Source organism: Marmota monax, unplaced genomic scaffold (assembly GCF_021218885.2).
Source record: "Marmota monax isolate L192 unplaced genomic scaffold, Marmota_monax_Labrador192_F-V1.1 WCK01_AAM20220418_F8-fsc00040, whole genome shotgun sequence".
Taxonomy (NCBI): Eukaryota; Metazoa; Chordata; class Mammalia; order Rodentia; family Sciuridae; genus Marmota; species Marmota monax.
This window is the reverse complement of record NW_026692782.1, coordinates 3,654,468-3,798,646: the sequence shown is the minus strand read 5'-3', so window position 1 is coordinate 3,798,646 and position 144,179 is coordinate 3,654,468. Positions and strand designations below refer to the sequence as shown.

The 144,179-nt window shown below is 34.3% G+C and overlaps 1 protein-coding gene across 1 annotated transcript; it reads left to right on the top strand.

Annotated features, from left to right (window-relative positions):
* Window positions 1-62,544: 62,544 nt before the first annotated feature.
* On the top strand, window positions 62,545-143,582 carry Anxa10 (annexin A10). Its single transcript, XM_046447793.2, has 12 exons — window positions 62,545-62,869; window positions 84,906-84,987; window positions 91,361-91,455; window positions 107,999-108,112; window positions 109,832-109,922; window positions 111,502-111,581; window positions 134,431-134,484; window positions 134,578-134,671; window positions 136,031-136,126; window positions 138,680-138,738; window positions 140,738-140,860; window positions 143,047-143,582. The coding sequence occupies exons 1-12, from the start codon at window positions 62,852-62,854 to the stop codon at window positions 143,113-143,115; spliced, it is 975 nt and encodes a 324-aa protein (XP_046303749.1). The 5' UTR covers window positions 62,545-62,851; the 3' UTR covers window positions 143,116-143,582.
* The last annotated feature ends 597 nt before the right edge of the window (window positions 143,583-144,179 follow it).

The following is a 144,179-nucleotide window of genomic DNA, read 5'->3' as shown; positions in this document are numbered from 1 at the left end:
GGATATTAACATTTTGCTTGATGTTTAGTATAAAAATATTTTCTCCTATTCTACAAGATATTATTTAGCTCTCCTGCTTGTTTCCTTTGCTGTACAGATTTTTAATTTAATGTCGTCTCTTTTGTTAATGTTTTTGTTACTAATGTCTTTGGGGTCATATCCAAAAAGTATTTACCCAGACCAATGTTCTAAAGCATTTCCACTATATTTTGTTTTTGTAATTTCATAGATAAAGGTCTTACGTGTAAATTGTTAATCCATTTTGAGCTGATCTGTAACTGATGAGAGATGGAAATCTACTTTCACTCTTCTGTATATGGATATCCACTTTCCCAGCACTATTTATTGAAGAGAATGTCCTTTTCTCATTGTGCAGTTTGGTCTTCTTTGTCAAAAAATGAGTTAGTTGTAATTGTGTAAGGTTGTTCATGGGATTTTTATTGTGTTTTATTAGTGTATTTGTATATTAATTTTATATATGTATATATATATATATATATATATATATATATATATATATATATATACACACACACAAACACATATTACACACATATATTTAATTTTCACCAAATCACGATGTTTGAGTTACCATAGCTTTATGGGATATTTTGAATCTGGACAGTGTGATGATTTCAGCTTTGTTGTTTTTGCTCAAAGTTACCTTATTATTCAGAATCTTTTGTACGATTTTTTTTATTTTTGTGGATAATGAAACTGGTATTTGACAGAATTGCATTAATCTATAGATTTCTTTGGGTAATATGTACATTTTTTTTAAATTTTTTATTGTGGGTTGTTCAAAACATTACAAATTTCTTGACATATCATATTCCACACTTTGATTCAAGTGGGTTATGAACTCCCACCTTCACCCCATACACAGATTGCAGAATCACATCAGTTACACATCCATTGATTTACATATTGCCATACTAGTGTCTGTTGTGCTCCGCTGCCTTTCCCATCCTCCCCCCTCCCCCCTCCCCACCTCTCCTCCTCTCCCCTCCCCTCCTCCACCCTCCCCTCCTCTCTCTCTACCCCCTCCACTGTATAATCCTGAGGGTCTCCTTCCATTACCATGCAATTTCCCTTCTCTCTCCCTTTCCCTCCCACCTCTCATCCCTGTTAAATGTTAATCTTCTTCTCCTGCTCTTTGTCTCTACTCTGATCTTAGTTACTCTCCTTATATCAAAGAAGACATTTGGCATTTGTTTTTTAGGGATTGGCTAGCTTCACTTAGCATAATCTGCTCTAATGCCATTTAACAATATTATTTCTTCTGACCCACAAATATGCTCACTTGTTTTTATCCTCTTCAATTTCTTTCATCAGTGTTTTACAGACGTCACATCTTTCATCTCCTTGATTAAATTTATTTCTAAGATTAAACAATAATAAAGGTGGTCAAATATAAACCATTTCTAAAAGTTGTACAAATGGTTTATTAAGATTAGTGATAAGTTCTCAATAAAGTCTATTAAAAGACATTGATTTGATAAAGTTTTGATGTTAAGAAAAACTTGTAGTAGTTTTTTCACTAGTATCTTTGCTTTCACAGCAAAAAAAAACCCTTATTGAAGTTTTATAGTCATTCCCACCAACTAACCTTATAAAAAGAAGAAATCACATTAGAAGAAATTGAAAGATTTTGTAATAACTTTGGTGACAAAGTTAGATTTGTATTTTCCAATCTTCAAAATATTAGTATTTCTTCATGTGATATTTGTCCTGCCCTGTTTTCTTATGTGTACCTGCTATGATACCCATGCATTCATCTCAGTGGTCTATTGTGTCTTATTCTCTGTGGACAATAATCATCTGAATGCTAACAGAAGCATTTGACAGTACCAAAATGGTTCCAAAATCAACAATGCCTTTTAAACCGAAAAAAATCGTTAAAAAAAAGAACAAAAAGTATTTTAACAGAGGATGTCTTAGAAATTTCTAACATGGATTACCAATAATAAATGATGCTTACTTCCTTACAAATGCCTTTTGGTTACCTTTCAGTTTCTGTACACTATTTTCCATTGCAGAAACAAAACAACTTTCCAGTCTTCATTGGATATGTTCCTGTCTACCTTTCAATCATTTCACTTGCAGTATACTACCTTCCACTGAAATATTCCATACAGGTCACTTCTAGTGGATTCTTCAGCAATTAGACAATGTTAAAGTACCCCCTCCACAAAGGCTCATGTGTTGAAGGCTTGGTCCCCCATGCAGAGGTGAGGCTTTAGGAATCATGAGATCTCTTGACTTTATCCGTGCAGTAAGCCGCTGATGAACTGATAATTTAATGGCATTATGGGAGGGAGTAGAAACTTAGGAGTGGGGCCTACTTGGAGGAAGTAGTTCACTGGGCTCACGCCCTGGAAAAGTGATTCCTGTGCTCAACCCTTTTTTCTTTCTCTGCTTTCCTGGCTGCCTTAAGCTGAGTAGCTTTCCTCTTCCCTACCTTACTGCCATGATGTTCTTTCTCACCTTAGACCCAAAGCAATAGAGCCAGCTGACCATGGATTAAAATCACTGAAACTGTGAGCCATAATAAATCTATTCCCTTCTGGTTGTTTTTCTCAAGTATTTGTCACCGAAACAAAAAGCTAACTCAGCAGTAAATAGGTGCAAGGGATTTCTTTGTCCGGTACACCACTCGAGATGGAAAATTTTTATTCACTTATTTATTCATTTTGCCTGCATGGCAGTGAATAAGTCAGTTCCCAAACCTCATTGCACTGGCTGCTTTCTGAAATCATTCCTGGCACAACTTGTGTTAGTTCAGTTCTTCTAAGGAGAAGCCCACAGTCTGAGATGTACAAGGGATTTATTGAAGAAAATGCTTGTGAGAGAAAATGGAGAGAAAACCAGGGGAGACCAAAGGACCATTGGATGAGAAATGAAGACCTGTACTCTTTGAAGGAGAGAGGAAAGGAAGAAAGCATTCATATGTAGAGCCTTAGATCACTGTGCATTTGTAATAAAGTTTAGACAAGGCCTCTGGAGAGTCCTTGAGCTAGAGTTACTTGTCAGTGAAGTCTCATTCTCAGGGGAATAGACCTGCCTTAGTACCATGGTGATGTTCAGAGTCTCAGAACAGTTTCTTGGAAGTGTGACTACTTCATAAGCTTGGAAGTGAGTTCAAAGTCAATAAAAAAGATCTAAAAGACCCATATTAATGGTTACCACAACTTAAAAAGAGCTCTTAGTTAAAGAAAAAAAAAAGTAGCTACAGAATAATTTTGTGTCTCTTTTATTCCAAACAAAGAAGCAGTCTGGAGATGTAGGCTTTTCTGTGAGGAATTTTACTCCCAGGTCCTTCAGAGTTATATCCTGGTCCTGCAGCTGCACGAACTGTATCCCTTCTGCTTACCATGAAGCAATATTCCTTTTGAAAAACAGATGTGTCAGAAAGGAATGAAGATGATTTCCTCTATTCAAAGTTAAATTTGCAAGAGATACATATTCAATGTTATCTTAAGCACCCATCCCTCTTCTATAAAGTTTTTACTTTTAATTATACCATTCCGAGGATAAGGGAAAAGGATTGGCTCATTGAACTACCATTTTCTTTCCACATGTCATCTTTATTTGCCCTCTATTTCCATTAACTGGGTACAATTTCTTTATGCATGTGCAATCATTCAAAGCAGTGGAAGGGTATCAAATAGGATATCATTATGAAATACGTTGTCACAAAGCAGCAATAAATCCTTCCTCTTCCTTCATCGTTTGCCTGTACTGACTGAACAATACTAGAGATCTGGATTTCTGTGCTTCACTAATTTCTGTAACACTTTATTTCCATATTTTCTACCTTCTCTGGATATTCTCCATACTCTTTCTCCCTTGTCTTAGTTGAACTGTTAATAGTAGAATAGAAATGAAAACTTTTGACATTTTTATTTGCAGAAATATAGATTGAACCCAAGACCTCATACATGCTATACCGTTGAGCTCATCCCCAGTCCTAGGATAAATTTTACCCATTAACTTAAAATATATTTTCACATTGTTGATTGAAGAGTCATCTGAGTATAATTTAGAACATACCATGATTTCTATTCCTGTCAACTATATGCCCACATCTATAACTGGAATTGAAACTGTGAATCAATATTTATTTACTCCTTTCATTATCCCAAATAATCATCGGCCCTCCCTACATCTTGAGGCATAGAACAATAAACTAATTTGTTCTTCACAATTTCTCCATTTTCTTATGTAGTCACACTCCACTTACTTGAAACCTCCACTCCCTGGTCTTCAGTACTTATCCACGGAGACCCAGAATGCACCACTACAGGAAACCACTTCAGTTTGCCTCTCCTCTTCCTCACAAGAGCCTCATTCTTACCACGGATGAGGACAGAGCTCTATGTCAAGGTGATCTTTAAGCAAAGCCTTGAGGTTAAAGTACTGTATGATTATCTGCTGTGGCAATTTGGCTAAAGATGTTCTTTTTGTATTGCTATGGCAAAATGTCATAGACTGGATAATTTATAAGGAACAACAATTTATTCCTCATAGTTCTAGAAGTGAAAAGCTCAAAATGATGGCAAAATGATGAAAGTTTCCTTGTCTGGTAAAGGTCTAGTCTCTGCTTCCAAGATGACATGGCATCTGGAAGGGAAGAATATTAAGTCCTAACATGACAAAAGGAGGAAGAGTAAAGGGGACAAACTCTCATTATCAAATCCCTCTTTAAGAGCAATTAATCCCATCAAGTCACAATACATTACATTGGGGATTGTTTATTTCAGTAATATTCTGTTTTCTCATATGGTCGTCTAAATTTCTCTATATACTATCTTAACTCATCCCAGAAGTTATGATATACTGTGTTTTCTTCTGAAAAAAAATTATATATTTTAAAAATACATATATGTCTTTCTTTTGTTTTTCTTTGTTGTTTGTTTTGTATTAGGAATTGAACCCAGGGCCTCTTAACCACCGAGCCCCATTTACAGCTCCCCAGCTCGGTTTTATTTTTTTATGTTGAGAAGGTCTCACTAAGTAGCTCAGGGCCTCACTAAGTTGCTGAGGCTGACATTGAACTTACAATGCTCCTACCTCAGCCTCCCAAGCCACTAGGATTACATTGACTTAATGAATTTACACTTTGGTTATTATAAAATGTTTTTCTTCCTCTCTCATAAAACATCTTGACTTCAAGTTCATAGTAGCTGGTATGGATATATAGTCATTCCAGTTCTCTAAATGTTAGTAAACTTGCAGAGAAAACCCTAAACAGTAGTTCACTTCTAATTTAATCTTAGGTAATTCTTTCAGCTTCAGTTTTCTAAAATGTCTTTATTTCACATTAATTTGTAAACAACATTTACACAGCGTACAAAATTCTAGTTTGCCACATTTTAGCTTTTGTTTTGTTTTGTTTTTCTGTTTCAGCTCATGGGAGACATTCTTCTGCTGTCATTCAGACTACTTTTTTTGTTTGTTTGTTTAATTTTTTTTAGTTGTTGATACACCTTTATTTATTTATACACGGTGCTGAGAATCAAACCCAGTGCCTCATACATGCCAGGCAAGTGCACTACAGCTGAGCCCCAGCCCCAGCTCTGTTATTTGTTTTGGATGAGAAGTCTGAAGTTAACCTTAACTCATTCTCATTTGTCCTATTTCTTTTCTCTGCATAAATTTATATTTCTCATTATCCTTGTATTTCAGAAAAATTATTAGCATAGTCTTTGCTACAGTAATATCTGTGATTAGGCATGAGGGTCACTGACTATTTTGATTTATAAATACTGGTATCTATTAAAATGTATTCCTTCAAATGTTTCCTCTTCTCCCATTAGAACTGCAACTGTGTTTATGCCCCATGTATGATATTGTACCACAGGTAACTAGGGCTCTCTTCACTTTCTTTCAGTTTTTTTTTAATATTTGTTTTTTTAGTTTTAGGTGGACACAATATCTTTATTTTATTTTATTTATGTGGAGCTGAGGATCGAACCCAGTGCCTCGTACATGCTAGGCAAGCACTCTACCACTGAGCCACAACCCCAGCCCCTCAGTTTTTTATTTTTATTTTTTTTTAAGCTGTGTACCTTGGCCCAAATCACGTCTAGTTCTAATGCCTTTAAGTTCTCTTGTATTGTTCATTGTTTCTTTAGCATCTTACATTGTCTTCTGCTCACTCAGTGAATTTTTCGTTTTAGACATTGCATTTTTCATTTTTAAAAATCCTCTTTGTTCTTTTCCTACATATTTCTCATAATTACAGTATTCCTTCCCTTTAGATCTCTGAATATGTTGTATTTATAAGCTGGTTTAAATTCTTATTTAAAAATTCCATTATCTCTGTTATCTATAGGTATGTTTCTATTAATCTATTTCCCTCTTTGGTTATGGGTCCCTGTAATCCCTTCTATATGTTCAATAATTTTGTATTGCATGCTTGACATTGTATGTTTAACATCTAGTGTTTAAGGCAATCTCCTACCTGGCTGAAGGGCATGCAAATATTTCCCAGCACAATGTGAACAGTATGAATTATTTAATTTATAGGTTCTTGGGAGTTGTTCTTGCTGGGATTCCTGAAAATGTGCAGGCCTAGATCAGTAAATAACCTGAGTCAATCTGCCCAGCAAATTTCAGCTGCTTCAACCTCCCACAACCTCTCAACAGAAGAGAAATTTTCATAGCTCTGCTTGTGTCCTCTTTTCTTTCACTATGGTCAGGGAAAAAAACAATGCATACATTTAAGAAGCCCTGTGCAATTTTAAGACTAATTTGTGTCTTTTCGCTTCATGTTTGAAACCCTGTGTTGCCTGTTGTACCAATGCCTAAAAACAGACATTTCATATATTTTATCTGTTTTTCTTTGCAGACTGTGAGTTCTGTTCTAGGAATATATGAACAGAAGCAGAATTTTAAACATAATATTTTAATTGCAAATGTTATCTACCCAATACTCTTACTTCATTATCAAGATACAAAAGTTTGTTTTAATTGCCTCATGCTATGAGGCAGAATTCTGACCTAAACTGATAGTTAAATCTGTAACAGACAAATTTAACCTGTTTAATTTAGTAAAGACCTATTTAATCATCCTGGTTTCCAAACTTACTAATTCTTTTGTATAAATATCTACTAAGTTTATCTCACTCCCTCAATCTTGCCCTTCCTGAATAAAACTTAGTTAACAGTTCAAGTTCATTACTGAATTCATTATCATAAAACCTTTGTTTCTAAGTTCGTCAGCTGGGCATGTATCCCTGATCCATAGATTTGTGAGAGAACCCTAAAATATGTCAAGTCCAAATGCTATTTTAGGTTCACTGTACAAGTTTATTAGGAACAACAGTAGCAATGAGAAAGACAATGTATGAACTCTTAAAAATTTTCTTTAGTAAGTGATATCATAGGGATTAATACATTGTCTATAATAAAATATAATAAATCATTCAGGTTCTAGTGATTGCCACAAAACAATTTAATATCAAAGAAAAATAGCTAACAATATTTCACAAAGACCTGAAGATGTATTTAAAAACACGTAAATAATTTATATTTATTTATAAAATGCCCTTTAATAAGAAAACAGTAATTACTAAAGGGTATCTTTGGAAGAAATATCTTCATATTAGAATTTATTACACCAGCAGCAGATAGTCCTTTAGCTAACAGACTTTGTGTGCTTTGGGGAAATTTTCCGTGTATGAAGCATTGCATGTGTTTAAGCAAGTTTGTAGCAAACAGAAGGCTTTCAGAGCACCTCAGAAGGAGCATGTTCCCAGTGTTTGCAACTTAGCTAGCTTGCCATGCATAATTTATTGGAGGAAAAAAAAGCCTGTTGGAATATGAAGACTACTGTGTTTTTCTTTAGCTGAATATGTATTTTTTAAATGAGAAGGGTTTGAAACCATTTGAATTTTAAAGACTGTCTTCATTAGCAAACATTTATGACAATTGTTGAAATATTTTGTCTTCACTTGTATGTTTCCATAAGGATTCACATTCTGGCAATAATTTCACTAAACATCTAAGATAACTTTGTCAGTCTTGCATTGAATTAAAATAAAAGTTGATTTTTAACAGCTAAAATATATGCTCAAGCATAGTGTCTGTGATAATGTTAAGAAAAGAAACTCAAATATGAGTTGCAGCATTCAAAGTAGAGTAAGAAAAAGAAGATTAATACCATAAGATGAAAATCTTTCCAGCACAAACATTTATGAGCATATCTTATCTCTACATTAGCATTGTATTAGCACTTACACTAGGCAGGGTTGGAGAAATGATTAGCTTTCAGTGAAGTAAATATCCTGAGTCATAAGAATAAGATTTGTGTCAGGCACAGTTGCACACATCTGTAATTCCAGCGACTGGGGATGCTGAGGCAGGAGGATCCTGAATTCAAAGACAGTCTTAGCAACAGCGAGGCACTAAGCAACTCAATGAGACCCTGTCTCTAAATAGAATACAAAATAGGACTGGGGATGTGATTCACTGGTTAAATGCACTTGAGTTCAATCCCTGATACCTCGCCTTCAAAAAGAATAAGATTTGTGATACAAAAAAATAAATAAGGAAATAAAAATTGGCAACTTATATACAAGCCACCTTAAAACTTGGGACTAAGTGTATGTTAGTTTACACAATGAATGAGTAAATTCAATTTAATGAAAGTGTAAACAAAGCTAGAGACTGTTGAAACCCATTAGTGATTTGTTTTTAATTAGAATATAACTGATTTTGTTTCATGGTGGCACACGAATCAGCATCCAGAGATCCATCTATGAAAATGCGTATATGAATTTAAGGGCATAACTGATATATAAGCCAGATAGTTTAATGAATTTCGTTTTGCATAATCAGAGCAGAGTAGTGATCACATAACAGCATATTCTAAACAGAAATAAAAGCAATTTTGAATTTTTTATTTCAGTATAAATTTTAAAATTTTATGTAGTTACAACAAATCTTTTATATGAACAAAATGTTGAATTTCTTATGGCTTCATTGCAAGTAAATATACAGTTGCTAAGCTAAGTGCAAAGTGTAATAGGTTAGAATCACAAATAATTTATAATTACCACCATTCCCTTTAATCTATGAAAGTAAATTTATTTCTTATAAGTTGAAATTATTTAATAAGCTCTGTTTTTCATTAAAATAAAAACTTGTGACAAAGTTAGTTTAGTGTCCACATTGTTGCACACATGTTTTTAATAGTCACAATAATAATAAATGATCATTAGGGTTTTTTATCTCAGAAACAAATATATTAAATTTAGCAGAAACAATAAGTATACTTATACTTTAAGACTGTCTAAACAAACAGATAGTTTAAACATATAAACTACTATGTTATAAAATTAACTTCAATAGAGATTCACTAATTTATATATTTGGGGAAAAGAATTTATTTGAAATTTTTCAGCGTTTCTGAGGTGTTTCCATATGTTCCTTATTTAAGCTTTTCCAACATCTGGGAACTTATTTCTTTATAATAAAATAATACAAGTTCAACAGTAAGGAATGGATTCATTCTTCCCTGTGGCCCATATGCTGTCTCCATTCAAAGCAATTCTTCCTTTTCTTTCAACCAGTCAATCCAAATCAAATAACAAGTGATTCCATTTTCCTGACATTTCTCTTCTTATTAAGAGTTATCATTTCTCCATTGTGTATATATGCTACATTTATTTTATCCATTCATCTACTGAAGGGCATCTAGGTTGGTTCCACAGTTTAGCTATTGTGAATCCTGCGGCTATAAACATCGATGTGGCTGTGTCCCTATAGTATGCTGTTTTTAAGTCCTTTGGGTATAGACCAAGGAGAGGGATAGCTGGGTCAAATTCTGCTGTCATGTATTTTAAAAATAAAATCAATTAAATCAAATGAGTTATCATTTCTCCTCTTTGTACAAATTCTTCTAAGACTCTAATTTTCCTTTTATAATTCCTGAAAGAGCATGAAAGTTTCTTTTTATACTAGTGTTTTTGTTCTGAATGCACCCCAGTCTGTCTTCTGTTAAGTAGTATCAAGAATTGTTTCATTCCTAAATATAGTACATTAGAGTTCTTCAGAAAAGCAGAACCAATAGAAGACTCTATCTAACCCAGGAGAGCTACTGTGTAGCATCAATCTGAGTCTGAAGACCTGAGAACCAGGGAGCAAATGGTTTACGTTCCAATCTGAAAACCAACAAGATGAAGAAGAGTGAATGTACTGTCAGACTTTGAGTCTAAGAAGACCAGTGTTCCAGTTTCAATAATCATTCAGGACTCTGATTGGATGAGGCTCCTCCAATTAGGGAAAGCAATCTGTTTTACTTAGCCTATCAATTCAAATGTTAATCTCATCCAGAAACATCTTTACTGACATAACCAATAATATTTGATCAAGTGCCTGAGTACCCATGATCCAATCAAGTTGACACATAAAATTAACAATCAAATTCATATGATCTTGAACTTTTATAATAGAATTCAAACTTTTTAGACAAGTTTTAATATCTCAAGTTATTGAATTAATGCCATTCACACATATATGATATACATATATATTTGCAAAACATATTTATTAAAAAAATATATTTGCAGAATATATTAGTAATTTTGTAACTGGAAACTGTTTGAATCAATTTTAACTTATACAGAAGGAATTGAAATTGTGATTTAACATTATACCCAAACAATGGAGTAATAATTAATTGTAAAAAAATAATATAAAAAATAACCCTAGAAAACTATATGTTGGAAATTATATAATGTGATTTTTTAAATAATAAATTTTAAATAAAATCAAGGTAAAAAGTATGTGTATGTATATGTGTTTGTGTCTGTGCTTATACATGTGAATACATATACATATTCACACATTTGTACAATATTATACATACACTAAAATGATGCATATATCAACTTAGCTAAGTTGGAACTTAGCTAAATCTTGAAAATTTACCCAAGATTTTCTTTTGCAGGTTTCAAGGTTAGAGTTTATCATGTGTCAGATTTAGAAGGTCACACTGAAGTAACAGGAATGTTTATGTTCTGAAGGTCACTTCAGGATTCTAGGTATTGTAGTAGTTTGTCAGCATTACTGTTGACCTGTTGGGTTATTAGGTTGGTATGAGGTAGTGCTCACCCCTATGCTCCTCCAGCTTCTGCTTAATAATATCATTCAATTATTCAGATATGTGCAGCTCTGTAGCAAAGGAACCCATCACCTCTGAAGATCACTCAGCATCAAAGCAAAAAACACAGATCCAGTTTGAGTGCCAGTGGTCAAGTGGGTTCAGTTTGCCCCCATTGATTTGTTTGTTCTTTCAGTTTCTTCTTGTCATTATTCTTTAACACATCCACTCTTCCTTCTTGAATACTGGTGGAACTTGCCTATGGTCCGAGCCTCACCAGTAGACACAGGAAATGCCCACCAGCTCCCATGATTGCATGAGGTCTAATTACTTTAATAAATTCTTGATGACCAAATCCTACCTGACAGCAGTTTGATACTGGGATGTTAAATACTTCCATAACAAAAACTAAAATAGGTGACTTTGAGACTGAAGAGCAGTGCAGAAAGGAGTGAGCTAGAAAGGAACTTAAAAGGCTCTTTTTCAGGAAAAGCTGAAGGATTCCATGAAACATGATAGTAGAAACCTTAAACAACTTGACAGAGATTCCAGAAAGTCTTAAAGGAAAGGAATGGAAATGTGATTAGGCACTAGAAGAAAGAAGATGGCTAACAGATGGCTTTAGAGAGTTTTTTTTTTTAAAGTTTCCCATAGTACTATGAAAAATAGAAAAAATACTAATGGACTTAATTAAGAAAATTTTCAGATCATATGTTAAGCGTGCTGTCTGGTTATGTTGTATTGTTTTGTTGCATTGAGTTGTGTTTCAGCTTTCCACATTGAAATGAGAAAAAGAGAAATATATGAAAGAATGACTATGTTTTTCTTGCAATCCAGAGAAAACATAAAAGATCGAAGCAGTGTTTTAAGCCAGCAAAAAAGGTTCATAATTACTCAAATTAGCACTATTTGCCGACGATATGATTCTATACCTAGAAGACCCAAAAAATTCCATCAGAAAACTTCTAGAACTAGTAAACGAATTCAGCAAAGAATCAAGACACAAAATCAACACCCATAAATCAAAGGCATTTCTATACATCAGTGACAAATCCTCTGAAAGGGAAATGAGGAAAACTACTCCATTTACAATAGCCTTAAAAATAAAAATTAAAATATTTGGGAATCAACCTAATGAAAGAGGTGAAAGACCTCTACAATGAAAACTACAGAATGCTAAAGAAAGAAATTAAAGAAGACCTTAGAAGATGAAAATATTTCCCTTGTTCTTGGATAGGCAGAATTAATAATATGAAAATGACCATACTACTAAAAGCACTATACAGATTTAATGCAATTCCAACCAAAATCCCAAAATGACATTCCTCCTAGAAATAGAAAAAGCAGTCATGAAATTCATCTGGAAAAATAAGAGACCCAGAATAGCTAAAGCAATCTTTATCAAGAAGAGTAAAGCAGCTGGCATCGCTATACCAGACCTTAAACTATAGTACAGAACAATAGTAACAAAAACAGCATGGTATTGGCACCAAAATAGACTGGTAGACCAATGGTACAAAATAGGGAACACAGAGACTAACTCACATAATTGCATTTATCTTATATTAGACAAAGGCGCCAAAAACATATTGGTGAAAAGATAGCTTCTCCAACAAATGGTGCTGGGAAAACTGGAAATCCATAAGCAATAAAATGAAATTAAACCCCTATCTCACACCATGCACAAAACTCAACTCAAAGTGAATCAAAGATCTAGGAATTAAACAGAGACACTGCACCTATTAGAAGTAAAACTGGATCCAAATCTCCATCATGATGGATTAGGCCCCAACTTCCTTAATAAGTCTCCTATAGCACAAGAATTAATAAATGGGAACCAATAAATTGGATGGATTCAAACTCAAAAGCTTCTTATCAGCAAAAGAAACAATCAGTGAGGTGAATAGAGAGCCTACAGCTTGGGAGAAAATTTTTACCACTCACACATCAGAGCACTAATTTCTAGGATATATAAAGAACTCAAAAAGCAAAAGAGCAAAAAACAAATAGCCCAATAAATAAATTAGCCAAAGAACCGAACAGACACCTCTCAGAAGATGATATACAATCAATCAACAAATATATGAAAAAATGTTCAACATCTCTAGCAATTAAAGAAATGCAAATCAAAACTATTCTATTTCATCTCACTCCAGTCAGAATGGCAGCTATCAAGAATACAAACAACAATAAATGTTTGCGGGGGGTATAGGGAAAAGGGCACACTCTTACATTTCTAGTGGGACTGCAAATTGGTGCAACCAAGCTGAAAAGCACTATGAAGATTCCTTGGAAAACTTGGAATGGAACCATCATTTGACCCAGCTATCCCACTCCTCGGTCTATACCCAAAGGACTTAAAAACAGCATACTACAGGGACACAGCCACATCAATGTTTGTAGCAGAACAATTCACAAGAGCTAAACTATGGAACCAATCTAGATGCCCTTCAGTAGATGAATGGATAAAGAAAATGTGGTATTTATATACAATGGAATATTACTCAGCATTAAAAGGGCATAAAATTATGGCACTTACAGGTAAATGGATGGATTTGGAGAAGATTATGCTAAGTGAAGTTAGCCAATTCCAAAAAAAAACAAATGCTTTCTCTGATATAAGGAGGCTGATTCATAATGGGGTTGGGATGGGGAGCATGGGAGGATGAGATGAACTCTAGATAGGGCAAAGGGGTGGGAGGGGAAGCAGGGTCCATGGGGGTAAAAAAATGGTGGAATGAGATAGATATCTTTACCCTAAGTACTTGTATGAATACAGGAATGGTGTGAATACACTTTGTATACAACCAGAGATATGAAAAATTGTGTTCTGTATGTGTAATAAGAATTATAATGCATTCTGCTGTCAGATATAACAAATTAGAATTTAAAAAAATGTTAAATGTTCATGATTTATCCTGCCTTTCAAAGATCAGACTCAGGGTGAAGCTGAAAGATTCTTATTATGACCTCAAAAATATAATTTTATCTGCCATTTCACTGAAAAATTTTTTGTTAAAGAGTCTTAAAAAATGCTCCCAGATCCACTCTACTCCATTATATATGCAAGTTTTCAGGAAATTCTTTCACAACATAGGACCCCACCACCACCAAAATAACAAATGCCTTTCTCAAAAATATTTTATGGGTCTTTTTGTCTATATTTATTGATAATAAATTACTATTCATATGTTTTAATCCCATAATGTTTTGAAAAAATTATCAGATTTTACTGAAAGAAACAGGAAGAGTGAAGATAAAAAAACATCTTTGGATCCCCTATTTTTTTTTCAACTGGCATATTGTTGGCTGGACAATAACTCACTTGGAAATACAAGCCATTTATTATAGAAAATAATGGATGATTAGGAAAAAAGAATCAAAAGTCCAGGGAATACAGCCACAATCCAGAGAATACACATCGTCCTAAGAAAGACCAAATCCTAGTAAGGGAATGGAAGACTTGTCCCTCACTGACTTTCAGAACTGCTATGGCCAAATATCTATTGTTTGCCTCCTGTTTCCTCAATTTTTTAAGAAGTATATCCTTGTTCTCCCATTGCATGTTGGGCATGGGCAGATAAGTCTTTTTAGGTTACCAATCTTTAAAAGAGAGTCTTTAAATAAAAAGAGAGATCAAATGGAGAATTCATCTGAGGATCATTATACAAGCCTTGGCCTAATTGAAATGATGATATCCTGGACCACAAGCCTGAGCCTGATTCAGTTAAAACTCATGTGCATTATTGAGAGGAAGAGAATCTACTTTGAATGTGGTAAGATGTGAACTACTATGGCTAGTGAATAATTCACAACTCAGTTTACTCTTGGGTCTAGTGGGTAGTATATTTATTTTCCATGGATATGTGTAACACTATTTTGCATCCAGTACCATCTTTAAGAAACTTGCTATTCTATCATCCAAGAAGTATAATTGCCCTCATCTTAGAATCTGGGCAGGATTGTGATTCACTTGTGGCCAATAAAATGTGGCAGAAGTAATGTTTTGTGGCTTTTGAGGTTAGTTCTTAAAAAGTGATGCACTTTTGTGGTTTCGTGATGGAACTTTCAACTTCAGATGACTGCCCCACCATGTAGGCAGTTTTGGCCAACAACCCCAGTCAATATCCAGAGTCATCAAAATGCAGATTTAAGGAGCCTCCGAATTATAATAGGACCAGTCATTATGTATACCATTATTCAAGACTTCCCAAGCCAGAATCCAGACATCATGGAACCTCTCCATGAGCCCTAAATGGATTCTGAATTTACAGGGTCTATAGACATAATTAAATGGATTTTTATGCTATTGAGATTTGGATGTTTACTTCAGTTGGCAAAAATAGAAGCTGAAACAATATTGATAACTTTCCATAAGAAAAAAAGGCAGTCATCATAAAAGAGAATATCAAATAGTAATAAATGAACCAAACCATACTTCAAATAAATACACAACATCCACACTGAAAAGTGAAGAAAGAACTAGTTCAAATAACATATTTTGTCCAAATACAAAACAAAACTGAAAAAAAAATACTGACTTCTGGTTAACAGGCATCTTTACCATAGTGCCAGTGGACTTATCTGTTCTGCATATTTCTGCAGAATTAATCAAATGAGGAACCATGTTATAATTATGGAGGTGAAATTTCTTGAAAAAGAAAGGTACCCTTGGAGAAATGCGTTTCAAGTATAGAAAATTTGGAACTAGAATTAACTGTTAAGTATCGGAATTGAAAGTCTCAGAATACATTCATTTGTTTTCTTTTTGTAGATAACACAGATAGATGACAGTCTCCTACCATTGTTTGCAAAGAAAGCTTAGAAACAATGATACCCTAGGAGATATAGTTATTAATATTGGTTCCTAGATACTTTTTCCTCAAAAAGAACCGAGGGCCTTTGAAAAAACGGTTGATTGCCAATCTAAGCACAATTAGTACAAATGAGTATGAAATACTTTGTGACTTAAGGAAGCTATCAAAAAATGATGGAAAGGCTGGGGATATAGCTTGGTTAATCCTACCACCACAAAAAAAAATAAGATTAAAGGATGTTACAACTGAAAACAATCTAGAATTCCAGATCAGGTTCTAAGCAGAGAACAAAAATAGCCATAGATGACATTAGCAGGACAATGAGCAAAATTTCAAGATGAGCCGTGGGTTACATAATAACCTTGCTAAATATTAAATTTCATGATTTATATCATTGGTTCAGAAAGAAATTTTCCTTTGCTTTTAGGAATAAAAGGAAATATTTACGGTTAGAAGTGCATGCTTTGATGCTGCAACTAATTATTTGTGTACTCTCAAATGATAGCGTGCATGTGTGTATGTGTGTCCATAGAAAAATAAAGAACAGGAGAGGATGAGAGAAAAGAACAAAGAAAGGAAATAAGAGAGTGAGCAAGAGTGAGCAAATGCTAAAATAAAAAGTAAAATGTTAACAAATGATGAGGACAAGCAAAGATCATGTGGAAATTATTTGTACTCTATTATTCTTGTAATTTTTCTCTAAGTTTAAAGTTATACTGAAATAAAATTTTCCCCCACTAAATATGTTAACAACAACTTAGAATTTTCAAGTCTTTCAGGCTAAACACATTGCAAGCTTAAAAGAATAAATTCTGCCTTTATAACTTAATTATTATAGGAAAATAACCTTCCTCTGCACATCTAAACTATTATAATCATAAGCTTATGTGTCAGCATACAATATAAGCATGTTACCAAAATAGAATTCGTTTTTACTCATATACTGCAAGAGTATAAAATTCCAATTCACAATATACAAAGTCATTACACAGACTTTTTTTGCTTCCAAAATATTTTTTTTCTAAAATTTAAGTGCCCACAGTAAATTTTATGTACTCAATAATTTTGAAATGTAAATATAATTTATGCTAAGCTGACAATGAAGTGTTGAAAATTGTTCATTAGACATCGCATCATTTGGAAATAGAAGATTTTGAGAATTATGGGATACAAATGTAATGATATACTTTGAAATACAACAGATACATTAATCACTTTATTGAAAATGAATATTGAAATTATTTATAATAAGATACATATTTAATATATTTCATATATTATATATTTTAATATATAATATTATATATTATATAATACATCATATTATATATATTACATATTATAATATATTTTATGTTATATATTATATATATGATAAAAATAGCAGGAGAAACAAAGTGCAATAGGAAATTAATATTAGTGTATTAGATTCATATTATTCATATGGCATTAGCTAGACAACATACTTAATGTGTTATTTAATAATAATGACTTTCCTTAGAATTTTTAAATAATTATAAAAATTCCCTGGACATTATCAAAATAACATTTAAAACTTAAAAGCACTCTAATAACAAAGTTTTGTTCTTATTTCTCAATAATGGATAAACTTCATTTTGAAATTTTTCCTTATTGATACTCAAACCTATCCCACAGGAAGAAACACATTAGCTAAATCTTGAAGAATAAACGGATGCTTGTGAACTGAAAAAGAGAGATACATGTCATTTCAAAGGTCTAGTTCTGAAGGACTTAGCATATTTATTGAAGAGCTCAATGTTTCACAAGACTTTAAATGGAAAGAAGGAAAGGAAAACTTTGGATTATTATCAAAGACAAGGCAGGCATGATGGGCTAGTTTAGATTATAAGCGGCCTCATAAAATCAAAATAAGGAACTTAGATTGTATCCTATAGACAAAAGAATGCATTAGCTGTTTTAAGGAAATTGAATTTTTTGGTAGAAAAAATTGGAAAGAAAACTCTAGCAGGGGGATGAAAATGTAATATATTAGCCAAAAACAGAAACTTAGTCATAAGACCAAATAGGAAATTATTTTCATAGATCAAGTAAATTATATCAAAGGCTATAGACTACATGACACTAACAGAAAAATAGAATATTTAGTGTTTTGTAATTCATTGGATGTTGTACATATCATACTGGTTTCGGGGCTTGGAGACTGGGTAAATAGCAGAGCCAACACATCTTAATTTGCAATTTGTAGTGTATGGTGTTTTTAATGGTTCTTAAATGCAGTCAGTAATTGGAAATATAAACCATCTTCATACTTCCTCTGAATAACTCAATGAACTATATAGTCCATGTGGACAAAGCCAATTAAGCTTTTAGTTTCTGACCTAGTTTTGTGTACATGTGATCCTATGGAAAATGCTACACAAAGTCTTACACAGCCAATGGGGCTGCTGTACACAGATCTCTACAGCAAACTGCCTCCAGGATTGGAGAACAACATTATTCTCTGAAAATACACAAAGTCAACCTTCCCTGAATGGAGAGTACTTCAAATAGAATTTATGCACCAAATTCACATACAAGAATGTATTTTTGTGAAGTTCTCAGGCAATTAGAATTCAACTTTACAGAGTAATTTTGGACAAAAATATTTAAAGGGGTTTTATTGACACAGCTTGGTGGAAAAAGAAAAAGCCTAAATAATATCCTGATCTTTTTATTTTTTTAGTTTACAAATAAAAATCATACATGTGCATCATGTACAACATGCAGCATATGTATCATAGACAACATGCATAATTTGTGAAGTGGCTGAATCAGGTGTGTGGTGATTTCTTAACTTTGGTTTTCATTTGTATCTCTCTGTTGATTAAACATGTTGAGCCTCTTTTCATGCACCTGTTGGACATAGATGTGTCTTCTTTTGAAAATTGCTTTCACAAGTCTTTTGTCCAGTTTACTCAATTGTGTTGTTTTCTCTCTATTGAGCTGAGTTCTTCATACATTTTAAATATTAATCCCTTATCAGATATATCATTTGTAAATATTCTCTCCCATTCAGGAAGCTGTCCTGCATGATTTCTTTGACTGTGCAGAGCACTTTAATTTGATGTTGTCTCATTTGTCATATTTGCTTTCATTGCTTGAACTTTTGGATTTGTATCTAAAAAGAAAATCATTGCGCACAAATTATTTTTAAAGTATGGAAATAGTCAAAATTTACCTATGATTATTTTTTCCTTTCAAGAATGTATTGACAGAATAGTCAATAAAATAAAGAAAAATAACGTTAGACTAAAATTATAAGTAAACACATCAATAATTTCCCATTATAACTACTAACTCATTACTTCTAAATATTATATCACTTGTATCAGATCCACAAAATATAAATATTACAATGCTCAATACAAGCTCCCATAGGGGTCATTTCTTTCAGGAAAATCTTGAATTGTGTGTGTGTGTCAAGAGTGTGTAGGAATGTTTATGTTTTATTAGCCTCTAAAAACCGATTAGTTGGGACCATGGATTAAACAGCAAGGAGATTTCCAAAGATTTTCTCTTTTACTTATTTAAGTATTATCTCAGATGTATTCTATTTATTTTTCATAATCCACAAGTAACGTGAAGTTAGTGTTAAGAGTAAAACAAAGGTAATCACTGAAAATATTTTACCAAAGAAAATTTTCCTTTCATTATCTGTGCTTATGAAATACTTCAGTCTGTTTTTCTGTTTTTATACTCATATGTTTTTCTGGATTTATACTTTTCTGACTTTTATAATTATGACAAAATGAATCCTAATGTTATGCATAATAAAAAACAATAAAAAAATAAATTATTTTCTGGAGAGTACAATTATAATGATTCTTAAAATTCTGCAAAATAAAATCATAATTCTTGGTAGGCTATTCAATGCTCTAAAGCTTCGTTGAAACAAATTAGATTTTATTTCCTTTGAACACAAATAGACTTTCATTAAAAATAATAAATAAATAATATTCAAGCTGTTAAATAGAACACCCAGAGATCTGCCTATAACATCTTGCCTATCATTAACAATACTCTATTGTACACTCAAAATTTCATTAAGAGGTTAATAGCTCATGTTCAGTGTTCTCACTTTAATATATATATATATAAAAGTAAATTTATATATATAATTTATATAAAAGTAATATATATATATATATATATATATATATATATATATATATATACATAAAAGTAAAATTTAAAAACCTTTTCATATTGGTTATCTTTAAAAAAAGCCCAAGTACATAATAAAAAAGATAATACCCCAACTATAGATATAAAATAAACATATAATTATAAAATGTATAAAAATAGTTTTTATATAACTATACCATATATAAAAATGCTCTATCTGAAGTGCAGTTTGTTAAGATTTTCTCCCATTCTGTAGGCTCTGTCTTCATGATCTTGATTGTTTCCTTTTTTGTAGTGCAGCCATTATGACAATATTACTTCTGCCTATCGGAGAACATGGGAGATCTTTCCATCTTCTAAGGTCTTCAAAATCTTTCTTTAGTGTTCTATAACTTTATTGTAGAGGTCTTTCACCTCTTTTGTTAGATTGATGCCCAAATATTTTTTGGAGGCTATTATGAAATGGGATAGTTTTCCTAATTTCTCTTTCAGTTGTTTCATCATTTATGTATGGAAATGAAATTGATTTATGGGTGTTAATTTTATATCCTGCTACATTGCTGAATTCATTTGTGAGTTCTAGAAGTTTTCTGGAGTATTTTTCAGTTTTCTAAATACAGTTGGCCAATAGTGAGAGCTTGAGTTCTTCTTTTTGTACTCATATTTCTTAATTTCTTTCTTTTGGCCATTTGCTTTGGCCAGAGTTTCAGGATTATGTTTAGTAGAAGTGGTGAAAGAGAGCATCCTTGTCTTGGTCCAGTTTTTAGAGGGAATGCTTTCATTTTTTTCTCCATTTAGAATGATGTTGGCCTTGGGTTTAACATATATAACAATGTTGAGGTATATTTCTACTATCCCTTGTTTTTCTAGTGTTTTGAACATAAATGAATACCATATTTTTTTCAAATGCTTTTTCTACATCTATTTAGATAATCATATGATTCTTTAAGTCTAGTGATGTGATGCATTACGTTCATTGATTTCCACATATTGAACCAAACTTTCATCACTAGAATGAACCCCACTTAATCGTACTGCAAAAAACTTTTAACATATTTTTATGTGATTTGTTAGTATTTTATTAAGAATTTTTCATCTGTGTTCATCAAGAATATTGGTCTGTAGTTATCTTTCCTTGATGTTTCTTTGTCTGGTTTTGGTATCAGGGTGATACTATCTTCATAGAATGAGTTTGGAAGGGCTCCCTCCTTTTCTATTCCATGAAATAATTTGAGGAGGAATAGTGTTAGTTTTCTTTGATGGTCTAGTAGAACTTGGCTGAGAATCTGTCTGGTCCTGGACTATCTTTTGTTGGTAGGCTTTTGATAGCATTTTAAATTTTATTGCTTGATATTGATCTGTTTAAATCTTCTATGTTCTTCTGATTCAGTTTAAGTAGGTCATATGTCTCTAGTAATTTGTCAATGTCTTCAAGGTTTCCTATTTTATTAAAGTATAAAATTTCTAAATCGTTTCTGAATACCATCTGTATGTCAATAGTGTCCATCATGATATTTCCTTTTTCATTATGAATTTTAGTAATTTGAGTTTTCTCACTCTTTGTTTTCATTAGCTTGACTAAGAGTTTAGTAATTTTACTTAATTTTTTCAAAGAACCAACTTTTTGTTTCATCAATCAATTTTTTTTTAATTTTGGGGGGTTTAATTTCACTGATTTTAATTATTTCCTGTTTTCTGCATTTGGTGTTGATTTACTCTTCTTTTTCAAGAGCTTCATTATGTAAATCTATGTTATTTATTTGGTGAATTTCTATTCTTTTAATGACTGAGCTCATTGCAATGAACTTTACTATTCGTACCTCTTCATAGTGCCCCAGATATTTTTATATGTTTGTTGATATTCTCATTCCCTAATGACTCAATATTCTTTCATATTTTTCTATTTCATCCCTGATTTTCTCAGCTATTCATTGGTCATTTAATAGCATATATTTCATTGCCAGGTATTAGAGTAGCTTGTATTTTTTAGTTTATCATTGATTTCTAATTTCATTCTGTTATAATATGATAGAATGTGGATTATCTCTATTTTTTTGTATTTGCTAAGAGTTGCTTTGTGGCATAATGTATGGTGTATTCTATAGAAGGATCCATGTGCTGCTGAGAAGAAAGCATATCGAGTCATTGATGGATGAAATATTCTATATATTATCTCTATAGTCTAAATTATTAATTGCATTTTTATTCTATAGCTGCTTTATTTTGCTTTGTTTTGAATAACTATTGATGGGTGAGGGAGGTGTGTTGACATTATCTAGTATTATTGTGTTGTGATATATTTAATTCTTGAAATTGAAAAGATTTGTTCAAGGTATGTAGATGCTTCATATTTGGGGACATAAATATTTAGAATTGTTGTATCTTGTTGATATATAATTTCCTTAAGAAGGAAGAAATTACCTTCTTTATCCTTTCTGATTAACTTTGGCTTCAAGTCCACTTTATCTGATATGAGACTAGAAACCCCTGCTTGTTTATGAGATCCATATGTATGAATGATATGTAATTTCCCATCCATTTACTTCAGCCTGTGGATGTTTTTGCCTATGAGGTGAGTCACATGGAAACAGCATATTGTTGGGTTTTGTTTTTTAATCCAATCTATCAGTCTATGTCTTTTGATTGATGAGTTTAGGCCATGTACATTCAATGTTATTATTGAGAAATGGTTTTTGTTCCCTGTCATTTTGTATTATTTCTGGTGTTTAATTTGAATTAGTTGCTCTTTTGATTGACTTTTCTTCTAGTGTAGTTTTTTCCTTGCTGGTTTTCAGTTTTATTTTTGATTCCTTCTTCATGAAATAACTTGTTCAGTATGTTTTATAGTGCAGGCTATTTAGTTGTAAATTCTTTTAAATTTTGTTTATCATGGAAGGTTTTTATTACTTTGTGAATTCTTGAGCTTAATTTTTCTGGGTATTATTCTTGGCTGGTATCTATTTTCTTTCAGGGCTTGGTGTATGTTATTCTAAGACTTTCTACCTTTGAGGGTCTGGGTGGAGAAACCAGCTGAGACCTGGATTAATTTCCCTCTAATTGTGACCTGTCATTTTTCTCTGGAAGTCTTTAAAATTCTATCCTTGTTCTTTATGTTAGGCATTTTCATAATAATGTTCTGTTGTTTGGTCCTGTTGTAATTTTGCATATTTGGGGTCCTGTAAGTCTCCCATATTTGATTTTTCATTTCATTTTTTGGGGGATTTGGAAAATTTTTCTGATGTTTCATTGAAAAAAAATTTACATTCCTTTGGTTTGTATCTCTGAGCCTACATCTAGCCCAATAAACCTTAAATTTGGTCTTTTCATGCTATCCCATATATCTTGGAAGTTCTGTTGTTCTCTTAACATCTTTTCTCCATGGTCAACTTGTAATGATTAATTTGAATTGTCAAGTTGATTGGATTAAGAGATGCTGAGGACTGAGATGCTATTAGTGTATCAATGAGGGTGTGTATAGAAATGATTGGCATCTGGGATAGCAAAATGAAATGGAGACACTCCCTAAGCATGGAAAGCACTGTCTAATAGGATTATGGCTTGGATAAAATGAAAGTTGAAACAACAAGGAAGCAGCAGCTGATGTAAGCTCAATTCTTCTTGAATGGGTTCTTGATTGTTACTTCGATTGTCTGAGGATATCTGACTCTCGCTTCTTCAATCTTTCAAAGTGGACTCTACCAGTGATTCTCCAGAAGCCTTCAGTCTTGGACTAGGGTAGCATCATTGATACTTCTTGTTCTGGGGCTTCAGCCTCTTGATCTGCTCAGCTACTGGTTCTTCCAGCTCCCCAGCTTCAGACTACTGTTGTGGACTATCCAACTTCTGGTCATGTAAGCCAACCTGATAAATCTCCTTTTTATAATTATGCTTCCTGTTGATTCTGTTCCTCTAGACAACTCTGATTAATACAGTAAAGCTTAATTTTAATATTACATATTTTGTCTCCATTGCCTGAAACTTTTGTTGGAACATTGTGTTCCAACAGTTCTAGCCTATTGGTGATGCTTTTCATTGAATTTTTAATTTTTTTATTGATTCATTTATTTCAATGGTTTCTTCTTCATTTATTTCAGAATTTCTCTTTATTGAAGAGAAATTCATCTTCCACTTCCTGTATTTTCACTCTGATTTTACTCCTTATATCATCCTTTATCTCACTGATCACTTTTACTATGTGTATTCTAAATTTTTTCTCTGATACTTCTTCCACTATGGCTTGAGGAATTCTATTATTGAAATATCTTGGTTTGTTTAAGGTGATTTGTTCTCTGTTTTTTTCATGTTGTTTATAGGTATACTCATCTAACAGTATAGATCTGAGCCAGGAGAATTTCTACCCTGTGGAATTATAGCATCCCTGAAGGTTTCCCCTACCTCACCATTTAAGGGGAGACAAATATTAACAATCATTAAAACAAACATTTCCTGCTATGATGCCTACAGTGTTAATTATCACAATAAACAGAAATTAAGGTAAACTGGTAAGTGAGAAATATATATATATGAGAAAATAAAATATATAATAAAATTTAAAATATAATATAATATAAAAATAAAAATAAAAGATCACAACACAAAACTGAAGTATATTATTCAAATATCCTAGGGCTCAAAATGACTGATCCATGAAAACTAACTGGCTGAAAAAATGCTAGAAATGAGAAAAAAAAACAAATATGAACATGTATAAATGTTCACGAACCACTAAGGTCACAATTAAACAGAGAAAAGAAAAGAATTGATGAAAAGTTAAAGAATGTTTTTTTCCTGGTGTTCTCAACTTCCCTACTCATCAGTCTTATGTGGGGTTGTCTGGCGTGTGATGCTTGATCCACCTTCAGGGTGGGATTGCTGGAAAGAGGTAATCCTGCAGGTGAAACTCCAGAAGGTAGGGTTGGGGTTGAGGCTTAAGTAGGCTCCAGACTCTTCACTGAATGCCAGATGGTCTGGAAATTTTAAATCCGTGCACCTCCAGGGCCCAGCAATTGCTGGTCCACCCTGAAATACTACATATCAGGCATATCCTCTGTATTCTACTCATGTAGTGGAGGAGCCAATTCTTAGTCCATTTTGTTACCTGCAGACCTCATTTTTCCTGGTCTTAGGTTCAATCTCCAAACTAAATCTCTCCCACCATCCCCCTTCAAATTCCTGGCCAGGCATGTCTCTCCCAGCCTGTCCAGCAAGCAGCCTAGGTGGGGGGGAAAGGGGATAGCAGCCAGGTGCATTTCCATAACTAGTAGTATCCTGTGTAAACCTCTCTCCACATTTGATTTTCTCCTGGTCACTTAGGCACATTCTATGTCATGCAGTGTGGGTTTGCCAGGCCAAACTTCCAGGAATCTGCTACCCCAGCTGCTGCCCCTGCACCTTGGCTGCAAATTGATTTCTCCTCTGTCTCCACATGCAACTGGAAGAGATGTGGTCTCTTTCCTGAAAAAGGATATTGTGTAGCATATCCTTTCAATTTACTTGGGTAGTTTCGTTGATCTCTAAACTCTCCATACCCAGACATGCCTGAGGCCTCCTAAAAATTCAGGTTCCTTTAATTCTCTTATCTCTCCACTTGGCTCATTGGAAACTCTGATTGGTGCCTTGACCATGGCAGCAGCTATGGCTCTGGGGAGTTCTTCCTTATTTTCTTATATTCAACCTCCTGAGTCCCTTAAGTTTAGTTTAAATGAATTTATAATCATGTCTTTTGCTCAATTATTCATGTTATTAATGCCAGTGACTTTCTTTAAATGTTTATTTGGATGGGATATAGTATTCACTTTTGGTATCTAAATGATTTATATATGAAAATTCATCAACTATATGTCTAGAAATAATCAAGAGGCCCACATACAACATAAGGAGGCATTGAGTTCAATGAATTTTAAGAGCCAAATATAATTTATATCCTTCTCATTTAAATTTCTACTGTAAACAAATAAACATCCTAATTTTTTTAAGATTCAGTTCACCTTCCCCAGTGTTTTTTAAAATAGATATCATATAATATGTTAAATATATTTACATATTAACTAGCTTTATCTATTTAGCATATATAATGATGAGAAATTTCTCAATCTATTTGCTTTCACATTTTAAATAAGTTCTGCATTTTAAGTAGGTTTCAATGTGTTATGTATGCCTACAGCTCTGTTTAAGTTACATGCCTTTCCTTCATACTTTTAAATTACTTTTATAGTAGTTACACTCTGCTTTGACAGCTATTTGCTTATGGAACATATTAAGAAAATACCTTTTTTCCTTAATTTTTACTGTCTCTTTGGCTTTGAATTACATTTCAGACAACACATAATGCATACAATTGCATGATTTTTAGTAAATTGACACAGTTGTATAACCATCCACAGAATTCACCCTAAATATTTCCATCACTATAAAGAGGTCCTATGTGTCCCTTGAAATTGGTAGCCTTTCCACCTCTGTCCTATCCTGCCTTCTCACACTCTGCAATCCTACCTCAACACTAAAATTCATCTTCTCTATATACAGAAAATCATACACTATATAATTATTCGAATCAGACTTCTTTCATCTAATCCTTTTGAAGATCATCTATGTCCTACCTTGTCCCAGTAGTTTATTTCATTTTAGTGCTGAATAGTGTTCAACTGAATGGAGAATCTTGTTGTTTGTTTGTTTTTCTATGTACAAGTTGATGGACATTTTAATGTTTTCCCTTTTTGATTACTTGAATATTCTTTCTACAAAAATCCCAGTGTAAGTCTTCGTGTTGATAGATGTTTCCATTACTTAAGAGGTAGAGACCTACTCATGGAATTATTGGAATGTAAAATAAACATATATTTCACAACTTTTAAAAACTGCTAAGCTATTTTCCAAGTGGCAGTACCAGTTGACATTTCCATCAGTAAGGTGCAAGGTCTTTATTTACCCACATCATTGCCAACTTTTGTTATTGTTCTTTTCATTACTATTACTATAGCCACCTCAGGGGTTGTAAAGTGATACTTCAGTGTGTTTTTAATTTTCATTTTCCTCATAAATAATGAATATCTTCTCGTGTTTATTAATGTGTATCTTTTTGTTGAAATGCTACTTAAATATTTTGCTTTTGAAAAAATGGGTTGTGCTGTTATGATTTATTTCTCAGAGTTCGTTTTATGTTCTGTATGCAAGTCTTTTATCAGAAATCTATTTTCCAAATATTTTCTCTGAAAATCTGTATTTTTCATCTTGTTGAAAGCATATGTTGAAGGTCAAATGCTTTTCAATTTTGATGTTTAATTCATTTTTTTCTTTTTTGTTATGGTTTTTATTAGCTTAACCTAGGTCTTAACAGTTATATTTTTTCTGAATTTTATAAGTGTTTATAATTCTACCATTATGCCAATTATTCAGTGAGATTTGGGGATTTTGTTTTGTTTTGGTGAATGCAGGTAGTATGAAGTACAATCAAAATTACTCTTTGTGAATGTGGGTGTCTAATTGTTCCTGTACTGTCGGTTAAAGGGACTATCCTTTTCCATTGAATTATTTTTGTTTGTGTTGGAAATAAATTGAACATGAACATAAATTTTTATGGATGATTCTGTTCCATAGATCCAAATATTTATGCTTATGTTAGTATCACATTGTCTTGATTAGCATCACTTCATGATAAAAGAAGAAAGTGTAAATCCTCCTATTCTCATCTTTAACTTTTGTAGCTACCCTGGATCCTTTGCATTTCCATAAATGTTAATATTGGTATGCCCATTTCTGCAAAATGGAGTTTTTAAGAGATAGTCATTCTTAACAATACTAAGTATCTTCAAATACATGAATGTGAAATACCCCTTGATTTATTTATATTTTTCTTAATGTCTTTCAACAATATCTGTAATCTTCAGTGTACTAGTCTAGCACTTTTTGTTGAATTTACACCTATGTATTTTACTCTTGATGCCAAGGTAAACTCCCTGGTGATTTTTAGACATTATTCTTGTGTCCAGGGAGCTTGCTGAATTTGTTTATTAGCTCTATAAGAGGTGGTATGGATTTTTCAAGTCTTTCTGCTTATACAGTCACGCCACCTGTGAGTAAGGACAAGTTTACTTTTTCCTTTGTAGTCTAGATGCCTTTGTTTTCTTTATCTTCCCTTATTACGGTAGTAAAATCTTCAGTTCATTGTTGAATAGGAACAGTGAAAGCAACTTTTCCTTGTCCTGAATTTTATGGGAATAGCTTTCAGTCTTTCATCATCACCAGTAAGTACAGTGTCAGCTGTAGATTTTCATAGCCACCCATTAAAACGGTAAGAGATTTCCTTTATGTTCTTAGTTTGATAGAAGTTTTTGTTGAGGATATGTGTTGGATACTGTTAAATGATGATAATATAGTTTTGTCCTTTATGTTGTTAATACTATATGCTAGTTAATGTTCTGATGTTAAACCAGTCTTGGATTCAGGTGTAAATTCTCCTTGGATAAGGTACAACATTCTTATCATGTGTTGCTGGATTTGATTTGCTTATATTTTTGCTAGCAGATTTTATAACTACATGCATGACTAATATAGACCCCAATTTTTTCTTGTGATATTTTTGGATTATATATTATCAGCATCATAAAATCAGTTGAGAAGTGGTTTCTGAATCTGTATTTTGCAGGGCATTTTGTGAAGTACAGCTATTACTTCTTCTTTAAAGATTAGAAAGATTGATTCCAAAGTCTAGCTATTGTGAATTGTGCTGCCATGATCATTGATGTGGCAGTATCCCTATAGTATGCTCTTTTAAGGTCCTCAGGGAATAGACCGAGAAGGGCAATAGCTGGGTCAAATGGTGGTTCCATTCCCAGCTTTCCTAGGAATCTCCATACTGCTTTCCATATTGGCCGCACCAGTTTGCAGTTCCACCAGCAATGTACAAGTGTACCCTTTTCCCCACATCCTCACCAGCACTTGTTGTTGTTTGACTTCATAATGGCTGCCAATCTTACTGGAGTGAGATGGTATCTTAGGGTGGTTTTGATTTGCATTTCTCTGACTGCTAGAGATGGTGAGCATTTTTTCATGTACTTATTGATAGATTGTATGTCCTCCTCTGAGAAGTGTCTGTTCAGGTCCTTCGCCCATTTGTTGATAGGGTTGTTTGTTATCTTGTTGTTTAATTTTTTGAATTCTTTGTATACTCTGGATATTAGGGCTCTATCTGAAGTGTGAGGAGTAAAGATTTGTTCCCAGGATGTAGGTTCCCTATTTACCTCTCTTATTGTTTCTCTTGCTGAGAAAAAACTTTTTAGTTTGAGTAAGTCCCATTTGTTGATCCTAGTTATTAACTTTTGTGCTATGGGCGTCCTATTAAGGAATTTGGAGCCCAACCCCACAATGTGTAGATCGGAGCCAACTTTTTCTTCTATCAGGTGCAGAGTCTCTGATTTGATATCTAGGTCCTTGATCCATTTTGAATTTACTTTTGTGCATGGCGAGAGATGAATGGATTAAAAAACTGTGGCATTTATACACAATGGAGTATTACGCAGCACTAAAAAAAATGACAAAATCATGGATTTTGCAGGGAAATGGATGGCATTAGAGCAGATTATGCTAAGTGAAGCTAGCCAATCCTTAAAAAACAAATGCCAAATGTCTTCTTTGATATAAAGAGAGCAACTAAGATCAGAACATGGAAGAAGAGCATGAGGAAAAGATTAACATTAAACAGAGACGAGTGGGGGGAGAGAAAGGGAGAGAGAAGGGAAACTATGGAAATGGAAGGACACCCTCATTGTTACACAAAATTACATATAAGAGTTTGTGAGGGGAAAGGGGAAAAAAAAACAAGGGAGAGAATTAAACAACAGCAGATGGGGTAGAGAGGGAAGATGAGAGGGAAGGGGAGGGGGGATAGTAGGGGATAGGAAAGGTAGCAGAATACAACAGTCACTAATATGGTATTATGTGAAAATGTGGATGTGTAACCGATGTGATTCTGCAACTTGTATTTGGGGTAAAAAATGGGAGTTCATAACCCACTTGAATCAAATGTATGGAAGATGATATGTCATGAGCTTTGTAATGTTTTGAACAACCAATTAAAAAAATTCATAAAAAAAAAACAAATAACATACAGGCTAGGCACCATTGGAAAAGTAGTTGCACATAGGTAAAATGTAGCATAATTTGTTTTTTAAATATAACCATGAAATAAAACACATAACTTTGCAAAAAAAAAAAAAAAGATTAGATAGAATGGTTTCTCTTCTCATTCCTCTCAAATGTTGATGTTCCAAAGAATAGGCACCAATTCTGTTCTAATATTGTTTTTCATATACTTTCTTCCAATAATCTAGCCTATACCCATACTGCCAACTTCCATTATAACCTGAGGATTTCCAAATCTGGATCTACCTCTTGAATTTTATATTTCTCCCTCCATCTGCCTATTGATTACTTAGTCCTAATTGTTCACTGGCATTTCAAATACCCAAATTATATGCTCTATGCTGATGGCATAAAAGCCACCTAGCTGCTCTCTGAATCATGGACTTTTCCACATATTGTACCACCACATATTCAATAATTATCAAATGTTGCAGATACAACCTCCAACATATCTCCTGAACTTTTTCAACTTTTATCTTCTGACATTGTCAGAATTTCTTGCTTAAAGTATTCACTCAGCAGCATTTTTGTCCCTGTTTTTCATCTAATTCCAATTAAGTTTTATAAGCAGGAGGCATCATTTGGACTATTAGAGATAGTTACCAAAAATCCTCTAATTAAGGGTGAATTCTTTGATACAATACCTGTATTAATACTGTCTGTATCCCCCGGAGTAACCAGCTCTTACAGTTAGGTCGTTGTCAAGAATATTAACAGATACTTTACTGGTATATATTTCTCTGAATCTTGATAATGTAAAAGCTTTGCAGAAAATTAATACTGTCATTTCCCATTCAAAAATGCATCTTGTCCTTAATTATGTCCTAGAAGGGGGTTTTAAATTTATATGCTCTTCATCTAAAAACTTATATCCATAAGGAAAGTTATCATGTATATATTAATGGCAGAAACATAAGCAATATATAGCCTTTTGTATAATGATTTCTTTAATTTGTTCATTTGAAAGACAGCCTATACCGTTTCCCTAAAATATAATTTGCAAAAAGGAATAGTTTAAAAAGAAAAAAAAATTAAAGCTAAGTATAAATATAGAGAGATGAAAAAGTCAGGAAAAGAAAAATATGAAGAATAGAAAAAAGAAATCTTTATATCCATAACCCTCAGAAAGTTAAATTCAACATATTTATTTGCTTGATGAATGGATATTGTAGTTAAAAATCATAAAAAGCAATTACAATAACACTTTTTAGTCATCTGCATGTACAATGCCAATTGTGCTGAGATGCTCACAATTATGTATTTAAAGTAACTGCTGTTAATAAAAGTGCCTGCTTAAAATGAAAATCAGTTCACTTTACAAATGAAACAACAGTTAATACCAATTACCAGTTGTCAAGGTAACAGCTGAATACTAAAAGGCAGGTATTTTGCTCCTTTGGCTTATTCAATCTGCTTCCTAAATGGGGCACAAGGTATAAAGTTAAACATCTATGAGATTACAGTTCTAGGGTCAGATATTTTTCCCTTGGCATTTACACACTACTATTAAAGTTATACTGCAACACTATTAATTATGTCTGATTACCTCCTTGTCTAGATTTGAAAGAAAATAATTGCAGAGCATTTATATCCTGAAGCCTTCCTTTATTGCTAGTTAGAAAAATATTCTTTCCAATATTTTGAGAGTTCTTCTATTTTTAAAAGAAGTCACTTTATTTTACATTAAAAAGGAGGTTCAATGCAGCCATTTCCCTTTTACATAAATCACATACAAAATTTAAAAATCAAAACAAAGTCTATACATGAGACCTTAAAATAATCACTCTGCGGTAATTTTTTTATATTTTATGATTTTTTTTACTTTAAAGATTTGTTTATAAGAAAATAAATTATACAACCTAGTTTTTTTGTTTGATGTAAATCCTTTCATATAGTTTTAAATTTTAATTGTGTAAATAATGCATACTTTGTAGCACTGGTATGACAAAAATTAATATTTCAGTTCTAATTTCCTCAAATTTACTTATATTGAATACATTTTATATGTTGGCTTTTAAAATTCTACTTACTAAAAGTCTTACTAAAATCTAACTAAAAGTCTTTAGTAGGTGGCAAATATATTCATTCATTATTCTCATTGTGTCACTATGATTGCTATGATTAATTACAGAATAATCAACATAGCCACAAAATTTGTATGGTAAGAATATTAGAAACTACCTAGACTATGGTTCTTAAAGCATGGTCCAAAACAAGTAGCATCAGTATCACCTTAGAACACAGTAGGAAATACCAACTCCCAAACCCCAAGCAGACATATGGAAACAGAAATATCATGGGTGGAGCCTAGCAGTCTGTTTGAAATGGTCCTAGTAGTTATGTAACAGAGTACAAAGTTTGAGAACCACAAGTCTAGGCCATTTGTAGAATGGTAGGTATTCATAGCTAAATTATACCTTTAGCATTAGAGGGGAAATAAGCTAGTAGCAATTGCTAAGAAAACATTAAAGTTTAAGATTAAATCTCATCAAAATTTTCTGGTATCCAATTTTCCACTCTTATGATGGTAATAGTAAGTCTCTTTAAAGTTCTTTTTTTTAAATTTTTTTTTATTGGTTGTTCAAAACATTATAAAGCTCTTGACATATCATATTTCACACATTAGATTCAAGTTGGTTATGAACTCCCAATTTTACCCCAAATACAGATTGCAGAATCACATCGGTTACACATTCACATTTTTACATAATGCCCTATTAGTAACTGTTGTATTCTGCTACCTTTCCTATCCTCTACCATCCCCCCTCCCTCCCCTCCCATCTTCTCTCTCTACCCCATCCACTGTAATTCATATCTCTCCTTGTTTATTTTCCCATTCCCCTCACAACCTCTTATATGTAATTTTGTATAACAATGAGGGTCTCCCTCCATTACCATGCAATTTCCCTTTTCTCTCCCTTTCCCTCCCACCTCATGTATCTGTTTAATGTTAATCTTTTCTTCCTGCTCTTCCTCCCTGCTCTGTTCTTAGTTGCTCTCATTATATCAAAGAAGACATTTGGTATTTGTTTTTTAGGGATTGGCTAGCTTCACTAAGCATAATCTGCTCTAGTGCCATCCATTTCCCTGCAAATTCTATGATTTTGTCATTTTTTAGTGCTGCGTAATACTCCATGGTGTATAAATGCCACATTTTTTTTATCCATTCATCTATTGAAGGGCATCTGGTTTGGTTCCACAGTCTAGCAATTGTGAATTGTGCTGCTATGTACATCGATGTAGCAGTATCCCTGTAGTACGCTCTTTTAAGGTCTTCAGGGAAAAGTCCAAGAAGGGCAATAGCTGGGTCAAATGGTGGTTCCATTCCCAGCTTTCCCAGGAATCTCCATACTGCTTTCCAGATTGGCCGCACCAGTTTGCAGTCCCACCAGCAATGTACAAGAGTACCCTTTTCCCCACATCCTCTCCAGCACTTGTTGTTGTTTGACTTCATAATGGCTGCCAATCTTACTGGAGTGAGATGGTATCTTAGGGTGGTTTTGATTTGCATTTCTCTGACTTCTAGAGATGGTGAGCATTTTTTCATGTACTTGTTGATTGATTGTATGTCCTCCTCTGAGAAGTGTCTGTTCAGGTCTTTGGCCCATTTGTTGATTGGGTTATTTGTTTTCTTATTGTTTAATTTTTTGAGATCTTTGTATACTCTGGATATTAGGGCTCTATCTGAAGTGTGAGGAGTAAAAATTTGTTCCCATGATGTAGGCTCCCTATTTACCTCTTTTATTGTTTCTCTTGCTGAGAGAAAACTTTTCAGTTTAAGTAAGTCCCATTTGTTGATTTTTGTTATCAACTTTTGTGCTATGGGTGTCCTATTAAGGAATTTGGAGCCCGACCCTACAATATGTAGATCGGAGCCAACTTTTTCTTCTATCAGACGCAGAGTCTCTGATTTGATATCTAGCTCCTTGATCCACTTTGAGTTAACTTTTGTGCATGGCGAGAGGAGGGGATTCAGTTTCATTTTGTTGCATATGGATTTCCAGTTTTCCCAGCACCATTTGTTGAAGATGCTATCCTCCCTCCATTGCATGCTTTTAGCTCCTTCATCAAATATAAGATAGTTGTAGCTTTGTGGATTAGTCTCTGTGTCCTCTATTCTGTACCATTGGTCCACCCTCCTGTTTTGGTACCAGTACCATGCTGTTTTTGTTACTATTGCTCTGTAATATAGTTTTAAGTCTCGTATCGCTATACCGCCTGATTCGCACTTCCTGCTTAGAATTGCTTTTGCTATTCTGGGTCTTTTATTTTTCCATATGAATTTCATGATTGCTTTATCCATTTCTACAAGAAAAAAAATTGCATGTCTGCAACTTTATGTTCATTCTTAGTATTTCACTTGTATTGCATGTGGACAAGAGGGCCACTGGTTTGGTGGTAAGCAAAATATTAGTCGATATAAAACACCTTTATCCCTAAAGTAGGAAACTTACCCACAAGATTAAGGAAACTTCTCTAAGACAAGTAGTTACCTATCTGGTAGAGTCACAAAACCCCAAATCTCTCTACCTTGGAATCCAGTGCTATTTTAATGTAGTATATTGTGTCTCTCAGATAATGGCCGAGTTTAAAATTACATAGTTTGACAGGCACTAGAAAAAAATATGACAAGGTCTGTGGGAAACAGAAGTAACAATACATAAAATACAGAAGAGATTTGATCAGAAAAAAGAATAAAAAGGGTCCTCGTGGATCAAACAAGTCTATGCATCACCAGAAACAAGAATTGCATCACCAGAAATGATCCAACTTCACCTGCACTTAGTATTTCGCCTCCTTTTAGATTCAAATTTATATATATATGTGTGTGTGTGTGTGTGTGTGTGTGTGTGTGTGTGTATACATACACACACATACATAGAGAGAGAGATGCTATTGGTAAATGATAAAAATAAAACAAAATAGACTTCAATTGCAACCAACTCATTTTTTTGGCAAGACATCACAAAATCTTCATACTTATAAACTTATTACTGATTAGGAGAGATTATATATGGGTATAATTACTTCATGCTTAGCAAGATGATGCTATATTTAAAAAGCTATTATTCAGTAAATAGTGCCAACTAATCTACTATACTAATATGATAGATGTATTCAAAACCAAAGCAGCAGAAAGGCTCAGATTTAATTGAGAGGGGAACAAATACATATTGCAGAAAACCAAGTTTCTTGAACTATTGTCCATATGCTTTATGGCTTTATATAGTTTTTATTTTCAAACACACACACACACATATGTGTGTGTGTGTATAATGTTTCCATTCGGTGTCTCTACTAAAGTAAAACCAGTAATGAAATCAAACACCTAAAACACATTTTCCCCTAACATCACCAAGAAACCCTTCGGTAAGAATGAAATAGATGACTGCCTACATGTTCTGAATGGAAGAATTCTGGACATGCTACCTCTGCAGATAGTCTTCTTCCATTGATTGAAGAAATTTTGCAAATCATAGGTCATTTCTATGTGTTAGGCATTGCCTCTTCAATATACTCCCAGAAAAATTTTGGTTTGCCCCTGACCTTAACCTATCACCATAGGAAGATTACTAAATGATTTCTTTTCTTGTCCTCTTCCAACATATCCAAGGACAACTCAAGAGCACGTGTCTCTGAATTTAGAAAAGGTAGATAAGTTCACAGAAGAAATACCAATGCTACCAAGCATAGCCCTGGCCTTGCCTTCTACAGCCTTCTTGAGTGTTATGGAGTTTATTATTGACAAGAAGCCTTATGGGGCTTTAGTCCTACAAATGAGGGCCTGTCTTTTCAGTTCACAAAAAGTGCTGTCATCCACGTCAGCAACTACCTTCACCCAAATCGAATGGCTAGACTTAGATCTTTGTAGATCTACTTACAGCATTTAAGGGGGGGGGGGAAAAACCCTCATCATTTACTTGCATCACTTTGCTTGCTTTTCAAGGAAATGCTTCAAGCAACCTGCTTTTATTCTCGCTCACTGAGGACTCGTTTCTTGTTGCCCAGCCCTCTTAAGGCTGTTCATCTCAAGTCAGTCCTTGGTTGACTCCTCTGTACTTGTGCTTTTTGTGAGCTCCTCAAGTCTTGCAGCTTTTAACAAAGTCTGCCTACGCAGAAGCCTGTCTTGCCCTCACACCAGAATTCCAGTCTAGAAAACACATTGCCTATGCTCATCTCTATGTTAAGCTCTACCAGGATCTAAATTACATGTTAAAAATAAATGCACCTCACCTTCCTCCCCAAATCAGCTCCCTCAACTTTTCTCATATCAACTGTGAGAAGTTCAATTTTTCCAGATCCTCAAGCCAAAATCTAGGCAGGTATCTTGGACCCCCTTGGATCTACATCCCACCTGTATCTGGTGATCAAGTTGACTCTAGCTTTACCTTCTATGCTACTTCCCTGGCTGATTTCATGCTTGTTTTATACTTTTAGCCTCCTAACTACTCTACCTGCTTATTTTTCCCATACTCCACTTGGTCTCTTATCAACCCAATGGTGAAAGTCATATAATTAAAACACAACACAGATCAAGTCACTCTGGCCAACTCCTCTGATCTCTCCTAGGACAATAGCCAAAGCTTTTGTTCTCACTTGCAAGTCCCAAGCTGGATTAGCTCTTGCCTTATCTCTCTGACCTTCCCCCCACCACTTTGGTACCAGGGATTTAACCCAGGGTTGCTTAACCACCTAGCCACATACCCAGCCTTTAAAATATTTTATTAGAGACAGGGTCTGGCTCAGTTGCTTAGGGCCTTGCTAAATTGCTGAGGCTGAGTTTGAACTCATGATCCTTCTGCCTCAGCCTCCCAAGTCGCCAGGATTAAAGTGTGTGCCACTATGCCTGATTACCTCTCTGATCTTAGTGGCTGCTACTTTATCCTTTCTCCTTCAAGTACAAATACACTAGCTTCAACTATTTTCTTGAACATGCCAGAAACACTTCATATTTGAGGACTTTGGTCATACTCTTTCCTAACCATAAAGCATACTTCCCCCCAAATCTATGGCATGCTCCCTCACTTCACCTCCTATAAGACTTTGCCTAAAAGTCCTTTTCTCAGTGAAACTTCCTTCCCACCGTGTATTCATTGAACCTACCAAGGCTCAGGTGAGCTTTCCTGGTTGGACATGCTCCACATGTACTGTCTCACAGAAAGGCTGGCAAAGGAATGCTATCCATGACTCTGGAGACAGGACCATTAGAGGCTCCACTTTGGGGTCCTTCCTGCACTCTGCACTGTGTACTTTTCCCTTGACTGACTTCCATCAGCATCTTCAGCTATAATAAACTGAAACTGTGAGTATAAAACTCTTCAGGGAGTCCTATGAGCCCTTCTAATGAACTCTCACATATGCAGGTCATCTAACTTCAAAATGATAGATAAAAAGGGATTAAAGAAACATAAATGAGAAACCTGACAATCAACTGCTAAGGTTCCCAAATTTAGAAAGTAAAAATAAAGGATGCCTTGTTTATTTTAATTCTAGATAAATAATTTTTTTACATAAGCACATCTCAAAAAAATTTCAATTTAGTGCCACAACCTTTTATTTATAATTCTGCCTGCAGCATACTTATCCTTAAAAAAATGGATTTGTATCTGAATTTTAAATGTAAGTCAGTTTCCTATATTGTATATAGCAATTCTAACTATTTTACATCCTTCCTAACAAAATTGAAGAACAAGCCAGAAACAGGCATTTTTAACTGCTTGACAAGTGGAAGCCCAAAGTTCTAAGGAGATATTCAACAACATCATAAATGCAAAGACAGCATCTAATGAAAAGCAGTCATGTCCAAAAATCAGTGGAAAAACACAAAAACATCAAATTTCATTTACACATTAGATAAAATTCATTGAATTGAAACAGAATAAGAAATAGTAGAAATATTACAATCAGCAAACAAATTCCTTAAATAGCTATAACAAAAATACTTTAGGATTTGATAGTAATAATGAATCTAAGGAGAAAAATATAGGGAAAAGGTATACAAACTCACACATACACAAACATAATAATGAGTAGAACTTGAAAATTTCAGTGTGAAATGAAAAATATATGGTTGAGGTTAAAAGCAAATGAAACACCACAGAAGGAAAAAAATCAGTGACATTGAAAATGCAATGACTTCCAACTATACAAATTTAATACACAAAGTATTAAAGGCAGCTACAGAAAAAGTTTGAGTAGTTTATGGGTCAACATTAAGCTGCTAAAGGACATGCAAGTGAGGTTTCAGAAAGAAGAGAAAGAAGATGAGGACCAGTAAAAAAATATTTGAAGAAAAGTGGCCCAAAACTTTCCAAATTAGATGAACACTATAAGCTCACGTATTCAAAACTCAACATACCCCCTAGAAAAAATAAACAAGGAAAACAGGATTCCAAAATGAAATTATTGCAGATCAGTGATAGTATATGATATAAAAACATATTGCTATATATAATATTCACTATATAAATATATATATATATATATATATATATATATATATATATATATATTTAAATATATCAGTACAACGGTATTGAATAAAGAATGAAAATCTGAAAGTCTATATTTCTCAAGAAAATAAAAGAAAAACTACATATGTCAAACAATATTTTCTAATGAAAGCATATCATGACTCAATATGTTGTTCTTCATTATTTGTCTCTTTTCTACTTATGTTCGAACAGTTAGTGTTCAACACAACAAGACTGTCATTTTCAATTTGTGAATTTAATCTATAAGAATTGCAAATCACTAACTGGTAATAATGAAAATGTTATGCATTTTATAATCACAAACCCAATCTTGGTAAGGTCAGGATTCAGAGAAATTCAGGAACAACATCAACACATTTGCATGAGTAGTGTGCTACATTTATCAAGATTGTTTACTTATTTTATTGATGTGCCCATTTAATTTCAATGAAATTAGTGAATACAGATTGCTTAATGCATTTCCCATATTTTATCCAGAGTTCTGAATGTAACCAGATTAAGAGGGTCATTTTCTAATGTTAAAAGTCTATATTTTAACAGATATGATGATGAGGGGGAAAGATTAAATGGATGTGTAAGTCATGAAAACCCATGTGTCTATGGATTTCCCAGAAGCACAGGCAAAACAAGATGCAAATTAATAAGCAAAAATCAATTTCAGTTAACCAATTAGAGCTCAAAGTGGCAGATAGATTATGTTCACACAGAGACTTTTTAAAAAAATTTGATTTCTTCCTTCAAGCAAAGCTGAATTCAAAATATACAAAAAGCCTCTTTTAGTTCTTAAAGATGGTTTTCCTCTTTTTTAGTAGTTATAATGATTTTTAAACCTTTTTGCTTTCTCTTTACAACTACACAGAATAATCAGGAAAGGTCAAGGTCAGCCTCCTGTATTCAACTGGCCTCATACTTTCATCAGTGTAGTTTTGATAATGATGCCTCGTACCTTAAAATATTATTACATTGTGGGCCCAGTGAAAAAAAATACATGTGAACATTTTTTGTACTTAATAATGCTCTGTATAAGTAGATGTCATCAGAGGCGGTAATAAAAAATAAATTACAATCTAGGAACTTTATATTTTAAATAGGCTCTACAATTTACAGCAGATTAAATAAATTAATTAAGCTATATGATTATTTAAATAAGGCTAAAGAACCTACAATAAATCTGCTGGGTAGGTGCACAGTGCTACATTGTAAAAATTTAGATAACTAAAGATGTTGTATCACTTAGACAAAGATAAGCAACCAATAAGTGGCTGTAGAATGGTATAAGCCTCAGTGACAGAGCTGTGATGAATAACACCCTTGGTATTCAGCACTTCATGGACTGGCTGGGATGCTCAGGGGAAGTTGTAAATGACATGAATAACGTGAAGTTAAGCCTCCAGTTCTTTGTTCTCCATTTCAGTAGGTCTTAGCTTCAGAATTGCAGCAATTTCATGAAAACATAGCCAATTTCAGGTCCTTGCTCTCAGTTCATAACAACACATCCATTCCTCACTCAGCCCAGAACAAAATTGCCATTGGCTCAATCTCCACTTCTCCGTGCCATAAAATAACTTCTGCATTAGCTTGCTATGGCCAAGCTCATGCTGAGAAGAATGTGAAGAGAGATCCAACACTGGGAAAATAGTTGAGAAAAAAAAGCAGATCCTCTTGAATTGAATTACAAATTTCTACTTCTTCACAGTTATTTGAGGGAAATAAATTAATCCTTTCAAGCCATGGTTCTCAAACTTTTGGTCTATTGGAATCATTTGAATTGGTGGATAACGATCACTAGGCTCTTTTCCCCAGAAACTCTGATCCAGTAGATCTGAGATGAGTAGGAAAGATGGCGGAATGAGAAGGTCATCATTACCCTAAGTATATGTATTGATTGCACAAATGGTATGACTCTACATTGTGCACAACCAGAGAAATGAAAAGTGCTCTGCTCTGTTTGTGTACAATGAATCTAAGTGCATTCTACTGTCACGTATAACTAATTGTAACAAATAAAAATCAAATTTTAAAAAATATTCAATGGAAGAAGCTTACTATAATGGTTAAGCTAATCGATTACAGTTAAACTACACAACTCATATTCCTGTTGTATTATTAACAAATCTCTCAACCTGGAGCAATTTCTTGGTTCTTGGCTTCTTTGTTCTTGAGCAAAATGGAAGAAATAATAATATCCATCTGGCTGGTTTGCATCAGAATTGGCAGACTTTATTTCTTTACCTGTCATATTATACTCTGTTAATCCTTCACTTACACACACACACACACACACATGTAAATCATATGTTACATTGTAAATTGTCAGATAGTATGTTCCTCAACCATTCAGAATGAGTAGTGAATCTAATATGATAAAAAAGCCTGATAAATATTTATAAAATTACATGTGTCTTTCAAAGTGAATTTTTTTTAACATTTGCAATGTATTTCCTACCAACTTTGGAAATCAATTTAAAATTACAATCCAAACAAACTAACATATATTTGCATTACATTTTTGTATTTGTTCAAAACACTGGAAAAATAGTTTCTACAACTGAAAATTAGAAATATTTCTGGAGTCATGGAGATTGCCTGTGCAACAAAGAGTGCCCTTAGGGTTCTACAATAACTAGCTTCTATTTCTCAGAAGAAGCCAATTGAATTATTTCATGATTCAAATGAATGTGAAGACTGGCCCCAGAGCCTAAACTTTTCATATGCTTCCTTTGGTGACTTAAACCAGACTGGAACTCTCTTGTTCTGGATTTACATGATAAACATAAACTGGGAATACAATGAATTTGGTTTTTAATTATTATAACAAATATTAGTTAGCTCTAGTAGGGTAGTCACTTTACTAGTTGAGCATGTGAAGAAAACTAAGTTGTAGTTTTTGTTCATTAGAAGCTGATGATTTAGTGACTTTTTTCGGGTGAAATTCTAGAGGACTCCAGTGGCAATTCTAGCATAACACAGAAATGCTTGCAAAGACCTGGAGCTTAGCATAGGATCTCAGAGAGAATGCTGGGACTTAAGCCCTGCCCTTTAGCTGTATAAACTCTACAGATATTTTACAACTTGAGTAAACCACTTCTGTTATCCCAGGGTCAACTGGAAGTCTGGAGCTGACTCTTGATCAAGGGAAGGGAACTAGTAACTTATAAGATACTATTTAAAGTTCAAAACTTCCCCAGGAGTGCCAAGCCGGTATAGTTATTAATGGCTTATACCTGGTGTTTTGAGTGAAGCAACCTTAACTGAGTAAGTGATCAGGAAGATAAAGGATACCTCTGGAAACTTCTAGGGAGATTTCCCTAAACCAAGGTTTAACACAGATATCATGGTTCATCTTAGAGGTGAAGATTGTCCCAGGCAAGTAGGAGAGATTGAGGCACTGTGTCTGGAAAATCTCTGGGGTCTTTTCTGATCTTGCCTTTACTTAGACCTTCCATGTGTACATTCTGTGGAATCTTGTGAGCCCTGTCCATGATGACACCTGATGGAATCTGTGCAGTTTGCACAGTTTACTCTGTCCCAGTTATGGTGAAGGATCTGTTGTGGAATATTAAAAACAAGGAGGCGGTCAGGAGCGATTGTTGACGTCAGGACTCTCTGCCCATCCCTAGCATGAAATAGCACAACACTTGGTTGCAACCATGGTTAGCAGGAAATGCCTATCGGTGGATGCTTGAGAAAACTTCCAGCTTGGAGTGAGAATTAAATAGATTGCAAAAGAAATACAAAAGGAGCAGAAGATAACTAAGTATACTATCCTTTGTCTTGCTCCTTTCTATTCCAGGAAAACATGATAGTAATGGAAAAACAGGTGGTGTCTTCCGGGGGTACAGACTTCCAACATGTGATTCAACATGCAATGCCCAAAGGGAAGTCAGGAGCTATATTTTAACCCAAATATGGTCCATGTGTGTACGAAAATCATTAAATGCTTGCCCATGTCAGCTGGGGAGGGAATACAGAGGTGACAGAAATACAAGGACATGGAGTGAAGTGGTTAAACCATTTTGTAGATTATAAGAAATTCACTTCTGAACTTCTACCAAAATCAGTGTTGTACATGGGAAATCAAAGTGCTCTTTCCCTCCGGTCAAATTCTGTCAAAAGGACAAGCATATTAGTGCTTACTCAGGACCCTCACTGACTTCAGCTTTTGCAAAAAAGTGAACAGAGGAGCAAACTTCAAATCTGTTAAGCCCTGTAAAGGTAAATAACATAAGCCTTGAAAAAGAGAACCGTCAAAATTCACACTTCAATTTTAAATATAATATTCCTGAGACCGCGGAAGTGTTGAAAATATAAGCAACTTTTATTAACTGGAGTAATTCTCAAGATCCTCCTAACTATGTACTTGTGGTCAAGATATAGTAAATGCTGTGATGTGTCAACCTGCCTGGACTATGACTTTATTTACTATTGTAGGGACAAGATGAGGTGAAGGACACTATAGTGGGGGAGATTGTCTTTGCCAAGATACCAAAAATGGGAGCTCATGGTAGCAAGTGATTAGGATTTGAAAAGAAAGGAAAAAATAAATGGGGGGGGGACTCAGAAAAATATAATTAAATGTAAATGTGCAAAAGGTTGATTAAAAGTAGCATTTGGCAGGGCATGGTGGTGTATGCCTGTAATCCCAGCAACTTAGGAGGCTGAGGCAGTAGGATTTCGAGTTCAAAGCCAGCCTCAGCAATTTAGCAAGGCCCTAAGCAACTCAGTGAGACCCTGTATCTAAATAAAATACAAAAAGGGGGTGGGGGGCTGGGGATGTGGCTCAGTGGTCAAGAGCCCCTGAGTTCAATCTCTGGTACCAAAAAAAAAATTATATATATATATATATATATATATATATATATATATATATATAATTTTAAAAGAGGAGACAGAAGATATATACTTAAATTCAATTCTCCAAGTTGTAGATTTTGTCAAGTTACCCTAGCATTTACAAATTCTTTAAAATATAATTATTGTACAGAAAGGAATTTATAATCCCTCAGGGTCAAAGTCAATTATAATTGTGCAGTACAAAGAAGTGTGACTTTGGGATGAAAGAAGGACCATGGTCACTTGGCTCAACCCTCAGCAATGGATCCAAAGCCATTTTACTTAGCTTAGGTAGAATGACCAGAGGGTGGGAAAGGAACTATAGTCAGATTATTTGATTCTGGTGCCCAATATAATGTCATGCAAACCTGATATTGAAAAGTTCACATGTAATATAATTAAATTGGATAAGCAATTGCACAGGATATCAGGTAAAAGTACAGCTAAAAATCTAGAAATTTATTAACAATAGTTGTTTACGGTTGCTTTCTCACTCTGCCAAAATGTATGATTGAAATGAATCTGAGATTCAAATGAAGGACTCTTATCTAAATTGTTGGGAAAAGTTGTCCTGCAAATCTGTTTTTCATTCTCTTTTAATGGAGCATGGCAGATGGGACACTTTAGATTTATGTAAGCTCATTCGACTGGCTAATTTAAAACAATTTAAAAACTAGACAAGAATGGAATAAGGTTGGATACCTGAACTGCATAAAGAAATTTTGATTTCAATTAAAGATTTTTTAGATACATGTGTATCAATACACTCAAATTCCCTGTTTAATGGCCTGTATGAAAAGCTGATGAATACTGGAGATTCACTGTATATTATAGAAATATTAATAAATAATAACCTAATGCTACAATAGTGCAGAATATTGTATTAACAGTTCGAGCTGTGCAGCAAATTAAAGGAGACTGTTTTCTGTGACCAATTTGCTTTCTTTTCCATCTCTTCTGAAGAAATGCAAAGCCAATTTGCATTCATGTGAGATGGATTAAAAAATATACACTTACTATGCTGTCTGGCTTATTGATCTACCTGATAAGACAGACTTGATTGAATTTAAAGGTACTGATATGCATTAAATTAATGATATAATGTTTATAAATCAGTCTGAACACTAAACTAAAACTGAATTATAAATGCTTATCAGTCATATTATCCCAGAAGATGTCTGATTAACCCAACTAGAGAACAAAGCTGAAAAAAAATGATGAGTTTCCTAGTTCTCCCATGGACAGAGATCCCTCCGACAACTAAAAATAAATTATTTTTCTGCAGATACCAAAAGTCAAAGCAAGGAGCACAAAAATTGACTAGATTATTTGGTTTCAGGGAAAAACGTACAAGAATCATGTATTAGCCTCAATTCACAAAATTATCCAGAAAAACAACTGAAATTGAGTGGGGCTTTAAGCAACAGCAGTTTTCCCCTATTTCATCACTTCAAAGAACCATGCTGTCACTCAATTTTCAAAGAAACCCTTTGTGATCTACTATCCCTATGCTCACCTTGAGACTCCTCAGGCTGAAGTGATTTTGAAAATATCCCATAAGAACAACCGTACTCAGCCATCCTTACATTTGGCAAAAGCCCATGCCTGACACCTAGTGGTAACTACTGGTATTTTGCACTGGAAACATATTGCAATTTCAAGGGAAGCCCAAATTGAAAATAGTTCTGGGCTTGTTATTGTTATTGGTATTTTAGTTGAAATTGTTTCTATTGAAGAAGTACATTAATTTATTTTGAGACACTGTCCTGGGATTCCACTATAAGTGAGATCACATGGTTTTTCTGTGCCTGGCTTATTTCAATTAACATAATGATCCCCAGTTTTATTTGTGTTTCCACTAATGCCAGAATTTTTTTTATTTCTTATGACTAGATAATATACCATTTTGTTTTTATACCACATTTTCTTTACTCATTCATTCCTCACTGGAGACACCTAGTTTGTTTTTATGTCTTCCCTCTTCTAAATAGTTCTGCAATAAATACGCAATAATCTCTAATGGTTTCATGTCCTTTCTGGACCATATGATAGGGTGTTTTTTGGTTGTTGTTTGTTTGTTTTGTGGCAGGGATTGAACCCAGGGCACTTAACCACTAAGCCATATCCCCAGCCTTTTAAAAAATATTTAATTTAGAGAAAGGGTCTCACTAAGTTGCTGAGGGCCTCATTAAATTGCTGAGACTGGCTTTGAAGTTGTGATCAATACTCCTGCCTCAGCCTCCTAAATTGCTGGGATTACAGACATGCTCTACAGCACCTTGTGGTAGTTCTATTTTTAATGGTTTGAAGAACCTGTATACTGCTTGCCACAAGAGTTGCACCAATTACATTCCTACCAAGAGTGTGTAAGGATTCCCTTTTCTCTACAACACCTATCTTTTATCTTTTGAATACTAGACATTCTAACTGGAGTGAGTTGATATCTCATTATAATTTTCATTTCCATTTCCCTGACTAATGATGTTTATGTTTTATTTTGAGAAATGTCTATGTATATCTATTGCCCATTTTTTTTTAAATCAGGGTTTTTTTTACCTATTGAATTTTTATGTATTCTAGATATCAAACCATTGATAGGTATAATTCACTAATATTTTCCCCATTGTGTTCTTTTTAAAAATTTTTTAGTTGTAGATGGATACAATACTTTTGTTTTATTTATTTTATTTTTATGTGGTGCCGAGGATTGAATCCAGGGCTCTAGCAAGAGCTCTACCACTGAGCTACAACTCCCACTGTGTTCTTTCTTCATGCTGTTAATTGTTTCCCTTGTGAAGAACCTTTTTAGTTTGATGCAATCCTTTTGTCTATTTTTATTTCTGTTTCCTGTACTTTCTTGGGGGGGGGGGGGATACAGAAAAAGTCTTGCCCATTCCAATATCCCAAAGCCTTTCCCCTGTTTTCTTCTGGTAGTTACATAGTTTCAGATTTTACCTTTAAGTCTTCAATTGAGTTGAGTTTTGCACCTGGTAAGAGAGACGAGGTCTAGTTTCATTCTTCTGAATATTGGATATCAAGTTCATAAGCAACATTTATTGAAGAGACTGTACTTTCTTTAGTGAATGTTTGTAGAAACTTGGTTGAACATCATTTGGCTGTAGGAGCTTGAGTTTATTTCTGTTGACTCTATTCTATCCCATTAGTCTGCATGTATTTTATGCTAACACCAAGCTGGGGTTTTTTTGTTTGCCTTTATTGTGGTGCTGGGGATTGAACCCAGAGCCTTCTGCATGTGAGGCAAGCACTCTACCAACTGAGCTTTATCCCCAGCCCAATAAGCTGTTTTGACTACAATATGTTTGAAATATATTTTATAGTCAGATAGTATAATATAATGCTTCCTGCTATGTTCTTTTTACTCAAGTTTACTGTGGCTATCTGGGAGTGTGTGTGTGTGTGTGTGTGTGTGTGTTTCCAATTTGGATTCTTTTCTAATTTTTTAAATAATATCATTGTTATTTTGAAAGATATTACATTAAATCTGTAAATATATTTTTGGAGTATGAACATTTTAAAAATTTTGATTATTCTAATCCATGAACATGGGATGACTTTCAATTTTTGTATGTATGCTTTAATTTCCTTTATCAATGTTTAATAGTTTGTGTTTTTGTCCTTCATTCTGTTGTTGTATCACATTTTTGATTTACATATCTTGAACCTTCTTGCATACCTAGGCTGAATCACACTTGATCATAGTGAATAATCTTTTGAATGTGCTATTGACTTCAGTTTCCTAGTATCTGTTAAGTATTTTGCATTTGTGTTCTTTAGGGATATTGGCCTGTAGCTTTCTTTTTATGTTGTGTCTCCATCTTGTTTTGGTACCAAGGTAATACTAGCCGAATAGAATCAATTTGGAAATTTTCCTTTCTCTTGAATTTTTTGAAGTAATTTAAGAAGAATGAGTGTTTGTTCTTATTAAAATGTTGGTAGAACTCAGCAGAGAATCCATAAAGTCCTGGGGTTTTCTTTGATGGGGACTTTTTATTACTAATTTAATCTCATTATTCATTATCAATCTGCTCAAGTTTCTATTTCTTCATGATTCAGTCTTGGCAAGGTGTATGTGTCATAAATCTGTCCATTTCATCTAGGATAAAATATTTGTTGACAGTTTGTTCACAATAGTCTTTAATAACCCTTTGCATTTCTGTGGTCAGTTGTAATGTGTCTTTTTTTGGTTTTTGTCTCCAATTTTCTTTACTTTGAATCATCTCTCCTTTCTTCTTAGTTTGGTTTGATAAGGATTTGTCAATTTTATATATCTTTTTTAAAAACACAAGTTTTCATTTCCTTGATACTTTGAAGGTTTTTAAATCACTATTTCATTTGTTTTTGTTTTGATATTTACCTTTTTTTTTCCCCCATCTGCTAATTTGGGGCTTGGCTTTTTCTTGTTTTTCTGCTTCCTTAACAAGCAAAAATAGGTTATTTGAGATCTTTCTGCTTTCTTGATACAAGAACTAATTGTTATAATCTTCCTTCACAGTACTGCTTTTTCTACATCTATTAGGTTTATCTCCACTTTTATTTGTTCCAAGAACTTTTTAAATTTCCTTGTTAATTTCCTTTTTCTTTCTTATTTAGGAGTGGCTTGATTAACTTCCATGTTTTTGTATAGTTTCCAAACTTTTTCTTGTTAATCATTTCCAGCTTTATTGCATTAAATAAAAAGAATGGTTGGAAAAGAGTCTTGCTATTGTTTTAATTTTTTAAAGTTTGTCAAGAGTTATTTTGTGGCTTCCCATCTGATCTATTCTGGAGAATGTCCAATGCACATTAAGTATAATGAATCAAAAATGCATCCTGCTGTCATGTATAACTAATTAGAACAAATTGTTTTTTAAAGAAGAATAAATGTGTATTCGTGACTGTTGGATGGAATATTCTATAGATGTTTGTGTGCTCCGTTTGGTCTAGGATGCAATTTAACTCTGTTAAAAAAAATGTTGATTTTGTGTTCAGATGATCTATCTGTGACTAAAGTGGGTAGAAAAGACCCCTATTATCATGATATTGGGGCTTTTGTCTCCCTATAGGTCTACTAATATTTGTCTATTGTAATTAGTGCTACAATATTGGTTGTATGTGTATTTTTAAATATTATTTCCTCCTGTTGAATTTAATTTCTTTACCATTGTATAATGATCTTCCTTGTCTGTTTTTAATGCTTTTGACTTAAAGTCTGTTTAATCTGATAAAAGTGTAGCTCTTCTACTTTCCTTTAGATCTCATTTGCATGAGATATCCTACTCTATTTCTTCACTTTTAGTCTGAATGTCCTGAGAAATGAAGTGAGTTCCTTATAAGCAGAGGATAATTGTGTCTTTTTTAAAAAAATTTATTCACTGACTTTAGGTCTTTTATTTGAAGAATTTATTGCATTATTGATTAGAACTGCCATTGTTCTACTTATTTTATAGTTTTATTATAGTTCCTTTCTTTCTCCTTCTACAGGCTTTTTTAATGGTTAAGTGGTTTATTCAAGGGGTACTTTGATATCTTCCTCATTGTGTGTGTGTGTGTGTGTGTGTGTACTATAGAATTTTGTTTTGTGGTTCCCATGAAGCTTACAAAAAATCATTGATTATAACAAGTTATTTTAAAATTATTAAAGTTATTATTTATGATTTTAATATTCATAAAAATATAAATGTTATATAAAACAAGTTGCTAACACTAGAGAATTCTTAATTTGTTCTCGTATTTACTCTTACCGGTGTGTTTTATATCTTCTGAGGTTTTCTTCTTATTAGTCTTTTTTTCAGTCTGAAGAAATCTTTTTATCATTTTTTATTGGAAAATCTAGTGGAGATATATTCTGCCAGCCCTTCCTTGTCTGGGAATGGTCTTTATCTCCTTCATTTCTAAAAGATAGCTTTACTAAGTACAGTATTCCTGGTCTGCAGGGTTTTCTTTCAGCTCTATGAAAACTCTCTTCCTCCTTCTACCTGGCCCATAAAGTGTCTGCTGTCAGATGAATTGGAGTACACTTATGTGTTCTTTCTTTTCTCTTGCTGCTTTGAGAATCTTCCTTTTTTCTTTAAATTTTAAAACCTTGACTATAATCTCATGAGGTAGACTTGACTGAATAAAATCTGACTGGCAACCTTGAACCTCTCTGAATCTGGCTATTTGTATCCTCCTCTAGATTTTTGCAAAGGGTTCTGTGGATGACTTTCTAGCCCTTTGGCATCTCAAATCACTCTTGAAACAAAAACTATTATGATTTGAATTAGGTGTCTCCAAAAACTCACGTGTGAGACAATGCAAAAAGTTTAGAGGTTAAATGATTGGGTTATGAGATCTTTAACCTTAGTGCATTAATCCCTACCAGGGGATTACTGGGTCAGGACTATAGGAAGGTAGGGTGTGGCTGGAGGAGGTAGGGGCATGTATTAGGGTTTGTATTTTGTCCTGTTGAGGAGAGCTCTCTTGCTGTTTCCTGGTGCTATGTCCTGCACCACTTTCCTCCACCACACCCTTCTACCATGATGTTCTGCCTCACTTTAGGCACCAAAGAATGGAGCCAGCTGTCTTTCAACTGAGACCTCTGAAACCCTGAGCCCCCAAAATAAACTTTTCCTCCTTTCAATTGATTCTTGACTGGTCTTTTGGTCACATTAGTAGAAAAGCTGACTAAAACAATAACCGAAATATTTGCTCTTTTAACAGTGTCCCCAATTTCCCACAAGCTTTTATCCCTCCTTCTTTCTTTTTTTTTTCCTCCTCCAGCGTGTTTTCAAATAGCCTATCTTCAAGTTCAATGATTCTTCCATTTGATCTGGTTGGTGTTAATGTCTTCTATCATGATTTTAATTGTGCTCAGTGTACTTTTAAGCTCAAGAAATCCTATTTGATTTTTTTAAATTACTTCAATCTCTTTTTAAGTTTCCCTGATGGAGTACTAAATTGTTAGTCATTCTGTATTATCTTAAACTTCATTGAATTTTCTAAACACAGCCATTTTGAATTCCAAGAGTTCTTATTTATTGATTGATGCTATGTTGGGTGTCACTAGTCCAGAACCAAATTTCAAGGCAAAGTCCTAGGCTTATTTTCCTGTCCATTTTACTCTGTGGTTGGAATGTTGCTCCAGGCTGTGCTGCTCCACGTTGTGAGAGGGGCTCTCAAGGCAATCCCTTAGTCTAATGAGTCCAGAGGCTTGGTCTGTGAGCACTGACCAGGGAATAGGATCTGTGGGGTTCTTCCTGATACTGGTTTTCACCATTGGAAGGCCTGCTACTAAATCGTAAGTATCAGGCCTGGTTTTAATACCCTCTTTCCATGTTTCATTGCTTGAAGTTGGGGTAGGAGCTAAATGGACAATTCCTTACTTCCTGGCTTTTTCAATGTCTTTTCTTCTTATCATAATATAACCAGATTCTGTGTTATCTCTCACTTGGTTTTCTTAGTTCTGATGAAGATAGTTTGATGCATGAGTAACAGTCCAAATTGAGATTTTTGGCGGGAACATGATCTCTGGAGGATCTTACTCTACCACCATCTTGTTCCACCTTTTTGTTTTGTCAATTTGGGGGTATTATAATATGGCCCCCAAAACAAGTCTGATACAATAGAAGATGTAGTAACCCCAACATAGGGTTCTACATTCTGAGATTTACTATGGAATTTGAGGTAGAAAAAGAAAGCCTTCCTCAAACAACTCCCAAAGTAACATTGTCAACAATCATTGCTGGCTAGTCACACTGACTTAGCTACATAAGCAGGGAATATTCCACCAGATGCTTCTAAACTCTCTCCCAAAACAAGGTTATTTGCATAAACAGTAGTTCAGTCAGTTCAATATGAAGATGAAACATGTCCTGTGTGAATGAAATGGACTTGGTTAGAGAGGCCCCTAATGTTTGCCTGAAGTCTCTTTATCCTACATCCTTTACTGTTAAAAGCCTTACTGCAACAATGCTCTGTGGATTTTTGTAAGTTCTTTCAATTATATGAATCTAATTTTTATTTTGTGCAATCATCATTTATATTCAGAACAATATTTCATAGGGTTATTCAAAGGAATAAAATAAATCATTTAAAGTGTTTAGAAGAGAGCTGGCACATTCAGTGCTTTAAAATTGTATCCTTTATCTCTGGAACAATGGCATCATTATGTATAAACTTGCAGTGTAAGGAACAATACATACTTGGAGATATATATATATATATATATATATATATATATATATATCTTTTGTTACAGTCACACTTTATGATGGAAACATATTTTACTAAAGACATTTCTTATTTTTAATGAATAAGAGTAACATATATACGAAAATAATAGTTTCATATTATGATATGAACTTCATTTATTGATTTCAAGAAGAGTTCATTCAAATTCAAGGCTGTGCTAATAGAAGATTTGCTCCATAAAAACATAGTCTTTGAAGATGAATAAGACATTTGTATGTAGTTTGTTTCAAAAACAAAAGAAAAAAGTATTTATGAACCAAAGGGTAAATTTGATCAAGAAACATTTGATACAGCTTTTAAAGATGCTTTGTTTTTAGTCTTAATATCACCTATTAATAATATTCAAAAGAGACAAGTTTCAGAGAACAAATACTTTTCTTTAATAATAATTCTCTTATTTCCAATCTCTATGAAATATATGAAAATTACTATTCTAGGGATGTGAACTTTGTTTCAAATTAATATACATGACGAATATACTAGAATATTAGTCATGTTATTTTTTTCTTCAACTTTTAATTAAATTTATTCTACAAGGATTTGGAGATATGATTTGGACAATAATTAAAATCAGGTTAATTTTATTCATGACTATCACTTCAGAATGGAAAGGGTCAGTGGAAATTTCCAATTAGATTGAAATTTGAACTTGAGGACATCAAAATATATACACAGTGTAAATGTAAAGATATTTTTTGAAATCATATTTGTGTTATTTATAAAAACATGGATATCTATTGTATATTGTTTGTGAAATTATCTAACAAATTGCTTTACATTTCAACACCAATTCTTCCTGTCAATCCATAAAAAATAATAGTGGTGTTTCGAGTAGGATTATTGTAGTATACATGATAAAAATCTGTTGCTACAAATAACAAACCATATGATTCAAGAAAAATTACTTTTGCTATTTTTCTTGAAAAAGAATCTTAGAGAAGACAAAGAATGATGTTAAACAGGTTTTGGGTAAAGTAACCAATATTACATTTTTTTAAGTTCTTGAAGTAGAAATTCAAACAAACAATGCAGAGAATCTGCTGACATATATCATTAGTCCTTAAGTTTACACATGCTTTGATGCATACATCAGAGGTTAAGAGAACTAGCAAAGATCATAGTCACCAGGAAAATTTTAATGATATTATAAAGATTATCAATGGTCTTACTCTCAACTCCAAATTCTTAGAAAATCAAATTTATTTATGACAGAAACCATTGTTGAAAATTCTTATGTTTTAAACACTATGTTATGTACTATAATTCTAGTAGCGAAGAACAAAAAAAAATTGTCTATTTTCATAAAGCTTATTCTAGGGGTAAAGACAAATTTAAAATAAAATAAAAATATAATTTCCACGAGTGAACAGATAAAATAAATCAGAATAAGGTAGAGATAAGAATGCATGTGGAATTTATAGTAAAGGTGACTGAGAAGAAACAAGTCAAAACAAAGCCAAGAGAATATGGTGTCTCAGAGAAATGTGTATCAAGAAGAGGGAATAAGACAACTGTGTGAAGAAGAGAGAACAAGCCATTTGCAAGATGATCATCATTCTTGACAACAGCAGTGTTAATGTAGTGGAGGAAAGATGATTGACATGGTTTGCAGCAAGACTAGTCAGTACAGAGAGAAAGGTAACAGTTTAAAGAAACTTTTCCTGTGAAAAGAAAAAGAAAAATGGAGTTGTAACTGGTAGAGAGGTCAAGGGAATTTGTTTTCTGTTCACTTGCTTTCTGAAAATAAGAGTTAATATAACATGATGGTGCTGAGTAGAAATGGGATGACTTCAGGATGTAAGTCCTTGGGTCAATGAGTGAGAATGCCTAAGTTCAGTGTATGAACATTGGTAGGAAAAGGGGTGAAGTTAAAAGCAATGAGTATGTTATGTATGACAGGAGGGTGGTGAAGAAGAATGCCCATAGTAAGTGGATGGAGAAAACTACTAGTGTTGATGGACATTTTCTCAATGAAACAATAAAGAAGGTATCAAATGAAAATCAAAAGAACACTGGAAGAATGTGGGGGTTTGCAGTTTGATGAAAACAGAGGTGTGTAATAGAGCTTCAGGAGAGTGGAAGGCTGACACTCTTGATATTTGCTGTCACATATTAAATTGTACCCAATCAATATAATGGATTTATCATGTATGTGTTTTCTATATGCATAATCACTTCATCAGACACATTTCTCCACTCACCTGCATTTCAACCTTAGTAGGTGACTCACTGAACTATGTGAATTTTATAGCAACCAATTCACTTAGTAAAAATGATTAATATAATGTGTAATCCCTGAACTCTTAGTAGCAGAGCAGTTATTAATTTAATTACTGTCAATATCTACAAAGTCAATGAACTAGCATTCTAAGAACATCAACTTATGTATGGATAAGAGACAAAAAATCTTCTACTGTATTCTACGACGTAATATCTAGAATTTTAGAAAACCAGCTTCATTCAATTAGAATTACTCTCTTTCATCTCTTCTCCTCCTCTTCTTCCTCCTCCTCTTCTTCCTCTTCCTCCTCTCTTTATCTCTCTCTCCCTCTCTCCCCCCTCACTTTCTGATGTTAATATGCTTCTCTGTCAATCAAAATTCTTAATTATTTTCAAACATTATATTAAATTACTACATAATATTTCTCCTACTACATAATGTTGCTATAGTGTCCTTTTGTCTGCTAGCCAAGCCTTTTCAAGAAACTTTAGATAATCAAGAAAATTAAATATAGGTATTATTATTTAGACTTTATTATCAGGTGACAGAAGTAGTTAGACTAGTAGGTTTCCTTTTCATAGGGTTACTCTTCTCCATTATGTCTATTTTTAATTCTGACAAGACGATCCTAAAAAAAAAGATAACCACAAAATTAATAGTTAGAGCAGTCTTGCTTTTTGACATATTTACTAGAAACTGAAATAATTTGTTTCAGCAACTTAATAACAAATTCTTCTGACTGGTTTTAGTAACTTGGCTGTTGTGAATTGCACTGCTATAAATATTGATATGCTTGTAGGGCGTTGACTTAAGTTCTTTAGGATAAATACCAAAGGTGGGATAGCTGGGTCGTATGGCTGTTCCATCCTAGTGTTTTGAGGAATCTTCATATTGCTTTCCAAATTTGCAGTCCCACCAGCAATGTATGAGTACACCTTTTTCCCCCATAATTTTGTCAGCATTTATTATTGATTGTATTCTTGATGATTGTCATTTTAATTGGAGTGAGATGAAAGGTCAATGTAATTTTGATTGGCACTTGCCTGATTGCTAGAAATGCTGAACTTTTTTTACATATTTGTTGGCCATTTGTATTTCTTCTTTCAAAAAGTGTCTGTTTAATTCTTTGATTGGGTTAATTGGTGTTAAGTTTTTGAGTTCTTTATATATTTTGGATATTAATCCCCTATCAGAGGACCAACTGGCCAAGGTCTTCTCCTTTTTGTGGGTTCTCTCGTCACACTCTCTTTTCCCTTGCTATGCAGAAGCTTTTTAATTTGACACCATCCCATTCATTGATTCTTGGTTTTATTTCTTGATCTTTAGTGGTCTTGTTGAGAAAGTCAGTGCCTGTGCCAATATGTTGGAGTGTTGAGTTGCAAATTATAAAGAAATAGAAATAAGACCAGTAGAGAAAGAAGAAGAGAGAAGGGAAGAGAAGAAGGAAAGAGGAAGTACTGGGAACTGAAGTGCAGCAAATGCTATTCCCTGAATGTATGCCAAAATGAACTCCAATGTAATGCATTAATTATTAATTATAGTGCATTAATAAAAACATTGTAAAGAAAATGTGGCACACAAAAAATATAAAACTACTTGGCCATAAAAATCTGAAATCTTGTCACTTGTGATATTATGGGTAGAATTAGAGAGGATTCTGTTAGGTTAAATAAACCAGGCACAGATAGACAAACACTGTATTATCTCACTTATATGTGGAATCTAAGAAAGCTGATCTCATAGAAGTGGAGAGTAGAGTGGTGGGTACCAGGGGCTGGTGACAGTGGAGTGGAGGGAAGGTTGGCAAGAGGTTGATCAATGGGTACTAAGTTATTATTAGATAAAAATAAGAAGTTCTGGTGTGTTATTTCACATAGGGTGACTCTAGATAACAATTAAGTAATGTATATTTGAAAAAGCTAAAGGAAAGGATTTTAAAAGTTTTCCCCATAATGAAATAATAAACATTTGGGAGACGATATGTGTAACATGATTTAAACATCACACAATGTATTTAAAAATTACATTACTCCCTTCATATGTACATTTTTATGATTTATGTCTTAGTTAAAAATAAATTTAATAGATAAACATAAATAAAAATGTATTGATCACATATCTTGTAAAAGGTTTAACCAAAAACTTCTAGAAGCAGCAATATGACTTTGGTGTAGGCAAAAAATTCTCAAAATAAAAAGTATGAAATTAAATTATTAATTGGATTTTATTGAATTCTAATTAAACAAAAGTATATGACACCATTTTAAAACTTAAGAAACAAAGCCACAGACAGAAAGCAAGCATTTGTCAAATCAAAACTAATAAAGAATACACATACTCCACTGGTCTTCTTTCTATTTTCCTGAGATCCACAACTTTTTTTTTCTTATTTTGTTCTGGCTTCTGTATGAGAGAAACATTTGACCCTTGATTTTCCGAGTCTGTTTTTTTTTTCACTTAGCATGATATTCTCCAACTCCATCTATTTATCAGCAAATACCATAACTTCATTATTTTTTATGACTGAGTAAAACTCCAAAACTCTAGAATTTTTAGGACTCTGTTACAACCCAACTAAAGCTATCAACTAGGTTGAAAATGAAGAAAAAATGTGAACAATTTACATAAGAACATGTAAAAATGGCCATTTAACATATTAGAAGATTACATTCTTAGTCAAAAGGAATTTCAAATTAGAAGAAAAAATATAACACAATTATGTAACAGTTTAATTACTAAAATTTAAAAGTGATAATGTCAAATGTTAGCATTAAATATTCTTTATTTATAACACTTAAATGGTCTTCAACAGGTAAGTATAAAAATATGTGGTATATCCATATGATACAATATTACTCAGCAAAAGAATGAAAAGACCTCTTCATACTTAAATGACTTTTGAAAATACTATGCTGTAAAAATCCTCAATGTTTACTTCTATTTACATGAAGTTCTATGTAAAGCAAAGCAAGGTCACCTGTCGCATGGGGGTAGAGGAAACAAAAGGAAATGGAAAACCTTTGTGGGTGATGAAAATGTGAACTTTAATTGTGCTGCTAATTTCACAGATATAGATAGATAGAGATATAGTATATATGGAGAGATATAGTTATATATAGGTATATATACTATAAAGTAGTATACGAGCGCACACACACACACACTTTCTACATCAATAGCGCAGTCTAAATTTATGGTTTACTTTAGATAATTTATACTTCATTAAAGTTGTTTATGAAAATAACAAAAATTAATAGAACCCATGACTTCCAGATTTAAATGAAAATGGAAATCTCTACAGGCAAGATTAGAGAAATAAATTATAAAAGTGATTTATGTATGATAAGGTAAGACCCCAATAAAATTCAGACAAAAATTACTGTGTGATGAACGTCCATATAAGACAGAATGGAAATCAGAATTCAAAAAGATAGGAGAAAAATACAGATCATTCAACTGTTACTTAAGAACTCATTTTATATATCTTTAATGAATTGCTATGATTTTTAGATCCCCCTGGATGCTTTTAGAAGAGTAGAAAAAAACTGCAGCTATCTAAACGTGAATGAAAATATTTTATATGACTACTTTTAAAATAACAGGGAGGTACACAATTTTTCAAAATCCTTTGAGTAATATTGACACTAAACAGTTATCTACTTGGAAGACTTAAGTGTCTAATTGGAAGGAAATCTTTTTCCATTTATAGCCACCTTCTTATAATTAGCTAGTTTAGGTAATTTCCAGTGCTCAAGGAGGCAGTGTTAATTATACATAAATACATATAAATTTAAATTAACTTATGTTAGGTATACTTTTTTCATCTTGTGTGAAATAAATATTCCAAATCATTAGTTAATAAATGCAAATAATGCAAAGCAGGGGTTTTTCTCTGTCTTGTAGGTGAAGTATCTCAAACATCTATTATACTGTGTAATAAATATTTGCTAATAAATTGCATGAATGATAGAAAATGAGACTCAAAGGACTAGCAAATGCTTGTTAATGTGGTACACTAGACAGGAATTCAAATTCTACCCAGAAGCTGACCATAGCCACAGGACAGAATGGGAAGCTGCTGTGGGTCTTCACACAGACAAGCTGAGTAGACACTGTACCTGCACCAGTTCTCTCCAAGAGAAAGCCAGAGTCTACTTGAAGGACCTCTCCCCAGTGGATACATGGGAAAATATCCATATCCGCATGGATAGGAAAAGCAGAATACTAGCTGCATCCTGAGTCTGAAAATCAGGAAGGTCTCCCAGCTGCATCCTGATGGATACAGGGTCTGGACCACACATGTGGCTCTCAGTTATTACAAACTCATCAGAAAGTTTAAGAAGCAGCAGGGATGGGGTGTAGGAGCACAAAGAACAAGTGGAAATTTTAGGCTTTGTGGCTGCTCCCAAGGATCACAGCCCAGAATCCCTCCAGCTTCCAACTTCCTCCCCAAGGATTAGGCTGCACACTTTTCCAGCAGCTCGCAGATGTTCTGGCCTCGGAAAAGCCTGTGTCTGGGAACCTATGTCACAAATAAAAATGAACTTTCTCAAGCCTATACAGGAGGGGCAGCACTGCCACGTGTTTTCTTCAGCTTGTTCCAGGGATCAACCCCGCAGTCTCTCATTGGAAGCAAGATGAAATTGCTCCCTGTGACTGATTGGGAAAGTGGGTACTTCCCTGCTTTCTTCTCTGGTTGCTCTGGCAATAAATGTAAATGTCCCCGACTTGTAAAGTAAGGGACCGGCTTATAAATTATCTAGCACTAGAGGGTGACAGACTCTGAACTTCTGAATCTCCCAGACCAAAGAACAAAAGATGATTTTGAAACTTGCAAACATTCAGTGACTATCTTCAGAATGTGCAATCTGAACCAGAGTGAAAGCATCTGCTATAAACCCTTTCCTTGGTACAGGGGAAAGAAGAATCTGAAACACACATCTAAGACCCCAACCCTTACAGTTCTATCTCATGGGACTAGCTTCTATCCTCTACATTCCCCCCCCAAAAAAAATCTGTTTTACTGATAAATTCAGTGGAGTTGCAGGTTCCAAAAATCAACTTACAAAAACTAGGCCAGCCTTGGTACATGCTTGTAATCCCAGCAGCTAGGAAGGCTGAGGCAGGAGGATCTCAAATTCAATGCTAGCCTCTGCAATTTAGCGAAGCACTAAGTAACTCAGTGAGACCCTGTCTCTAAATAAAACATAAAAAAGGGCTTGGGATGTGGCTCAATGGTCTGAGTTCAATACCTAGTATCCAAAAAAAGTAACAGTTCTATGCAATAACAATGAACTATCTAAAAAAGAAGTTAAGGAAAAAAATTATTTACAATAGCATCAATTTTTTTTAAAACCTTAGTAGTAAACTTACACAACAAGGTGAAAGACTTGTACACTAAAAAAATTTTAAAATTGATAAAAGTAACTGAAAACCCCACAAATGAATGAAACATATCCCATATTCATGGATTCAAATTAATACTGTTAAAGTGCCTATACAGCCCAAAGTGATCTACATACTTAATACAAAATGCTGATGACATTTTTAACAGAAACAGAAAAAAAAAAACAACACTCAACTTCTCATGAAATCACAAAAGACCCCAGATAGTAAAATCAATTTTGAATTAGAAAAAACAAAGCTAGACAAATCATATTTTTTGAGTCCAAAATATACTACAAAGATATTTTAATCAAACAGCATGGTACTTGCATAAAAACAGACACACTAATCAATGGAAAAGAACGGAGAGTCCAGAAATAGACATAATTATGGTCAAATGATACTTGACAAAGGTGTCAAGAAAACTTAGTCTCTTCAATGAATGATGGTAGAAAAAATGGATATCCACATGCAGGAGAATGAAATTGGACCATTATCTCACACCATATACAAAGATCAACACAAAATAGATTGAAGGCTTAACATTTGAACTGACCCTATAAAACAGCTAGAATAAGACAGTGGGAAAAAAGCTTCATAACACGATCTGGGCAATGACTTCTTGGGTCAAGAATCCAAAAAGCACAGACAACAAACATTGAAACTAGATCCAGGGAATTGCATCAAGTGAAAAACCTTCTGCATGAGGAAGAAAACAATTATCAGAATGAAGAGACAACCCACAAATTAGGAAAAAAAAATATTCGCCAACCATATATCTCTTAGCTATTAGCTATTAGCTGGACACTCAGAATGCTTGCCCTATTTTTCTATTACTAACTGACTGACCTTCCTTTTCATTTATCCTCATTTGACTTTTAAATAAACTACTAACTTTGAAAGGTTACAATCATGTCTTCCTAGCCCAGAAATCATTCTATCTTTTTAGATTCACTTAGCATATCTCCTCTCTAGTTCAATTTGTGCTGATTTATGCCTAGGGGACAATATTAATTTAAGATATTAGCTGCTGCTATTATTACTCCTTTGTTGAACTTTAACTCCAGGTTGAATTTTAACTCAAATAAATGAAGCAGAAAAAAAATCATTTTCTTATAGACACATACAACTAACAAAGCCAAATGCAGAATTAAGACAATTGTAATACATACCTCATGCCTTCTACCTCCCTGATCATCCCTGTGTTGGCTTTTTTTTTTTTTTTTTTTTTTTTTTTTTTTTTTGGTTTCTGGACCTGGAAGGTCTTTGCTTCCATTGGAAAGTCACATTTCAAATGCTAATTCATCTGTCTGTGAAGGCTCCTTCATTTACTTACTGCCTAAAGTAACTTGCCTCAGAATTGTCTGTCATGTTTTATGTGAATTGCTCCTGGCATTTACCTTATCTCATCTTGTATTCTATTAATTTTCTCTCCCTATTACACTTGATTCTTTTTGAATCAAGAAACATGCTTTCGTTTTTCTTTTTAACAGTTGTTTTATTTTATTGCCTAACCCAGTGCTGCACAGCAGAAGTTGAGGTCATAGGTTCTGACCTTGATTCACCTATGTTCGCAATGCGTTCTACCACGTCATAGGGTGTGATTTTAGACAAATCTCCTGAATACATAGAACCTTCATTTCCTCTTCTCTAAAATATGGGTCACAGTGCCTAGCCCACAGAGCTATTGTAAGGATTAAATTTATTGACCCAGGAATATTCACTTGAAACAGTGCCTAAGATAGACTAAAAGCTCAGTCACTGATAGTATTTATCATTCTGCAAATAGCAGATACTGAAGCCACATTTCAATATGAGTCAGTCAAGCCCAAATGATTAAAAATTTTAATATGAAAAAAATTCAACATACATAAAAATAGAATAATCTAATAAAATATTTTTTTTAAGATTTTGCCTTACTGACTCCATGTCTCACTTAACATTTTTCTATGAAGCATCATCATGCAAAACCCATAGCAGTTTCATTTGGGGATATTCTTTTAAAACTAACTTACAAAGTAATAGTAAATAAAAATGAATACTAAGTAACCAGCCATTATTTGGGAGTATTGTCCAAATCTCTTTCCTCTGACTTGTGTAGTAACATTATGAAAAATATTTTGGCCTTAAATATTTTGACAATTTTCATTTCACATTGATATAGTTAGTCTATAATTAAAGCCATAAATCCCACAACTTTTTAAATTAATCATAAAAAAGAAATAATAGTGATTTTAGTTGAAAACACTCTTTGCTTGATTTCTGAGTCTTATATGCTTAATAAGTGTCTGTGATTTAAGAATCACTATATGCTTCTAAATATTCACAGAGAAAGCATGAAACTGCTTCAAAAACAAATACACTTGCACAAAGCATGATTCAATAGATTATAATCTCTCTGCTAGCAGGTAATATGCTTATTTATATCTTTCATAGTACCAAGGATATTAAGTTAATTCAATTATATTATGAATTGAATGCTGGAGAATGTAGATATTGTGTTGTTCTTTGTATAATATATTACATTAAGACATCATGCATAATGATTTTTGTTCATATTTTAATACCAGATTTATTTTGAGCAAAGAGTTCTAGAATTATAGTTGTTGATTAGTTGATATTCATTTCATAATATTCTCTTCTTGCAACCAAGAATTATTTATCTCTAATTCTTCAAAATCTTTTAAATTTTTTACAGAATAAGTGAATTCTGTATTGCTCATTAATTGGCAAGTAGAGGGAAAATAATATAATACAAATAAATTAATTATTTTTAGAATGACATATGAAACTTATGAGGATAGACAGTTCTTGATACTATATTGGACTTTGACAATTTTTTTACACTTGTTTCCATAAGATATAATAAAATATTAAAACAATATCCTTGAAAATGAAGTGTGAAAAATAATGGTATGTTTCTCCAAATATTTTTATTGCTGGGCAATCACATCTATCCTAATATATATGGGGGAGGTGGGTGGGCATGGGACAGATTCCCACAGAATCTAGAAATTTGAAATATGAAACTTGAGTTGAAGTACCTGAAAGAGCTAGGATATTAACAATCATTTAACAGAAAATAAATCATTAACTTTGGAGCTAATTGACTTACCTTTCTATGAGTCATTAGCTTTGCAAAAGTTTATACTTCTTCCATTGTTCAGCTAATTTATTCCTCTTAAATCAACATCCAACCAAGGGTCAGGCTAATGGTTCTATTTATTTTGTGCAATAATTCTGCCTATTTACCTATGATTGATAACTAAGTATAAATTCTGGATCTTGAGTCCTGCTGTGTCCATTATTGGCCCTACTCTCCTGTCTGAGAGACTGAAGTGAACGACTGGACATCTTTCACTTTGATTCAACAGTGAACCTCAATTCTTTCTGGCTTCACAGTATAACTGCTCTATGTAATTGATCACTTACTAGAATCCTGTGATCTACGCTGAAGTTATTCATTATCATCAAAATGTTTTGTGGGAACTATGTAAGTATAATTGTTATTTCTGCAAACATTTCTAGTCTTTTATAATTTAACCCTTATTTTTTTAAAATTTTATGTGTTACTTGACATTTCCAATAGGAAATATTGATGTTTTAGTTTGTTTTCACTAAAGCTTTAATTAGTAGATGCTTAATATCACTATTAAAAGAAGGTAATATCATTAAATCTTAAATGCATTATCCCATAGAGGCAATCGAGTTGCTTCTACTTTCATAATTAACCTGACTCAGAATTATGACTGAAGTTATAAGATTTTGTTTCCATAAATAGCTCTGTCTCTAAAAAATTTAAATAATTATTTATTTATTTTTATTCTTAAAATAAACTGTTTTTATTTTACAGCCATTATCTGTTCAGATTATCTAGATTATTTTAATTAATTTTATTTTTTTCTTGTCTGAATCATTCTAATCTAACAACTCTTATATTTTACTAAATTTTGAAGAGCTAACATAGAGTTATATAGATTATTTGAAAAGATATATATGTTATATGGCCTTGGAAATTATATATGTGAGTGGGTTGATGATTTTTTAAAAAAATCTATATTATAAAAAAGATCTTTCCAGGAAGATTTTATATAAAAAAAACACAGCATTATTTATTTCATTAAACTTTGGCACAAAAACCGTTCTTGTTTACTCATTCCCAAAGTATTATTTTCTAGAAAATTTTAATTATGTACCTTATTTTTCAAACAAAGATTGAATGAAGGATTCAAATATGACTACTTTCCATCACTGTTGGTTTAACAACCTTACTTTCAACTTGAGAGCCAAGATCTCATTTTTCAGTTGAAAGTTATGAATATTCTTTTACTAATTGTATGGCAACTTTATTTCACTACAGAAAAATAAAAGGTATCAAGTAATTTAGACCAGCATGGTAAATGATTCAATTTGTACAACCTATAGTTTTCTCTCTTTCTATTTATTTGAGCACAATACTTTGGAAATAATCATATGTTATACACTATATACTCTTAATATTTATGTCAATTTATCATTTAAAATATGTAAATTATATTTCAAAGTTTTAAGCTCCCATGTTAGCAAAATTTTTGAGAAATGTAATGATTTGCTATACTTCTAGAACAAAGAAATATGAAAGTTGAAAAGTTAGATTTAAGCACATCTCAAAATTCATTTTAAGTATTTTATGTTAAACATATTAGAGATAAATATTATGATTAGAGATAAATATTATTCTTTATGTATAATCTCAGCAAGTGTGGATTGTAAAATTGTTTTACATCATCAATGTTGAATTTTAAAGCAATTCTTTCTCTTCCTCTCTCTCTTCCTCTCCCTCTCTCTCTTCCTCTCTCTCTTTCTTTCCACACACACAAATACATTTTACATATATATATATATATATATATATATATATATATATCATATATTATATAATATATGATATATATATGTATGTACATATCTTTAGACTATATTCCCCTAATTCTGCTAAATAAATTGTTTGCTGATTTGTCCTGTTTTGCTGCCAATTGATGCCTCCCTTTTTATACAGTATCATTTTATTTATTATAGATTCCTTTTGACATCTATGTTAACTTTACTCCTATTCCCTTTTTGATCCTTTTGTACCTTTTCATATTGCTACTGTATTCATTGACTGGCAGAAACATGTTAATCATACCAATATTAAAAGTAGTATATCATACATCTATAAGCTTCATACATAGATAACATAATGTGTTAGAGAAATTATATATTATTATTTGATATCTATGAAAGAAAGTTTCTGTATTACAATAGGAGCTTTGTATAACTTTTCTAATTTTGTACTCAGCAAATTCTTTTATAAGAATATAATTTACTGTATAAAATTTGGAAATTCTTCTTGGAGGTATTAGATTTCTACTCGAGGATTTGACATATTATTTTTAATCCTCACAACTTTCAAGGAAAGTAGCACTGTCCTCATTTTCCAGATGAAAATATTAAGGCTCAAAGACATGACTATTCTTCTTGGGGATAAAAGGCCATAAAGTAGCAGATATGAGATATAGACTACCTCCAAAATCTTCCATTTTGACAGAGGGAGAGAAAGAGATAGAGAAATGCCTAAATATCATTATCCTATATAATTTCTATCTTTATGTTCAGACTGCAAAACCATCCATTTTTATAGAGAAAGAGAGAAAGGAGGAGAGAGGGAGTGAGAGAGAGATGCCTAATCTTCCTGCATAAGATCAGTCTTCATGTTAAGAGACAAAGAGTAGATTCTTTGTGAAACCAATTTAGAGATGTAAGATTAGATGCTGTTACCCACGTTTGCACTAGAATGACTCAAGAACACCAACATCAGGCAACAGCAACTTAGGCCAGGTCTACTTCAGGCCAGGAAAAATTCGGCATATTAACCCAACTAGAATCGAATAGCACTGTTTTTAGCAATGAACTTTGTGGAGTGAAAGAAAAGCACTCACTATCTGAAACAAATTCAGGGCATATTATCCAGGAGTGATTATAGGCTGGGAAGATATCACACGGGAACAGAGGCTGTTGATAAGGCAAGATTATTTTCAAAGCTGACTTTTCATATAGAAAGGTGTTCCTGGGAGAAAAACTTGCACTGAAGAAATCCAACTTTGATTGTTTATCTGCAATATGACTTACTGAACAAATATTATTAAAAGGTTATTCATACTTTAGATTGCTTTTCACTATCACAAGACCATATTGTCTGAACTTTACACACTTTGATTCAACAAAAGTTAGGAGTCATGCTGGTTATGGCTTCAACCTTTACTGAAGCTTCTGTGGAACTAATAAGTATTGGACTTCCTTTAAGTTAAAGGGAATAACTTTTACCTTGAAGTGAAATATGAAAAAAGAAAATGAAAAAAGAAAAAGTTATCATTAATAAAAAAAGAAAAAGTTACAACCACCTTAGGTAGATTTTAATACAGGGGCTGGGCACACATGTGTACAGAACAGTGGGTTCAATAGTTAAAGCCCACCTTGTTGCCTAGATTACAGGATCATGTGAATGAGGACAATTTGCTTATCTTCCTGCATCTCAATTTTCCTACTTCTTAAGAGGGTGTGATAGTGCCTATCTAATAAGGGTCTCTTGAGAATTAATTGGCACATAAATTACTAAGAATATCTGTAACTTAGAAAGCACTTCCAGAAGGTAATCAGCTAGTACATGAGCTAATATTCATGGTTTCATGAAGTACCAGTGCCAGAGCTTGAATCCAACTCTCTAACTCCAAAACCCAGAATCTGGATACACTGCATTTAGTGAGGTGGTGCATATCTTCATTAATCAATATCTCAATATAAATGTATATGTATGTATGACTATTCCAAATTTGGGGGGGGGGCGGTACTGGGTATTGAACTCAGGGGCACTTGACCAATGAACCACATCTGCAGCCCTATTTTGTATTTTATTTAGAGACAGGATCTCACTGAGTTGCTTAGTGCCTCACTTTTATTGAGGCTGGCTTTGAATTCACCATCCTCCTGCCTCAACATCCTGAGCCAGTGGGATTACAGGCCTGTACCACCACACCCTGCTGACTATTTCAAATTATATGAATAAATTTTAGTAACATCAAAAGTACCATGAATGTAAGTATATATTCTGTTCAAGTCAGTATAATCTTTATTTGTAAATAGAGCCTAAATCACTGAAGAGGGCATTTTTAAGAAAGCCTTTGGTCCAAGTTTGCAAGCTCTTAGAATATTTACCATAATAACAATAACAATGATAACAATTAAATTTGCATTTCCCCAAGTACTTTCAGTATACATATCAAAGGTCTTACAGAAGATGGGACACCTCTCTAGATGTACTGGTTTTTCTGCAATGCTAGAGAGCTTTCTGATGATTATTCAACTGTCTGGAATATTATTTTGAAACTTTAGCTCTACTATTAATATTAAATCATTGTGCTCATTTAAAATATTACTTTAAACCTAGAACCCTCTTTAAATTTGAACATTAGGAGTTTTAAAACCCCCAAAGAACAAAGAAAAGTTGGTAAATGATATTTTTAGTGTATTTATCCTAATGAATCAACCTACAAAACAGTACAGGAAGGAAGTCATCAGATTATCACAAATCACAACCTTTGAAAAACTATTTCTTTCATTAAATCACAAGATAAAAGTCTTAGAAATCATATTTGAGCAATATGAGTCATAGTTATTTTAATGAGTCATGAATTTCTGTAATTAGGTGGAGTGGAAATGGCAGAAAGAAGTCGTTTCCACAGTATTACTAATGATGTTTTCATTGTAGTTCAGCCTCCAAAGCCAACACCCAACCCTCTATCTGCTGTGGAATTCTTCTCTCAGCAGAAATTCTTTATCATCAGCAATAGCTCAGCCTTACTCAACAAAAAGAAAGGGGTCACAGGAATTTTTTTAAAACTAGAGTTCACATTGTCCATCTCTTGGCCTAGCCTCTTTTTCCTTACCTTTAATGATTAATAAAGGGTCCCTTATACCTTGTGAACTTGCTATTCTCCTGTAAGGAGAAAGAAGAATTGCTTCTTAGGGCTTGTTTTCTTTTTCAGCCTCACCCATATCACAACACATAATTATGAATATTTTCTTTCTCAATTATGCTTTAGTTGATGTCCTTCAGACATTCTTGTTACTATGCTAAAAGAAATCAGAAAAAAAATAATCAACAGACCATGACAAAATTAAATCATGTATAAAGCATAAAATTAATTTGTGTACAAGATTTTGTGTTTTACATATTCCTAGTCTGGATAAAGTAGGAGCCAACTTCACTTACAGGCTGCTTTGCATTGGTTTTCATCTCTATTTTATGGCAATTTACAGTAAAGCAACTGGATACCTTAATGTATTTATCATTTTCTCTCTTAATTGGAACATTTGTGCTATTGTAATTTTAAATAAGCCAGAATTGAAAGTACAGTAGCAATATTGCACATTAGGGAAAAAAAGAAATCACTTTAACCCCAGTAAACACATCACTCTAAGTACTATGTATTAATAATGGTTTGAAAGGAAATGTAAATCATATTGTATTTTATAGCCGGATCCTTCTTTTGTAATTGCTGTCACTTAATAATTATTGTCCCACTCTTTGAAGCTGTTGAATGTGTGTGCACATTCCTCTAGGCATTCATTTAGCTGCCAGTCTCAAAATGTCCTTGTTTTAAAGGGTAAGAGAACAGACAAGGTGCTGAGAGATAGCACACTGGTGCCTGGGGGCACACACACCTTCTGTGTACCTTACATCACCTACTGTGCTGACTGCTGGATGCCTGATCAAGCATGGCACTCGAATATAGAAAAGTAAATACACTCAGTGACTACAGTAGTCCCTGCGCAGCAAAAGAAGGTTAGATTCAGGAACATTCAGTGAGAGGGGAATTTCCATTTTGAAATGTGTGTGTGTGTGTGTGTGTGTTAAGAAAGGTCACGAATGACTCTCTCAAAACTTAATAGTCAGTAGAAATTATGGGGTATCCCACACCCCTGGAGTTCTGATTGTCATTTATCCCAGAAATTATGAATACCAGCATAGCTGTGTCTTCTTCCTTTAAGACGTTAATGACTTCTAAATTCACCATGTAGCAGTCTTGGCCTTTTTCTTACATCTGATACTGATGGGGTAATCTGAAGCCTTCAGAGATGGAAATGGTTTCTAGAAACCATAATGTCAGCCATTCAGTGATGCTCCTCAGAACCACAGGTTGACATGTCATTGGCACTGGCCTGCCAATAATTACAAAGCAGGCGTGTTCCCTCTCAGCTCTTAGGCTTCATTCCTCTCTCTCAAAAAAATGCAGGGGTGCAGGTATAAGACCTATTTTGATTTCCTTTGTTTGCTTTCACAATTCTTTTTATATATTAAGAAAATATTCAAAGGAAAACTCACATGACCTAAAATTTGATGGGAACTAATTGTTAGGCTAAATGTAGTCAACTCTGTAGTATCATTGAACGGTGTTTGGGACTTAAAAGCATCTGGTTAATTTTGACTGCATTTAGTCATATTTTTAAATTGACATGTTTTTCTCTCTAGTTTCAAAAGACATGTAGACAGGATAAATTTTTTTTTAAATGGTATTATTCTTCTGTCATGCCATTTCAATATGTAAGAAGTGTCTTGCTCCAGAGTGGGATGTAGAATAGATTCACTTCAGAATTGCTTTCAATCTGATCAGTGGGGCAGGACGTTTCTTACAATTATATGATTATTGTCCTTTATCTATTCATAAGCTCTTCCCTCTATAAGTGCCCCACATAGGTCTCCTCAGCTTTAGCTCTAAGCACTCCACTCTTCCCCCTGCTATAGTTTGCTCTTTGGATAGGACTTACAAGCACTTGGGCCCCTTTACTTCCTGCTACACCCCATTACCATTCTCAGGTTTGAGCTTCCAGCTGCCAAAGGTGGGGAATCCTATCACATTACTATTTGAACCAAAATTCAAACCAATGTAATAATTTCTCATTTAATGGTTTCTCATCTTTGAATTTGTGAGAATAGAATCATACTTAAAAACTATTTTTTAACATCCTATTTGTAGGAATTTTAAGACGGACAGACAAGTTGTAAAAATAATTTGGAATTCCCAATGACCCTTCCCCCAGCTTTCCCTAATGTTTACATTTTACATGAGCATACTGAAGTCACCAAAACTAGGACATGAACATGAGCATTGTGCTTTTAATTAAACCACAGATTTGATTTAGAATTGACCAGGTTTCCTGCTAGTATTCCCTTGTTTGCCTGTTCCAGGAACTAAGAGTTCACATTTAGTGGCCATGTCTCTTAATCTCCTCTCATCTGTGACCGTTCCTCAGTCTTCACTTGATTTTATGATCTTGAGACTTTTAAAAGAGTATTCATCAGTTATATGCAGAATGTCCTTTAATTTGGGATTGTCTGAAATTTCTCTTCATTCAGTGGAGGTTGTACATATTTGGGAGAAACAGAATAGATACAGTATACCAAGGGCATAGTGACAGAGGATGCCTGATAGTCACCTGTGGCTCCCAGCAGTGACAACTTAGGTAACATGGTGTCCTGTGGGTCTTCCACTGTGAAGAGTCCACAGTCTCCTCCCACTTTGACTTTTTGTAATTAACAAATATTTGGGGTTAGGTGCTTTCAGTATATCCCATTACTCTCTTCTTCTAAAAGCTCTTTCTCAAGTGATTTTTGCCTCTTTAGAGGATTTTATTTGCAGAATTATTCTTGTAGTAGTACAGTGGTGTGTGTGTGTGTGTGTGTGAGAGAGAGAGAGAGTAGCTTTTTTTCTTAATTGCTCTTATAAGATGTCCCAACTTCACCTTGTATTTCTTCCTACAGTGGCCCTGGAATTACTCACTTTTCCATTACTGGTTATATGATCTGTTTGTGGACAATGCAAAGAACTTTATAAGCAAAGCCGTTTATCTACATATATCTATGTTTATATGTATCTTATCTACTTTTCATCTATCTTCATTCTCATACTTCTAATGTAATCCACATCATAATCCCAGTCTTCCTGATTATTTGTAAGTTATTTTTCACATAGCAAAAACCATGACTATCCATGTGAGTCCATTTTTTCTCACTGACTCAAAAAATTCAAGAAGGAAAGGTTTATATTGTCTCACTTTTTTGGAAGTTTCAATCTATGGTTGCTGGCTTTATTTTTCTAAGCCTAAGATGAGGCAGACCATCAAAACAAGCTTGCCTTTAGCAAAGTACAGCTGTTCAGCTCATGGCAGTGAGGAAGTGTGTGTGTTTATACAGGACAGAGAGAGAGAGAGAGAGAGAGAGAGAGAGAGAGAAGGAACCAGGGACAAGAAGATATAGTCCCCAAGAACATGCCCCCAGTGACCTACCTCCTCCAACCATGTCTACAGTCACCACCCAATAGTCCATTCAGATTATTAATTCATCAAATGGATGAATCCACTGATGAGGTTGGAGCCCTCATGATCCAATCACTTCCTGAAAGTCCCACCTCTGGATTTTACTGCAGTGCCTTTGACACATGAGCTTTGAGGTGATGTTCCAGATCCAAACCATAAAACTATCAATATCTGAAACACATTTGTTCATTTATTGAACCATATCGTTCAAAATTTGCTAGCCATTACCCTGTGAAAAGAATTTTAACAAGGAGAATATGCCAGTTGTGTTTTTCCCCCGAATGGATATCAGGCTACAGATAAATATTCACATTCTTGAGTGAGAACACTTCCTGACTCGTTGTGTGGAACTGAATCACACTGACACCAAAACCAAATCAATGTTATAAGAAAGGAAAGTTGAAGAATAGGAATCCTGATGAATATAGATACAAATACACACCCAACCCAAAATGAAACTCCAATACAATAATATAAGACAAGAGCATTGTGGAACAAACAAGTGATTTTTATTCCAATGATACAAGGTTGGCTCAACACTCAAAAAATCAATCACTATATTTCACCATAGGAACATATTGAAAAATAAAAGTCATATGGTTAACAAAATATGATACATAAAAAGCATTTCACAAGTATACCACCTTTTGTGTTAAAAACTCTCAGCAAACTTGGAAGAGAAGTCAACTTCTTTAATCTGATAAGATATTTACAAAACCCTATGCCTAACAGAATAGCTAAATATGGAAGACTGAATGCTTTACCTAGCCTTCCCCATCCACCCAGCCTGCCCTACACCAAGCAAGAATGTCCTCTCTCATCACTTCCTCACAATCTTTATTTTTTAAAATAGGAAAACAATTGTTAGCAAAGTGAATAAAAGAAGACTAAGAGATAAAATATATCAAAAAGCATTGGATTTAAAATCAGAACATTCTTATTCCAGGCTTCCAATTAAGCCAGTGGCTGTGTATAAATATTGAGTCATCATTCTTCATATGTAATATAAAAATAGAAACACGTGCCATGCATTTTACAGTCTACCAATAACATCAAATTAGAGAAAGAATATAAAGATGCTGTTTAAATTGCATAGTAATTTAACAAATAATAAGTGTAGTGTTTGCTTCCCCTCTGGAACATCAGGTTTTGCAAAATACATTTACACACTATTCAGGGCACAGATATGTTCATTAGATTTAAATGATTTTTTTCAATTATTTTAAATTAACAAATGATTAATGAAAATAAAGAATGTTATGACATCTTATTAAGAATTAGACTATTCATAAGGAATTTTAAGTAGCAAGCACCATGATAATTATCTTCTAATATAAGAAAATAATATAATAGATTTTGGAAAATATCCTATAGAATAAAAGAGCAGGGAGATTACAAAATATTATGTCAAGGTGATTCCATTTGGAAATAAATATCTTACGACTATGTGTAAGGATATGAAAGGCACAAGAAGAGCACTTGGAAGCTTATTTCTTCTTAAGACAGTGATTAAAATATTTAACAATAATCTGAAAACAAAATTATAAATGGTTTTCCAACTTTTTGTTCAAGAGTTCCTTATTTGCCAAATTGTTTGTATTAAACATATATGAGATAATTATCCAATGGTAAAAATGTCTCTATTATATTTCTTCGGATGGGGAGTCAGTTCAGTGGTTAAGAGCATGGGCTTTGGAATCATTTAGACATGGGTTTGAACCTGAGGTCCATTACTTACTGACCACATGCCTAGCAACAGAAACTAAACTCTCTACATCTCAGCTTCTTCTGTATAATCTAGGTGGGTCATAAATGTTAGCTAGTAGCAACTCCATTTGTTTGTATGTTTTATTTTCTAATACCTGGGTATTAGAATGTGTTAGTCTATTTCGTACTGCTGTAAGAAAATATCCTAGACTAGGTAATTTTATACAGAACAGGAATTGATTTTCTCATAGTTCTAGGGGCTGAGAAGTCTAAATCAAGGCACCAGCCATTTCCTTGTCTGGTGAAGGTCTGATCTCTGCTTCCTAGATGGCACCTTCAAGAGTATGTTCTCCACAGTGGAGGAAAACTGTGTCCTCACACACAGAAGGTGGAGGGCCAAAAGGGACAAACTGTCCCCTCCAAGACCTTCTATTAGGGCATCTAATTCTATTCATGCGGTCAGTCACCTCCCACCCAGCTTCGATGCCATCACTTGGTGATTAGGTTTTGACACAAATTTTGGAGAGGACATCACATTCAAACCATAGTATATGGCAATGTAAATTATTTAGCATAATTCCTGACACATATTGATATCTCACTGAATGTTGACTACTATATTTTCTTATTTTACTTCTATACACTGTGTTCTCTTTTTTCTTATTTATAATGTGATTGAATCAAGAACTTTTTACCACTGAGCTATGTCCCCAGCCCTTTTATTTATTTATTTTTTTTAGACAAGGTCTTGCTAAATTCCTAAAGCTGGTCTCGAATTTGATATCCTCCTGCCTTAGCCTCCCAATTGCTGGGATTACAGACATGTGCCACTGCCCCCTTTCACTTGCTTGGAATTATTCTGGAGTATTATCTATTAGAAATGATTTACAAATGATATTTTCCTTTTACTTTTCTTCCAAATTATAGTTTTGCTGGTTTAAAACTTTTGAGTTCTAGATCTTTTCCTCTTGATTCTGAAAAGGATCAAATGCCTTCTCCCATTTGATTCTTTGAAAGGGAATTCTAATGCCAAAGTATTTCTTTTATAAATAACCTGAATATATATAAATGTAAGGTCATAAATATTAATCTTAGTTTTTTATTCTATAATAGTAGGTGATTTATTTTCATTTAAAGATGTGATTTTTTTCATTGCCTGTAAGTTTTTCTGTATTTTTTATTACTGATCTTCTTTCATTGCCTTGTTATTCCAGATGTATACACATCATTTGATGAAGGTGTTAAGGGGCTTAAGATTGGGCAACTTTGCAGCATAAGAGTTTAGGATTGCAAAGACAAGGAATCCAAAGTGAATGCATTCATTTCCTGTTGCTACTGTAACAAATTATCACAAATTTAGTCTGGCCTCAACTGATAAAATTTATGTGCTGGTGGTTCTGGAGATCAGAAATCTAAAGTCAACCTCTCTAGAGTGAAGTCAAGGTATCAACAAGCCTGGTCCTGCTGGAGAGTCTAGGAAAGGAATGGCTTTCTTCTCTTTTTGGAGGCCACGTTCTCTAAACCAGTCTTCTTATCGTCAGCAACATAAAATCTTGCTTTCATTGCTGTGCCCCTTTCTCCTTTGGCAGTTAAATCTCCTTCTCTCCTAGTCAATGTATTTGGAGTAATATTTGTGGCCCATCCAGATAACCCATGATAACCTCCAAATACTTAAGTTAATCGTATCTGCACAGTCCATATGGGTTTGCCATGGAAGTCAACATTCATAGGTTTTAGTTATTAGAAACTGGATATCTTGAGCCTTGGAGAACGAATAGCACTTGATGTTTTCTATTTTACTTTAATTGGGTTATGTGTAGTGGTCTTCTACAAAGATAAAGATATTTTCAATCCCATCTTCCTAGAAATTGTTTCCTAAGGTAATAAAATCATGTCAGTGAACACGCTTTTTACATGTTAATTGAAAGAGGCTATGTGGATGAAATGAAGTCTCTCTTTCTAAAATTCCTTGACATCTAACTATGAAGTTGTAAGGATTTTATGACAACTAATTTAGAAATTGCTTCAAATTTATAAATATTTCTGCATCAATTTTAAAACTATTATGACTAAACCTATCTTAATCTCACTAGCTGTGCTAGTATTAATGAGCTAGTCATCTGTTCACTAAATTTTATTTTGATTAGATAATATATAGATATATCTTTTGGGGGACTAACACAGATGTATGCTAAAGTCATACCATCCTTTGAGATTTAAATTAAGCTCATAAAAATCTCATCCCAGTGACTCTGTCTCCCTAAAGATCTTTTTCTAAGGCTACAGGAACACAGAAAATGAAGGTTAGAGTCTCTCTTGTTCACTTGAAGCTCTGTTTCCATTTGCTTATTAGTTTAGAAGGTATGCAGTCAGGCTTCTTAATGCTGGGTAACCCCACCGTGGCACAAACCCCTGATACCTTCACTCCTCCAACATGCCATCAACAAGAGGCTACTCCAACAAACCTCTACTGGGAGTTCATGACAACAGGGGGGTCTGCCTTGGTATTCTGCAAATAACTTTCAATTAAATGTCAGACATTTTGTTCTAAAATGCATTTTGGTGATCCAGTTATGGAATTTTTTTTTTAACTATCTTTCTCAATCCCTCTTCTAACACACCACACACACACACACACACACACACACACCACAGACACAACTTTCTTCTTTCTCTTGCAGCAACACAAAAATGAGGGCTTGCGCTTTTAGAATGTTGCTTTTACCTATGGGGTCCTATGCAAGTGAAAATATTTTTTTTTCTCTTGAAAAGATGAAGAAATAATTGAATAGTACATGTTATTTTATTTTACATCAATTACAACTATAATGGAAAGGGCACTAACCATGAAGTTAAATTTGGATTTGGATTTGAGAGTTGGCCTCATGTCACACTACCTGTGTGGTTTTCAACAACTTACTCAGCCTTACAAGCTCCTCATGTATGAAATAAGATTAATAGTATCAGTCTCACAAGACTGCTGAGATGATTACTGAGGAAATGCAGGTGAAAATGCTTGAAGCATAGCCTGCCTATATGAATAATGAGTTTTTAAAACTACTGGGTAAACTAAAGATGTCACTGTGGGACATGGAATTTTATACTTAATAAAAACTCTTCAAGCCCACAGTATAGCTAAGGCACTTCATTAGATGCTTTGTAAAGCAAGGAAAAACTTACTCGTGCTCTGGAAGTCTAAAATTTAGAGATAAAAACAAATGCAAAATATGGAAGTTCACACGTAATAGGGATGCAACGTGAAAATAACATTTGATTAAATCTGAAAAGATTTCATGTAAGAAATGGAGTTTGAACTCGGTTTGGAATTTGGGGTGGGATATAATCCATATAGATGGAACAGATGCACAAAGAAATCATTTTCTTCTTCAAATCTATGTCTAAAATATCACTATTAAACAGTCTATTGATAAGCATGAATAAAATCCAAAAATTGATTAGAGTTATGACGATCTTAGAGATTTTTCACAGAATCACTGGATTCTAGCTGTCTTTCCCCAAATCGGTCCATTTTTGTACAAATTATATTTTTAGCATCCCTCTGAGCCAATTATATTACATATGGGCCAGAAGTAGGTCAGTGACCATTTACTTTGACAACAGCTAGAGATGTGAAGTTTATTACAGCCGCCTTTATCATCAGGATAATAGAAAAAAATAGTATCCGAAAAATAGCTGGAACTATCAGTGCCTAATCTACTAAATCACACATATCTGAGAGTTTTTAACATTAAATTAACAAAAGGCACTATATTAAAATATATTTTGTTTGTAATGATTATGGTAATTCAATTTGTATGCAACTATCAAATGTTCTAATAATTAGGAAACATTTTCATTATTGAATTAAGGTGATATTAGAAACTTATGCCATTCTTCATATATAGTGACTAATGTCAGGGTTCAGCAGGGCAGATACTTTTTAAGAAGCAGGTATCAGTTTACACCAAATCTATCCACAATTGTTAAACACACACTCTTTGTGGAGTTCAGATTATTTAATCCATAAGACATTGAAACATGATACAATTTACAAGCAATTTTCTTCAGTTTTAGAAATTGCCTCTAGATTTGCTAATATCATACAGTATCTTTAACACACATATAAAATGGTGTTAAATAGCTCTATTACTCTACATATAATTAGTCCCAACTTTAGCCTTTGTAAATATCAATTTATGATTAACTTATAAATATTCAAATATCCCAAAGGCAACTCTGAAGTAGTTTTCCCAAAATGAGGTTTGAACATTGGAATAATAGTGTGTCCTCCAAAATAACTTCTTTCAAAAATGCACCTAATGATTAACACATAAATACATAATAAAAATAATAAAAACATAAATACATAATACATAAATACATGTTCTACTGTTCTTATTTTTAGCAGAAATAACTCACATCATTTCATCATTTCTTTAAAACCCTCTATCACCAATTACATACCAAACTTCCTGAAGTAGGGACTGAATCCCCATGTGTACCTCCGCCATTGTACAAGGATTAGTGACTGGTGTTAAGCTATGAAGACAGAAGGAAAGGCATGTGCCCTTATTCTTATTAACATGGGATACTCATCTACCAAACTCATCAGCCTTTCCACTCTTTCTGCTGAAGCGATTAGACAATCATCTGATGATGGGCCTCACAGCCAGAGATCCCAGGCTTGTATTTCCTGTACTGGGGAGGAAGCCACATTAACTCTGCAGGTTCTTAGTGGTTTATGTGGAACTCTTAGCCCCTGAAAAAAATCTTTTTAAACCAATGGAAGGGAGAAGTGACTGTAATGGGAGTACTTTGTGAGAGAGTAGAGATTCTAAGATCTTAACAGTGTTCTGTCTTTTCTAATAAGTCATACAAATGAATGGTGAATTATTGCCAGAATTTTTTTTGGAGGGGTGCGTATGGGGGATTGAACTCATGGGCGCTGGACCACTGAGCCGGACCCCCAGCCTTATTTTGTATTTTCTATTTAGAGACAGAGTCTCACTGAGTTGCTTAGCACCTCGCTTTTGCTGAGGCTGGCTTTGAACTCACAATCCTCCTGCCTCAGCCTCCCAAGCCGCTGAGATTACAGGAGTGTGCCACCAGGCCCAGCTTTGTTGTTAGAATGATTGAGAACCCAACTTGTATGTCCCTCAATGGAGGTGTTTGAAGCTTTACAGAATGTATTCTGCAGTAAAGAGGATTTCTCCTTTTGAGCCATTTCATGATGTAAAAGGAGATTTTTAGAGATTTACTTAAAAGGAAACATACATATATGTATGTGGTCATTTTTAACGGGAAAAGAAATCATTCTCCAAATAATATTAAAAAGTATAAGGAAACATTTATGGCATATTCTTTATTTAAGAATAAGGACTTTCAAGAAATAAAAATTATTATTTATGATTTTCTGTGTTTCTTTATCAGTATATTTTATACTATCAATTCTAGTAACAAAGAACATTTGTACAAAGAATAAAAATGATAGAAATTCTATCAATCAGGAATATTTTCATATTTATAATTTTTAAATTTATCTACTAGTAGCTTTATTTTTATCTAATGTTTTCCTTGATATATTTTTTCCGTGATGTGTAAAGTTACTTTCAAAGGTTTTTGTTCTCATCTTAGTTCTAAGCATTTAGTTCTTATTGAGATTTGTGAAGAGAAAATAAGGCTGAAAGTAATATGATATAGTAAAAAAGGAGCTATTAGTGTCAGTTCATAAAACTCTCTCAGGAAATGAGGTGGAACCATATAGAGAAACCCTAGTAAAAAGAGTTAAAAAAAAAGTCCACATTGCACATCGATATAATTGGAAACTGGCTAAAAATAGCAAACTGAGAAAACCTGTTAGCACACGCACTTGCCTCATAAAGTGCTTTCTATTTAGCAGATTCTTCTCATATACAGCTATATTGAAGCAATTGCCACAGAATGATGGAATTTTAGACTTTAAAAGAGAGTCAGTCCATAGTTCTTCCAAAGCATCCAGCCACCCTTCTATGGGACCATGTTTACACTGTATGGTTTACTTCATCTCCAGGTCCAGGTACCTGAATTTAATGGCTTATTCTGAGTTTTGCAGTGCAGATGAATACCTACCAGAAAGTTTAGCAAAGAATAAAAGACTTTAACATGTGTTTTTAGATGAGCTAAATTTGAACTATGTATACACTTCAAATAATCAGTTAGTTACGAACCCAGGCAGAGTACTGTGAATTGTGTTTTGAGAAATAGGAAGTGCTGTATAAATTGTCTTCCCTAATTAAGAGGTGTGTACAATTAGGTTGTGATCCCCAACAAGTTACTGCTGTGATAAGGCATTGCTACACTAAAGTTTATACCACCAAAATAAGTGGTGTAAGAAATTGCAGAGGTATTTAAAAAGTATTTCAGCTTGGCACCCAGGTAGACCGACATTGAAGTTTCCTCTTTGTCACTAAGTATCTGTGCAACCACATCTAGCTCCTTACCTTCTCTCTGCCTACTTTTTCATTTAAAAAATAGGGAAAATATAGCTTTAATATCATAGGCTGGCTCTGAGGATGCAAATACCATACTGTGAAACAGAACTTTGTGCAATGTTTGGTTCTTTGTTAAATGGTAGCTATTGTTGCAATTATTATAGCAAATATTATAGCAATTCATGAAAGAAAATTTTAATTGTGGTAATCAAAAATACTTCAGGGAGATGGGATTTGAGTGGAACGTTGAAATATATATACATGAATCTTTAGAGATATGAAATTCATAGGAGGGAAATCAAGTATGAAGCTTTGGTTTTAGAAGTATTTCTAGGTATAACAACTTGTAAAATCAAATTTATTTAAACCCGGTCTCCCAATAGTACGAAATTTCCAAATAGCACTTTTCTACCAGTTGAAGGCTAATCAAACATGAGATTTTCACCGCACAAAAAACACCACCATTCATCTGCACTTCTTGGGGAAAAAATTGTCAGCAAAACGCAATTAAGAAAATAATAACCATTCAGGAATAGAAAAGTCTAAGTAAACTGGTTGATTATAAGACTTAACTCCATCAGGGCATTTCTAGACTTACATTGCAACACTTTTGGACAACTTCCAGCATTATGGTAATGATACACACTGTAAATGTCATAACTTTTGATGGTATAATAATAATAATACTAATAACTAACAATAATGAAAGTGGGAGGAGAGGAATTACAAGACATGTATGCAGGAGAATTAAGCCCTTGTCTTTTGTATCACATTTATATTTCAACCCACCCAAAACCAGAACATCATTCGTAAAATATAATGATTCCAATTATATAATGTCTTTTCTTAACCAGACGGTGAGATTTTTAAAATAGTATTTCTAATGCTCTAATGAATTTTTCTAATTCATTATATTGTTCACTATCATTAATCTTTTTCATTGCATTTAAGTAGTATTTATCATAATTGTGCTTCCTAAAATATATGTATTTCTTGCTGGATATCTTCATCTAAGGCATACTACAGGGGAATATACCTATTAAAAATCTGTAGAGCTGTATACTTAAGATTTGGTATTTCATCATATATAGTTATCTTTTCAACATAAACGTTTAATAAAATAACAATTTTATCTTTTAAAATGCCCTTCTATTTGTTTATTCAATTGATGTTTCTTATGGTTACTTCTGAATAGTGAGATTTAAGGGCTCTTTTTCCTTTTGTGTTTGCAATTCTCTGCACTACTTATATTCTCTATAGCAAATATGTGGTGTTTACACATAAAAACAAGAATAAACACACCTCTTCCCAAAGCCCTTCTTTTGACCATTGTCCTATTTTTCACTTGAGGACTCTCTCCTTCAAATTTTCTGGTATTTTGTTAGACTTTTCTGATATAATTTATCATCTTTCTTTTTTTTTCTTTGTTTCTTTCTTTTTCCCTCCTTCTTTTCAATTAGTGAAACTAGGAAATTGAACTCGGGGTTTTGCAATTGCTTGGCAAGCACACAACCTCTGGCTACATACCTAGCCTCATCACCCTCTTTCTTGAATCAGTTATGTAGATGTATTTCATTTATATTAATAAAATTATTGACAGTAAATAGCTCAACCAATTACATAGATTACCTGTTTATTTTAACAGAATAAACAGAATAATGAATAACATGACTGGGGATGTGTTAAGCTATCACACCTAAAACTAGAATCAATATTTAAGTTGTCTTGTTATGTAGTAAATAAATGTATAAAAATAAAGTTATTTAAACTATGAACTGAAGATTACTTATCTAATTATTCAAATCTAGAAAGTTTAAATCCTATAAAATTTTAATAAGTATGAGCCTCAATTTAATCAAAATGCACATATTTTTTTCAAGCTAATTATCTCATTCTCTTTTGATAATACCAAAGTCAATCTCAAAACTGATTAAAATGCATTATTAATGTATTAAATGCTTCAAGTAAAAATTTTATTCTACTCACTAACTTTTAATCTTGGGTGTTTGGGAATATAAAATATCAGATTCTCACATTCAAAAGGGCACACCAAAAATATTTTTCTTTATTTCCCATAGTGTCTCATTTTTCCCCTTAAATATGCTCTTTAATTCATTGTCTTCAGTTGATCAGATCTCATCCTCTATTTTCATCTTCAACAAATAAAGCCCATTCTCTAAAATCCATACCAATTTCTGTCTCTTCAAGTCCATAGCATCTTGATATTATTTCTGAACTTTCTGATATTATTAGAAATAAAAGGGTAAAAAGAGGATGGAAAGGGTGTTTCTTACAGCCATCAAGTGATTAGGAAATAAGTAATTTCACTGGGAATTTCCACACATATTTTAAGTCCATCATAATCTTCTATAATACTAGAACAAAAGTACAGAGAGACAAGAACTAAACCTGAAGTTAGTATATCATATTTGGCCAAATTTCAAATTGATTTTTGTAAAGGAATCTATGTAATCAAAGTTCTGGGAATTCCATTGAAAACTTGGAAAAGGTGAAATCAACAATCACTTTAATGTCAAATACCATGATATAAAATCCAAACCTTTGAGAATGTATAGTCTAGAAGGCTCAGGTAGAGACTTGTTCCATAGACCTCGTGGAGGTCTACATGTAAGGTGACCTCAAACACGCCAGTTAAATGGTGTGAAATCCAAGCAGTACAGAAAAAAAAAATTAATCATGATATCACTAGTAAATGAGAATATTTAAAAAGAAGACTTAGTATAGAGACAATCATGGTATAGACTTACCTACTGTCTGTAGATAAGGGACATAAAATATAATTAGAAGTATTAAAAAGTGAAACCATACAACAAGTACATAGTACAGCAATATATAATACTAGATTTGATAAGTTTTAACAACAGGTAATAAATGAGAAAATATAAGGTACTAATTACAAAGAAAAAAAATCCCTGAGTTCAAGAGAGAGTGAAAGAAGACTCAGAACAGATTCACCTCCTACAGGACCTGGTTGGTACTGGGTGTTAAGGAATGCACGGGAGGTGGCTAGTCCACGTTGGGGGGTCAGGGGATATGCAAGGGAAAGTCAATGTAACCTCTAAACAAATGGTAGCTCTAGATATGGTAGTTATATAAAAGTTAAGAAGAGACTTTCACATCCCAAAGCAACTAGTAAACTTTCAAATAATTGCTCAACCTAGGGAATAAATGAAGTTAAGACCTGTAATTGACCCTTTCAGTAGATTCAACTGGTCAGTTCAGTCAAAATGATCAGTAAAAGACAGAGTGAATATTCCAACAACAAAATAAGTGAAAGTATGTGCTTTCCATGCAAAAATGTGGCTGACTTCAACCTTACTGCGGCATAATTGGCATTGAAATGAATTTAATGATATAATATGCTAGATAGATACAAATGACAAATGTTTACTTAAAAAGTGTGTTTTGTGCACTACTAAATACTTTTTTAATGTTAAATTATTCAAAAAAATATTCTAGAGTATTATTTTAAGGAAAATTGGCAAAAAACTAATATTCTTAAATGGCAAAGGAGATAACTGTAGAGAAAAAAAATTCATACATTCTACAGCAAAATTACATTGTACTAGTAACCTGTACAAGGATTTAGGGGGAAAAAAACCACAGGAAGAAAAACGTGGAGTACAGATTGTCTGATAAATCACTATAGACATTTCTAACTTTCCTTATCTGTAACTTTCAGAGCTTTTTTTTTTGCTCCAAAAAGGAATATAGTTTCATTATAGCTATACACCAGTAGAAATTCGAATAAACTCTAGGCAGGCCACTAATGAGATGTTTTCGGGCAGACATTTGTTCAGTCCATGTGAGAAATTGTCTAGATAACTTACACCTACTTAACAATATATCTTATTGTCTTCAAGGACACTTTCTCTTTTAAATCTCAAAAGGTTAATCTGCCTTTGACTGATAGCACTCAGTAAGATTAAGGCCATCCAGACAGTAAGTGACAATGTTCACAGAAGTGTTCTATCTCCTAGTAGCAGAAAATAAAGTATGCCTTACTCATTCCTCCAAAAACCTTTAACAGCATGACAGGTGAAGGAAGCCCAGAGATTCCTCAGGGCATTGAAGCTGTTCTGTGTGATATAATGGTAGGTGCATGTCATTATAAGTTTGTTCAGCCTCAAAAAATGTACAGCAACAAGAGTGAACCCCAATGTAAAATACAGATCGTGGGGGATTATGACATGACAATGTAGTTCATGCGCCAAGTGTACCGCGCTGGTAGGAGATGTTGATAATGGGACATACTGTGCATGTGTGGGAGTACAGTCCTTGGATAATCTCAATATCTCTGTTAATACAAAATAGCCATCTTCTTGATGAAGAAGAACATAGATGAAAAGAACTTAGTAAAAGCCAGTAATAAATGCAGACTTTCACCTTTAAAGTTAGATGGCTATTGTTTCAATCTCATGCTCCTCTAGGCTCAAAATACTAAAAAAAAAAAAAAAAAAATGCTTGAGATCAGGAGAATCGAACTACAAATTTACTTTAGAGTCTGTGGTCTGAACTTAATTTAATGAAAGAAGAATCAGTCTATTGTCTTAATAGAGTCTCACCAGATGTGACAGGCTAGTAAATAGAGATAAAACCAAATTTTATTTGTATTTACTCTGTTGTTTCCTGATACCTTTCCTATGTTCTTTCCTGATATTACTATGTTCTTCCCTGAAAAACAGCTTCTAGATTCAGAGATTAGCTCAAGAGAACTTTCTTTCTAGGCCATCTCCAATAAATTTGAGGTCTCATGTAGTTCATGATTTATAGTCTTATTCTCATTAATTAATTTCATAATATTAGTATATATATAATAAACATTATATATATACTATTTCATAGTATTATTTTATCTTCAGCTATGATTGTATTATTAAGAAAAGCTCAGTGAGTGTCTGAGTTTTTCTTAAGGCCTTGTAGGCTCATGCACTCTAAGAAGCCATCTCCCACCCCCTCGATATTTTGGGACATAATGACAACAAATAGGGAGAGTTGTCTTTCTTTTTAATAAATTTTGACTGACAGCTCTCTCGTGCTGTTATGATATTGTACCTGTCCTGGCTGGCTCTGTCTGAAATAATAGACATGTGGCTCCAAAGCCTGCCTTAAATGTTCTGCCATTTTATTCTTGGCAAGAGAGAGAATTTAAATGAAATGTCAGTCAGGTTTTTATGTTTTTCCCTTGCAGCGAGCGACAAGTTTCAGCTAAATTATCTATGCCCTATCTGTATCACCCAGATCTTTATGAATCCTATAACCCCAATTCAAATATTTTAATTTTCTTTCATGTGATTGAGGGCCCCTTAGGTGCAAACGAGCTGTGGCAGGAAGTGCCACTTCTTCCTATGAATGACATGCATTGTCCTAATATAATTCTTTTCAGTTCTGTAAAATGGTCTCCAATTCATAAGAAAATGCTATTGTTTGCTAAGAAGACATACAGGGCTGGGGATGTGGCTCAAGCGGTATCGTGCTCACCTGGTATGCGCGGGGCGCTGGGTTTGATCCTCAGCACCACATAAAAATAAAATATAAAATAAATAAATAAATAAAATAAAGATGTTGTGTCCACCGAAAACTAAAAAATAAATATTAAAAAATTCTCTCTCTCTCTCTCTCTCTCTCTCTCTCAAACAAAAAAGACATTCATTGTTTACTTTGATCCTCACATTTTTCTAGCATTGGCTTTAGTATCTCAGTTTTTAATTTAAATAATAGACTTCAAAATCATAGAGGCCAATGGATAAAATCAACCCCATCAAATTTGCTCTCTATACTTAGCATATAACTAGGACCTTTGTTTAAGAGACTTGTATACATGTCTTCTAGTATTTAAAATATGTAGAATATATCTTTGTATTCATTTATCTGGAGAAATATTAAAGCATTCATGTGAATTACTATAATCTCTTTCTTATCCACTTTTCTCACCAGGTGCAAGGAACCATCTTTCCTGCTCCCAATTTCAATCCCATAATGGATGCCCAAATGCTAGGGGGAGCACTCCAAGGATTTGGTAAGAACAGAAATTTCTGCTATCTTTTATTGCAATATTGGTTTTGCTTTACCTTAAGTCTATACTATGGGTATAAAATAGCTGATGTTTTACAAAAAGCAAATGCAGATTAAACAAAAAACTGGACAAAGATAAAAATTGAGAAGAAAAACAATAGTAAAGGATAATCATGGTGAACACATTTACCTTGCAAAATTGCAAGTCTGATCTTGCTATGTTTGCCTTAAGTCCTTAAATACCTTATCACTAACTACTAAATGAAATTCCAAAGCATAACACCTTAATCCAGCATTGAACATTCTTCCTGCCCTTTGCATTTGTTTGCTTTCTGCCTATTTCTGTTGCTATCTTCACTTCCAGCCAAATCAAACTTGCTAGTCTCCCAGATGCCTCTGATTTTTCACATCTCTGTAAATTGGCCCAACAATCTCCCTGCCTGGAGTGTTATTTTCTTCTCTTGACTTTTCATCCAACCTCTCTTCCTTCAAGAATCTATTGCAATCAGCCTTCCTCTTTGCCTTCTTCTCTGAGCACTCCAAAATCAACCAGGTGCACCATCTCAGGTCCCTTGCTTCCTGGCTCCCATCCCTGGCCTCACCTGTGCTGTGCTTGTGCTAGCCTCACCTGCTGACTGGACTGTGAGCTCTCAGAGTTCCGAGTTTGGCTCATTGGTGCCAAATAGATGTTCACTGAACGACACTGGAGAAAAAGACTACAAAAAGGAGAAAGGAAGAAAATTATTGGATTTTTTTTAAAAAGATTTGACCTTTACAATACGATGCAAAATAATTAAATATCCACATATTTTCTTTAAAACCCATTTTAGGAAAAATTTCAGTGAGCACAGAGATAAACTCAGACTCAGACAACATTAAAGAAATGTTTGCATAAAACATTCAAAACCTTTCATAAGAAAGCAAGCTCTTGACTAGAAAAACAAGGTCACTTTTACAGGAACTCTGTGTGTATGTGTGTGTGTGTGTGTGTATACATATACACACATTTGTGTGTTTTAGTCACTAGCAGCATCCCATAGGAAAACAATAAAAACCTTTTAAATATGTTCTCTAAAGTTGACTTTAAAATTTCCAATGCTTTCATGCCTTTTAAAATATCAATCATGGCAAAAAAAAAATATGTAGGGAAAAGATAAGGAAAAGTTACAGATTAACTTTTTCTTCCAGAGTATGATTTTTTGCTTTAAAACTATAGGTCAGAGCAATCTATTCACCAAACAACAATATTTTTTCTTTGTTCCAGTTTTGATTCTCCTGTCATTGCAATTTTAGGGTCAGAATATGGATTCATTTTGACCATCGTAATTTTTTGCTTGTCAATGTTCAAGGCTGAAAGATTTCAGAAGCTTCTGGTTTTGATTGCCTAGTGTCCACTGTAGCGTGCCAGAGCAAGAACACAGCTCAACCCGCTGTCCATCCATTTTGATGACTCGGGCAAAGGGCAATTGAAAAGGACGATTACTGATGTTTTCCCTGGAGCTTATTTGATTTAGAAAAAAATCTGAAAGCAAAAATATATTCTTAAGCAAATGAAAATGAATAGTTTTAACAAAAGTTGTATTAAGTTGTGTGAAAACTTAACTAATTTGAATCTAAAAGGAACACTTCTCAGTTAACATTCCCTAACTGTGCAGTTCTGCTTTCTAATTCCCTGCTATTAGAAGCTGTTTTCTCTACCTATGAGTTTTTTTATTTACTGAACTTTTTTAAATTTATTCTTTTTAGTTGACATGACAGTACAAGGTATTCTGACATATCATGCATACATGGAGTATAACTTCTCATTCTTGTGGTGTACATGATGATGTGGAGTTACACTGATTATGTATTCATATATGCACACAAGGGAGTTATGTCTGATTCATTCTACTGTCTTGCCCATTCCCTTATCTCTTCCTTTCCTCCCATTGCCCCCTGTCCAATCAGATGAACCTCCATTCCTCCCTCTCCACCCTCCCAGTGTCCTATTGTGAGTCAGCATCCACATATCAGAGAGAATATTTGGTCTTTGGTTTGGGGGAATTGGCTTATTTCACTTAGCATGATATTCTCCAGTTCCATCCATTTACCTGCAAATGCTATAATTTCATTCTTCTTTATGGTCAAGTAATATTCCATTTTGTATATGTACCACATTTTCTGTATCTATTCATCTGTTGAAGGACACCTAGGCTGGTTCCATAACTTAGCTATTGTGAATTGAGTGATGTAAATGCTGATGTTGCTGAGTCACTATAGTATGCAGATTTGAAGTCCTTTGGGTATATTCCAAGTAGTGGGATAACTGGGTCAAATGGTGGTTCCATGCCAACTTTTCTGAAGAATCTCCATATTGTTTCCAAAGTGGTTGCACCAATTTGTAGTTCTACCAGCAATGTATGAGTGTGCCTTCCTCCTGACATCCTCGCCAACATTTCTTGTTACTTGTATTTTTGATAATTGTCATTCTGAGTGAGATGAAATCTCAGTGTAGTCTTAATTTGCATTTCTCTAATTACTAGAGATACTGAACATTTTTTTCATATAATTTTGATTATTTTTAGTTTTTTCTGTGAAATGCCTTTTCAGTCCCTTTGCCCATTTATTGACTGGGTTATTTTGTTGTTGTTGTTGTTGTTAAGTTTTTGAGTTCGTTTTATATCATGGAGATTAAATCCCTATTTGATATGCAGGTGGCAAAATTTCTCTCCCATTCTGTAGGCGCTCTCTACATATTCTTGATTGTTTCCTTTGCTGTGAAGAAGCTTTTTAGTATGATACTATTCCTTTTATTGATTCTTGATTTTACTTCTCGCACTTTGGGAGTCTTGTTGAGGAATTCCTACACATGAGTTCTTGGGACAACTGTGTTTATTTTGTGTCTGTCAGCATATGCAATTGTCAAGTTATTTCTGTGAGATCTTGGACAACTGGAAACATTTTTAGCCAATTGTCCTAAATCTCTACAAAGGAGAACATAAATCAAAATGAATCTTTTTGAAACACCCAGGACTTTTTGAAACACATAGATGTTTTAAAAAATTTCACTTTGTTCTTGATTCTTCTCCCCATTAAGTATGATGCTAGCTGTAAGATTTTAGAGATGTCCTTATCAAGCTGAGGAACTTTCCTTCTATTCCTTGTTTACGGAGCATTTTTACCTTTAATGGGTATTGTATTCTGCACAATGTGTTTTCTGCATCTCTCAATATAATCATACAATTTTTCTTCTTTAGACTATTGATGTGATGGATTACATTGAATGATTTTTAAAAGTTGAACCCACCTTGCATACCTATATATAATTCTTTCTACACATTTTTATATTTTCTGGAATATATTATAGAGAATTAATATTTTTTTTCTTTAAACATTTGGTCGAATTTACTAGAGAATACATCTGATCTTGTACTTTTTTTGTTTTGGCAGGCTATTATTGATTCAATTTTTTTCACAGAGAAAGCCTTTACAGATTGTCTATTTTTCCTTGTTTGAGTTTGGGCCAATTGTATCTTTGAAGGAATTGATCCACTTTATCTAGACAATCAAATCTGTGGGCACAGAGGTATTCATGATGTTCATTGATTAGCCTTTCACTGTCCATAAGACCAGTAGCAATGCCCCCCCCCGCTTTTGTTTTGGATATTGCTATTTTATATCTCTCTTTTTCTTAGACTGCCTAGAGGTGTGTACATTTTACTGATCTTTACAAAGAACCAGATTTTGGTGTTATTGATTCTCTCTATTGATTTCTTTTTTTTTTTCAATTTAATTGATTTTTACACTCATTTTTATGATTTCTTCTGTTCACTTTAGGTATTTTTGTTGTTGTTTGCTGTGAAAGTAGAAGCTTAGTGTATTGATTTCAAATCTTTCTTCTTTTCCCATATATGCAATCTATGTTATAAATTTTCCTCTAAGCATTACATTCACTGTATCTCACACATTTTGATGTGTTTTCTTTTTCATTTTATTTGAATTTTTAACATTCATCATGATTTATTTAGAAGTGTGTTGTTTTTTCTACCCTTTTCTAGCCATATTTCTGTTGGCTTCTAGTTTAATTTCCTTATAATCTCAGAGGAAATTTTGTGTGTTTTATATTTTTTCTAAATTTGTTAAGTTTATGTCCCAGAATCTGGACTATTTGGTGACTTTTTCATGTGAACTTCAAAAAAATGGGTTTTCTGCTGCTATTGCTTCAATATTATACAGATGTCAGGAAAAGTTAATTTCTTTCTTTCTTCTTTCTTTCTTTCTTCCATTTTTTGGATATAAGATAAACTTAAAAGTACCATGTCTTCATTCACCATTAAGTGTGAAAAAAATAAAATTTGACATAAAAATATGAACGCAAATATGAATGATTTTAGAGAAATAAAGTTTCCTTTCATTAGCAATAAGTTCTACTAATCTTTACTTAATGTTTTAGAATTTGGTGGATTCATGTTAGTGATGAAAAAAACCTCTCATAATCAATTCCTAAGTTTCTAGTAATTTTAACTAGATGTTTTAAGAAAAATTATATTAAAATTCAAGTAATTATCATTAAATAATTATTCTGAAATATCTCTGAAAGGTTAAATGGGGAAGAACAGCTATGAAAACTTTAAAAAATGAAGAGTAATTCCAATGGTAGATTGTGGATAATTTCAACAGAACAGAAAGCAGAAAATAATAATAAATATGTAATTAAAACATAATGATTATAAGACTAATACAGCGGATGTAAGTGAGAAAACTTCTATTAATTATTTAAAATATGTACATTTTTGAAAGGAGGTAACAGACTTCACTGTGTCTTATTTTCCTTTGACTCTGTGACTTAACTAGGTTAGCCCCAGACAACACCACATCATACTTCACTCTATTCCTCTTCTCTCAGAAGACACTATTTTCAGTCTTTGGAGCTGAGTCTATGCTTCCCTCCCTCCTTGTACAGCTTCACGACTATTTCACATAAACAAAGTACCCTGATCTTTTCCCTCACGCCCATTGATTCTCAATGGCACAGTCATCTATGTAAATGCTAGTCACCTGTCTCATTCACTGGACATTTCAGGACCAGACTCATAACTTGCCCGTGACCCTAAGACCACCCAGGATGGATTTAGTTTTCAAAAAAAAATGACTTGCTCAACATTCTGATATTTTAATTTATTTGTCTCACTATCCATTTCATATATCACCTCTTATCAAAGAATAATTGTACCAAATAGGATTAAACAAGCAAGGAGACTGTATTCAGAGCTGCTGTAATGGAGACCAAGATCATTTCAAGAGAGAAGGGAGCCAGAGCTCAACCCCTCTGATGTATGGAGTAGGAGAATGAAGCCTGGAGTGACCTAGTGCAAAAGCAGGAGGGACTGGAATGGGCTTGGAGCTTGGCCAGTGTGACGAGGCCCTCTGTGATGCTGACCAGCACTCATCCAAGTTTAGGTTCCTATGTCCATACAGTGAATGGGAGGTAGAGGCTCCATCTTTCTGGATAACATTTCAAAGATGGCCCCCAAATCCTTGAAAAACATTTCTGGGTAGTAAAACCACAAGAGACGGGAGAAGAATTACATCTTGAAGGAGAAGAGAAAGAATCTACAGTTGCTAATTTTCAACAATAAATGCCCTAGGGAAAAAGAAGTCTGAGAGTTTTAGTTAGAAAGAAACCTATCTAAATATTAGTTAAAATCAGGGAAAGGTTAAGGTCATCCTGGTCCACCTACTATGACTATGATTACAGGTAAATATGTCTAAACTAGTTGTCCATTAAGTTGGTCCATTTCTCTGTGTGACAACATGACATGAGATGGAGGATGCACAGCCCAGATACTGAGCCTAGGTCAGGAGTGAGAGAGACCATGCTCCATGCAAACCATGAGGGTTCCCAGCATCTGTCAGAAATGTGCAGACCATGCCTCGCACTTCATAATTTCCTTCTCTGATACTACTCCTTTCCTGGAGGTCCCAACAAGAGCAGCCATGTCTTCATAAACCATGTTCCTTGTAAGCCATGGCTAACTGTACAGTGGGAAAGATGTGCCCATTACAAGCCATTCATCCACTTGCAAGTCAGGGAAGCCCATTTTTGATGGGATAGGACAAATAACTGAAGAAAAGCTATATTTTCTTACTCTCTTGAAGGTTTCATCTGTTCTTTATAAAGAAAGGAGAACAATCTGTACTATCCGGACTAAAATGAGAGACAGGAAGAACCCAGGCTTCATAGAGCATTGATGTGTGACTTCCCATTTTTGTTAAAATTGCTGTTTTAATGTACCAAGAGGCATAACATGTGCACATTGGTTTTTATCATGAGATAATGGATTCCTTCTAACTACAAAGTAGTAGCTTCACTAATCTCGGATATGATTTTCTCCCAGACTGTGACAAAGACCTGCTGATTGACATTCTCACGAAACGCTGCAATGCGCAGAGGCTGATGATTGCAGAGGCATACCAGAGCATGTACGGCCGGGTAAGGAGTCTTTACCTTGACCTGTTTCACCTCAAACTCCTGAGAACTAACAAGGCTCTTCACAGAACTGGGTCCACTGTTTTTTTTCAGTCTTGCAGATTATAAAGTTTTCAGACCTCACTGCGGGTTAGAACTGTCCATGCCCGTCTCGCATGCTTCCGAAATAAAAGCTGTACATGTACATGATGTGTATGTGTGTGAGAGATGATCACAATCACGGTGACCACCGGTCCTTTCTGAAATCATAGAGCATCCCAAAAAGAAAAGTTTTGATCACCTTCCACTGTCAGCTGGTCCAATTAGGCTTAAAGCCTTGTTCTGGAAACGCCCTGGTATGGAGCTTTAGGGACAGTGGAGAGAGCACTAATGATCACCAAGTCAAAAAAAAAAAAAAAAATCTTTTCTAGGAATTCTCTGCAGGTCCTCACCTAACTCTCAACCAAAGTGAATTCTCTACTAGCTTTTCTTCTCGACAGCATGCAGTTATAGAGACCATTAAAAAAGAATGGCAGTTTAAAAATAGTTGAAGGCAATAAAACTATCCATAATGTTTTAAAGTAATCACATTCTAATTTCAAAGAAAGTACCATTAAAGATTCCTTGCTTTTGTTATGCATTTAAACCACAGATTCAGAACAAAAGCTCTTCTGGCCAAAAGGGCCTGAAACAGCAATTACTTTGTCAACTGAGTATTATCGATGAAACACTATCATAAAACTTTCTCTATAGTTAGTCCATATAAATTTACTCCGTCTCTAAACCTCAGCCTTTGAACAACTATAATGCATGAAATAAAAGATAACCCTCAGTTTTAGAATCTATCAGTAATCCAAAAAAAGCCACGACTAGTATTTGACATTAATTAAATGAAGCCAAAGGAGATCAGGTATACCTTTTTTCCACGTAAAACCAGTGGTCCCTTGACACCAATGCTAGTTTTCTTTTCAAAGAAATATAACACCTATAAAAGTTGTATCATTGTTAATATAATATAGTTTTAATTTGTATCGCACTATAAAGGAATGTTGTTTTTCATTAGTTTTTTTTTAACCTAAAGGTTTACATAGAGTTTTTTTTTATGTATATCAAGGTAGTCTATGCTAAAGCATTTCTTTACCAAGTTCTACAAAATTATGCTAGGGCAGATTAAAATAATTAAGCAGTGAGGTACTGACACTCAAGGGATTTAAACTCCATTATAGAACTTAGACTGGAGTGCTTTTTACTCTCTGTATAAGATCTCAGAGTTTGTTAAGCCCTCATTTTTCCTAAATAATCACATATCCTGGGGAAAGCTTGGCTAATCACTGAATTGTACAGACTGGAAAACACAAACCCACACTTGTCCCTTTTCTCTTAAATACCCTTGTCTCTCAATCAATTATCAAGTCCTGTATCTTATTTCTCCTTTTTTTTTTTTTGGTGCTGGGGATTGAACCCAAGGCCTTGTGCATGCAAATCAAGCACTCTACCAACTGAGCTATCTCCCCAGCCCCTTATGTCTCTTCTCGCACTCCTCTCTTTTTCTCACGTACACAATCTTGGTTCAGACCTTCATCCTTTTGTGCCCAAATTATGCTGTCATTTATAACTGGTCCCTGCTACCCCCATAGGGTCTGTCCATTCCAGTCCACTATCCAAACTCAAGCCACAGTGACTCGAAATCTAAATGTTCCCATGTGACTTTGCCACTTTCCTCCCTGCATGTTTAGCCCATGCCCCTCTCATAAATATCCCTATGTTCAGGGAATAAACCCAGTGCCTCCCCAGGGCATGGAAGGCCTTGCTTACCTCATTTAAATTTCCCATCTTAATCCTTTCTTTGCTTGTCTTGACTTCATCTGTAGCCAAAGGAATTATTTGTAGTTCCCTAAATTAACCCTGCCGGCTCCTTACCTCTCGTCCTGGTGTTTCATCTGTCCCCAGTGACACGATTCTCCATTCCACATCCTGCTCACCTGTCATCCTCCCAGACACAGGACTCCAATTCAGCCCACCACACCTTACATCCAGTGGAACAGACTCGCGCTGCTAATGCCACCTTTTATAGCTTTCTCAAAGTACCTGATGACACATCTGTGAGTTTGCTTCTATCAGTTTCACATTACCAGAGCCTGAATCTTGAATCTCAGTATGATTTTTTTCATTCCAAATCTTAGTACAAGTGTTTAACACACTGCAGTGGCTTTGTTGATGTTTGTTGAATGACTCTGGGACGGCACAGTTAACTGCAACTCCTCCAATAAGAGGCAATCAGGCTTTAGCTCCTCCTGGAGACCTACCCAGCCTGTTGCTCTCACCTTCTGCCCTGGGTTAGGTGCTTCCTGCTTATTTTCCAGAGGTCTTTGTCCATAATGCTAGAAAGCACTTGCCGTTCTGGGTTTGTTGGTTTAACTTTACATCTTGCAGAGAACACTCATGGAAAAAAAAAAAGGGATTAGATATTTGCTCCTATCCCTCCAGAGCTCAGCCCTGATCTAATATAGATGAGACACTTCATTTATATAATAAAATAATCTAAAGAATTATATTCTGCCTTTTAGCTATTTTCTGGTGGATTTTTAAGAAAGGAAACTATACTCTTATTATGAACTCTGGTAAAAAATCAATGCTCATCAATTGCCTAGATATCTCAAAGCCCTCATTCCTGGCTACACCTGCTCCCAGGTTAATGTGCTGACCTTCAGTTAGACCTCCTTGACCTTCCCCACTGTTCACCTTCAGAATTATTTCTTCCATCTTCTGTTTGCGTCATTCCACCTTCTGTCCTGAGAACACTCTGTGACTCCTCTCTGTGTTAATCACTGATACTTTCATTTTTTAATAACATGGATAATCAGGAGTTGACAGAATGATTTCGTTAGCTTCTGAGTTAAGTGCAGTCCCTGGCATGCTCCATAAATACTCCTTACTTGATATTTCACAGTAGTGCAGGGCAGCTGAATTTCATCAACAATTTTGTCTTACCCAAGGCAGAAGCTAATCCTGGAAAGCAGCTGATTGACATACTTGTAAAGATAATTAGTATGGTTACTATTGATCTTTCCCACCAAAGCAAGTGCTGATCTGTTGACAGTGAAATGAAACCAAGGAAATAACAAACAGCCTTTAGAAATAGGGAGAGAGCTGCCCCTACCTGACAAGTTTGATAATCAGACAGTGATTCTTGAAGAAGTTCAAGAGCAGCATTGAAGCAGTTTGTTTTCTCATTTTTCATCTGTAATGGGAGGGATAATCAGCTCTAAAACATGCTGGTTTCTGTTACTCATTTAATCCACGATGTTGATGGTGCAATCTGGTACAGAGGCTGATCTGCTTGAAGGTAGAAATCCAACCACATTTATCTGCCTCTAAATGGCATCTTCTATAGCTTCTCAATAATACTCATTGTCCTTAACTGAATAAACACCAGACTTAACAAGGGCAGATATCTATCTATACTCCAAATTGTCTCACATCCTTCAGGGTTTTGCTCAAATGTCAACCACTGGAGGACTTGGTCTATTTTAAAATGTCACCCACCCCAAGGCTATCACTTCATACCCCTCTTACCTGTTCCTATTGTTCATCCATAACAATCGTTATCTGCTAACATACTATACATATACTTTTACCTATTATAGTTACTATTTATTGTGTGTTACCTCCCTCTTAAAAATAAACCCCACAAGGGGAGGAACCCCTGTTTTGTTCACTAATGTGTCCCAGGAGCCTACAACAATGGCAGCCACATGGTTGGTATTGTAGACTGAATTGTGTTCCCCAGAATGTTTACCTTAAAGCCCTACCCCCCAATATTATTACATTTAGAGTCAGGCTTTTAAGGTCATAGAAGTTAAGTAAGGTTAAAATCATAATAAGGCCCTTAATCTAGTAAGAATTATGCCATAAGAAGAGGAGACACCAGGGATATATGTGCACAAAGAGAAGTGACCATTTGCAAGGTAGGAAAAAGGGCCTCACTAGAAACCAAACCTAAAATAAGATGTACTCCATGTTTGTATAAAGACGTCAAATTAGTGGCTAGGGATATAGCTCAGTTGGTAGAATGCTTGCTTCACATGCACAAGGCCCTGGGTTCAATCCCCAGCACCACCAAAAAAAAAAAAAAAAGTCAAATTATACTCTACTGTCATATATAAAAGAACAAAAAATAAAAATTAAAAAAAAATAGAAACCAAACCTGCAAGACTTAGACCTTGGACTTTCTGCCTCCAGGACTGTGAGAAAATGGCTTTCTGTTGTTTAAGTCATCAGTCCCTGGTATTCTCTTAGGGCAGCTTAAGCTGAGTAATGCAATTGGTACTTAGAAACAACAGAAAATTGTTTAGGAAAAAGCTGTCTAGGAGAGAATTAGATGTGAATAGATGTTCACATTTTGAACCTACATTGTTCTCTTTTTTTTTTTTTTTTTTTTTTTATTGTTGGTTGTTCAAAACATTACATAGTTCTTGATATACCATCTTTCACACTTTGCTTCAAGTGGGTTATGAACTCCCATTTTTACCCCATATACAGATTGCAGAATCACATCAATTACACATCCATTGATTTACATATTGCCATACTTGTGACTGTCATGTTCTGCTCCCTTTCCTATCCTCTACTATCCCCCCTCCCCTCCCCTCCCCACCCCTCTTCTCTCTCTACCCCCTCTATTGACCTTCATTTCTCCCCCTTGTATTATTTTTCCCTATTCCCCTCATTTCCTCTTGTATGTTCTTTTGTATAACCCTGAGGGTCTCCTTCCATTTCCATGCAATTTCCCTTTTCTCTCCCTTTCCCTTACATTGTTCTCATTACATATTTTCTCCTATGATCTCTCAGATTCATGGCTATAATACTGATACTTAAGATTAACATACCTAGGAAATGACTTGATAGAAAATTATCTTATTTACTTTACAGGTAGAATTAGCACATCACTAGTACCAGTTACAGGTATTGTGCTTTCTCCTCCCTTTGGGTTTGGGAGAGGTAGAGGTACCCATAGTTTAGGCCTCAAAAGCTGAAGCTCATTATGCAATTTATCACAGAACAATTTTATAAACATAAATTAAATATAATTTAAAATTATACAATTACTTTATCTTTCAAATATATAATATGTTAAATAAATGCTTTTGTGATGAGCCTCGGATCTTTACCACCAGGAAAAATAATATAATTTTTTAAAGTTTATCCATAAAAGTAAAGTTCTGTAAGTTCAGAAAATTACCTGTGCAAGTTTGTTGTAGCCTAACACCTTACTTCTCTTTGGAATAACATACACAGTCTCTGCTGAGGCAGGGAAGAGGAATAGGAGGAGAGAGGGATGAAAAGAAAGGAAAAAAAGAGAAAAATAAAATTAGATTTACTGTTTAAACCAGCCTCATTCAGCTTCAAAATACTCTCTACAGCAGTTCTATAAATTTACACCTCCACCTGCATTATATATTGATTCCCTTTTCTCTTAAGTTCTTACCAACATTAGGTAACATAAAATTTCTTTAATTTGATTAATCTGTGACTGATCTACATTATGGGTATAAATGGCATCCCATTGTAATCTTAAATTTCATTTTTTCCTTTGAACATCATTTCATATGTTTGTTGAGCATCATTTCATATGTTTGTTAATGGTTTCTTCTTTTAGTTTAGCTCATCATATTCTTTTTGTATTTCTCATTCAGTAAATTGTCATTTATTGATATATATATATATATATATATATATATATATATATATATATATATATATATATACAATTATTTATAAAAGTTTTACACTAGTAATTTCTTGAATATGTATATTGGAGATATTTTCTTCAAATATATGGATGATTTTTAATATTCTATGTTATACTATCTTGGGACAAGAACTGAGAAAAGAATAAGATTTTAACCTGTCTATAAGGTATCAAGTTAATCAGCCAAGATGGCATGGCTGCTGGTAGAAGATTCCCGGGTCAGAGACAAAAGAAAGTTTGCCACTTATAGTAATACTGGTAGCCAGAGTATTATCACTGTTATAATAGATCCTGGAGCCTCACTTTCTATGCAACAATGTGAATTTGCTAGCTTAGACACCTGCACATGCCGTGGGTTATATTATACAAGAGAAACCATGAGATGAGGAAATTTGAAACTTTTATAATGGACAGAATGCATGCCTATCCTTTACTCATTAAGAAGACACTGTATCTTCCAAAGCTGTTGATTACACAAACATCCTTGGAAAGGTAGCACAGAAAACAAAACACTATCAGTGCCTCAGTTTATATAGCATTCAAAAATATGACACCCACAGAGAATTGCCATTCCTCATTTCAATGCCACCTTTACTACTGACAATTTTTTCTTTGAGTACACTAGACCCTATTCTGACCAACAGAGGCTGAGAACAAATCCATCAATTTGTCTCAAACAGTATTTAATTAAAGCTTCTATTGCTATGACTCCACACAGTGAAGGAAGATAAACTGGCTGTATTGACCTCAACCATGCCCCCATGGGGTCCTAAACCCAAGTAGCTAAACAAATTCTACAGATTACTAGGGCCTGCTTGTAGAAGGCTAGGAGGATTTCTCTCTAAGTTCCAATAATGATCCTTCCATTTGGTTGATATATTAATCTGGATATTTCAGCAGGATGTATTAGTTATGGCACAGACATCACCTTAGTCCACAAGAAGGAAGTCTAAAGTAAATCTATCATCCATAATAATCCTAGCTAATGAGTTAAAACTTTTCTGAGTGCCTTCCAGGGTCAAAATGGAATAATTAGACATTCCATTCCCCTGGCATCAAGGTTGCTGTTTTTGTTCTACAATCGGAAAATTTTCCAGTCCCTTTCCAGACACTAACTTCACCTTTTTGCCTATTATTTCCGATGTATGTCCAGAATTTTTATTTGAAATGATCAGGTTACAGCAGGGGCACAGGTGTTTTTACAGAATTTTCATAAAGACATCATGTCACACACATGGGCAGTATACTCAACTGAGAAGGCCTTATCTTTATGATCTAGGACTATGAAAATTTAGTGAGCATCCAGGTGGCTGAACTAGAACTAAGTGTGAATTCCTATGCCCACTTTTGGCACCCATCCATCCAGAGAGTGGACCAACCAGTATGCCCAGAGGTTGGTTAGGAGACATAAAGAAGCATTATGCTCAGGAATGTTTCAGGTAGAATCCTTGATTTTCAAAATAGGCCTGGGTAACCCTATTCCCCCTAAATCATGGGCATTATCCAAAAGGAGACTGCAAGAGGTGATCCTTTTCCAGAAACTACTTCATTCAGTGACTAAACTTCCTACTAAATTGGGTCACTCAGAAGGTGGCTGTTTTAGTCAGTTTTTTCCACCACTCTAACCAAAAGCCTGGGCAAGAACAATTTTGGAAGGCAAAGTTTACTTTGGAACTCATGGTTTCAGAGGTCTTAGTTCATAAATGGCCAACTCCATTGCTCTGGACCCAAAATGAAGCAGAACATCAAGGTGAAAAGGTGTGGTGGAGGAAAGCAGCTCAGGATATGACAAGCAGGAAGCAGAGAGAGAGAGTTTCACTAACCAGGGACAAAATATAAACCCCAAAGGCACACCCCCAATGACCTATTTCCTCCAGCCACACCCTAGTACCTACAGTTACCACCCAGTTAATCCATATCAGGGGATTAATGTTCTGATAAAGTTAAGGCTCTCCCAACTCAATCATTTCACCTCTCAACTTTCTTGTATTATCTCAAACATGAGCCTTTGCAGGACACCTCATACCTATACTGTAATAGAGGCAAAAGAGAGAATCAGAAATCTTACCAAATTGATCAGTCAGTGACAATACCAGGAGCCTAGAAGTGGTGGAGAGCATGGAAGGTGTATTAAACACCTGCCTCTTACTCTGTTGTTGAGTGGCTTTTGTCATAAAAATTGCACTACAGTCAGACGGCAAGTAGTCTGGAAAGCTAAAACCATGCTATAGCTTGGTCTCAAGGACCATGAGGGTTTCACTGGAGTCAGCTGGTTGAACAGAAATAGCAGCCATGGGATTTGACCAAACACCAACTGCTGTAGTCGCTCTTCCAGTAGAGAATCAAAGTCTAACACAGTCCATCTACCAGGACTATTAGGGCAATGCCCTGTGTATCGACTTCCTTCACCATGAAGAAACAAGCCATATTTGACGGGGGTCACAAGATTGGCAAGCAGGGACGGCCTTGGTATCAGATGCATATAATTCTTTGCTACAAACTCAGTTTGTGATGGTTTAGGTGTGGCAATGCCCACTCTGCTGATGGACCCGCGTAGCAGTGGAGTAATCCAGACAATGTAGACTTGATCTTCAGCTAGATTCCAGCTTATCTCATCAGAAAACAAGATCTTATTATGAACACCTGCAAACATGAAAGCCATTATGAGAAGGCACAGTTATTTTTCCACATACTAGAAACTCAAAGAAATCCCTTTTGAATATGCAGTTTGTACTTTTCCAAAGAGGTAGACCTAACAATCCAAATTTCAATAAAAAGATCAAATTTATTAAGCAGAGTACTGACCCAAACTATGAGAAGAACCTTGATTTTTGCCTATGGGGCAGTAACCATTTACCGTTGCTTCTGCACATCTGAAGCTGGGTAGAGAAGCCAAAGCAGCCCTGTGAACGCTGTCTGGTTTTCAGCTTATCTGAATCAGGGGTGAACCAGGCAGAAGCATTTAAGACAACTGATTGAGGTCCCCATTGATTCAGTAGCTTGCTTCAGGCAAGAGTGAAAGTTTGAACCTCCCCTAAAGGAACAGTTGCCCCGTCTTTTCGTGTAAAGGCAGGATGCTGCTAGGTCAGGCCAGTGTGTTTTTCCATATGCCATTTCCCTTTGACAGGTGAGACCCGCTGGTCACAGGGTCCCAGTTGACCCACCTGAAAGAGCATCAGGCAGGAGAGCCACAGGGCCTCCTCAGATTAAGCATTCAGTTCCTCCAAGAGTCTAAGAGCAAGTCAAACCAAAGGCTGTTTTTCAAAAGTGATGCACCTGGAAGTTATGTCAGGAACTTAAGGAGTTTAAAGCATCCAGATGCACCTTTGGGAGAATGCCTTCCCTTGCCAGAGGCTCCAATCAGCAAACCATCTGTCACTGAGACTTGCAGCTGAAAGTGATCACTGGAGTCAGGAGGTCCATAGGTAGCATCACTGCCTTAATTGTGGCTCTTTGACTGCTGACAGCATTTCCTTCTGGGATGTATAATCATTAGCAGGAAAAAATAAATAAATAAAACCAGGTAAAGTTGACAGTGGAAGTGAATATAACAGGACACTCAGTCAGCCCAAAAGGTCCCAAAATCACAAGGTCCTTCTGTTCCATTTCTCCCCTTCAAATCTTCTTCAAACACATGACTTGCATTTGGGTGTACTTCCACCGGTGTGTGCAGAGAGTGTTGACTTAGTTAACAAGTTTTCTGTATCCAATTAATTCATAAAAACTTGAATTTTTCTGCTTCCCAAGTTCCCCAGCACAATCAAACAAATGTGCATGGGAATAGGAAGACCTGGGTTCTTGGTTACACACAGATGCTGCAAGTCACTTCTCTCCTGAAAGCAGAACACTTTGGGGTAGAAGAGAGGGAAAGACCAGGGAACCATGGGGAAGCAAATGGTTCTACAGCAGTAAGCAAGAGGCATTTATTTTTGGTGTGAAAGCTGTGCACATCTCAATCAAATAAACTTCCAATGCTTTTGACCTACACAAAGTCCTGGGTTGGGAGACAAGTTCATTATGACAACACCATATTTCAGCTTTGTGGAATATTGACTCAGTCACATTTCTTTCTGGTCACAGCCAAAGGGATTGCTCCCTTCACCTGAATTGGGTTTGATTCACATAACAAAAAAAAATCATAGTAAAAATGGACCCCATGGCGTTAACTGACTGGGGAGGCAGAATGACAAGGACAGACTTCTGTCCCATAGGACTTAGAGAAGGAGAGAAGAAAGACAAGGGCCAGACATGCAGTTCAAATACCTGTTTCTAATCTGAAGATTTTTTTAAAAGATATTCTTTCCAGTTTACTAGTTCCATTTTCGAGTCTTTATTAGCTACTCTTTAAGGTATGTTTTTTAATTCCAGAAGTTTTCGATTTCTAGAATTTCTGGTTCTATTACTTTTTTCATGGTGTTTTTTCATGGTGATCACTATTAATTGTCACAAATTCATGGGGCTTCGATTCTGATGTCTGCAGAGTCCACTGTCTCTCTGAGAAATTGTTTCTAAGTATACATTATGGCATTTTTATTGTGAAAACTCTTAAAATGAGGTTTGATTTTTTTTTTTTAAAGTAAGAATCATTTTCATTCTGGAGAGTCAGAGAATTTCTGAAGATGGTTTTGCATTTGCTTCTTCCTGATGTCCCAGGAGAATCACCCAGCTTAGGATCAACTTTCATGATGATTTATTTTCAGAGGTCTCAGTTCATATCAGTAGAATAAATCTGAACTTCCATCTCAAGGTTAATACAGCTCTATTGCCTCAAATTATTAAGGAAAAAATCTTTCTACTCAAAACTCAGACAATGACAGGTAAGCTTTCTGCTCATTTTTCAACGTTGAATGATAACTTTTTCCCAGTTTTTACTATTACCAAGAGTAATAATAGACTGAAAGTATAATCATTTGAGGGTTCTAAACTCATATGTAAGATTTCAAAGTTAAAAACCTGTATTATGCCATCCCAATAAATATTCTGCCCTTGTGTAATGCCCTACACTGAGCATTAAAATCCATCAGTCCTCAAAACCAGTCCTTATCTTCCCCAGTAACCCAAAAGATCAACCCCCAAGTCAGCTCATTTGCTTATCTTTTGGTTTTCATCTTCTCCTTAGATTTTTTGTACCCAGAGGTTCCTGTTTCTTCTGAGATGATGTGTACTTTTGAAAGAATACTTGGGCTGGAGATGTGGCTCAGTGATAGAGTGCTTGCTTGGCATGCATGAGGCATTGAAAAAGTTTTGTTTTTTTTTTAAGAAGAAGAAAAAAAGAATGTTTGCTGTAGTTTATCTTTGCGTTTGGAAGAGAGGTTAGCTTTGGTATTAGTCATCTTTCTATCACTATATCAAAATACCTAAGGTAACCAGCGAATAAATAAAAAAGGTTTATTTTGGCTCATAGTTTTGATGGTTTTAGTCCATGATTTATTGGCCCTGTTGCATTTGGGCCTGTGGTGAAACAGCACACCATGGTGGGAGAATGTGGCAGAGCAAAATTGCTCACCTTAAGGATGGGAAGCAAAGAGGAAGAAAGAGATTGGAGTGCCAGTCTTCCTTTTAAGGGCATGTCCACAATAACCTAAACACCTCCGACTAAGCCCCACCTCTCATGTGTTCTACCCCCTCCAATAGCACCACACATTTAATACGTGGGCCTTTAAGGGACATTGCAAATCCAATTGATAGCAGCTTTAATATGCTGTGTTCCTTTACTAACATATTATTATTTTTAGATAAAAATGAACACCCCAACTTTCATGAAAACTTGAATCATTAAATAAACTTGAAAGACTACTCACTTCTGCAAAGTAAAAAGGAAACTTGTACAAATGATTTTATAATATAACATCAAATTTTGCAAGTACTTACCCTGTGATTGCTGGAGTGGGTAGCGTTGAAGACAAATTCTAAGTTCCAGGTTATGTGGGTTTGTATCATTGAGTGTTTAAACAGTAAGTATCATGTTTATGATAATAGAAAAAGGCATATAGGCATATAAGTTTAAAGCCTATGAAACCGTTCCCCTGAGTATATTCAGACAAGCAAAATATTACTCAGACTTCTGTATCTTTCCACTCTTCTCCACTATTAAGATAAGGAGAATAAGGAATGAGAAACTGCCATTTTATTTTTAATTAAAGTGGAGTGGTCAGAAGAGGTGCAACATGGGTAATCTGCAGTTTCATCAGCCACATGAAACAGTTGGATTTGAAAAGCAAGTACTCATTAGTTTAACGTAAGGTCAAGCTGTGACTCTGGCAGAGTCTGCTTTAGGGCAAGTCTTGGAAAAACAGAAAAGCAGACGCAGTAAGGCTGGGTAGACTTGCACTCCAAAGGTGGCATCTGAATAGTTATTTATATAACTCCAAGTGAGAATTTGAGACCCTAATTAGAAGGCCTATTTCAATGCTCCTCTTTGAACTTGCAAAGCTTAGTTATTTAAACATATTATTCAATATTTATCTTCCCAACTGAAAGTAATATTTCCTTCTCGGTACCCTGATAATATCACACTATTCCCACTACTGTATCCCTCACCACATTTTGCATTGTAACATAATTATTATGCCTGTATTTCTACACCATCTGCTCAAGGAAGCTTCTCGAGGATAGGTTTGCAACACATTATTGAACATCTTAGGTGGAAAAAGATTTTTGGAGTACCTGGTATGTGCCAAAAAATATTTTAAGAATTTCACCTAAGTTAAATATTTTAATACTTTTATCAACCCTGTGATGTAGGTATTATTATTTTCTTTCCAAATAAGGAAGCATACACAAAGAAGTTAACTAACATACTGGAAATCTTATAATTTTTCCTTTACAGAGGGCTGAAAACTATATATTTTAATACAGTAGAACAAACGTAATACTGTTTCTTTTCATTAAATTGTGATATTTCACTGAAATAACACACACACACGTTACAAAATATGGATAAATATCGCCATCTAGTGGCATTACTAATCTCAGTCTATAATGGAATACATACAAATATTCAGTATTTGTATAAAATGGTAAAATTCATAAAATTCATAAACTAAAGATATTGTTATAAATGTATAGGATAAATAAATGTAGAGGATAGAGATCAAAGAAATGAAAGTAAAGGTTAAATAAAAGGCTTTTTCAATGCTCAAGTCCTCTTTAAATATTGCCTTTATTCTTTATACAATTGGTTAAGTTTTTCATACCACATTCCTTTACTCATTTTTTATTCTTTCATCTGTCTATAAAATAATTTATATTGTATAGTCTAATTTTATATAACTATAACTACAAGGACTAAATGCTGAATTTAGGAAAATTTCTGTGAAAGTCTGTCACGTCTCATGATTGAATCAGTCAGGGTCATTCCAAGTGAATTTGGGGAATAAATAAAGACACAGACAAAGGAAGTACCTTTTCTTTGGGTTCAGTAACCACTCCTCAGCTGCAGTTCCTACAAAGGGGGCAAGGCAGGCAAGAAAGAGAGTGAGTAACAGGTGCTGAACCCATTTATTGGGGATAAGCCATTCAAATGAGGCAAGGGGTAGGATTACAAAGGGACAGGTGAGTGTAACTCAACCCCTGTGGGTGACACCTACACCTGGAGCCACCCCAAGTTACTGCAAGAGCTGGCACTGTCGTTCCAGACTGAAGGCAATAATTGGTCAGTGTCCTGGGGCATCAGGACTTGAAGGTCTGCATCCAGGACAGCTCCTGACAAAAGTCCATGTCCAGATAGACTTTGAGGGTGGGCGGGGCTGGGGGGGAGGATGCAACTCAAATGTTTATTATACAACATGATTGTTAAAATGTAGTATAGCATATTCAAAGAGAGTGGTGGAAAATAATCAAGGTAGGATTAGAGAGAGACTCATGAAATAGGTGATAATTGTAATGTCTCACCTTCCATCAGTGGCCAATTACCATTATCCTCTTATTATGAATGTATATTGAATTGACCTATTTGCATTCAAACCTTCAGTAGAGTGTCACCAGATCTAAGTGTCCAGAAATGCCGCATCAACCACCTATATGCAAAATTCATCACCTTGCTTATGTATCATTTATTGTTTCCTATGGCCTACAAAAAATAAGAGAAATTGGAGGGTCAGAATGCCTTGTTTCAAATCCAGGCTCCATCACTCAGATGGAGGTCCATAAGTTATATGGAGCTAGCTAGGTGACCTCTGTGTGCAGATTTCTCATCTACACAGTATGATGAACACAGCTCCTAATTCATAAGTGGTAGTAGTGAATTATTACAGTTTGTCTAACCCTAAGAATGCCTTCTGGCAAATAGGCAGCAGTCTAAAAACATGTCTAGTTATTATCATCATCACCCTCTTCTACCCACCTGGTCAAACTTCCACTGTGAAGGCCTTTCCTCTTTATACTTACAGGGAGGTTGGAATAAATAACATCTGAACTTAGATTTAAGTAAATCAAAAGAATTTAGATTTCAAATCAATCCAACACTTGTTTAAAACTACCTTGAATATTTCATACACACATTCTACTCTACCCAGAACAGGGCCTTTTCTGTCCTAAAACATTGTCTATTTTGATATCTTCTAAGCCTTTGCCTGACTGAATACCACTTCATCTTTCAAGGATTCACTTATACTACACATTCCATGAAACTCCATTTTACTCATATTATCTCTTTTTTGAATTATTACAATTTTCTAAACTGTAATGCTCTACCCTTCAGGGCCTCTTTTTGGTCCTTAATTATATTCTAGATTGTAGAATTTCTCTAATTGCATATGTCCTGATTTTTCCATGTCAGTGATTTTCAGCTGGAGCCAACACATCCCACTTCCAAACAGGATACTGTATGAATCTCATATGATTAATTCTAGAGACTTCTCCTGTCCCCTAAAGCATTCTCACATGTCCTCCCTCTCAGCCTTATTAAAGAATCACTGCATTAGCAGGGCATCATGGTGCACATTTGTAATCTCAGCAACTCAAGAGGCCAAGGCAAGAGGATCACAAATTTAAGGCCAAGATCAGCAGCTTAGCAAAAGCCTTTCTCAAAATTAAAAAAAAAAAAAAATTAAAAATTTACAAAAAAAGGTTTGGGGGTGTCACCTGGTGGTAAAGTGTCCCTGGGTTCAATCTCAGTATCAAAAAAATACATATTCATATATTCTCTGCTTTATGACACCAATCAAGTGATAGGGTTTGTGCTTTTCCTAAAGTACACTAGAATGGAATAATGATAAAAACTGCCAGAACAGGATAAATAACTTGAAGCCAGGGGTTAAGTAGTAAGGCATATATACAATAGAGGACCTAGTTTAAAGGTTAAATATGTTGAGGATTTAGAAAACATTCACTTTATATATGTTAAAATTACATTTTATCAATTGAAACTTAAAAACCCATAACAATGAGTATAATCTATATAAAGTAAAATTCATTGATTTTGGTGCAGTGTGATCACAATCTGAATCAAGATACAGAGTATTTCTAATTCTTTCCAGGTTGCTCCTTCACAGGCCACGTGTCCAGGAAACATTATTCAATTAACACCTGAGTTTATTGAGTTCCTTTTGTGTGCACGAGAATTCAATCTCCTCAGGCTTGAACATTCATTCATCTCTGTTCATTGCGATAGCTCCAACACCTGAAGAATGTCTGGTTCGGAATGGCCCCTTGAGGACTATTCAGTAAAGGAGTTGGAAATGTACCACAGAAGATTGCAAGGAAATTAAATAGGACAGGAGATATCATGTGCTTCTTACTCTACTCCAACCACCTGGCACAACTTCAGACATTTATTAATTGATCATTAAAGAAACTGCATTGATTGGCCCTAGCAAAAAAAATCAAAGAGTTTCAATTTTAACAATTAGCACTTTGTGGATGAATGCTTTTATTTGTTAAAATTAAAATCCATAGCATAGAAAAGGTTTTGTTGGATAATACTAAATGAAATTTAAATTATGATCATTTTGTTGTTATTCAATATAATATATGATGCCTTTTTATTATCTTTTATTTAAATTCTATTATTGAGAGACCATGGAACTAAAATACTCTTGTAGATTTTTAAGTAAAATTAGATATTTGCACATTTTAGCAAAAGGCAGTAAGTTTTAAACATCTTTCAGATGTCTTGAAACTACAGAAAATTAATTTGGCACGTACTTTTCTTAATTTCCTTTCTATACTAGAAAAATAAAAGGCAAAACATTAAAAATATCAATTTCATATTTTTTATGCCTGCATTCCAAGAACAATGAACACTGAACATTTTTCTCTGGAAGCATTTAACTTTCAATATCTTGAATAATGCAGCTGTTGATTGAAGAAAGTTCTAAGATTATTTAATCAATTTATGTAAGTTTTTAGCCATAGCATAACTAAAGACACCCTGCTAAAAAAAAAAAAAAGACTATTGTGATGATAAAATACATGTTTTTCTTAAGAATTTATTTACTTTTTTTTAATTCTACAAAGAAAACCAAGAACTCTCAACTAAAATGTTTTCAGGTTTCAAGTTCTATGTATTTTCATAGAGAGATCAAAAGGGAAGGTTTGGGATTGGGGAATAGGGAAAGAAAATTCTTCTATGTAGATATGACCACAAGTCCATGTGCTTTATCATGTAGAGACAAGATTAAATCAGTCATTTTCAAACCCTCAAATCAATCCTCTTGGGAAATCCATAGATATATGCATGAATTGAAACAGATTTCTTACTATGTGAAATAACACAGAAAAGTAACTCTTAATTACAGACTTCCTGCAATTATTCCATTCCTCTTGTAAGTTTGGTAACTAATATAATAAAAATATTTACTTTCTCCCCCACAGAACCTGGTTGAGGACCTAAAGGAGCAGCTTTCATCGCATTTCAAAGAGGTTATGGTTGGCCTCATGTACCCTCCACCATCTTTTGATGCTCATGAACTGTGGCATGCCATGAAGGTAGTGATCTATGCAAAAATTATACCTGTAGCAGGCACAACCTGATGTTTAATAGATGGGAAACTCTCCGGTGATGCTCCTACATACTTTTATGATTGGCAAGAGAGGAGAATATATCTAAGCAATGATGTAACAATGGAAATATTGTGGTTGGGGAAAGGAGCCTTGTTAGGAGGAGGAAGTCTCCAGAGTCCTGTGGCTAGGATCAGTCTGTTCTGTAGTTGTAGACACTCAGACTTACCAAGCCAACTCCAAACTCAGCTATGAAAGAAAGAAAGGAAGAAGGGAAGGAAGGAAGGAAGGAAGGAAGGAAGGAAGGAAGGAAGGAAGGAAGGAAGGAAAGCCAGTCTTCAGGGTTATTCATATTTGTCTTTCTTTGATAGGTATTCATATATTGAAGAAGATATCTTAAAAATTCATGTGAATTTCTAAAATCATTTGTAAAAGTTTGGTTCAGATTCAAAAAAAGATACTGAATCGGAAACAGAGAACATCTTTATTTTTATGATCTTATAGAGGACAACTTTTTAAATGATATTAAATTAGTCCTTTACAAAAACTATTGCTCAAGTGTATCAAATTTTACTTTTGAAGAATTAGAATGAATTCACCTTACAGAAAGAAATTGTTAAATCATTTCCATGAAATAAATTGACTACAGATTTTGTTGTCTAGGGACATGAGAAAAAGAGAGCTATTTCCTTCTTTCCAAAACTGACATTAAACACCTGCAGAATCAATTATTCCAATATGATGCCTGACAACCACCAGAATACCACAATATGTGAGCGATGTGTGACAGGAAAGAAGCAAGAGACAACATAATTAAAGGAACATAGATTTGGGCCATCATATTTGCTGATCAAAATAGATGTTGTCTGAAAGTCATACAAATTTCAATTGATCACTTTAAAAAAAAATGTTTCATATCCATTTTTGACAAAATTACATAACTATAATTTGAAATAAAAAGTCCTATGTTGTGGCTGGGATAGTAGCTCAGTGGTGGAGCACTTGTGTAGCATGTGTGAGGCACTGGGTTCGATTCTCAGCACCGCATATAAATAAATAAAAATAAAGTTCTATCGACAACTAAAAATAATTTTTAAAAGTCCTATGTTGCTGATTAGATGAAACTAGTATATTTTAATCAATATTTCCTAGAATGGTAATGATTCCTGAGGTTTTCCTGAAAAAAAAAAAGATGTGGTGTCTTTAAAATCACTATCATAGACTAATATATTTATCTCTGTATAAGAGCCCACAGAAAGCTCCTAACTCAAATGCTAAGGAAAATTGTGCAAAATTACCCATCTAGGGAGAGGCAGAGCTTGATCCCCAAAACGTCCTTGGGAAAGTAGAAGACATGTGTCCTCTTTTCAGTTTGCTTAAGAACTGATTGCCTAACAACACCTGGAATTTCAAATTCCATTCCAGAAACAGATGGAAATTCTCAGTGTCTTTTTCCACATTGGTTAGAAATACCCATGCTGTTTTACTCTCAAGGAAGGAAAAGAATTTCCTTAAATAATATTATCTTCTCAGGATTAAACGTGAGTAAGTGAAAGAGCCTGAACTGAAAATGGGCTATTTATCCCAAATGCTTCCTTTCCCATTTGCCGCCTCTCAGAACACCAGAATGCTGTATGCTTTCACTGAATATCAGGTTTCTTATTATCGCAAATGTAAATTGGCTTATATTTCTCTCTGTCTCTCTAGGGAGCCGGCACTGATGAGAATTGCCTCATTGATATATTGGCGTCAAGAACAAATGGGGAAATTTTCCAGATGCGAGAAGCTTATTGTTTACGTAAGAAAATTTCAATATGAGCATATATTGTGCACACAATACAACTTCATGTTTTTCAAATAACATAAAAATATTCCAATTTATATATTTTAAAGAATTTTTAAAGACATTCTCCTACATGACGTATGACTCACAGGAGTAGAATAGTGGTTACCAGGGACTGAGGAGAGTGGGTGGGAGGCAGGACTGGGAGAGGCTGGTGAGCTGGTACAGATACCATCAGGAAGAATCAGTTCTGGTATTCTGTTGCACAGTAAGGTTGACAATAATGCATTGTATATCTCAAAACAACTAGAATAGAGGACTTTATATGTACTCACCATAAATAAATGATGGAAGTTTGTCGGGTATGGTTGCAATGCCTGTAATCCCAGCGGCTCAGGAGGCTGAGGCAGGAGGATCATGAGTTCAAAGTCAGTTAGCAAAGCACTTAGCAACTCAGCAAGACCCTGTCTCTAAATAAAATATAAAAAAGAACTAGGGGGATGTTGCTCAGTGGCTAAGCACCTTTGCGTTCAATCTTCAGTACAAAAAAAAAAGGAGAGAGAGAGAAAGAAAAAGAAATGGAAATTTAGGATGCTGGCTATGCTAATTACCTAGATTTGATTGTTGCACACACAATGTATTCATAAATTATATTGTACCCTATAAATATATACAATTATTGCATGTCAATCAAAAGAAAAAAAATAAGACAAAAATGTTTGTTTAAAAAAAAAAAACCAATGACTCAAGACCAACAAACTCATTAAGGAGAAAAGGATGATTAGCATATAAAAATGATAGTTCCCTAGAAAATCAAACCAATTTTCCAGGAAAATAATTACAAGAATCTACGCAGTGAATATTTTACCTATGACAGGAAGGTGTCCAGCATCTTGGTTCAGAGGGCATTGTATCTCTTACTCAAGAGAGAAATGGAACCCCCAAAAAGGAAGCAAAGTACAATCATTGTTGGAGAATTCTAAAAATACATCTGCTTCCACTTTACATAAATTACATACTCCCTGTAATCTACTTCAGAATCCGATCTTACACATTCAAATTAATTTTTATTATTTTTTTATTATTATTATTATTATTTTCAACAAGTTTTAATGCCTTAAGTTCCATTCCATAATGCATTATGCAATATTGAACATTAAGAAATTGATGTAGACAGTCACCTCTATTGCTTCCTAGCAAAAACAAGACTTTTTCAAGGAGAATGAAGGAAGAATCTTCACTTAAAATGTTAAAATGAGACAAAGCACTTGGGAAGGGTACTAGACTGGGAAGCAGTCTATGTAAATAGAGTGCATAATTCTGAATTTTGAGAATTAGAGAATGCGGAATGATTTTCAACTCTTTTCTTCAATGTTGTAATAAAGATAATTTTTAAGACAACAGACCTATGCCAAAGATACCATTAGTTGACAGATTTCTTGAACAGTTTGTTGACAAAGAAATGTCATGAGATTGTTCAGTATTTCCTGTACTTTCCATTCACAACTGGGGCAGGTAGCATTGACTTAACCAAAGCATATTGGTCTGTGGTTCCACAACCAATCACCTTTAATGTGCATGGTTTCTTGCCTAGAATACAGCAGTAACCTTCAAGAGGACATTTATTCAGAGACCTCAGGACACTTCAGAGATACTCTTATGAACTTGGTCCAGGTATGCCATTCCAAAATTCATATTATTTTCCAGTATTAAAAAATAGTTATGTCATTTCCAATAAATATAACAGATAACTCCAGTATAGCACAAAGAGTAAGTTTTATATAATAACATTTACTGAATATCATCCATGTCCCAGGAACTCAATTAGAAGTTTGACTTGAGTATAGAAACAAATATGCATACACTGAAACCATATGTAAGTGATTATAAATGTGCCTACATACATAAATAATTATATATGCTAAGAGAGTTAAGAGATTTGAAATGTTACAGATATATTTTTTCAATTTAAATTAAAATTAATCCCATTTTTTAAAAACAGCTAAAGGGGATAAGCACATACTAACTTTCTTGAGTTATTGCTAAGTGCCTGGCACTGTGTGATAAGAGAAGCATACTATTCATTTATCAACAACAAAATACTGTAATATAGAAATTCTTATAATCACTTTTAAAATGAAGAAATAAAAAATCAAAATATATAAGGTTTTTAGCTCTGACTGTTCAGTGAGCTAAAAAGTAGATATTCAGAATTTGTTTGAATCCTGTATACTCTTGAGTGCCAGCATAGGATCTCAGTGCTACCTATAAAAATTCTGTTATGCTATACTTACCAAATAGGATACTATACATTACTTCAAATTAATATTATATGTTGTCACTTATCTTATTTTTCTGTATAGACTAATTGGTATGAGTTAATTTCCATTCAATTAACATTTCCTGAAAACATCCAACTATTAGCATTGTAATAAGAATAATATTTTTAAAGTTATAATTGTCTTTTTAAATGTGTATTCTCAAATGTGTCTGTCATCCTCTTTAGCAAAGCCATTCAGGAAAGCAAAAAGAGTCAGTGTTTCATGCTTAACTACTAAAAGAGAACCTAAAAAATGTCTTAAGAGCCAATAATTCAGTTTGGTTTTGTGTATATGTGTGTGTGTGTGTGTGTGTCTGTATGTGTGTGTGTCTCTGTGTGTGTGCATGCACACTTATGTGTGTTTGAAATGAAAGGATTTCTGAATCCATAAAATTTTCCTTTATACATCAAAAAACAACTGAGTTGTGTTTAGCAAAGAATTTCACTAAAAGCCACAGACAGGTGGAATTTTGCACATGAGGATGTGGAACTAAGAAGATTCCACAGCCTCTAAATAAAGAAAAATATATGAAAGTCCATTGATAGACAAAAAAGGACCCTGCAGGAGGAAACTGGAGTGACACTCCTTGAAACACCCTCAGGAACCCAGAGACGCAGACCTTCGGTTGAGGAGTTGGAATCACCAGATGAACACGCAAGCTGGGCCATCATGCATTCTTTCTTCTTTTCTCTAAAACACTCCAGTACCCGTTGCTTCTCTGAGTTCTGGATTGTTTTTAACCTGTTGACACACTGGGAGAGGTTCATGTTTATCCTTCAGCCTTCTTGGCTAAGTCTGAGGTGATGCGCTGGGGTTTATCCTCTTGGAGGGTTCTACCTCTTTCACAGATCAATTTGGCAAATTGAGAGGTCTATAGGTTTGTTTATGGCTTCAGTGATACACTTTTCTTTCATCCAAGTCTATGAAGTCTTTGAAAATGAGCAAAATCTTGGAAGACTTGATACCTACTTGCTTTCAGTGAGATTCATGTACCACTTAACCACACCCAAAGTTTTTTCCTAGATCTGTTTCTCCAAAATGACCTACTTCTTTTTTGCATCCTTGCATTCCCCTTTTGTCCTCATTTTTTTTTATAACTTAAAGACTCAGACAGTCAGTAAAATTAGCTGAGTGTTCACTGCAAGGTGAAATCATAAAATGTCCTTGTCTTTCAAAGCCTCTAGAACTCTCACGTTCACACTGAAATAGTTTCTCCTTCTAATTCTTCGAGGCATCAAATTTCTAAACTATCTCTTTTCTCTCTTATTTCTGCTTGCAAACTGACAATTCATTTTCTGAGCTCATCTCTGTCTTGTGATACATGGCTAAAAGCATAAAGTAAATACTATTTCTCAAGCTCACCTGAAGACCAGAACAGATTCTACTGATTAGAGAATAGCTCTCCTTCAAGAAGTGATCCAGATGCTCAGTCTCTTTCACCTTCCTACCTGGCCTTTAAGCTTATCACAGCTCTCCTCAATATGCAGAAGCAGGACAATGGAGAATTATTCATGGAAGTTTTTATGAGCTTCAATGTGCTGCATATAATTTTTGCTCAAATTCCACTGGCTAACCCTCACATAAATCTACTTAATATCAAAGGTGGTACCAAAATATAGTCTATCTGTTTGTCTTCACTTTTGAACAATGAGTTATCAGCAAGCACCAAAATTTCCAAGAGAATTGGATGTTGCAATCCAGATAGACAAATAAACAGCAGAAGATGGGAAGAATGAAGATGCGCATGACAAGAAGTTGAAAACTACGAAGATGACTGTCTCAGGCTGAAAGAGAATTTCCAAAAAGGTAGCAAATACAAACAAAAAAAAATGCAAAGTTCTGTGCAATCTTTCTTACAAGTAGTTTAAACAGAGAAATGCCTTTGCATTTATTTATTTATTTATTTATTTATCTTTTATTTATTTATTTAAATTAGCTTATTTATTTTAATTAGGTATATATGGCAGCAGAATGCATTTTGATTCATTGTACACAATTGCAGCACAACTTTTCATTTCTCTGGTTCTACACCATATAGCATTACACTCTATATGCAGTCATACTTGTACCTAGAGTAATGATGTCCATCTCATTCCACCATCTTTCTTGCACCCATACACCCTCCCCACCCTCCCTCCCCTTTTCCCAATCACAATTCCTCTATTTTTCTCATGTCTCTCCACTCCCCATTATAGATCAGCATCCACTTATCAGAGAGAACATTCAGCCTTGGTTTTGGGGGATTGGCTTACTTCACTTAGCATGATATTGTCCAACTTCATCCATTTACCTGAAAATGCCATAATTTTATTCTCTTAATGCTGAGTAATATTCTATTGTGTAAATATATCACAGTTTATTTATCCATTCATCTATTGAGGGGCATCTAGGTTGCTTCCACAGTTTAGCTATTGTGGATTGAGCTACTATAAACATTGATGTGACTGCATTACTATAGTAGGTTGATTTTAAGTCCTTTGCATATAAGACTGAGGATTGGAATAGCTGGATCAAATGTTGGTTCCATTCCAAGTTTTTTGAGGAATCTCCATACTGCTTTCCAGATTGGTTGCACCAATTTCCAGTTCCACCAGCAATGTATGAGTGTGCCTTTTCCCCCACATTCTCACCAACATTTATTCTTGTCTGTATTCTTGATAACTGCCATTCCAGCTGGCGTAAGTAGTTTTGATTTACATTTCTCTGATTACTAGAGATGTTGAACATAAAGCACAAGAAATAAAATCAAGAATGGGATGGAGTCAAACTAAAAAGCTGCTTCTCAGCAAAAGAAACAATCAATGAGGTGAAGAGAGAGCCTACATTCTGGGAGCAAATTTTTGTCACATTTCAGATAGAGCACTCTCCAGGATATATAAAGAACTCAAAAAACATAACACATAAAAAACAAACAACCCAATCAATAAATGGGCTAAGGAGCTGAACAGACATTTCTCAGAAGAAGCTATGCATTCAATCAACAAATATATGAAAAAAATGTTCAACATCTCTGGCCTTCGCATTTTTATCTATGCTTATTTTTGGGAACATATTCTTATTATGTCACCATTTCAAATGACCTTTTAAAAGTTCAGTGTATAAAAGTTTATTGGTCCTACCTTTAATCTTATTTGGAGAGTGATGGTGCTTATTTTAGAATCAAAGAGGAAATTAAATATCAAGAGCAAGAATGGACTACTTTAATCTGAATGTATCAGATTTCTACATAATTAATCCTACCGTGAATAATTAGATTCTAGGAGATGAATGAAAATCCAGAGATACTGCTTATTTTCATCTTTCATTTCTTCTGTTTTCTTTTGGACATGAAGTATGTGTAAAAATTTTGGTCGAACATTTGCCTGCATTTTTTTAATCTTGCTGATTTGTTCCAACAAAGAATCAAAAAAGCAAAATATTTAAAATGCTGAAATGGAATTAAGTAACCATTTTCCATCATATGTCTCAAGGAATCTATTATTCATGGCCTTCTTCTACTCCATGAGGACTTCTCTTCTTCAAGACATTTATGTGCATTTCTGTTAAAAGAATCTTATCCTATGAGAACTACAACCATTCTATCCCATTCAGTTTTGCAATCATAACTAAGCTCTGTACATGGCATATGGTAAGCAATTCATATTCTTTGGAAATAAATAACACAATAAACAAATTATTTAGAAAAAAAATCCAAGTGAGCAAAATTCATTGTTAGATAAAGAAGAATGCATCCTGTGTGATGATTCTTTAACAACACCCTGGAAGTTGAGCACCATTTGCATGCAAGCAGGGTAAGGAGAAGATGCCCAGGTCTATGGAAAGGTGATGCATAAGCAGGCTGGCTGTTTTGAAGAGCTCTGTTGAATAGGGAGAGTTGGTCTGATTAGAGTGCTGGCTGAAATGGCATGCAGAAAAGGTTCCTATAAGCAGTAAAGAGCCACTGGAAAATTTCTGAGCAGGATGTGACATGGCAGGGATGACTTTAAAATCATACCCATCACAATAATTTACAATGACAATGAAGGAAACTATTAGTGAGAGCCTCACTTGTATCCAAAATTAAGAAAATGTGATTTATTAAAAATAAAAAATATTTTTCCTTCTTAATATCTGTTTAATTTCTGTACTTCTATTCTTCTCCTTAAGATTATACTAATCAAATCAATAGATGTGCTCAGAGTATAAGCTGAAATAATACAAGAAACAATGAGAAAATTCAGTAGGAAGCAAGAGACATACATTTACAGAGGGGAAAAAAGCTATTAAAAAGCATTCCTCTATGTTATTGCTCAAATTTTCTTAATGACCATCTTTTAAAAGTGAAAGTTGTTAGATTCATGCTCTTCCAGTTCAGATTACAGGGAACAAGGAGACACTGAGGTGTGGTGGGGGTGCGGGGAGCGGAGATGCAGAATATTTCCCAGCTAGTCAGCAAGAGAGACCAAAAGCCACCTGTTGAATCCTCACCTGCAAATTGCAGATTTTGAAATCTTACAGAGAATTCTATTTTGTTCTTGTTGTTTTATGAAGATATTTTCAAAATGGACTTTTTTTCTCCTTCTGAAGTAAATTTATGATTTCACACACAAGAGGAATTATTCCTACCTTGTCTAAAATCACCTGTTTATGGAAAATTGTCAAATTGAAAAAATGGCTATTAATGAATAACTAACTGTTCCCATTTACAAGTTTAAGTAACTACCATTTCCTTTCTTTTCCTGTATTATACTGTTTTCTGCCTCATTTGGGATAGATTAACACATCCAAACACAGGAGATGTGGATTTCTTTAATGTGTATTTATTGTGACTAAAACTTCATGCTGTACTTCACATATAATTTATGTGATTCAATTAATAATGAATAAACATATATGCCAGACTGGAACACAGATTAATGATTCTATTCATTGCCAGGCAACATGGATTTTCTATTATATCCTTTGTGCATGTGTGTATGTTCATGCATCCAAGTTATTGTCAATTATGAACTAAGAATAGGCAATTTTTTTTAAATGCTGAGAAAGCCAAATATTAACTACTCCACACTGAGAAAAAGTCTGGTAACTTGTGCTGGTTGGATTCTGTCAAATTGTTCAGCTTTAAAAAGTGGCATGTTACCAAGAAAATTCATTGACCTTTCAATGAAATTAAAATATTCAGTTTTACACAAAATTATTAGGAAAAAATCAAGAATTTGCTTTATTGTGTTTGGTTTTAGTTCGTATTTTGCTTGGTTTGGTTCTACAGTTCACAAAACTGTCCATATTACCAACCTCAATTTTTCCTATTCTAAGGCTGTTAATGTTGAGGGACATGTCAATGGAAAGAAGATAATTCGGTTTGTCAAATTGAGACCTCTGGGTAAGTTATTATACAAATAAGGTTATGTTAATTTGTAACAGAGGTTTAACCCATTTATAGGAAAACTCATTTTTAACCAGTTACATAGTTTTGATATCTCACTTGGTAATATGCCTGTTGCATATCCTCTTTTACTTTTCATGAGATCGATTTTAATTAAGACATTCTTCTCAATACAGAAGGAAATCATCTTTTTAAAATTTTTGAGTAATGCTGCATCATATAAGTTAAAACAACAGTTTTCACTCAGGGGTTCTCCCTGACAAAGTTGTTACTCATAATAGATTCAAGTCAACAGTCTCATTATAAACCCATGAGCTGCTTCCTGATGTCAAACAAGTTTTTTGTTTTTTTTAAATATCCAACTAGAAATTTATTTCAATTAATTGAAGAAAAATGTAAGTTTTCTAGTAGAAAAAAAAAATTATTTTCCTTGGGATTACATTTAATTCCATGAGGACAGCACCATGGACCCTCTTCTCCCTCTACCAAATCTTGCTTCTTGTGCCTCGCTTTCATTGATGTTCATTCCAAATGCATTCCACAATAAATAGTCTGCAGAAAAAATAAAAAACAAGGAAAAAATAATGAACTGTGCCTCCCCTTGATTTAACAGCACAATCAATCATTAATAATTTCAGTTCCTCATATCTGAGTTCCTTACATCCTTAAACAATGGCGCTTTACAGTGATAGAATATATATGTGTGTGAGTTTGTGTGTCTATCTCTCTATATATGTATCATACTTTTACTTGTAAATACCTACACATATTTTAAAATAACCACACAATAATTTATTTTATTACTGGGTTTCATCTAATTTGGATTATAAATTTACAGAACAAAGCATCGCTTCTTAAATTTGATTTCTGAAGTTGTAAAGTACATGCATGTGTATATGTGTGTAAGTTCAGCCTTGAAATCATTTTGATGTTTAGTAAATTTTTTTTCAACATAGAATACTGAAGAGTAAGGGTGAGTTGAGACTGTTTTTATAAAAAAACAAGGAGAAATTTCTTACTTAATTTTCCTTGCTTCTTCTCAGTCTTAATTTTTAATTAAAACTTGCTTATATTTAGTTAAATTTACTCATTTTACTTTCTCCTGCTTATTTTTTAATTTTGCTTCTTTTTTCTTAACATTATATACTTATAAAGTTAAAAGTACATTAGCTTAAAAGGTAAACTATACAAGTATACAATAATACATATCTCATAGAGATTACTTAACTCTGAATATGGAGGTAACAGACTTCTACATGACTTAATATAATCTCATTTAATAGCATTTTGGAAAATCAGAAGTTGCAGATTTGCTTACTAAAATGTAAATGATCTCTCCTCAGTCTATACTCGAAAGATTTAAAATCAGCATACTATAGTAATGCAGCCACATCAATGTTCATATTAGTACAATTCACAATAGCTAAACTGTGGAATCAACCTAAATGCCTCTCAGTAGATGAATGGATAAAGAAACTGTGCTATATATACACAGTGGGATATTACTCAGTATTAAAAGAGAATAAAATTATGGCATTTGCAAGTAAATTGGATGGAGTTGAAGAATATCAGGTTAAGCAAAGTCAGCCAATCCCAAAAACCAAAGGCCAAATGTTTTCTCTGATAAGTGAATGCTGATCCATAATGGGGTGGGGGAGCATGGGGAAAATGGAGGAACTGTGATTGGGCAAAGGAGAAGGAAAAGAGGAAAGGGGCAAGAAAGATAGTGGAATGAGATGGACATCATTACCCTAGGTACCTGTATGACTGCACATAGAGTGCATGGTGTACAACCAGAGAAATAAAAAGTTGTGCTGCAATTGTGTACAGTGAATCAAAATGCATTCTGCTGTCATATATACCTAATTACAATAAATACATGGATAACTTTTTAAAACATAAATAAAAGGTATGATCTCTGTGTATCATGAAATACATGCTATGTTTTTTAAATATTATGAACTTTTTATTGACTTCTTACTTCTACATTAATGGCTGTTCAGGGTGAAACCTCCGATTTAGGACTCAGATCAGTAAATTTAGAAGATGGCGGCAGGGGTGGGGGACCTGTAAAGTAAATTCAGAAAATGAATAAGTTTATTACTTCTCTTGACCACTCTCTGTCTATGACATACACCATTCCAAAGAGAATCTGTCTCAACATATTATAAAAAGGAAATGGAATTTTTTCCTAAAGGACTATGAAATTCTGAGCTGATGAGTTCTAACCAGTTATCTGTGGGGCACTATAATAGGACCAAATTTTTTCTTAATCTTTCCTACGCTTTTTTTCTCCCACACTCTAGCTTGACTCCTTGTTCCTCCCTCCCAACCTCCTTCTCTCTCTCTCTCTCTCTCTCTCTCTCTCTCTCTCTCTCACACACACACACACACACACACACACACACACACACCAAGATAGAGATATATAGATAGATAGACAGACAGACTGGCCCTCTGGACTTCATTATAATTCAGGCTCATATCCGTGTATTTATCATTTAACTTTCTCGAGATTCAGATCTCTGCTCTGTGAACCTGAATGTGAACTAATCCTCCTGTCAGGGTCTTCCTAATACAAACATTCTCTAATTTTTCTGTTGTTATAATCATGTAATCATTTTTCTCTGCTTCCCTGTGCATCTTCACTTTCAGAATCAAAGTCAAGATTATTCCTGGCATTTATCTTTTTAAAATTATTAAAATGCAAAGATGCTCTTTTTTGTGTGAATTAATAGAGATTGGAGGAATTGGCGCATATGAGCTTTAAGGTATTCACAAAAGAGAAAGGGTTGAAAATAAATCGTCATATTTTCTGGGAGAATAAGGTGTTTTGCTTAATCTATAAGGGATTTTCTGAGAGGACTATTTCTACTAAGGAAACAGCTGATCTAGAAACATTCTTCTTGAAAACTAGTACCAGTCATTAAATTGACTCCCAACACTTCTTGCATACTTTTATTAACTAGATTTACAGAAGATCTAATTATCTGTCAAATAATGAAATATTAGCCACTTAGAGATTAATTAATCAATATGTGCAAATTACACTGGAGATGATGTTTTTTGCAGAGGGAAAGAATGGAAACTACCCAAGTGGGTACTACCTCTTCACCTTAACTTTCAGGGTTCTCCTGAGGAAAGTTTCTCAAACTTGAATAGTGAGGCTTCTGGGCTGTGGTTGCCGTCAGTTCTCCTCCTAATTGTCTGTAGTCAATTTACAGGCTCTTACTAAGTGACTTTTTTTAATCCAACAGTCTTTTTAAAGTGCTCTTGATAATTAACTGCATAAGAAAATAAACAGATGGGCACCATTTCAAGTTAAATGCCCAAGAATATTATCTTTTCACACCAGAATTCAGACACACACAGAGAACTGCAGAAAATTCCACAATATTTATCACAAGTTTTGCAAGGGTAGAATTTTACTTAGTTACATAGTTAGGTTGAATATCATTAAGAAAACTTCAATGGTTTAGAAAATCTTCCCCATCTACAAATTAATCTTTGAACTCTGCTGTCTGAGAACTATTTCTTTATCTTTCCTAAAGGGGATTTCCAAAATATGACTTTTAGGCACTTAGGAATTATGGGTGAACAAAAGAGACAAATATCCTACACTTTATGAAACTCAAATCAATCAAGGTAATAGGAACAATTAAATAAGTCTAATAAATAGGTACATAATAGAATTTTTAGGAGGTGATGTAAAATATGTCAGAGAAGGTTTGGGATATAGCAATTACAGGTCTGGGCAGAGGGGCTAGATTGTAATATTATATAGCCTAATCAGGATAGATTTTATTGAGAAGATGAAAAGTAAGCAAAAGTATGAATAAAAAAGTGAATGGACAAATGAATAGATGGGATAGGGAGTTCCAGGTGAGGTGCACAGCTAGAGAAAACGTTGCAGACTAGAAAATCGCTAATGGCTATGGGGAATAGCAAAGAGCCCCACAGAAGCCCATTTGAGCAAAGGAAAGACAACAAGGTAATAGATGTGTAGATGCATAGAGGAACTCAAAGAAGCATCAAATAGGGAAGGATTATGTCAAATTTTATAGTCATTAGGAAAACTTGGTTTTGTTCTTAGCGAAATGGTAGAGAGAGAAGTCTTCACCAGTTTTTGAATAAAGAAATGATGTGATGTTATGCTTTAAGGTATCACAGGGAATGCCGAATTCACGGTAGGGAGACCAGAGTGGAAACAGAAACCAGTGGGGAGGCTGTGCCAGCAGCAAAGCCAAGACATAGTGTTAACTTGGGCCCATTTGAGAGCAATGCAAGGTAGAGTGCCTGGATTCCAGATGGTCCACGTTATTTCCTGAGGAATAAGGTGTGATATATGAAAGAAAATGAAAAGAATCAAAGGTGCCTTTCAGATTTTCAGTCTGAGTGACAATAAGAGAAGTGGAAAATTGAGAGAATATAAAAGGTAGAAGGAGATCAAAAGTTGATGTTAAACATGTTGAATTTACACACACACACACACACACACACACATATATATATATGTATATATATATATATATATATATATATATATGAAAATCAAGAGAAAGTATTAAGTTAGCAACTGGAATATGCTCAACTGAATTTCAGATAATAGATTTCTTTTTTGTATTTGTTCTTTTTAGATATACATGACAGTAGAGTGTATTTTAGCATATTATACATTCGTGAGTATAACTTACAAAAATAAGGATCCTATTCTTGTGGTTGCACGTGATGGGGAGTTAAACTGGTCATGTATTCAAATAAAAGTATGAGAAAGTTATGTCTGATTAATTCTACTATCCTCCCTATTTCCCTTCCTTTCCCCTTCCCTTCATTCCACTTGGTCTAATCCAATAAACTTCTATTCTTCCCCTCCCCACTCTTCTTCCTTGTTGTGGGTTAGCATCCACATATCAGCCTTTGTTTTTTGGGATTGGCTTATTTCACTTAGGATGATAGTCTCCAGTTCCATCCATTTACATTCGAATGCAATAAATTCATTATTCTTTATGGCTGAGTAATATTCAATTTTATATATATACCATATCTTCTTTATCTATTCATCTGTTGAAGGGCACCTAGTTTGGTGGAATAGCTTGGCTATTGTGAATTGAGATGATATAAACATTGTTGTTGCTGCATCAATATAGTATGCTGAGTTTATGTCCTTTGGGTATAGACCCAGGAATGGGCTAACTGGATCAAATGGTGATTCTATTCTAAGTTTTCTAAGGAATCTCTATTCAGTTTTCTAGAGTGGTTGCACCAATTTGCAGTCCCACTAGCAACATATGAGTGTACATTTCTCCCCACATCCTCGCCAACATTTATTGTTGCTTGTATTTTTGATAATTGCCATTCTGACTAGAATGAGATGGAATCTCAGTATGGTTTTAATTTTCACTTCTCTAAAGGCTAGCGATGTTAAACATTGTTTCATATATTTGTTGACCATTTATATTTTTTCTTTTCTGAAGTGCCTGTTTATTTCTTTTGCTCATTTATTGATTGGGTTATTTGTGGGGTTTTGTTTGTTTGTTTGTTTTGGTATTAAGTTTTTTGAGTTCTTTGTATATCCTGGAGATTAATGCTATATCTGAGGTGCAGGTGGTAAAGATTTTCTCCCACTCTGTAGGCTCTCTCTACATTCTTGATTGTTTCCTTTGCTGTGAAGAAGCTTTTTAGTTTGATACCATTTCATTTATTGGTTCTTGATTTTACTACTTGTACTTTAGGGGTCTTATTGAGGAAGTCTATTCCTAAGCCTACATGATTAGGCCTACTTTCCTTCTAGTAAGCACAGGGTCTCTGGTCTAATGTCAAGATTCTTGATCCACTTAGTTGAGTTTTGTTCAGGGTAGAGATGGGGTTCAAATTCTTTGTACTAGATATAGATCCATTTCCCAGAACTATTCGTTGGAAAGGTTATCTGTTCTCCAATATATGTTTATAATGCCTTTGTCTAGTAAGAGATAACTGTATTTATGTGGGCTTTTCTCTATTGGGTTTGTCTTCTATTCTGTTCTGTTCCATTGGGCTTCATGTGTGTTTTGGTGACAGTACCATGCCATGTTTGTTTTTTTTTTTGTTTTGTTTTGTTTTTTTTACTATGACTCTGTAGCATAATTTAAGATCTGGTATTGTGAAGCCTTCTGCTTCACTTTTCTCAGAATGAATTTCTTTCGCTATTCTGGGCCTCTTATTTTTCCAAACGAATTTCACACTATTTATGTATTTCTATGAAGAATATCATTGGAATTTTAATAGGAATTTCATTATATCTGTATAGCACTTTTCATAGTATGGCCATTTTGACTATATTAATTCTGTCTATCCAAGAACATGGTCTTTCCATTTTCTGAGGTCTTCTTCAATTTTTTTTTCAGTAGTGTTCTGTAGTTTTCATCTTAGAAGTCTTTTACCTGTCTTGTTAAATTGATTCCCAAGTATTTTTTTTAAAGCTATTGCTATTGGTATATATTTCCTGATTTCTAGTTCTACTAATACGTCATTGGTAGATAGGAATGTGATTGATTTATGGGTGTTGATTTTATACCCTGCTACTTTGCTGAATTCACTATGAGTTCTAGAAGCTTGCTGATGGCATTTTTTGAGGGGGTCTCCTAAATATAGAATCATTTCATTGGCAAATAGAGATAGTTTGTATTCTTCTTTTCCTATTCTTAGCCCTTTATTTTTTTTCTTTTGTCTAATTGCTCTGGCTAGGGTTTCAAGGAATATGTTGAATTAGAGTGGTAAAAGAATGCATCATTGTCTTGTTCCAGTTGTTACAGGGAGTGCTTTCAATTTTTCTCCACTTAAAATGATGTTGGTGGTTCCATTCCCAGCTTTCCAAGAAATCTCCATACTGCTTTCCAAATTGGCCGCACCAATTTGCAGTCCCACCAGCAATGTGCAAGTGTACCCTTTTCCCCACATCTTCGGATAGTAGAGGATAGGAAAGGCAGCAGAATACAACAGACACTAGTATGGCAATAGGTAAATCAATGGATGTGTAACCGATGTGATTCTGCAATCTGTATACGGGGTAAAAATGGGAGTTCATAACCCACTTGAATCAAAGTGTGAAATATTATATATCAAGAACTATGTAATGTTTTGAACAACCAACAATAAAAATTTTTAAAAAATGATGTTGGCGGGCTGGGGTTGTGGCTCAGCGGTAGAGCACTTGCCCAGCACATGCAGGGTCCTGGATTTGATCCTCAGCACCACATAAAAATAAATAAATTAAATAAAGGTATTGTGTCCAACTATAACTAAAAAATAAATATTAAAAAAAATAAAATAAAATGATGTTGGCCTTGAGTTTAGGGTATACAACTTTTACAATGTTGAGGTATGTTCCTACTACCCCTAGTTTTTCTAGTGTTTTAAAAATTAATAAATGGTGAATTTTGTCAAATGCTTTTTCTGCATCTATTGAGGTAAACAGGTGATTCTTTAAGTCTATTAATGTGGTGAATTATATTGACTGATTTCTGTATGTTGAATGAACCTTGCATCCCTGGAATTAACTTCACTTCATTATGGTGCACCATCTTTTTAACATGTTTTTGTATGCAACTTGCCAGTATTTTATTGAGAATTTTTGCACCTATATTCATCAGGGATATTGGTCTGAAGTTTTCTTTCCTTGATGTGTCTTTGTCTAGTTTTGGCATCTAGGAGATACTAGCTTCATAGAATGAGTTTGGAAGGATTCCCTCCTTTTCTGTTTCATACAATGATTTGAGGAGGATTGGTGTTATTTCTTCTTTGACGGTCTGGTAGAACTCCACTGAGAATGCATCTGGTCCTGGTGTTTTCTTTCTTGGTAGGCTTTTGATGGTGTCTTCTATTTCATTGCTTGAAATTGGTCTGTTTAATATGAATTGTAATACATCTGCTGTCATATATAACAAATTAGAATAAAAAATAAATAACTGTATTTATTAAAAAGAAAGAAGTTGATCTGTTCAAATTTTCTATGTCCTCTTTATTCAATTTGGGTAGGCCATTTGTCTCTAGAAATATGTCATTTTTTATTTTAATTTGTTATATATGACAACAGAATGCATTACAATTCATATTACACATATAGAGCACAATTTTTCATGTCTCTGGTTGTACACTGATTTTCTATTTTATTAGAGAATAGATTTTCAAAGTAGTTTCTGATTATGGTCTGTAGTTCAGTAGTGTTCATGGTGATATTAATTTTATTTACTTATTTAAAGAACCAACTTGTTGTTTTGTCAATTTTTAATTACTTTTTTTGTTGTTGCTTCAATTTCATTAATTTAGGCTCTGATTTTAATATTTCCTGTCTTCTACGGCTTTGGGTGTTGATTTGTTCCTCTTTTTCTAGGGCTTTGAGATGTTAAGTTAGGTTATTTATTTGGTGAATTTGTATTCTTTTTATGAATGATGTCAATGCAATGAACATTCCTATTAGAATTGCCTTCAAAGTGTCCCAGAAATTTTGATATGTTGTGTCACTATTCTCATTTATCTCTAAGTATTTTTTTAGTTCATCCCTGATTTCTTCAGCTATCCATTGGTCATTAAATAGTATACCAGTTAGTTTCCAGGAGTTACAGTAGCTTATTCTTTTATTTTATCATTGATTTCTAAATTTATTTTATTATGATCTGATAAAATGCAAGGTATTAGCTCTATTTTTTTGTATTTGCTTAGAGTTGCTTTTTGGTCTAATATATGGTCTGTTTTAGAGAAGGATTCATGTGCTGCTGAGAAGAAAGTGTATTAAGTCATTGATAAATGAAATATTTTTATATGTCTGTTAAATCTAAATTATATTTTTAGTTCTATACCTTTTTTATTATTTTTTGCTTTGAAGATCTATCAATTGGTGAGAGAGCCATGTTGAAGTCACCCGATATTATTGTGTTGCGAATTATCTGATTCTTGAGATTGTGAAGAGTCTATTTGATATATAGATACTCCATATTTTGTGGCATAAATATTCACAATTGTTATGTCTTCTTGATGTATAGTTCCCTTAAGCAGTATGAAATGGCCTCCTTTTTCCCTTCTGATTAATTTTGACTTGAAGTGGACTTTATCAGATATAAGGATAGAAACCCTGCTTGTTTATGAGGTCCACATGAATGGTAAATTTTTTCCCATACTTTTACTTTCAGTCTGTGGATGTCTTTGCCTGTAAGGAAATTCTCTTGGAGACAACATATTGTTGGGTCATGTTTTTTAATCCAATGTGCCAGTCTATGTCTTTTTATTGATGAGCTTAGGACATTTATATTCAATGTTATTATTGAGATATTATTTTTATTCCCTGTCAATTTGAATTATTTCTGGTTTTTAACTTGAATTAGTTGCTCTTTTCATTAACTGTTCTTCTTGCATAGTTCCTCCCTTTGCTGGTTTTTAGTTTTATTTTGAATTTATTCTTCATGAACTATTTTGTTGAGAATGTTTTGTAGTGCAGAGGTTTTAGTTGTGAATTCTTTTAACTTTTGTTTATCATGGAAGGTTTTTAGTTCATCATCAAATGTGAAGCTTAATTTTGCAGGGTCTAGTATTCTTAACTGGAATTAATTTTCTTTCAGAGCTTGGTATAAATTATTCCAAGACCTCCTAGCTTTGAGGGTCTGGGTTGAAAAATCAATTGAGATCTGACTTGGTTTCCCTCTACATGTGACTTGTCTTTTTTTTCCTCCTCTGGCAGCCTTTATAATTCTATCCTTATTCTGTATGTTAGGCATAGTTATAATAATATGCCTTGGTGTGAGTCTGTTGTAATTTTGTATAGTTGGGGTCCTGTATGCTTCCTGTATTTGATTTTTTATTTCATTCCTAAGGTTTCAGAAAATTTCAGATATTATTCCATTTAAAAGATTATGCATTCTTTTGGGTTGTACCTCTGAGCCTTTGTCTATCCTGATAAATCTTAAATTTGGTCTTTTCAGGTTATCCCATATTTCTTGGAAGTTCTGTTCATTGTCTCTTAACATATTTTCTCTGTGGTCAACTTTATTTTCAAGATTATGTATTTTGTCTTCATTGCCTGAGACTCTTTTTTCTAAGTGGACTAGTCCTCTGGTGATACTTTCCAATGAATGGTTTATTTGGTTTATTGTTTCCTTCATTTTGAGGATTTCTGCTTGTTGTTTTTGTTTTGTTTTGTTTTGTTTTTTCATTGTTTTTGTTTTTTTCAGAATCTCTATTACTTTTTCAAAGTCATCTTTTTCTTCCTGTATTTTCTCCTTTACATCATCCTTTCCCTTGCAGATCAATTTTACTATCAACATTCTAAACTCCTTCTCTGGCATTTCTTTCACTGAGATGTCAATGGATTTTGCTTTTGGTGTATTTTGGTTTGTTTCAGGTGATTCATTCCCTTGCTTTTTCATGTTGTTTGTATGTCTACCCATCTAACAGTTGGTTTTGAGGCAGTAGAGTTTCTACCTTATGGATTTATGTTCCTAAAAGTTTCCAGTACCTCACTGTTTAGGGAAAGACTGATAATAAAAACCATTGATGCAAACAACTTATAGCATTAAACCAAATATGAAATCTACAATGTCAATTGTCACAATAAACAGAAACGATATGATCAGTTATTGCCCACAGCAAAAACAGTAAGTTTATAAAAGGGTTTACAATTTCAGGTGGTGACCAGGGATAGAACAGAAGTGATATAGAATATGAAGTCTATGACAGAGGATAATAAAAAAATAGAAGTAAAATATTTAAAAGAAGAGTGAAAGAGAGAACATAGAGAATGGCTATTAGCAGAGGAAAAGAGAGTTGAGGGAAACTGATAAGTGAGAGAATACATGCATAAAAGTCTCAGGCAATGAAAACAAAAAAGAAATAAGATTATAATACCAAAATTGATAAATACTAATCAAACACCTTAGTCCTCAAAATGTTGATCCATGAAAAATACCTGTCTTCAAATAAAATGGTAGAAGTGAGAAAAAATAAAGATATATGAATGTATATAAGTGTTCATTTAAAGATAGAGTTTTTAAGAGGAAAGAAGTGATGAGATGGTAGGAAAGGGTTTGTAGATTCAAGAGGTGAATAGAGCAAATGCAGAGGTGACATAGGATGTGTTTATAAGGGGAGGACCAAAAAACAGAAGTAAAAGAAACAAAGGATGAAAGAGAGCAACAGTGTTTGGCTGTTAGCAAGTAAAAAGAGAGAAGTAGGAACAAAGGAAAACAAAATTGTGAGAAGACAATAGAAAACCAACCCAAAATATACTAATCAAAAACCCAATCCTCAAAAAAATAAAGCATGAAAAAATAACTACCTTAGAAACGCTAAAACTGAAAGACCAGAAACAAACATGTGCATGTATAAATGTATAAATGTCCATCATGTATCATCAATCAGTACACGCACAAAAACAACAAAAACAAAATAACAGAATAGTCAATGAGACCATTTGCCCACTGTCTATGCCAAAGTGCCTTTCTGTTTCTCGACTTCCCTTCTCAGCGGGATGGCGGGAGGAGCTGTGGAAAATGTTCTCAGCCTGACTTCCTGGGTATTGTCTTTGGGTTCTGTGAGATGGGTTGCTGTAAGTGAAGCTCCCAGGGGTGGGTATTTGGTCTGGAGTTGCCCCTGGTGTTTTATTATGTGGGGAGTTTTCATTAATGAATCAACATACTTCTAGCACTGTACCCCACTAGTCCCCCCAAGGCACCACTTTTGGGACTGGGGAGTTGGTCCTTCACTGGTTCTGTTGTTTGGGGATACTGCCCTGTTTTGGCTTCTCAAGACTGTTTCTGAGCACTGAGCTCAGTCATTCCGCCCTATTCAATTTCTTCCTGCTACTTGTCCTGCTAGCTGCTGGGTTCAATCTGATCTGTATTACCCCCAAGCAAAATGGTCTCTGTGCCAGAGATTCTCTTGATTTGTTAGGTTCATTTAAATCTCATGGTTGGCATCTGCCCAATTCATGTATTAGTTGCATCCCCAAACTCACAGATCTAAGTTCTGGGTTCTGAGTCCACACCAGTCTCGTGGAGGTATTTCCAACTTGGGCTCCTTGTAGAGGGCTGGCAGATGATGACTTTCCCTGGCCAGTTTGTTGGGACTGATAGCACCTGGGTCAGCCCAGGGGGTGCTGCCCTTTGGTCCCTGGATTCCCCAAGCCAAGATTTTCCCAGCACTTTCAATCATTTCCAACCTGGTGTATTTTCTCCTCTTCCACCTGGATCAGCTCCAATTCTGTTCCTTGGCCTAATCTGATGTTGTACCCAATCTTCAAGGCTCTCTGTCCAATATTGAATATCAGTGGAGTGTTTCTGTTTTTGTTTTTGTTTTTTCACTTACCTCCCAAAGAAGTAGTTTCCCTTCTGTTTGAGTCCCAAGTTATAGAGCTGTGAGAAAAGCCACATCTCACTAATCCACCATCTTGCTTTCCTCCAGATAATAGATTTCATTTAGAGATACAAATGTGGGTATCATTACAATACAGATAGAACTTAAAGCCCCGTCACCAGATAAGATTACCAAGAGAAGGGAGCATAACTACAGGCAAGAAGACAATTAAGGCCTTACCATAAGAATCTTCCAAAATAAGAGATTGAAAAGTAAGATAAACCCATTCTCAAGATTGAGGAGTTTGGGCTGGGGATGTAGCTCAGTGGTAGAGTGCTTGCCTAGCATGTGTAAGGCACTGGGTTCAATTCTCAACACCGCATATAAATAAAGTTCCATTGGCAAATAAAAAATATTTTAAAAAAAAGAAAATGCAGATCTCAAATTAAAAAAAAAAGATTGAGGAATTTGCAATGAAAGAGATAGAAATAAAAAGAGATCCTGGAAGCCAAATAATGAAAGTATAAAAGGAGAACACAGAGCCAATTGCAACCAAGTCTACTGAGAGCTCAAATAACATGAAGACTAAGAATTACCACGATGAGCTATGTTATTGAATGAATAGTATAAAATCTGAGAAGATAGAGCATATTTATTGTTTTTCGTTATTTGTCATTTGGTATAAATTAAAACCATCAGAGAGAATTTGAAAAGAAACCAGAAGAGATTGTCCAAAAAGAATGGGTTCAACCATGGTTAACCAGATCTCACAGCCAGCGATGCCACTGGAATCTAATAACATTCTTCTCTAGGATTCAGACCTTGAACAATTCACTTAATCTCACTAGGTCCATTTATTTTCACTTCTAAAATAAGGAGAGGAATTTATGAGCCCTCACATCCCTGCCCCTCAATATTTTTATGATTTAAACATAACACCCATAATCCTACCTCCCCCACAAATTACTTTTATTATTTAAATATCATCTTCTATTTCTTGTTAAAATACATAAAATGTGTGCATGCATAAAATGTATGGGTGCATAAAATACACATATCATACACAAAAGTGCACCGCTTTTAAGAACAAGAATTACATGTGTGCATTGTTATTCCCTTGGTATGTTAAGTAAGCAAAGAAAACGAGGCAGGAGAAATGTGTCTGATAGGCTCATTTCTTTTGCCTATCATCTGCTCACCTTCAGATGATATACAACTTCTGAATAGAGGCCAGCCTAGTGAGACTCTGTCTCAAAATAAAAAATAAAAAGGGGATAGAGAACTACAGTGATGCAGCCACATCAATGTTTATAGCAGTTCAATTCACAATAGCTAAATTATGGAATCAACCTAGGTGTCCTTCAACAGATGAATCAATAAAGAAAATGTGGTCTATATATACAATGGACTATTACTCAGCCTTAAAGAAGATTCCAGGGCTACAAATTTACTAACAAGAAAATATGGCTTATTTATTTCTCTGTGAATAAATTGAGCTTTCTCAGATGCCTCCAGCTTTGTTAGTAAATAAAGAAAAAATACCTAATATTAGTTTGAAATAGCAAATTTAATCCATACAATACTTTATATAGTCAACGGGGGTTCACATTCAATGTCACTTATAGCTTTTTTTTTTGAGTAAAGTATGAATCCTTAGAATCCTTAGTGTTTTGGCAATCCCCAATCCTTCTCTCCAAGAGGGCACTTGGTAGGAAGCTATATGCATGGTTCATGAGATGTCTTGGTAGCAAGAAAGTGATGGTCTCTTCAGATCATCAAGATATTATTTTGCATCTTTGCTGGTCATAAACCTTTTTGCATCGAACCTGAATGCCAGTCTCAAAGCCAGTCCTAGGCAATTCTAAACATGAATCACATGAGTGTTGATGTCCAGGTTATGGACCCTTCTCACTATTAGCTGCCGAAATGTGCAACTAGTTAATCATTAATACTTCCTCTGTCTCTGTTTGGTGGAGCCAAGTAACCCCACATGATGATTTAGCCTCACTTTTACTCTCACTGGAGCTGAAGAGTCCCTCTGAGGTCTAACTGTGTCTCCCACACAGTTCTAGTCAATGTGGTCTACCTGTATCCCTTGATTATTGCAAAACCTTTTCCCTGTCATGATATGAACAACTCCATCTGGCAAGTTATCCCACCAGGTCCTTGGCCAAAGTGTAAGACCCTTGATCAGGATCAGATAGGAAATTTGAGGTCCCATTCATGCTACTTAGGGATTGAGGTTAATTCAAGGGACTTTTATTCAGGACCTCTCTCTGCCTAATCTTGCTGCCGTACTGAACTCTGTAGCTATTTCCAGAGTCCTAAAAAATGATCTGGGGCAGAAGCCATTGTACCCTCTGTCTACTTTCAAAAGGATTTTTAACAAAGTTTTCCTGCCCCATCTTGACCCTAAAGGAAAGTTAAATAAACTCTGATTGCATGATCCTTTTACCTCTTTCTCCTTTCATGTGTGAATTCTCCTTGGGGACCAATGCATCTTGCATTGGTTAGCCCCTCTTCCTTCTGTTTGAAATGGTCGCGTAGACTACATCTGTTCTTTATATGATAAAAAAAGTCAGTAAACAAATTTACAAATACTCTTCTCCACAAAATCTGGATGTCAGGACTATTTTGTTGTTGCATAAATTCTACTTTGTGAGCCAAATGATGACTCTTTCTCTGCATTTTCACTCTAACAGTGGTAAATTCCACCCCTGCCACCCACTGCCAGGCAGTGAATGCTCAGTTTAATGGGGGAGAAAATTCTATGGAGAATTGGAGAAGTGAAAAATACCACAGTGTCTTTCAAAGACTACCACTGTTGCAAAAGAAAAAATATGAATTTTCCTTTATGTTAGTCAGCTTTTTGTCACTGTGACTAAAATTCCCAACAAGAACAACTTAGAGGAGGAAAAGTTTATTCTGAGGCTCAGGATGTCAGAGGTCTCAGTCCACAGACAGCTGACTGCATTGCTTTGGGGCCAAGGTGAGGCAGAAGGGCAAGGGCCAGAAAAGATGCTCACCTGATGGCAGCCAGGAAGAGAGAGAATGAGGGAAGAAGTAAGGGGTCACAGGAAAGATGAACCCTTCCAGGGCACACCCCAGTAACCCACCTCTTCTGACACACCCCACCTACTTACCATCGCCACCCAGTCAGTCCATTCAAACTAGGAATGGACTGATTAGGTTACATCTTTTATAGTCCAATCATTTCACTTCTGAACTGTATAAAATCATTTCACTTTTTTTGCCATATAAAACCCAAAGCTTTGGGGAGAAACCCCTCATATCCAAATCATAACACCCTTTTAAAAAAGCCTATATAATATTTCAAAAAGTATTCAAGAAATGGAGACCGTCTTGTTCCAAATAACTTGAGAACTTCCTCAGGAATTACCAAAGAGTTCAGTGGTTCAAGGATTTTTGATTGAATAATACCACATGGGGGAGCTCTATGTTCTTAGACTCAAAGTTTGATAAAGTACCTATTCATGTGGTGACAATGTGTGTTGATTGGCTAGGTTTCTCCCATATGTTTTATACAAAAATGGAATTGATAAACCATTTTTTCACAAAATCATTGTGTCAAAATTGTTCTGTTCGTGATGTATTGAAAATATTTTCCTCAGCTTTTGAAATTTTTTAAAAATCATAATCATTATTAGAATAGTCTTAAAGTAGAAATTGGGAATATAGCTTTATCATGATTGATATTCTATGTTATATTGAATGTTAGATGTTATCAATTTGTAATAATGCTCCATTATTTTATGATATACCACTAAGGAAGGAAAAACTCCTTGAATTAATGCCATCAATTATAGGATACATCTACATTTCAGAGATGTTAGAATATGGAAAAATATGCATTTAAGACCAAAATGGGGTAGTAGATTTGCTGGAATCCTTTACTGAATACTTACCACGTGCCAGGCCCTGTGGTCAGTGCTTTTACTAATCAAGAAATCTTATCCTCATATTATAGACATGGTCCCTGAGGTTTACAGAAATCAAATAATCTGCCAAAAATATTTAGAACTAACAGAGCAGAGCTAGAATACACACCTAGATCTTAATGACTCTAGAGCCCACACCCTTACCTAGATTTAATGTTAGATTTATCAAACCTTTCTGCTTTTGGCTTAAAATTCCAACTTTTGGTGGTCTTTTATTGATATAGTAACAGTAATTTGTACAATCTTTTAAAAATTATTTTTCGTTGTCAGTTTCTAAATAACTTGTTAGAAAATTTAAGTTAATGTACTAATTAATGGTCCATCAGAAAATTCTATTTTTCTGTCTGGAAATCTTCATAAAGAAGGAAACTTTTTGATGTTTTATAGTATAACACTATTAAAACAGAACTCAATTTAAAAAATATTTATTATGGAAATCCTCACAAATACACAAAAATAAAGACAACAGTATGATTAAGCCCTCCCCCCCCCAAAAAAAAAAATACCACATGGATTGTTGATTAAGAACATTTAAAAGGAAATCTATGTTTACTTTACAGGGAACCAGGGAGGAGGGATACACAGACCCTGCTATGGCTGCTCAGGATGCAATGGTAACTAGATCCAGCCCTCCAACAGGCTCTAAAGAACCTTTGTTCTGATGGTCTGAGCTGATTCTGATGCTCCTTCCTGACTGTGGGTTTCAGGTCCTGTGGGAAGCGTGTCAGCAGAAAACTGGAGAACATAAAACCATGCTACAGATGATCCTGTGCAACAAGAGCTACCAGCAGCTGTGGCTGGGTAATTAGAAATCAATCTTCTTTCCAGTTACTTAACTGATTATATAATAAAAAGCAAGTAGTTAAGTAGAAAAAAAAGAGAGAGAAAATGTTGCATAGAAATAGAGGAAAATTGGCTATCACAAAGACAATTATTTTGGATTATAAGTTATACATATATGCCTCATTTAATGACATTACTAAGAAAAAAGTTTTCCCCATAATTTTATTTTTCTAATAAATGAATTTTATAACTTCCAAATATTGAATCTCTTGAAAATTATCACTGTTTTAGAGCTGTATTTGCTATTTGCTACTGGGTATGTTGTCTATATGTTATCTTGAAAAGTGAACATAGTTTAATCAGCGCATCATGAGTCAGGTTCATTACTGATATCATGATTTATGCAAAAGAGGTAGCATCGTATTGGTTTTAGAGGTAATTCATATTCATTTGCACTTTGTTTGAGTTTCTTCAAATTATTGTACTTTTCTTTTTCCCCCTATGAAAAAAAAATTTATGTAAAACACAAAAGTCATTAAAAATTTTTAAAAGATGACCTACCCTAATTGAACTCCCATCTTTATATTTTCTAATGTCAATTATATATATAAATACAATAAGACCATACCTCCTTGCTTCTAATTTGCTATAAAAAATGGAGAACTAAAAGTTTCTCGGGATAAAACCACATAAGTAAATTCCTAAATAAGAAGCTTAATTAAGCACAATTTTGCTAATAATGCTTATCAAAAGGTGATTTCATATTTCTCAGAATATTCTTTTTTATGCTTATTTTTTAGTTGTAGTTGGACACAATATCTTTAATTAACTTACTTATTTTTATGTGGTGCTGAGGATGGAACCCAGGGCCTCATGCATGCTAGGTGAGCGCTCTACAGCTGAGCCACAACTCTAATATATATATAATATTCTTTATAGGTCTTATGATCACTGTTTTAATCATCACTCAGGATTTTTACAATAATTTTTCATATTTAAGCTCTAGCAGAAAATTTACTGTTGAAATAAGTCTGATTTATTTCTATGTATGTCCTAAACAAATGGCTCATAAATAATGTCTGGTCTTGTGTTTCCTCTGAATTTAAATCAGCAGTGAGTCAGTGAGTCCTACTAGAGGTGGCAGTTGTTCCCAAGGAGGACAGAGCAAAAGCAAGTCTTTGAAGATTTATACCAACTCCACTAACTTTTAGAGTATTGTATTTATTTCAAAGCATAGAAATCAATACTACTGATGGTAGTATTTTCAATTATTTTAGAGAAAATACCTTCAGTATGTAAAACAATCTAATCAATATCTATATTTAAGTTTGGAATATTTACAAAATTTCCTTTGAATTACATCAATTTTTTTTGAAGTTTTCCAGGAATTTCAAAATATTTCTGGGCAAGATGTGGTAGATGCCATTAATGATTGCTATGATGGATACTTTAAGGAGCTGTTGGTGGCAATTGGTAAGTAATAATTTATTGGGTGCACAGCAGAACTTCTATTTCACAACAAATGCTGACTGGCTCTGACCGAATTGAAGCTCTTTATTGAGTCATTTTCCCCCTGAATGCAACTATTTAAAAGGGTTGTGAACTCTGTAGAAGGAACGTATATCAGTTACTGATACAGGGCACTAAGCTGGAGGCCTAATGGCATTAATAAACTGACATCTTCCCCTAAAGGCTGGTTCAGATTTCATTCCGGGAAGCAGAATTATCTGATGTTTTCTATCAGGAATGACGGTTTTCATACTGTTAAGTTCATTTTGTATTTATTGACTTCCATTCCTTTGTCCAAGAGCAGATAAATTCTAGCAATGTGGCTTCCTTTCCTCCCAGAAGGAAGAGGGTTTTGTTGTTGTTGTTGTTGTTGTTGTTTTTGTTCTTTAGTTTTGGAGGTATTTTTGTTTGTTTGTTTTTGGGGAGCATGAGTGTGTGAGAGAGAAAGGGAGACTTTCCAGTATATTCACCTTTAGGAGTCAGTCCTACCATAAAAGAGACTTACCAAGTTGTTACTCAGTGGTGAATTCTACAAGTTACTATGAGAGAGACACACCTCCCAGGCCTTCCTAAGGAATGAGATCTCCATAGAAGAAAAAACAGTGGTAGTCATTTGTAAAGCTACTATGGAACTACTCATGCTTTATCTTGTGCTGCACTTGAACTTGAGAACACCCAATCCCAGACCTATAAATGAAAAGTCATTGTGAAATATTCCCCCAGTAGTTATTTATCTAGTGAGCACTTGGATAATTGTTGAATAAGTGAATATTGAGATTTCCATCCTTGTCTTGGTCCAGTTTTTAGAGGGGATGTTTTCAGTTTTTCTCCATTTAGGATGATATTGGCCTTGGGCTTAGCATAGTTTACAAGGTTGAGATATCCCTGCACCCAGCCATCGCAGTCTAGCAGCCACTCCAGAGTAATCACAAAGGACTATGGGTGTAGCTTAGTGGGACAGTACTTACGTAGCATACCTGATACCCTGATGCCATTCCTAGTGCTTTGAGGGAAAAAATGATTATCAGGTTAACTTTTCTTCAAAGTAAAAATAATAAAAGATAAGGTTATGTTCTCACAATCGAAAACAATTACTTGAATTAATTTGTTATGATGATTTTATTTTGGCTAGAAGTTATAGTCTCATACATTATTCATTTATGTATTAGTCTATTATTCAAATAAATAATACTGAATGGCTAAAATCAACAGTGCACATTCATCAGGCTCTAGGTCTTCCAAAACTATGACCATTTCAATTTGATGACATATAAACTGGCCAGGCCTGTTATCATCCTTACTGTTTCTTCTTAAAAGACTTTGATATACAATCAATCAACAAATATATGAAAAAAATATTCAACATCTCTAGTAATTAGAGAAATGAAAATTCAAACTACTCTAAAATTTCATCTCATTCCAGTCAGAATGGAAGTTATCAAGAATACAAGCAATAATAAGTGTTGGTGAGGATGTAGGTAAAAGGCACATTATACATTGCTGGTAGGACTGTAAATTGAAGCAACCAATTTGGAAAGCAGTATGGAGGTTCCTTAGAAAACTTGGAATGGAACCACCTTTTGACTCAGCTATCCCACTCCTGGGTCTATACCCTAAAGAACTTGAAAACAGCATACTACAGTGACACAGACACTTCAGTGTTTATAGCAGCACAATTCACAATTGTTTAACTGTGGAAGCAACCTAGATGCCCTTCAATCTCAAAAAATCCAGGGGCCGAATGTTTTCTCTCATAAGTTGATGCTAATCCATATGGAGGAGCATGGGATGAGTCGAGGAACTTTGGATGTGGCAAAGGGGAGGGGAAGAGGAGGCAAGGGCTAAGAAAAATGATGGAATGAGATGGATACCATTACCCTAGTTACATGTATGATTGCACAAATAGTGTGACTCTACTTCATGCACAACCAGAGAAGTGAAAAATTCTGTTCCATTTGTGTACAATGAATCAAAGAGCTTTGCACTGTCATGTATAATTGATTAGAACTAATAAATAAATAAATAAATAAATAAAAGAGACTTCAGAGCTTCCCAGGAATCTATAAGGAATATGAATGAAGCCTCTTAATGAGAAATCACGTGGACCTTAACTATAATTTACTTTGAAAAGTCATATAAATGCATAGCCTTCAGAATGAATCACATGTGGTCTTTGTTACATTAAATCCTTTGATAATAAAAATCAATAATAGTGGTGATAACCTAGGGTTTTTTGAAGCACTGTTTAATTTTCAGTTGAAAAAGATAAAGTTTTCTTCATCAGTTAGAGGAAGAAGCTGACCAAGTTCCAAGAGATAGATGAAATGAAAATCTGAATGGATCATTAGAATATTGTTGCTGTGTATTTTTTTGATGAGCTATAACATTGCTATTACTCTGTGTGGATACTATAACACAATGTGAAGATTGTAACATGAACAAACATGTTCATCTTATTTCATGAATTCTTAAGAAATCATGTCTCTTCACTAACATTACTTTTCTAATTTCTCCCAGTTCTCTGCGTTCGAGACAAACCAGCCTATTTTGCTTATAGATTATATAGTGCAATACATGTAAGTAAGACCTGCATATTTTAAAAATTTCTTCAGCTATAGTATCTGTTTTTCTTCCATTATTTAAATATTGACTCATATTTCCCTCTTGTATTTAAATACATACATTTCAAAGAAATATGCCCAAGTGAAAATAATGTGCTATACACCAAAAAGAGGACCCATTGTGTAAAAATAATGCTTTCCACAACAAATTTAGATACCTAAGTAATACTGTTCTTTGGAGTCTCTGTCCTTCATGTGCTTTAGAGTTTCTTGGCATTTAAAGAAAGTGGTAAATCCAAATGCTTTTGTATATATCCATAGACCCGCTACCTCATACTTACACGAGTATAAAACATATGACATCATAACAAAATGTTAAACCATTACAAACTCTCAGAAAAAACAGCTATAAGTTTGAAGTTTAAAAACACAAAATAATGTCAGTGATTATCTTAAAGCATGAAGTATTAGCTTTTCAAAAATTATTTAGATAACTAGCAAACAATAAACTCTAAAGTTATTCTTATAATTAAATGGGAATGTTTCATGCTTTAATGTGATATTCAATCACACATCCTTTGTTGCAATCATGTTTGAGGAAAGTAAGTGCATCAGGTAGTGTACATTTTATCCATAATGTGTATGAAGCATATTTTAAAAAAGAAAGGGTCTCATAAATGTCACTCTACATATTTCATAGCCTTGAAAACTTGATGAAAATTAATAAAAAACAAGCTGATATTACAATAAATTTAATAATCAGGGTGTTTTATCTTTGAAGTAATTTTTTACAGGCCAACTTCTTGGAAAAAGCCAGTGCACAGGACAGATATGTTAATACCAAGAATATTTAACTGTATATCTCATGCTTAAAGTTTGTTTTACTGATGCATGAGGAAAATCTATGCCAGCTCAGAATATAGGAGAAAGAACCAACCGCTACAAAAACAAAATAAAGCCTTACTTGTGAATGATCCTGGAAAAATAGAAGCAATTACTCTCAGTCTGACTATGTTCAAATTCAGGGACACTTATTTCAGTGATAACTAAAACTATATCTTTGCTCAGTGTGTTACCAGAGATGAAAGAAGGTATCTGTATTCACAAATGGTTTGGAGGTAAAGAGGAAGGGTGTGTATTCTAGTAATCAATTTTTTTTATACATGAGGACCTCAAGTGTCAAAAAACTCTTTTCATCACCCTTTTCCCTCAAGCACTCTGAAGTATCTACAATTTAAAATAGGAAATTTTGTTAAACATTCATCTTAGTCACCTCTAATTATTTAAAAAAAAAAATCGTTAGATCTACATCTAAAACATTCACATCAAAAAATCAGATTACACTTAGTGGCCACCAGATGTCATCATAACTCCATTTTTTTAAAAAAAAGTCTGACTCCCCCCCCCCCACACACACACACACCTGCCTTCATGAATGTTTCCGGGGGCTAGTGCAAATGTGGACTTTGTTTTTCAGTATTTGAATTTTCACCAGCAAATATTTTAAGTACCTAGAATTCTTAGTTTTACAATATTTCAATAGTGAAAACGTAATTGCTGTCTCAGACTGGCCAATGCTCACGTGAGTGCAGAATGTATCCCCACAGGGAAGCAGGTTTACCTAGGAAGACCTGTGATCAGATGTGCAGTTCACCCTTCAGAGGGAAGGAGACAGTGTGAAGACTGAAGACTGGGAAAGGCCGGAACTACTACAGAGGGCTGGGGGTCAGAGTCAAGGGCATGACCCTGGGGTTTAAGTTAGGAAGACAGATGGAAGAGGATGGCTCAGTGTGAGAGCACGGGAAGGAAAGTGAAGTCACAGGGCATCTCTCAGGCTCTGACCTGGAGATTGTGGGGACAGTGACCTGGAGATTGTGGGGACAGTGATGTGTTTACAGTTTGAAGACCACGGGTCAAAGAGCAGATTGCTGCAGAAAGAGATGAGTGGCCATTGGACATGCTGACTTTAAGGCACTGTTTTCTTGTTTTTCCTCCCTTTTCCTGAATCTTTTAGGACTTTGGTTTTCATAATAAAACAGTAATCCGGATACTAATTGCCAGAAGTGAGATAGACCTGATGACCATAAGGAAATGCTACAAAGAGAGATATGGAAAATCCCTATTTCATGATATCAAAGTAAGTCTCCTACTTTTTGAAACTGAGATAAAAGCTTTCATTTAAATAATTTCATTTACAGTCTAAAAAATTAACTCTTCTGATGGGATTAACTGCTTTCACAGTTTAGACAACCTTTAATACATGAAATGAACAGGTTGGAAAGAAAATCCTTTTACCAGACAGAAGATTTTTTGTCTTTATTTTAAGCAAAATCATTGACACCATCATGTAAAATATTCATCCCCTGTAATTGTGCTGCAAGAGCTAAATTCTGAGGTTTGCTCAGATCTAGAAAAATGTATCTTGCAGCAAGACCCCATAATCCTGAAGAAGATTCTTATTTCGTTATCATGGAAGGCAGGGCAGCCAGTAAAGTACCATCAACTGTGATCAGGAGGAATTTAACATTACTTGTTATGTGAAAATCTGCACAGCTTTATCCTTTTAACCTTTAGAAAGCAAAGAAACCATGATTCAGAAGTAAACAAGCAATTGCTTCATTCTGATCCTTCTGAACTTTACCCTAGGTTTTTTTGTAAAACCTAGCAAAGAATTACCAGAGTATGTGAGACCCTCTATCTAATTTTCGGAGTGGGGGTGGGGGGCGGTGAAAAATAAAATGCTTGGCCCTTTCTTCAAACAAAAATCACAAAGACTTTCAAGATGGTAGAGCAGAGAATTTAGACCTAGGACAGGGTACTGAGAATCTATCTTCATGTATATTTTGCACATAGATAAGCACTGTTATCTGGCTCACGGTGTTTGCCACTGAAATTTCTAATAGTAAGAAACAGCTTTTTAGTTTACTGACAGAGTAAACCAGAAACAACTCAACAACCCAAGATCAAGAAACCACAAAATCCAGAAGATCTTATAAGCCCTTGAGAGCCAAAGTGGTTCTAGAAGTTGATGGAACAATTAAAAGAAATCTTATTCCTCTATCTTTGATAAAACTCTCATTATATCCACCTTCAAAATGCTAAACTCTTTCAGTGATGATGAACATTTCCCACTGAGAAATACATATCACTCATTTTCTAGATGAATAAACTATATCTTATACACTTCTTATAATTAATCACAGCCATCTTGAAGTCTACTAGTATTTATGATAATTAACGTGACTTTACTATGTGCATATAAAGCAGTGAATCATAAAGACACAATTTTACATAAAAGAACATTAATAGTTGATTTTTAACAAAGTTTAGTTTTATAATATTACTTATTTTTTTTTGTTTTGGAAAATTTGGAAACTATGAAAAAAACAAAAATGCCCTAAATTCTCTACCACAGATAATCTATAATAAAATATTGTGGCAGGTGCTTCTGTGGTCAGAATTCTTGTGTCTCCTCTATAGTGATGGTGTTAGGAGGTTGAGTATTTGAGAGTTGATTAAATAGTAAGGATAAGCCCAGGGATGGGATTAGTGTCCTTATAAAATAGACACAGGGAGCACCTCTGTCCCTTCTTCCATGGGAGATCAGAAAGAGAAGAAGGCTGTCTATGGGAAGCAGGCAGACACCAAATCTCCTGGCACCTAGACCTTGAATTTCCCAGCCTCCAGGACTGTAAGAAATAAATAGCGATTTGCTACCAAAAGGGGATATTTTTATTGAATCATGGTATCCTGGTGTATAAACTGTAAAATACAAAAACTATCTTGCATATTGTACATATTATTTTTCAGTTTTCACTAGTATATATAATAATATCTTGATTATAGTCTTAAATCTCTGTGTTCATTGATAACTGATAATAGATTCCTAAAGATATATTTCTTAAGTTAAAATTACAGCATTCATGAGTATAAATATTTTTAAATCTTTTGAAACACATTATCCATTTGCTTTCCAGACTCTATACTGATCTATAATAATAACAATATCAGGGCACCTCTTTCTAAAGTTGAAGAAAAGATTTCATTTTAATGTAAGTTTATAGTACTTACAAATACACATTAGGGCTCCACTGTCTTCATATAAGCCACATACTATTGACTATAACCATGTTATAATTTTTCAATACCTTTAACTGAGAATAGTTCTCAGAAAATATTGAATCTTTAGATTAAAACAATAAATAACTTTAGAAAGACTGATGGTCCATGGGTCTCTCATACTGCAATGCAGAAGAATAATGGGTCTTTTTTAGAACAACTATGAGATTTTATTTTATATACATTATGTGTTTTTCTTTACAGAATTTTGCTTCAGGCCACTATGAAAAAGCACTACTTGCTATCTGTGCTGGTGACATGGATGACTACTAAAATAAAGAGAAGGAAGAAAAGGAATCAAAGGGCTATGCATTCCCTTTCATGCGCACATCAAAGGACAGACTTTCTGCTAAATTCATTATTATTAGCACGATATCAAAACTATAGAATCATATTTCTTTTCTATCATCTTTAAAATTATTCCAAGACAAAAAAATCTACTACTGGAAATATATAATCCTGGATATGCATCTGTATCAATCAACAATTCAGTAAATTATGCATGATGGAATAAGAAAAAAACATGCTATTGGAAATTTTTATTTAAGGGTGAACTGTCGACACCCTACAAGAATGTCAGCTCAAGATTGTCTGTGGCATGTTTGGAGAGATTAATGAAAATTCAGTATGTCCTCACTGTCCTTAGAGAAATTTTCTAGAATCTTGTACAAATGCAATAAAACTAAAATGAGCACCTAAAGCAGGCTGTAAAAGAAAAATAAAGATATAAAACAGTAAAATGCACCAAGATACATGCTTATCTGGTTTAGATGTACAAGAAACTTATATGTAGACTTACATGCAAATAGTGTGTTGGGGAGGGGGCTGAGTGTGTGTGTGTGTGTGTGTGTGTGTATTTAGTTGTATTTGCAGATACTCTGATAAAGGCAATTTATCTCTAGCTATTTTTTTAAAAATTTTTAATCAGTACTTAATCAACTATTTGCCCAAGCAATGCCAGAAAAGGTGGTTCACTGTCTTTATTCCTTAACATCAAAGACTTTTAGAAATTACTACATGCTCTATGCTATCAATGCAGCCTAATTCCTTTTGTCTCTCATGATACAGTAAATTAGGAGTAAAAAGGAGACAATACTCACTGATATCAGCTACTGGGAGGACCTCACTGATATGGCAGTCTTGCCAAGAATGAAAGCAGAGGCAAGTACATCTACCACAGAGGACTCCCAGTCCAAACAAAGTAAACCCCAAATCCAATACCAGAAAGCAGAGGTAGTGAAGTAGGTGAGGTAATGAATCTAGATGAACCTGTGGGGACAACAGAAGTTATTCCTCTGCATGGAACCATTTTCAATAGCCTATGGCTCAGACCCCGT

Bases quoted from the DNA above. Each gene is read 5' to 3' on its own strand.
- Anxa10 (XM_046447793.2), top strand. The intron at 111,582-134,430 runs GTATGCCATTCC...TTTACTTTACAG, and splicing joins CTCTTATGAACTTGGTCCAG to GGAACCAGGGAGGAGGGATA. The intron at 140,861-143,046 runs GTAAGTCTCCTA...TTTTCTTTACAG, and splicing joins CCCTATTTCATGATATCAAA to AATTTTGCTTCAGGCCACTA.